The sequence below is a fragment of the Lonchura striata genome, chromosome 4 (assembly GCF_046129695.1).
Source record: "Lonchura striata isolate bLonStr1 chromosome 4, bLonStr1.mat, whole genome shotgun sequence".
In the NCBI taxonomy this organism is placed as follows: domain Eukaryota; kingdom Metazoa; phylum Chordata; class Aves; order Passeriformes; family Estrildidae; genus Lonchura; species Lonchura striata.
This window is the reverse complement of record NC_134606.1, coordinates 2,411,452-2,555,630: the sequence shown is the minus strand read 5'-3', so window position 1 is coordinate 2,555,630 and position 144,179 is coordinate 2,411,452. Positions and strand designations below refer to the sequence as shown.

General features: G+C 44.1%; 1 protein-coding gene across 1 annotated transcript; it reads right to left on the bottom strand.

Annotated features, from left to right (window-relative positions):
• Positions 1-66,289: 66,289 nt before the first annotated feature.
• Positions 66,290-137,468, bottom strand: DNAAF9 (dynein axonemal assembly factor 9). The gene is made up of 37 exons (XM_021526813.2): positions 137,355-137,468; positions 126,922-127,001; positions 121,092-121,211; positions 120,140-120,264; positions 116,771-116,867; positions 115,011-115,117; positions 112,112-112,189; positions 110,746-110,844; positions 109,976-110,031; positions 108,819-108,954; positions 107,152-107,233; positions 106,368-106,404; positions 103,646-103,733; positions 103,144-103,220; positions 102,830-102,874; positions 102,325-102,370; positions 101,904-102,015; positions 101,389-101,459; positions 99,659-99,709; positions 98,760-98,847; positions 96,602-96,705; positions 93,855-94,001; positions 91,135-91,223; positions 90,805-90,903; positions 90,432-90,549; positions 89,578-89,666; positions 88,167-88,325; positions 86,260-86,385; positions 84,288-84,325; positions 79,401-79,536; positions 78,969-79,055; positions 77,284-77,390; positions 76,524-76,598; positions 76,169-76,371; positions 74,496-74,561; positions 74,094-74,187; positions 66,290-72,704 (listed from the first exon to the last, which is right to left on the bottom strand). The coding sequence occupies exons 1-37, from the start codon at positions 137,435-137,437 to the stop codon at positions 72,592-72,594; spliced, it is 3,528 nt and encodes a 1,175-aa protein (XP_021382488.2). The 5' UTR covers positions 137,438-137,468; the 3' UTR covers positions 66,290-72,591.
• Positions 137,469-144,179: the final 6,711 nt, after the last annotated feature.

The following is a 144,179-nucleotide window of genomic DNA, read 5'->3' as shown; positions in this document are numbered from 1 at the left end:
CTCTTCCAGCCCTGAGCAAACAAACAACTGGTTTATGAAAGGGAAGAGGGAAAACCAACAGCAGCTGCTTTAAATCTGCTGTAATGCTGGCGGCAATTGCATAAGGCAGAGGTTTTGCTGATGTCCCCACCCCATTCCTGAGAAATATTTGATTTATTTCGGTGTCACTGTGCCCGCTGCCCATGCCCTCAGCACATTGGCAGCGCGGGATCCAAGAGCAGCATCAAAGAGCATCTCTGGATTCGCTTCTGCCCCGACGCAATCCCACAAGAAAAAGGACAAGATTCAAAACAGCCTCCTGAGCCCGGCCCGGCCGGGTTCCTTGGCATGGCCTGCCCGTGCAGAGCTCAGGAAACAGATGGGGCTCACCATGCCCAGGGGGCCATGCTCTGGGCACTGACAGAGCAGCAAGTTTGGAATTAAATGACCCTTGAGTGAGAGGGAGCAGCCCCAGCTCTCATCTGATGGAGAGAGGCATCACAGGGCAGGGCCCTGTCCCACAGCTCTGCTTTGCTTTACACGTCTGGAGCAGAGAACCCTGCAGTGAAAGAGTGACCTGGGTGGGAAGGGACCTGCAAGATCATTTTCTTCCAGCCCCTGCTGTGGGGATCCAGAGCTTCCCTCTGGCTGTCCTGGCACCTTGGCAGGGGTCAGAACCCCCCTGGACAGAGCCCCCAGAGACACTGGCTGTGATCTCTGGCCATGGAAAAGAGTTTGCAATCTTACAGGATCAATTACCAGCTCTGAGTGTTTGATATCAGTAATAATTAAGTGTGGCACGGGTGCAAAAGTAAAATTTTAGGATTCTAGATGAGGGGTCCAAAGGGGACAAGATGGAGGAAATTGGGTGTGCCTTGTCCTTTTTCTCCTTCTTCCTGCCCTCCATGTCTCACTGTGGTGTTGGCATTTTTCTGTTGGTTCAGGCTGGGGACACACTGTCCAACGTAGGTGACAGATATTGGCACGTTCTTGTAAATGCAGCCCAGGGAGTTTCTGGTATTTAATGTTTGTCACATCCCACTGAGGGCAGAGCCCCACATGCTGCCCTGCAGGACAGAGCTGGGCAGGGCAGCAGAACATGTGAGAGATAAACAGAATAAACAACCTGGAAACCAGCACAGACCAATTATGGCTCTGCTTTGGCAGCGGGGCTGACAGACAGAGACTTTCTACAATCTGGGAATCATCAATACCTCAGATTCTGATACCCTGCCATGGGCAGGGACACCTTTCACTAGCCCAGGTTGTCCCAAGCCCCATCCAGCCTGGCCTTGGGCACTTCCAGGGATCCAGGGGCAGCCACAGCTTCTCTGGGAACCCTGTGCCAGGGTCTGCCCACCTCCTAGGAAAGAATTCCTTCCCAATATCCCATCTAACCAACCCTCTGGCAGTGGGAGCCATTCCCTGTGTCCTGTCCTTCCATCCCTTGTCCCCAGTCCCTCTCCAGCTCTCCTGGAGCCCCTTTAGGCCCTGGAAAAGTCTCTGAGCTTTCTCTGGAGCCTTCTCCTCTCCAGGTGACCACCCCCAGCTCTCCCAGCCTGGCCCCAGAGCAGAGGAGCTCCAGCCCTGGAGCATTTCCATGGATTCCTCTGGATTTGTTCCAGCAGCTCCAGGTCCTCCTGATGTTGGACACAGCACTCCAGGACACAGAGCTCTTTCAGAACAAATATCCCCCGATTCCAAAGCTCTGCCTCAACAACCAAGTCAGGATTCAATCTCCAACCTCCAGCTGAAATTTGCTGCCTGAAAATTGAACTCTTGCTCTTGGAAGGTGGGATAAGGGTTGGGACACTCTCCCAGACGTGGAAGCTGGTCCTGGCCATGCCAAACCTCCGTGGGAGCAGGAAGGAGCCACGCCACAGTGAGAGACAAGTTTGATTTCCCTTTGCTATCCAGCTTTATGGAACATCTTCGTGCCCAAGGATGTTTTTTTGGTATGAAAATCCATCAGCACAAAAAAAAAATAGTGGCAATATTCAGAGCCCACCTGCAATTTCTGCAGCAGGAGCTGCAGGGCTGATGTTGTGTCCATCCTGTAGCTGAGCACAACCTCCCCTCTGGCCTGCAAAGCATCTGAGGAGAGGTGGGACCCGTTTTCCAGATACATCAGTGCAGGGAAAAATCCTACACTTGCAGAGAAATGAACAATTTGTCATTTTTGAAGCTGGAAGTTGTGGTTGCCTTGTGACTGCCCCTGGATCCCTGGAAGTGTCCAAAGCCAGGTAGGGCAGGGCTTGGAAAAACCTGGAATAGTGGAAGGTGTCCCTGCCCACGGCAGGGGATGATCTTTAAAGTCCCCTCCAAACCAAACCATGATTATTGCATGATTCTACTGTCATGGTTTGACACGGAAAAGGAATTTTTTGGGAAGGAAGAGGTTAATTTGGCTATTGACCAATTGAAGGTGGCTGAGGGAAGGCCCATGGCCTGACTGAGGTAGGCAGGAATCACAGAAAAAAAGTCATCAAAGACCTAATAAACTAAAAATAAATTTATCTAAAGAGACCCCCAAGTTTTCTTTTATCACAACCCCTTTCCCCCTCTAAAAAAATCTCTCCCAGCCTCTCAGATCTCTCCCTTTTCCCCTGCCTCATGTGTTGTGAGGACAAGGTTTTTTTCAGGGAAGGGTTGAAGGAGGAATGTTGGATGAGAAAATCTGCGAGACTCAAAATCTGCTGCTCCCATATGGATGTTTTTCCTGGCCCACATTCCCTTCTCTCGGGGAATTCAGTCCCACTGCAGGCAGTAAACACCTCAAAAATGGGTAATGAAGCGCTCAGGACTGGGATGTTTAAATCCCTGCTAAGATTTATTTCCCAGTGGCTTGTTCAGAGCTACTGAGGGTATTTGTAAGCCTGACAGGAAATAAATCCACGTTCCCTGAGCCCCAATAAGTTTTCTTAACCACAATATAATTCATCCTATCTCCTGATAGGAATATTTGGTGGTTTTAGCCTGGGCTTCCTGAGCAACAGGATATTTGTTCCTCCAAACATTTAAAATCTCTATAAAAATAAAATTAATTGTAAGGTGGACGTTTGAAATCTGTCTCCTTTTTAACCTCATCAACTATTGGGATTTTGTTTTTTTTAAATCATTATTTTAACTTCACAGCATCTTGCTTCATCTTGTTTTGACTCAGTTTAGCCCAGAAGTCAAAATAAAATGAGATGATGAAGCCTGAATGTAATTTCCCTCTCTCTCCTCCCTCTTTCAAAGGAAAAAGCTGGAAGAAAACAGTTTGTCTTCATCCATGGAGAAAGGTGGATTTTTTCCCTCCCATGTTTCAAAAGGATTTTAGATCAGGACACAGAGAAAGAGAAATCCCTGCCTTGAGGGATGCACAGAGCAGAGAGGGAGAAGAGGTGACATGAAGAAGACACAAAGTGATGAATAGGCAGGCTGGGAATCCCGTTCTCCACTGTTTTCATCATGTTTAGGAAAAAAACTCAAACCCATCCAACTCCGTTCAAAGGCAACCAGAGCACCTCATCAATTTAAACTGTGTGATTACAATGCCTAATTAAGCTGTGGAACTCATCACCAAGAGTGATTGTGCAAGCTCAGAGGTTAGAAAGATTGCAAAAAAAAAAAAATTTAAATGAAAAAAGAGAAAGAAAATTGAATTTATCTCTGTTTTGGAGCATCTACAGCTCTGCTAGATTGCTCTGAAAAGGGATATCAATTCTCATGCTTGCAGAGCACAAACCAGCTACCAACAGCCCATTAGGATGAAACTTCTCCTGTGGGAAAATTGCATAATTTATCAAGTGGAGCATTTCTTCCATCTTTCTTTGAAGCAGCTGGGAATGATTAATGTCAAAAGCAGGGTCGGGAGTAAGGCTGGCCACTGGTTCTGGCACACTCTGGCCCTTCCCGTGTCACTGAGGAATTAAAGCTCAGAAAACTCCAGCAGGCCAGGATTTAACAAGAGTTAAATCATTCTGTAAATGAAGCACTTCCCATCTGAGTGCAGAAATTTGCCTTTTCCGAAGGCAAATCCAAAAAAATTTGCCTTTCCAAAGACTTATCCCTGGGAAAAGTAGCCTGGAGGGAGCTTTAGGAAGAGTTTCGGAGCCAGGGGACAAAGCCAGGTGTGCCCAGATCCCTGGAGTGAATGCTGAGGTTGCCTTGGCAACACAGGGATGTGGATGTGGTGATTGCAGCTCCAGAGGGTTTTAACCCACGGGATCAATGTGCCAGCAGGAGAGAGAGGCCAGAAATATGAGGCACTGCCGTGGGCTTTGTGTTTTCCAGCCCTATGAATTGGATGAAAAACCTGTGACATTCACTAGCAAAGGTGTCTGGTTATGAGTGGAAGCAGCCAGGAGCCTTCCTGGAAAACCATTTGAGAGTCTCTTGTCTGGCACATCAATTGTAGGACAATCTGGGACTGGGACTGTCCTTCCATCCCATAAATTAGCGCAGATCTGTCCGGGTCTTCCACTGCTACTTTTGAGTTTCTACAATAATGCAAAGAACAAAACAAGACTAAAGACATTGATAAGTCTAATTTTTTTTTTTCCTATTTCCTGGAAAAAGTGTTTTACTTCTCACTGAAAGATTTTTAGCTGGGAAAAAAGATTCCCTGAGGTACCACAGCCCCAGAAAATCATCATTCACCCTGAGAGGAGCTGGTATGGGATGGGAAAGGCCATAAACCCTTGCTCTTGAATGGTGCAGAAGGCTCAGAAAGGAACAACTCCTGGTGATATTTCCAAAATTTAGTGTCACCCTGATTGTGTTACAGGACAGCAGTAATCTCCTTAAGTGACAGGTTGTCACCTGAGCCACCCAGCCAAGACGTGAGTCCGTGGCAAGGTGGGAAGGTGCTGGTTTAATTTAACACCCAGACACAAAAGGTGCAGCACTGAGCAGCCAGACACTCGTGGGTGCTGTTCCCACCTGAGCTGGGATCTGCTGCAGCTCAGTGTCTTGGAAATCAAGGAATTATCATAAAATCCTGGAATGGTTTTGGGTTGGAAGGGACCTCGTTCCATCTTGTTCCTACCTCCTGCCAGGACCATCCATCCTGGCCTTGGACACTTCCAGGGATCCAAGGGCAGCCACAGCTTCTCTGGAAAACCTGTGCCAGGGCCTTCCACCCTCACAGGGAGCCCTATCCACAGGCTTTTGGGGTGATGATGAAATTTCTGGAGGATAACTCTTCCACTAGCAATAAAATTGATGTTCCAGCTGTCATGTCTGGCCCTGGAGCTCTAACCTGCTGATTGCTGCAGGGGATGGACCACTGTGCTTATAATCTTTTTTTTTTTTTCCCTCTATTTATCTAATCATCCCCTCCTTCCCTCTTGGGGACAGGGCATTGTGCTCAATGGACCTTGGGACAGCAACATTTTGACACACTTCTGGATGGACTCTCTGTATGGTGCTGGCCAGGAATTTCTGAGGTGTAGGAAATGCTTTTTTCACACCAGGTCAGGGTCTGCTTGCTTTTTGTCCTTGTACTCCAGGCACTGTGTGATTCCTTCCATTTCCTTAGTGAAACTTTGATGAGAATCCCATTTCAGCAGAAATCTGCTGAAAGCCCTGTCCTCTTCTGGTCCCTTTCAGCTTCCCAGAGATGGCAGTGAGAAGGTGAAATCACATTCAATCCTTTGCCTGCATGGAATTCTGGATTCCTCAAGAAGGAAGAGAGGATCCTCGGAGAGAATCCCCCCGAGATGCCAGAGCCCCTGTTGTGCTCAGGAATATCAACTGCAGCTGACTGCACTGATAACATTAGCATGTTACTCCAGCTAAATAGGACACTTAATTCCCATTAATGCTGGACTAATTAGAGCATGGTGAACAACCAAAGAGAAAACACCATCTTTGTGTCTGTGCAAAACTGTTTGCAATCTCCCACACAAAATATAGGCCACCCTTCCCTTCCTTGGGCTCAAAGGGGAGTCTCTGTTCCTTGACGAGAACAACCATCAGCAATTCTCACGATTTCATCTTTCATCTCTCATTCTGGGATACATGAATATCTACAAAGAAAAATCTGTAGATATTCATGAGTGCAGGCAGAGACAACCACATCAGTCAAAAAAAGCCTGCACTGCTAAATGCAGTGTGTGCACTGAGAGTGACCTAAATATGATTAAATTACCCTGCCTAATTTCAAGCAAGAAAAAACTACCTTGAATTACTTTAATTAGCAGAAAGGGATGCTGTCAGCCACTTTCTGGAAGCAAATTTAATGTTCTGTGTTACTTGTTGTACCCATGGCATGCTGTGGTAGGAAAACAAAATGCTTGTCTACTCCTCCTCGCTAAAATCACCATTATTTATTCCTAGCCAGGTCTCCTTTAGGAAATGCAGTTTGTGCTCCTTGGTGCTCTCCATCTGTTTTCCCCCCAAGGTGTTTCAAAGCCACTTGGCAGTTCCCAGAAACTGGAGGAGAGCTGCCACTGACTGAATCCCACGTTCTCTACCAGAAAAATCTGGATCTTTCCAACTGCTCAGCACCGAGGTGGGTCAGACTCAGCATCCCAAGCTGGAGGGCAGGAATTCTGCCCAATGATTTGGAAGCTCCGCTGAGGTAACCTAGGGTGAGGCAGGGGCAGAATTTGGGTCTCCAGATAAACATCTGTGCCTTGCACGCGTTCCAATTGATGGGAGAATTCAGGGAAGAAAAATGCGACTGAGGATATTAAACATGCAGACAGCTGGGGTTTGGGAAGATCCCAAACAAATGGTTAGGGGTTGGGAGAGTATCATAGAAACATCACATTGTTTGGGTTGAAGGGACCTTAAATATCTCATTCCATCCCCTGCCATGGGCAGGGACACCTTCCACCATCCCAGGTTGCTCCAAGCCCTGTCCAACCTGGCCTTGGGCACTTCCAGGGATCCAGGGGCAGCCACAGCTGCTCTGGGCACCCTGTGCCAGGGCCTCAGCACCCTCACAATTTCTTCCCAATCTCCCGTCTAACCCTGCTTTCCAGCAGCTTAATGCCATTTTCCCCATTGTCCTGTCATTCCATCACTTGTCCAAAGTCCTCCTCCAAACTTCTTGTAAGCCCTCTTTAGGCACTGGAAGGTGCTGGAAGGTCTCCACATGGCCCCTCTTCTCCAGGCTGAACAGCCCCATCACAACAACATTCCTATATTTTTCCTATTGTCCCGTGGCAGAGAATGGACGAGATAACATTTCAGTCCAGGACTAATTACTATTTTAATGTCCTTATTTGCAAACAGCTACTTTTTCATGCATTAATCACACTGCACTGAGCTAGAGCTAGACTTCAGTGGGATGCCAACCCACTTTTTTTGCAAGATGGATTTCTGGGATCAAACCCAGCATTTCCCCCTCAGAGAAATCCCTCAAGGAGCTGCCAGGTGTTCCAGCAGCTCCCAGCCTGTGGTCTGCAGCCACAGTGGCCACGAAGCTCTTGACAGCTGTGGGCCAACAGAGGGAACCTCAATAACCACCCAGGAGGGGTCATTCCAAGTTCCAGGGTGCAACAGCTCAGTTAGGAGCATTTTCTTGATTGAGTTTTGAGAGGAGAAGGGACAACATATTCTGCTCTCCCCTCTGGCTAAGGAAGGGATCAGAGAAATTCCTGAAGTGCGTTTGGGGGAGAAGAGATGTCACACACATCAACAGCAAACTGGAAAAAGCTGGAAAAACAATGCAGCTTCAAAGGGAAATGTAGCCTTCAGCTCTGCAGAGATTCAGAGCATCCTTCCCATCCCGGGCCTGCTTCCTGAAGAAAAGGGATTTGGAGCGTGTGAGGCGGTGAAAAGCAGAGGATACAACCAAAGTGATGGAGCCAGAACCTCCCTCTGCATCACAGGAGCTGCATTGGAGCCGGGAGAACAAGAGAAACCCCGAGCACAGCCCGGGAGCGATGGGGGAAGGAGGAGAACTGAGCCTCGTTAATCATTCCCGACTGGAATTCCCGACTGGGCCGGGCTGAGGGCAGGCACCCCGCCAAGGCTTTCCCAACCTGATCCTCCTCTCTCATTCCTCGCTCCCTGGCAGCTCCCTCCTGCCTCGGGATCAGCCTTGACAATGCCCAAATGAACAAGGGCCAGGTTTGGACCCTTGGAAAAGTGACTTTTCAGTCCCTTTGGACTGAAATTTGGACCAAGCAGGGAATTTCCAGGTCAGGAATGGAGTTAATGTGTCCCACAGGCTTTCTGAGGATGCTCACTGGCAACCAGACCCGTTCCAGAGCTGATGTTAGGGGTGAACAATCAGTGAAGTTCTGGAGGTCCCTGGTGATGGTGAGGAGATGGAGAGAGGCCAGAAGGTCACCAAGTGATTAGGAGCCTGGAGCCAGGCTGGGAGAACTGGGAATGTCCAGCCTGGAGAAAGGAAGGCTCCAGGGAGAGCTCAGAGCCCCTTGCAGGGCCTGAAGGGGCTCCAGAAGAACTGGAGAGGGACTGGGGACAAGGGATGGAGGGACAGGACACAGGGAATGGCTCCCACTGCCAGAGGGCAGGGATGGATGGGATATTGGGAGGAAATTCTTCCCTGTGAGGGTGCTGAGGCCCTGGAATGGATTTCCCAGAGAAGCTGTGGCTGCCCCTGGGTCCCTGGAAGTGTCCAAGGCCAGGTTGGACAGGGCTTGGAGCAACCTGGGATGGTGGAAGGTGTCCCTGCCCATGGCAGGGAGTGGAATGGGATGATCTTTAGGGTCCCTTCCAACCCAAACCATTCTGTGATTCATTCTATAATTCTAAGATTCATTAAGCTCACCGTGCAAAGCACAGGGCACCCCATGTCTCAGTCCAGCCATAAATAAATGAAATACCAAGTTTGCAAGCCCTGACTGGAAGGGTGAGGGACTCCCATCTCTGTGAGCACACCAATCTTCTGCTTTCCTATTATACTTTAAGGACTGGAGTACAAATAAATAGGAAATAATCAACTCATATGGCTAAAGACACTGCTGCAATGAGGAGTGACCTCAAACATTTCATGTCCTCATCACCTTTTGAAAGCCAGGGCTGGCTCAGTTCATCTCCCATTCCCCAAATTTATCTGTTGGCTTAGGAAATCAGAGAGGATCTGTAAAATGCAAGCAGGACCTGAGCCCAACAGAGCCTTCCCAAATCTGATAAGAGCTCCTCACATCAAAATAAGATTAATAATCTAAAAAAACTCCATACTTGGACATCAAAACCTTTCCCTCACTGAGACCAACAAATGTTTTCTCTCTCATACCTGGACCCCCAAAATTCCCCTTCACAGGAGCATCCAGCAGAGCTGGAGAACCAACAGGGTCTGGAATATTTCACCCCTTTTGAAACCCAGTTGGCCATAACTCATTGGCAGAATGGCTCTCCTGGGAGCGTTTTGGGGAACGACCCAGAATCACAGAATTTTTAAGATGGAAAAGAGCTCCAAGATCACCGAGTTCCCCTCAGCAGATCCAGTTTGCCACCAGTCCCTCTCACCCTTTGCTTTGTCTGTGATGCCCCCAGCTCGCTCTAGAATTAGGAAACCTTCCAGATGGAAATGTAAGGAATGTAAATTGATGTCTTCTCTCTGACATGAATTATCTGACTCCTGCAGCCGTCTCTGCGAGATTATTTGAGCTGAACTTGACTGTTGCAGTAATTAATTTCCAATCAAGCAAATTTGCGTAAATCTTCCCTTTAGAAATCTGCCTTAAATCAGGGGTTTAGGCACCACATTCCAGCTTGGATTCATTAAAAATAGATTGCTATTGAAAGCTGCCAGCACTGTAAATACAGGCACCACGCCACCCTGCAGGACGGCTTGGATACACACTTTCCAAATAATGAAAACCTGCCCTAAAAACCATCCCCACAGCAAATGTCCCCTGGAACTGGGCGTGCTGGGCTCTTATCAGCAGCCCTGACAGCCCTCTCTTGTTGACAGATCTGGCCTTGCAGGGATGGCTTGGAAGCAATCAGGATAAGGGTGACAAAGGCTCCAAGAGAAGGAGAGAAGGTCTTGGCAACTTGAGAAATCTTCTTGGAGATGTTTTGTGTGCAGCCCACAAGTCAGAGAGCAGTTGCTGCTGCTCTCAGAGAGGAGGAATCATGGAATGGTTTGGGTTGGAAGGAATATTAAACGTCAGTGGAGGAATCCAACCTCCTTGCCATGGGCAGGGACACCTTCCACTGTCCCAGGTTGCTCCAAGCCCTGTCCAAGCTGACCTTGGGCACTTCCAGGGATCCAGGGGGGAGTCAGCAGCTCCTTGTCCTGTCACAACAGGCACTGCTAAGAAGTCTGTCTTCATCTTTTTTACAAACCACCTCTAAGGAAAGGAGGAAGTCCCTCTCTGTAGGACACGAGCATCACGAAGGCCAATCAAACACATTGTCAGTGATGACAGAGATTGAGAGAGGAGACACAAGGAATGGTGAAACTACAGCTCTCCATCTCCAAACCTGTGTGAAATCCCTCTCCTCTGCAAATCTGGCATTTGCCAAGGGTATGGAGTCATTAGCTGCCCAGTTTCGGGAGGAAAGGGGTGAAAACAGCACTTCTGGTGTTTGTACTGAGCTTGCAGCAGCCTCCACCTCAGCAGGATGCAGGTGGGAGATGTTCTTGAGAAGGAACCATAGAATCACAGGACAGCATCGGTTGGAAAAGATCTTAATGTCATCGAGTCCAATGAGTAAGTGGAAATTTTTTCTTTGCTCTCTATTCCTTGCCCTTTGTGTCTCAAATGCTCAGCTCTACCTCAATGCCCTGCTTGGGGCATCTCCCCAGAGGAAAGGGTTCCACAGACCAGCTCTGGTGGGCACTCACATCACAGAAAACCATCCTGGAATGTGGAGAATCCATCCCAGCCATCTCTGGAGACAGAGGCTTGACTCACTGAAAGACCAACCCCATGATGTGCCAAGCAAGGCCGGTGCTGAAACCTTCACAGGACCAGCCTGTGTTAGAGAGAAATTCAGCAAAATGCCCTGAAAAATAAAAATTTGTTCTCTTAGCACTGTCCAAGCCATCACCCAAGTTTTAAAGACAAGGTTCAAGTGCTCCAGCCACCACCAAGCTTTGTCTTGCCCACCTGTGGTTTGTGTCCAAGCAGCTCTGAAGCCCTGAAGAAAGGTTGATGTTCCCAATGTGTGGTGGTGCTCTGTCAAAAGGAGATTTTTGTGTGGGAAAAGACCAGGATGGTGTGGAGCTGGGCAGAGGATATCACATAATCCCAATTTCCAGCTTCCTCCACTGCCAAAACCACAGGGAGGAATGACAACTTGACAGCACAAGCCTGCCCAGCGGTTGGAGCACACCATGTATTCCAAGCCTGTGAATGAATGAGAAACCTCCTGGAGGAACTGGTGTCTCCCATGCTGTTCAGAGACCTACCACTGCTGGTTTGTCAGGGCAAGGGGTTTGTCATCTTTCCTCCACACCGGGATCCAGGAGAGGATACGGCTTGTTTTCTGGAGGAGACATTTTCTTCTTTTTTTCTATTGTTTTCTCTCTATTTTTTGAGATATTAGTGCACAACTTTTCTATTACTTTTTAAACAAAACACTCCATTACTTCTGTTTTGTTGGTTTGGTTTTCTTTAAAGAAGGAAAAATGAAATCAAATATACCTTCCACACCTTGCTCAACACGGTCTTCCACATTTCTCAGAGCCTCAGGAGACAAAAATCCAACACTTGGTAATCCTTGTTCCTCTTGTGAGCTGCTGATGTCAGCAACAAGGCAAAACACTGAATATATTCCAAATGGGCTTTGGGGTTGGTACTTCAGCAGTGCCCCAAATTAAAAACTCTGAGGAGTCTTACTGAGTGTTTTTCCCTTTCCTCAGTGAATATTTAAAATGCACAATCCACCACTTTAGGAAGTCCTTTGGCTGATCAGTATCTTGGATCAACACCAAGTACCAAGATGAGTATCTTGGATAAAGGCTAAGGACATTCCTTTCAGGGCATTTATGGTCCTCCTCTTTCTCCAGGATAGAGGATCTGAGTGATTCTGGAGTCACCCACCCAGCATAGAAGGTGACAGGATCAGACTGTGACTCGACAATAAAAAACTGCTCCTCTGAGAAGTTTGGGAGAACCTCTGAGGGGCAGCTTCAAGTTCACCTCAACCTGTTCCAGCCCCATGTACATGGTGGGAGGTGGCAAACCCAGTGAGGAACAGCATCTCTGGATTTGGGGTGAGTTCCTCACCCAAAAAAAAACAACACAGGGAGGCATCCCCTGACCAAGGAGAAACAGGACAGCAGTGGCAGAGTCCAGCCCTGCTGACTCTTTGTTCAGCAAAGTCTGCTGAGCTCTTCCTCTGCTCCACTGCAATTGAATCATGGAGCATCTCCCCCGGGAAGGAGCCTGGGCAAGCGTGGACTGACAGCTCGCCAGGCAAGGATCAAGTTCTGGGGGTGTGAAGTTGTGTTCTGTCCTGCCACAGAGCGTAATTTATGTTCTCCAGTCACCACAGCTGCTGGGACACGGGAATGGAGGAGAAATCAGGGAGAAAACATCAGGGAAGGGAAGAGGGTCCTGGATTGGTTTGTTTTTTCCAAAGCTCCCCACCACATTCAGCACTTCCCCTGAAGCTGCATTGCTCCTAAGAGCTATTTAAAACCCTGTGCTGGAGAACTGGGACTTCTCCTCTGCCATGTGCTGCTCTAAAGCCACTGTCACTACTCAATAAATAACAGGGATGTACACTGAAGGCATTCCTGCCATTCAGCACGCCCAAACCCACATCCCCACGAAGAGCATTGATAGCACATCTACCATCCAATTGCTGTTTAGAGATTCTTTTTAAAACTCTGACTATAAGGTTTCTTATTTTTCTGGCCTCTCCTGCCTGGCTGTGTTAAGAGACCACTGCAAAATTACTTTCATCAGCTACTGTTCAGTTGGTCTCAGGATCTATTTTCCAGACTCTAAAGCAAAATTACACTCATTGAATATTAAAGTATTTGCAGAGTGCCATTAAGCAAGGGTGCTGCTCTATTACTTACCATGGCAACTCAGGTTGCTAATTTCTCTACTTCCTGAATGTGGAAGAGCCAAGACACCCAGAAATGCTCTGACCCTGATGTGACAAATTGCATTTGTGTTGCACAAAGCATTTCCTTCAACAGAGAAGCCTCCCTGCCACACCAGGACAGGCAGAGCTGGGGAGGGAAAGGTGTTTTCCTGCTGACTGGATGACATGGGATTGCCTGGAGGAATCAGGATGTAGCATCTATTATCCTGCCTCTAGCAGAGGCAGGAGGATCTGAATATCTTCTGCAGACCAGCATTGGTTCTTTCTCCAGGGAATCTCTCCCTGGCTTTTGCTTCAAAATGGGTCATTTTGAGTATTTCACAGGGAGGGGTTTTCATCCTTTCTCCATGGATGCTCCTCAGCTCAGGTATGGCCTGAAACAACTCCGAGGCCTAAATGTGCTTTCACTTGATTTAACTGTGACACTTTTCAGCTGCATGCAGGGGTTTGCTGCTTTCCACAGTTGCTGTCACCACTTGTGGTGCACAGCAGGACACACAGAAATGCTGACAATCCTGCTAAAGGAGCCTGCAACATCCCCGTTCTGCTGAGGTGACACGAGGTGAACCAGTTTATTCAAGTTTTGCAGAGCCTCTGAGTCCCAGCCTGGTAGGTAAACTGGTCTGGCAGTGCCTAAATATAATTTACCATTGTTTAACCCAACAAACTTCCCATCACTCCTTCATCCTAAGCAGTCTTGGTATCTCCAGCATCTTCCCGTGGTGAGATTTTCCCTGCCCATTCTGTCTATGGTGTAGACATATCCCAGGTGTCCTTTGGAGCACATTTTAAGTGTTTCCCCAGATAAACTCCTCTGGAGGATGAACTGCAGTTCACTGCATCTCATCCCATTCCTGCACAGCCAGATCTCCCTTAGGAACTCACCTGGACAAGACCCTGGCTTGTGACATGAAGTCAAAGCATGGCCAAGGGAGCCTGAGGAATTTCTTGGATTGCTGCTGCTCCCCCAGAGTCAGCTCAGTTTCTCCTCCAAGGAAGGAGGCCAGGATGGGCTGTCCTGTGGGAAAGAAACACATTCTGCAGCAACAGCACGACAATGTCTGATTATTAGCAGAGACCTCACTCACCCCAAATTTCTGCTGTGGTTTGTGTGGTGTTCCTCTTCCCATGGCCACCGGTGTCTGAGGATTGGGCTGACTGGCTATTCTTAGCCTACTTCAACATTCCCCTTGGATTTCCAAGGCACAGGGAGATGTGTCCAGAGCCCAACAGTTCCAACTGTGCATATCCCTGTGTCCATTTCTCATCCCTCCCTTGCTGGTCCAGCCCAGCACCTCGTGGTCCAGCCACCACAACCATCTTGCAGCCCTCCTGACCAGAAACAAGACAGGCAGGAGTTGTCAAATCACATCAGCTGCATCAAATCCTGGATTTTCCCTTTCAGTCAGGGGCAAACACAGATCCCTGACTGAAAGGTGGTCCCAATCCTGCAATCTATCACTTTGACACCTCAACAGCCTCTCAAACCCTTCTCCTCTCACCCCTCCTCTCATCCCTTCCAGATCTTGACTCAACTCTTCTCTCTCATTCCTTGTCATTTAATAAGTAAACTTCCTTCTACTCTGCCTTTCACCAGTCCTCAAGAGTTCGTCCCCTCTCTCTCTCCTGCCATCTCCACCACATTTGTCCCTCTTGGTCACCCCTGGCACATCAATGACACCTCCCACCACGCTCCTGAGCCCTTGGCTGCTCTGCCATCCTCAAGCACCACAATCATCTGCTCAGTGGGCCCTGACTCACACCCCATATCCAACTCAAAAAGAATTTCTTCATGGAAAGGGTTGTGGGGCATTGAAATGAAAAGTCCCCATGCCCAGGGAGGTGGTGGAGTCCCCATCCTTGGAGGTGTCCAAGGAATGCCTGGATGTGGCACTCATGCTCAGCTCTGGTGACAAGGTGGGGATCAGGCACAGGTGGAACTTGATGACCTTGCAGGGATTTTCCAATCTTAATGGAAGATTCTGGGGATTCCATGATTTTATGAAGATTCTGGGGATTCTGGGATTCCATGATCTCTCTGCTACTACTGCCATCAATCCCCCCCGTGTGGCCTTAATCCTGCCAATCCAGCCACCTTCTTCCCACTCTTCCTCAGCCAACCCCTGCACTTCCAAAACCTCTTTATCACAAGTCACACCCCATCCCCACCCTTCTCCACCCACTTTTGCTCCACTCCTCCTCTCCTGCCTCATCCCCACCGTGCACCCACCTCGTGCGTGCCATTCCCAGTCCCAGCTGGAGCCTCCCTGCTGACAAGCCACACAAAGCCTCTTTACATCACTCCCTGCGCTGGTGGCCAGGAGCGACTTTCTTGGGAGACAGGCAACAAAATCCTTCTTTTTGGGCTCTCCATCCCCATGGCCTTGAGAGCTGTGAATGGAGCTGCCCTCGCCGGGTTCCAGCAGCACCCCCAGCCCACAATGTGTAATGCAGGATGAGTGCCCCGGGCCCTGCAGAATGAAAGGCTCCCTGCCAGCCCGCACGCAGCCCGGCCCTGCACAATAAAGACATAATTATGGCTTCAGCGGCTTGGCTTTGCTTTGAGGTTTGCACCAGTGGTGAAATGTTGTTCCGTGCTGACCTCGGGGAAGCAAATGATCTCATGAGCTCAGACTGCCCTGGCCACGCTTACCAGGGAGCTGATGGAAATGGGAGAGCTCATAGTTCCAGTCCTCATCCACTGACTGCAGGAAGGCAGCCTCTGATGTGCTGTGAGACCCTCAGGTTGCCCACAGAAGCTGCCCCTGGATCCTTGGAAATGTTCCAGGCCAGGCTTGGAACAACCTGGGATAGTGGAGCATCTTTAAAATCCCCTCCAATCCAAACCATTCCATGATTCTTTGCCTTGACCTCCAGAACACCCCTCTAATTCCTGGGCTTATTTGCTAAGGTTGCAGACTTCTGGCTGTAATTTTAATTTTTCCCTAAGATGAGAAGTCATGGAAGTGGACTTCCCATCTGCACAGGCATAAAACCAGGGATGGCTGTGGAAACCCGGGGCACTGGGAAAATTTCTCTGTCTGCTTTGGGGTGTCCTGACCTCCAGGGAAGCACTGTCTTTGACCCTCATTCATGGAGAAGACTTCCAAAGCCTCAAGGTAAACTAGAAACCACAAAAGTGTGTAATAGATTGTAGAAATTGTCGAGAGTAGTATAGTATGTCACATGGGTTAGAAATTTAGGTTTTAGTATTTTTAGAATGCTATAGATGGGTTCAAAATGGAGGATATAGGGTGCTGTCACAAGTTCATTTTACTTCCTTCTTCTCCCTTCTTCCACTTGGGTTTGGGTGGTATCTTGTAATCCGGTAGAAAAATCCACATTGCAGGTCTTTAGGGGTCAGTTATTGGGTTAGAAAGGAAAATAATTTAGGTGTCACTTCTTAATTGGGTAGCTTAGTTTTTGATTAGACTTAAAAGGCCTTGTAACACTATTGTTAGCCATTTTTGTGCTGTTTTCCAGCATGTAGACAGTGCAGACAGCGTGCTGAAGTTTTGATAAGATAACAATAAACAGAAGGTGAAGACTGAAAAAGTCCTGTGTGTCTGCTTTTGCTGACACAGAACTGCTCCAGGAGGGTCTCCCCTGCCAGGGGAGCCCCCAGGGAGTTGCCCAACTTGGGGCCTGCAATCTCACAGGTGGCTGCAGCTCCCCAGCAGTTTTCATACTGCATGATCTCGCCCAGACCCCGTGTGCATTCCCAAAACATCCCACAAGCCCACCCCAGCACCGTGTTCCATCAGAGAATGTCTCCACGAAGGAACAGGTCCCTGCTCAGCACCCAGTTCTTGTCTCCAGCTGCCCCCCAACCCCTCAGACCAGCAGCTTGCTCACCACCTCACATCTGTGGTGTCAAACAGCAACCTTCCAAACCTCACCCCGAATTCATTCCTCCACAGTTCCCACCACAAGTGTTGGTGCAGACAGTGATTTATCTTCCATAACTCTCCTCCTTCCTTGTTATTCACACCAAGCACGCCCTCTCAGTTCAACCAGGCTCTATAAAAACAGCACACGAGGCAGGACCGAGCGTTGAGTAGCAAATTAACCAGGGCCAAGGCCTCCCCTCTGGCTCTGGAGACACATGGAGCAGATCACACTCTGCCCCTTACTGCAAAATAAGACATTTTTTTCCAAATTCCCCACAGGTGGCAGCCCCTGACTCTTGCTGGCCCCTGCAAAGTTTCCAGACTTTGTTAGGGAGAGCAGGATGTGGCACAGAGCAGGCCAAAATGTATTGAGGAGATAAAACCTTTTGGATGATCATCTGACATTTTTAACCCATCTTCCATCCTGGTTTTTATGGCATTATAAAATGGACAGAAACTTTTTATTTGGGTTGGGGAGGGGGGGGGGGTTGTTATGCTTTTGGGTTTTTTTGCTTGATTTTTGGGGTTTTTTGTTGTTCATTTGGTTTTTTGGTGGTTTTGTTAGTTTGTTGGGGTTTGTTTATTTGTGGTGGTGTTTGTTGTTTTGTTTGTTTGTTTCTTTTAGTGGGAATTGAGGGGTTTGGGGTTTTTTTGTAGAATATATGTCTTCTAATATAATTTTGTTACTTTCTCTCTGTCCCTCCTTTTCCAATTTCAGTTCATCTCCCTTGACCATGGCGAGGAGGAAGAAAACAGAGGAAGCCAAAGATGTCAGGATGAAATTCCTCCAGGACCTTGCCAATCACCTGGCTTGGCCAGGTCAGCCACCTTCATCACTTACTTTGGTGGTCATTACATGTGATGAATTCCAGCTGTCTGCAGATCATTCAGTGAGTCTTAATCTTCTTTTTCTTGTTTGATTCTGAAAGTATTTCATGGAGACAGGGGTTAGAGTCCATCTTCCTCTGCTGTGGAAGGATCCTGAAAAGCAGGATGGTGAATGTGCTGCATGACAACAGTCAGAGTTTACTAATCCAGTCCAGGCAACCCCAGTCTGTTTCTAGGCTCTACATTCATTTCCAGCTCTGCCCTGAAAGACATGTTTTGTTGTAAAGCTATTTTTTTTTTTTAATTTATATGACATTCAGGGATTTTAGGAGACTACAATTAAACCCAGCTTTTACCAACAACAAACTATTTCCAACAGCACGTTCAGATACTCCAGCAAACATTCCCCAGCTCCAGTCCTCCTCTCTGGCTGCTTAAATTGACTCTGAAAACAATGCATTTGTCATGGTAAGCCATTCACAAGCTCTTCCCTTTCCATGGATTTTGGTACCCAAAGAACCCCCCAACAATAACAGCATCAAACCCCCAAACACAGAGTGGGCTGAACACAAAATTTTAATCCCATCAGCCCAATGAGCACATTTCCTAACAAGAAAACACTTTTTCTTTTCCACAAACTCCACATCCAAACTCCCCAGGTTGGTGAGGGGGAAACCATGGTAACTGGACAGTTTAATTGGATGTGTGTTGGCTGGAGAGAATGGGAAAGATTGCAAAATTGGTGCTGGGGAGTCTACATAAACATGGCGTGGTTTGGAGAGCCCACGGATTCTGCTGAAGGGGAATGTGATGCAGCACATCTGGCACGGGGGTGTCTCCTTTATGTAACACGGAACCAGAGGGGGTCAGGAGCTCTGTGGGGCTCCAGAGAAACACAAATCAGCCAGTACTCCCTGCTCCATCAGCGACCTGGACGTGGGACCAGAGTGGGAAACAAATTTTAGTGATTTCTCCCAGGTATTCTGAGTCCTGCCTGCTCCCCAGCAAGGAGGAGCAGAGCACAGGGCAGCTCCAGCACCCCAAACACAGCCCCATGGGATCCCAGTGTGGCCAACAGGCAGCAATCTGACCATGATGAGTTTTGTTTGCTCAAACATGGAAAAAAATTGAGAATAAATCTGTTTAAAAGTGCTGTCTGCTCTGAAAAAGGGAGATCTTTAACCTGTCCTCTGAAGTAGCACTGGCATGCATGAAAGCAGATCCGGAGATGGTTTAGGATACAAGTGGAAATCCCTTTGAGTGAATTCAGTGAATGAGGTTTCTCCTGAGCATTGAGGGGGTTGCTGGAGATGAGGGACTGATCTTTCCTCTCTAGATTTAAGGGCTTAAGGTGGCAGAGTGGCAAACATGACCAGTTCTTTTGAATTTTTTGTCTATTTGACGACCACATAACCAGGGATAGTGGAAGGTGTCCCTGTCCATGGCAGGACGTTGGCATGAAATGATCTTTAAGGTTTCTTCCAACCAAACCCACCCTGTGATTCTGTGACCTCAAATTTCCCACCTCTACACGATGAACTGACAAGCTTTGGGCTGACTTAGTGCTCCGCCCTTCCTTCTTCTAAATTTCTTCTTTTCCCTCTCTTTCCTTCTGATCACAATACAAGTTCAGCCACTCTTTCTCAAATATTCCCACGGAGCAATTTCTTATTGCCCACTTGGCTGAAATTCAGCATTTACCCATCATTCAACTGCTTCTGCTACAATTTTTCAGTTTTTTGGATGCTGTGTCCCTTCTCCCCATGGCTGGCAACAACAAACCCACAAAGAGGGATGAGAGTACTTGCACAGGACAAGAGGAGACGGCCTCAAGCTGTGCCAGAGGACACTAGGTTGGACATCAGGAGGAATTTCTTCATGGAAAGAGTGGTCAGGCATTGGAACTGCCCAAGGAGGTGGTGGCATCCCCATCCCTGGAGGTGTCCAAGGAATGACTGCACGTGGCACTCAGTGCTCCGGGCTGGTTGACGAGGTTGGCAAGGTCAAGTTGGTCGGTCAAAGGTTGGATTTTATGAGCTTGGAGCTCTTTTCCAACCTCAGTCATTCAATGATTCTGTAGAATGTTTTTGGTCAGAAAAGACCTCCAAGCTTATCACGCCCAGCTGTTAACCCAAACTTCAAAAAAGTCGGGAAGAAAAGGGACCTGTCCACGCCAAGAAGATGAACCACAGCATACCCCTGACCCTGCCACGAGAATCAAACCCACCCTTGTTCCAGGATATCCCAGAGATGCTCGGGACATCCCAGAGGTGCTCAGCCACCCTTTATCCCTCCCGTGCCTCTCCCACGGCGCTTGGGGAGCCGGCGGGAAGGAGCCGGCGTGCTCGGAGCCAAGCCCTGCGTGTTTGGGGAGTGAGCAAAGCCCGCTAAGTGGGATCTGGCTGTGCTGTTTGTGTTGCTAAAGAGCAGCACATGGGGCACGGATCCGCTCGGCTCCGCCGGTGGGAGAGGACAGGCTGGAACCCAGCTGCATTTCGAAACGCGAGACGTAAACAATGATTTGCCAGCGAGAGTAAAAGTAAGAGGCTCTCAGCAGAGGCTGTAAACAGCCTTGAACGTTGGATCTGGAACCAGAGGGCCATTAGCCCTGTTATTGATACCCCAATCATCAGAACCGGGGGGGAGTCACTGGCAAATTGCTCTGCTCCATGGCTGTCCCTACACGTCCTCGTCTGGTAAAGGCCGCTCTTCCCTTCCGTGCCATTGGCAGAAATTGCCTTTTTCTGCTGTCTCTGGTGCCTGGGTTGGCCTCCCCAGAGCAGTTCAAAACTCATTGGGAGCTCTTATTAGATGTAGAGTGAATCTGAACCGAGAGAAAGCGCCTGTCCCATGTCGGAGTAGGATGAGCCCTTCCACAGTGGATTTGGAGACAAATGCACGCCTTGCAAGCACTTCCAGGGGTGTCCTGACTGAAATCCCAGCACTGCAGCCTTATTTATCCTTGCCCTTGGTTGTACAGGACAGATGGGCTTCCCAAGGCTCCTCAGTCTGTCCAGGAGGGTGACAGGGCAGGAGGAGATTCCACAACCAGGATTCACCTCTGTGTACCACAGCTGAGGATGACCCTGAACTAAGGGGAGATGCTGACCAGCTCTGAACCGTGTTAACCCCCCTTTTGTTGGCTTATTCCATCTTTAAACCCCACATCTTCCCACCCAAGTGTGGAAACATCCTCCCTGCCCCTCACCTCTCCTTCCCTGCCGGTCTTTCCTCTTCATTCCCTGATTTCCTCTTGGCCCCGTGCTTCAGGAGGTGCTGACAGCCGTGGAATGGGTGCAGAGAGGCTAAGGCTGCTGACAGGGAGATGTTCAGCTGATGGGAGGCCACCACCATGGTGCACCTCAAGGGATGCTGCTGTCCACGTCCTGCTCCTTCTGCAGGTTCTCCATCAGAGCTGCTCCATTTCCAAACCTGGCAGGGAGCGCAGGGAAGTGGAGGGCTGCAGATGCAGGCAAAGACCAAATTTTAATTAAAGCCAAAGAGTGCAGAAAGGCACAGATCAGCAAATCTCAAAGCTCTGAGCAGTGAGGAAAGCTCACACAGATTTACTTGGGACCATGTGCAGCCCTTTTACAAAATAGTTTGCTTTTAATCCTTTACAGCGGGGCTTCAATTAAAGAAGAAAGAAAAGTAAACAACAAACCAGAAATGGCTGAGGATTATTATCTGAGAAGAGGGAGACCTGCACAAATGTTTCCCTTCACCACGAGATGAGATGTTTTGTTTTCTCTGGCTTTGAGGGCAAAACAGATTAAAGAGGAGCCACCTACTTCCCACGAGAATAAGGCCCACACTCGCCCCTTGCTGAAATCCCAAGGGTTTGGTTGTCTCGGTCCCCTTGGGGCTCCTTTAAAGTCCTGTTTAGCAACACCAATGTTGAATGTTGCACCAACCATGAAAGTATAGACCCTGCATTTCCTTGGCATTTGTAATTCCCAGTTAATACAACACAACTCACAGCTCCAGGGAGATCTGGGCTGGATCTGCACAGGGCAAAAAAAAAAATGGCTTTGGAGGCCATTTCTGTGATGTATCAGGAGGAACTTTTTTTAAAAACAAATAATGATGTATCCAAAAATTTTCTTTTCAGACTCCATTTTTTGAAGCGAGGTTGAGTTGGAAGGGACCTTAAAGATCATCCAGTTGCACACCCTGCCATGGGCAGGGACACCTCCCGCTAGCCCAAATCACTCCAAGCCCTGTCCAGCCTGGCCTTGGACACTTCCAGGGATCCAGGGGCAGCCACAGCTTCTCTGGGAAATCCATTCCAGGACCTCCCCACCCTCAATTCCTTCCCAAAATCTCACCTAAATCTCTTCTCTTTTATTTCCATCTTAGTGTTTCAAAGCCAAATGTTGCTCCTGTCTTTCTATACAAACTCCAGACTTACACTAAACCCCCCCTAAATGATAAATTTCCTCATAAGGCACTCAAGAAAGAGGAGAAAATATGAAATGTGCATGTGTCTTGAGGTCACCTTCCTACCTGAGCTGCCCCACAGCACACACCAAGAGCCCTGAGAGCTTTTTTGGTCACAACATCAAGGGCTCAACAGGCCAGACCCCAAATCCTTCCAGCCTCTGGTTCCCAGGCAGCATCCCCCACCATCCCAACATGACATTCTTACCTGACGTTCTTCTGGATTGATGGTGAGGAAATAAAACACATTTGGGCCATGAGTTTGTGTTCCAGGGGATTTTCTGAGATCCCCAAGTCCAATCTTCTGCACAGCACCTTGGGATGCTCTGTAGAGCACCAAAATTGAAGAAATTTGTCCAATTCTCTTTGTAAAACCTTCTCAGGAACCTTCTCAGGCTGCCACTGGAGCTTCTCATGAATAGTTGGAGCACTCTACAGATGTTATGGAAGTCAGAGACTCATGGAATGGTTTGGGTTGGAATGAGCTTAAAGATGATCCCACAGCCTCTCTGAGCAGCTGAATGTTGCCAAAATCCAAGATGTCTCATGATTATTACATGGATTTTTTTCTGGTTCTTTCCTTCTAGACTAGAAGCAAAGAAAGGAGAGCAAGACAGAGCGGAAAAAAAAATTGAAGAATTAAAGTTGGTTAAAAACCCACAAATTATTATTTGCTTATTTTCATGCCTGAGCTCAGATGATTCTCTGCACATCCAGAGAATGTGCTCACATTTCCTTCCCCTGCCACGTGTTTTCTCTTCACTCATCCCTCAGCAGATGCACCCCTGCTCAGAAAAGGGTTTTCAGTCCCCAAAACATGCAGCAGGAAGGGATTTTCCCCAAAGCCACCTCTGCCCTGCATCTCCTGCTGTCAGCAGCCTTGCACTGCCAAACCCTGGGATTTTTTATAATTTCTTCAGAGAAAAAAAAATATTAATAAAAAGTGTGATTTTCTTGCAAGCGTTCAGCCTGAATAATTAAAATTTGAGGGTGTGCACAACATGGAGGCCATGGGGGCACCCTGCCCTGGATTTTCTTATTTTAATTTAATTTTTTGCTTGGGGGTATCTGGGAGTAGGACCAGTGCTCAGCTCTGGAGGGGGGCACAGGCCCCAGGGGCCCCAGACTCTGCATCAGAGATGTCACAGAACTCTCTGTCCTCCACCCCCAGAGTTCAGCAGGTGCCCAGGAGGGTGAGAACACCCTGCAGAGAGTGGCACAAATTCATCAGTGGCCTGTTAATGAACTGACAGCCAGCCAAATTCATTCCCTTATCTCTCAGCACACAAATGAGGCTGGCCAGACAATTCTGCCTGGGAGTGGGTTTCATTAATGCCCAGTTCTGGAAGGAAAGTATCCAAGGAAATAGAAAATATAAATTCAAGGTCGTGTCTCCGTCGTTTCCACCTGGGGTGACAAAATAAACCTCAGCCTGTGCCTGCAAGATTTTATAGTAATAAAAAAAACAGAGATGGAGCAAAGTTCTTCTGTCCTGGGGACTGTCAGCAACAGGTCCACGTGAAGAAAATGCCAATTAAAGAAAATTCAATGCTCTGGAAAATTCAGCAAGTCTTTCCTGCTTCTCATCTCATCTGTAACAAGGAGTTTCTGACCCTATAAACAGGTTCATTCCCCACTGAATATTTTACTCGCACCTGACACATGAACATTTGATATTTTCTCCTCTTTCTCGGGTGCCTTATGGGAAAATTTGTCATTTAGGGGACTCTAAGTGTAAGTCTGGAGCTGGTTTAGAAAGACAGGAGCAACATTTGGCTTTGTAGCACCAAGATGAAAATAAAAGAGATTTAGGTGAGATACTGGGAAGGAATTGTTCCCTGTGAGGGTGGGCAGGCCCTGGCACAGGGTGCCCAGTGAAGCTGTGGCTGCCCCAGGATCTCTGGAAATGCCCAAAGCCAGGCTGGATGGGGAGTGACCTGGGATGGTGGGAGGTGTCCCTGCCCGTGGCAGGGTGTGGAACTGGATGATCTTTAAGGTCCCTTCCCACCCAAACCATTCCATGATTCTATCACGCTATTTAGAATTTCTGCCCAATATCCCATCCATCGCTGCCCTCTGGCAGTGGGAGCCATTCCCTGGCTCCTGTCCCTCTGTCCCTTGTCCCCAGTCTCTCTCCAGCTCTCCTGGAGCCCCTTCAGGCCCTGCCAGGGGCTCTGAGCTCTCCCTGGATTTTTCCCTTCTGCAGGTGAGCACCCCCAGCTCTCCCAGCCTGGCTGCAGAGCAGAGAGGCTCCTGTGGGATTCAGCCCTGCGGGTTCATCCCCACCTCGCTCCCATTTCCCACTTCATGTCCTGCCAAAACACAGTTTGGGGATTGATTTTTTCCCCCCATTATTGAGCCACAGTTAAAATATTCCCATGCCAAAGCACCACCCAGAGCCCAGCCTGGAGCAGTTCTTCCAGCAGCTGCAGCTTTTTTTTTGTTTGTACTGCAGGGAACAGACAAACCTGTGGCATCACATCACTAAAATCAGTGAGGGACAGAGCTGGGCCTGCTCCTCCTCCTGAGCACGAGGGATTCAGACATCAAAAATCAGGGTGGGATGAACCCCAGTTGTGGTGGTAGGAAACCATCTGCAGCTCAGGACAATTGCTCCTGACAGCAGGAGCTGCCTCTGTGCCTCTTCTCCCGTGCCTCCATCCCTGATTTGCTACCACAAACCAAAGTTTTCCTAAAAAAGTGAATTTTGAGAGGTCTCACGTCTGACAGCCTCGCTGATCTATTTGCTGGCATCTTATTTATGCCAACAAAAGAGGATTTGTTTGGAATCTGTGAAGATGAGGGAGCACTATGGGGTGGACAACATCAGGTTTTGATGGGAGAGGAAGCAATGGATGGGAATTAAGTTCCTGATGGAGTTGAAATGTGAGCCTTTGGGCACCTTTCCTAAAAATATATGTATTTTCACTAATAGTTAGGACTGAAGAAAGAGCAGGAAGATGATGATTGTTGTGGGTAGAGAGATAAAGACTCTGCAAATGGAAGAACTGGAAATTATCATAAAAGACAAAAAGCCTGAGAGCTAAAAAGGGTGGAATTTAATAAATTATGAGGGCATGTGCTGAGGGGATCAAAACAAAACTTGGATTAAAAGGGGGGAAATTACACTTTGGGAATGGTGGAAGGAGAGAAAATATGGGGATAGGGGATATTTATCTTTGAAAAACTGAGGCAAATGTCATCCTGGCACGTGGGATGCTCCAGGGTTGGTCAGGAAGCTTTGATGACACCGTGAGACACAACTGGAGCATCCTGGGTGATTCTGATGAGATTTATTTTGCTGAGAGGCTGAACCCAAACTGCCATGCTTGGAGGAAAGAGATGCTGGAGTGGTGCAAAGGGTGAGCAGGAAGAGAAAAATCAAAGTTTTCAGCCAAACTGGGCGATCTGGGGGAGCTGAAAAAAGTCCTGCCTCTCTTGCAGGGTGTTTGACATCCAGGTGTGTGCTGCTGGGAGAGAAGTTCACTGGCTGGGAAAGGCTGTGAGGCACCCAGCATGGATGGCCAGGGGTCATCCCAAACCTCCAAAGCTTAGAAAGACAATTTTTTCCCCAAAAAAAAACATGCAGAGAAGCAGTTCTGTGCCAGCTGGGGTGAGGGCTTGTTCACCAGGGAGCAGGAGGGAACACAGACACAGCAGGATGGGAATCTGCTCAAGGGAAGAATATAGACAGGGATTTAATTAGCAGGGATTTAATTAGGAGCTTGCATTGAGAGGAGTGAGGATCCTCAGCTGCCCTCCAAAGCTCAGTGGCCGTGGCACAGCCTCTGGTGCTTTTAGGAGCAGAGCTGGGCAAGGGGCTGGAGCTCCAGGAGCAGCTGAAGGAGCTGGGAAGGGGCTCAGCACAGAGAAAAGGGGGATCAGGGGGAAATTTCTGGCTCAGAAGGGTCAGCAATAATCAGAGCATGCAGAAGTAAGCTTTGGCAGGAGAGGAGCTGCCAGAGCATCCCAACTCAGATAGAAGCCGGAGATCCCTCTGTTTCTTCTCTTTCTGCCAGGAAAGCCAGATGTGAAAAAGGGGAACTCTGTGGAAATAAATTAAAAAATTAAAAAAAAAAAAAAAAAAAAAGAAAGAAAAACTGAGAAGAACTGCTCCAAGCTTGAATAATCCATTTGGGAGGCAGTTCCCACAGGCAGAAGCAGAGCAGAGGACTCCACAGGAAAGGCCACGAGATAGCTCCCTAGGAGTGGCAGGGAAGAGAGATTACAGATATTTCCTCTGTTTGTTGCTCAAACAATGTGAGGAGACTCGGAGCACCACTGCCCTCTCTTTCTGTGCAGCGTGCTCCCCTCTGTCCTCGTGTCCCTGCCTGTCCCTGGCGCAGCAGGGAGCAGAGGTGAGGATGGAGATGGGCTACAGGGGCTTCAGGGTGGCTTGTGAGCACTGCTGGCTCAGAGGTGACCCCACACAAACTCCAATTCCTGCTCCCTGGGACAGGGACAGCATCCAGGGAAGGGCTGGAGCTGGGCCAGGGGAGGTTGGAAACCAGGACCTCATTAAATTGGGGGAGCTGGATGGGCAGAACACACATCCAACCAATATGATTAATGCAACGTTCTCCATTTATGTGAGAGAAGATGGCAGTTTTTATACACTTCTACATAGTTCACAACTTACAAAGGCACTCAAGGTACTCCGATTGGCAAGCTAACATTGTTTATCTTTGCCTTAAAGTGGCTTAAACCTCACACTATAAACCTGTACTACTTCACACCCAGACAGCACAGCGCTCCCCATCACACCTTAACATAATTTCTAACTGTGCCACAAACTCTTAATTTCTGACTGCACCACAAACTCGTAATTTCTAACTCTGCCACAAGCTCTTAATTTCTAACTGTGCCACAAACTCTTAATTTCTAACTGTGCCACAAGCTCTTAATTTCTAACTGTGCCACAGACTCTTAATTTCTAACTGCGCCACAAACTCTTAATTTCTAACTGTGCCACAAACTCTTTATTTCTAACTCTGGCACAAACTCTTGATTTCCAACTGTGCCACAAACTCTTCATTTCTAACTGTGCCACAAATTCTTAATTTCTAGCTGTGCCACAAACTCTTAATTTCTAGCTGCGTCAGAGGCTGGAAGGCCTCTCAAGGCCCAGATCTGAGGCTTTGACTGGAGTAGCTCAAATCTCATTCCAAACATAAATCATGGCCCCTCTCTCTCAGAAATGATACAACAGAGGTTTGCTTTGGATAGCAGGGAAAGGTTCTTCCCCCAGAAGGTGCTGGGCACTGCCCAGGCTCCCCAGGGAATGGGCACAGCCCCAGATCTGCCAGAGCTCCAGGAGAGTTTGGATGCTCCCAGGGATGGGGTGGGATTTTGGGGTGTCTGTGCAGGGCCAGGAGCTGGATTTGATGATCCATCCAGCTCAGGATAATCTGTGATCCCATTCAACCTGCCTGTGTCAGACCTGGGGAACTCTAAAAACACCAGCTTGTGGGAACTCAAAATGTCCCTTAGACACTTTTAGAGGTTCCAGGCCTTGGTCAGAAGCATTTGAGACCCTGGCAGGCAGCTGGAAGCAGCTGTGATTTTGAGTTTGAGCCATGGGATGAGTTACCAACTTTGAAGGTGGAGTAAGCAGTCACAAAGGGTTAGATAGTAAAAGTAGCTACAAAGCAGAGGGGAATTTTTTTAGTATTGTACAGGGGGGTTTTAGCACCTGTACAGGGAAGTTTTTACTTTGTACATGGGGGTCAGAAGTTCTAAGATGGAGGAAAGTGGGCTGATCCTGTTCTTCCTCCTTCTTCTTCCTTGCCTCGATGTTCTTGGTGATGTTGGCACTCACAGATTGGTTTAGAGTAGAAAAGCACTTGGTAATATAGGTAGTAGGGAAAATTGTAAGCATATAATACATAATATATCATATAAAAGATAGCAGCAGCCCTGGGTGGGGGGAGAGAAGAAGAAGACACAGTCAGAGAGGATGTCAGGGTGTGTGTGTGCCTCTGCCTGAGCTCTGAGCAAACCACAGCAGCCAGAGAAGAAAATCCTTTAGATAACTCACAATAAACTGCCTTGAGACCGAACATCAAAAGCCTGCTGAGTTTTCTTTGGACGCACGGGTTGGAGGAGAGACTTTACCACCACACGAGACCCCAAACTAAACCCGGGGTTCTCACACCAGCTGAGGGAGGAAAACTCTTCCCCTCCCACAGAAGAAGCTCTCCAGCTGCCTTCCCAGCTTCTCCCACAACTTCCAGCCAAGTCCAACGTCTCTGTGCAGATTCTCCCTGCCTTTCTTTTCACCTCATCTGTGGTGCCAACCCCTCTCTGAGCCTTGCTGCCCTGCACAGGCAGCTACAAACAGTCACAGGCTGGAGCAGGGCAAGAATCCCTCTAAAAATTCTGTTAGGAAGCCTCCAGGAAAAAAGAAAATAGTAGAAAGAGGGTCAGGCTGTGGGAGAGCTTCTGACCCCTACGAAAATTCCACAATCACTCTCTCAACCCAACCCACAGCCACATCTGGTGCCTGGAGCCCTCACTGGACACCAAGGGTCAAAAAAAGAGCTGAAGCTCAAGCCCAGCTTAGCAAAACATCCCTGGAGGGGTTTAAAAGCCACGTGGATGTGGCACCTGGGGACATGGGTCACTGGTGGCCTTGGCAGTGCTGGGGGAATGGTTGGAGTGGATGATCTCAGTGGGTTTTTTTCAGCCTAAACAAATCTATAATTCCATATTTCCCTGGCATTTTCCACAGCTGTGTCATTATAAGTGTGAGGTCCTGGTTCTCAAATGCCTTGGAGCCTCCACTCATTTTCTTTTCCTTGGGGAGTAATGCTGCTTTATAAATTCATAGAATTCTAGAATGGCTTGGCTTGGAAGGGACATTAAAGATCATTTCATCCCACCCCTGCCATGAGCAGGACACCTTCCACTGTCCCAGATTGCTCCAAGTCCCCCTTGGGCACTTCCCGGGATTCACAGGGGCAGCCACAGCATCTCTGGGCACCCTGTGCCTCACCACTTCCTCCAGTCAGGAATTTATTCCTCTTTCTTCCATTTCCCTGCATTAATTATTCTTGTTTTCATCCCTGACTATGATTATATGAACTTAAGCTGAGAATTTTTTCAAATTAGAGAGCGTCCTTTGAATATTTCCAAAGCTCCTGCTGCATAGGAGGAGCTGCAGCTCCTGTGAGCCAGTGATTAAACAGGGATTAATCACAGAATCATGGAATGGTTTGCCTTAGAAGGGACTTTAAAGACCAACTTGTAGCTCCAACCCCTTGAGGAACTCCTGGGCAGTTTCTTTGGCTGTAAAATGGGCAGAAAATGGATTGTCTGATCTCTTGAGAGGGGTGTATGAACCTCACAGGACAGGTTCCATAAGTGCTGCAGGTTTATCACAACTGTAGTTTCTCAGAAAAAAATTAAGTTTTGGCAAGACTGAAAATTTCTCTTGGAAATCAATCCATTTTCAGGAAAAAAAAAATATAATAAAAAGAGAGAAAAATAAAAAAAAAGAAGCACCTAACAGTCTGCCTGGGACAACAGCTGGGTGCCAACATTACCAAAGATTTCTCCTGCCTGCTTCCCACTCCAGCTCCTCATTTTTCTGCTTTTCTTTTTGCCTGCTATCAATTTTCCACAATATTGCAAGCAGCTCCTGCTCTAATGAAACATCTTATCTGCTTGTTCGAGGTGTGTCTCGCTGCTGGGAGTTGTTTGACATTTTGAATTAGATGGTTAAAGAAGCTGTTTCACTCGATGTTAATTAGACTAGCAGCTGGTTGTGGTGGGGGTTTTTTTTAACACAGCACTAACAGTAAATTAAAAGAAAAATAGTCTCGTCTCAAGGTGCAGGTTTTGAAATAGCTGAGAAAAGGAGTTCTGGTGTTTTATTTCAGTATTCCTGTTTTCTTAAGATTTGGTAGTTCTGAATCACTGTTTTCCAGAGAATTGAACTTTCCAGTGAAAAAAGGAATGGCTGAGTTTTGCCTGGTGGTTACTGTGATGCACAGGCACTGCTATTAATTTTCTTATCCTCCAGGGACCCTACAGATTACAATGGGTTTAATGGGTCTGTGGAGACCCATGAAGAATAAGAGTTATGATTACAGAGCTGCTGGTTACACCAGCAAGGATAATCAATCCAATAAAATAGTCCTGGGCTGAGAACATTGGATCCACAGCTGATGCCAGCTGGGATCAGACCTTTCCTTTGAAGCATCCAGGACTCACCCAGCCCTTCTAAAGGGGGCAAAACCCTTGGAAAACAGCACCCATGGGTGCCTACACAAATCCTGCATGATACAATGTTAGATAGTAGGAAGAAATCCTTTTTTGGACAAGGTGACAAGACAAGGGAATGGCTTCCCACTGCCAGAGCGCAGGGATGGATTGGATTTTGTTTGGGAGTTGTTCCCTGTGAGGGTGGGGAGGTCCTGGAATGGATTTCCCAGAGAAGCTGTGGTTGCCCCTGGATCCCTGGAAGTGCCCAAGGTCAGGTTGGACAGGGCTTGGAGCAACCTGGGATGGTGGAAGGTGTCCCTGCCCATGGCAGATTTAAGGTCCCTTCCAACCCAAACCATTCCATGATTCCGTGGTGATTCAGCCAGTGCCTGCTGTGCTGCTGTGGAAGAGGAAGAGGATCCTTCCTCCTGGCCCTTGCAGAAAGCCTGCCTACTTCTCTCAGAGCCTTCTCCTGCCTCAGCCATTCCTTTTTTTACTGGAAAGTTAAATTCTCTGGAAAACAGTGATTCAGAATTACCAAATCTTAAGAAAACAGGAATACTGAAATAAAACACCAGAACTCCTTTTCTCAGCTATTTCAAAACCTGCACCTTGAGCTGCTCTAAGGGAGAGCAGACTATTTCTCATTTCCTCATTTTCCTCATTGTGCCAGGGATGAAAACCACCCATTTTCCTTATAAAGTCACCTCTGAGCCCAATCATGCTTTAAAATCCAGGCTTGCTGGTTTTCAAGCCCGTTCTTGCCTTCAAATCCTGTTTATTTCTTCCCTCCCTTCCAATCTGCAAGGACAGATCATTTGCTCTTCCCACACGCTCCATCCTGGCGAAGCAGGGACGTGTAAAAATAAACAGCAGCACATTTCTGTGCTAGCAGCCTGTCCTGGCTGCTCTGAGTCAGGGAGGATGAAAAGGAGACAGGAACCAGCCTAAAACCAGCAGACACCACACGGTGACATGGCCGGCGCGAGCTGGGAGTTGCCTTTGTCATCAAACTCTTGGTGGCCTCTTCTGCTGGTGGTGGCCACATCTTAGTTCCAGGTTTGGGAACCCGATGTGGGATCCACACGGATCCCGTGGACTCTCTGCCTTTGGCAAACAGAGCTCAAGGAACTGAAGGTTTGGTCAACAATTTTTCCACCCCAAAAATTGCATTTGGACATTTTCCCAGCGTTAAGAGCCTTACTGGATATCCAGCACATCTCATTTCTTCTGGGATACAGCATATAAAGACATTAATGGCTTTAAATTAAATTAGATATTAGCTGTTTAGATTAGAAATTAGGAAGGAATTTCTCCCTGTGAGGGTGGGGAGGCCCTGGCAGAGGTTTCCCAGAGAAGCTGTGGCTGCCACATTCCTGAAAATGTCCAAAACCAGCTTGGACAGGGTTTAGAGGAACCTGGGATAATGGAAAGTGTTCCTGCCCTCAAGATGATCTTTAGAGTCCCTTCTATCCACAGGGTAGAAAATCATGGAAAAGCCTCAGGAATCCCATTTTCTCTAATTCTTGGCTGTCCTTGCCACTACTCCAACATCCTCTAAACAAAAAGGTCACTTCCATTGTTCCTTCACTTTGTTCTGACAGCTCCAGCACGGTGACACCGGGCCAGCTCAGTGATGTCAATTAAATACTTGTCCAGGCTTCAAAGCCTGCGGTGTCACACTGGAGCCAGGAGCAGGGGACAGCTCTTTGCAGTGTCATTAGGAGCTCGTCAAACACATCCTCCTCATCTGTGCGTGGTGCCAGCGCCGAGTTCAGAAAGCAGAATGTGCCCAGTCTCTGCGGGACATTTTGTGCTTTTGATCAAGAAAGAAAAAAAAAAAAAATAAGAAGAAAAAGTTGATTCATTTCTGGTTCAAGAATTCACCTGAAAGAAATGACAAATCAAAGCAAAGACAAACAAAGGAAACAGTGACTGAAGGGAAGCGTCACAAGCGCTGCGTCCCTCCTCGCTCGGCGAAAAATAAATGTTCATTAAGAGACAGCTCCTGAGAAAGGTCAGCAAAGACAGTGATGCATAAGATGAGGCAACCTGGTGACAGAGGTGTCTGAGGTGTTGTTTCCTCTGTTGTTCTTTAAGTTCCTTGGCACCCCAGCAGCTCCTGGTGAAGAGGGATGAGCTGGACCCACCACAGCCCGCCTTTGGTTGGGAGTGGCCAAACCTCTGAGATTTGTCTCTGGGGAGATTTTGCTGTGGCCTTGCAGGGCCTGGAGGAGCTCCAGGAGAGCTGGAGAGGGACTGGGCACAAGGGATGGAGGGACAGGACACAGGGAATGGATCCCACTGGGAAAAGGGAGATTTGGGAAGGAATTCCTGGTTGGGGGGTTGGTGAGACCCTGGCACAGGGTGCCCAGAGAAGCTGTGGCTGCCCCTGGATCTCTGAAAGTGTCCCAAACCAGGTTGGACAGGGTTTGGAGCAACCTGGGATAGTGGAAGGACCCTGCCCATGGCAGGGGCTGGAATAAGATGTTTTTCAGGTCCCTTCCAACCCAAACCATTCCATGAGTCTATGATCCAATATGACCTTACAGCCCCAGGTGGGAAAGCAGAAATCCCAGCTTTCAATTTTTTTTTCATGCACACCATAAAAAAAAAAAACCCTTCAAAATACAGTGTTACACAGACCTCCAAGTAAACACATTGTGAAGCATCACTTACTCCTCTCTTTGTTTTTGTTTGTTTGCTTTTTGTTTATTATTTTATATTTCTCGCTTTCAAATACAGGCCCAGGACACAAATCCTTCCCCAGCTGGGATTTCGGGAAACACAGACATGAGCAGCACCCCTCAGACACTGACCCCAGCCCAGCAGGTGTGGCACAAACAGGACCACAAGGTGACCCTGCCCCACAAAAAAGGAACTTTTTCATAGAACATTCTCACAGAATCAATCATTCAAGAATAGCCCAGTGCTGGTTTTCCAGCTCAGGATTTCTCTGCTTGAATCTGCTGACTTGAAAAGCCACTGCACAGCTACTTTAGGTGTAAGGTGCTTATCTGGAGGGTTTTAAAACACTGGTTTTGATTTATTTCCATGAATCCCTCCCCTCTTTCCAAGGAAATACACTGGAAGAGTGGCTTGCTGCCAATATCTGAAGGGTGAGCAATTCTCTCTTGTCTCTTAAATTCTGGATTCCTGCTGAGCTCTTTATATAAAAAACACCAAAAAAAAGCTCCCAGCTTTTTAGCCAAGAGATTCCCTGAGTCTGGAAGGATGCAAAAGTAAAAGAAAAGGTTACAATGAAAATTAATGTACACGTGGAAGCTGCAGGACTACGATCCACAGCCTGTCTTGGGAGCCCAGAGCTGGTCACAAACTGGAATCCCAAGTTTCTCGTGGCTCTGCAGTTTGTCTGTCTCAAATCCCTCCTTGCTCTGCAGGATGAACAAAGCCCTGGCTCAGGGATGGGCATGTCCAACCCAACAGGGCATTTTTATCTTGTTCCATCTCCTGGAACCAAGGTGGGCTCAGCACAGCTCTGTTTATCCCATGCTGATCTTCAAACACCCACCTACAGCTCTACCTGGATTGAGAAATTCCCTTTTCCTGTGGATAACGAGGATCAAATCCACAGCAGCCTCAGCTGGTGTGGGCAAGTTTTCTTCCATCCCTGCAGCCTTTATCCTTGCCCCTGGAATTTCAAGGCTCTGCCCTCCCAATATCTCATCAGGGCTTTTGTTCTGGGTCACTGCCACAGCCTCTCCTCTGGGCTCCTCTGATGCAAATTTGCCTCCACAGCAGCTGCAGAACACTTCTGCAAGGGGGTTTTTAGTGGGCAGCCCAAGGTTTGTGTGTCCTGACCCTCTGCACTGGGTGAGAGGAGGGAAGAAGGGACTGGCCTCTGTTCTCTAAAGCCTCCGTGCCTCCTCCTGCCTCACCTCAGCTCTCACCCCCATCCCCGGGCTCCTGACTGATCCTCTGCAAGCTGCTGGATCTCCAAACAAGGAATTCTGTGCTACTTTCCTGTCTGGCTTCATGCTGAGGAAAGCCCCCAAAGACAACCCCAGCAGCAACCACATCTCCCTCTGCTTTAAACCCTCCTTGAAAATTCACCTTTTCCTGCGAACCCCCTTTGCCTCTCTGGGGTGGTCAGGAAAGCTGCCCAGCCCGTGTTGGCTCATCACTTTTTGGTGAAGCCCTTGGTCAGTCTGGTGGGGGTTTTTCCCTTCAATTTCCATTGCAAAAGCTTTTATTCACCCTTCAAACACCATGGAATCGTGGAATGGTTTGGGTTGGAAAGAACCTTAATGATCATCCCATTCCATCCCCTGCCATGGGCAGGGACACCTTCCACTAGCCCAGGTGGCTCCAAGCCCTGTCCTGGACACTTCCAGGGATCCAGGGGCAGCCACAGCTTCTCTGGGCACCCTGTACCAAAGCCTGACCAAGCTCTCAGAGAGGAAATTCTTCCTATGTTGGGGAAGATGAAAGAGGAAAGCCTTGTAAATATGATTGCTTGGCAAAAGATTTTGAGAATATGGAAATTATAAGCGAGATTGAAATGAAAGTAAGCTTTGAAACACCAAGCCTTGGTTACTGAACAACTGAAAAACAAAGGTATGGCCAGCTGAAGGAAATCCCCTTTTGATGAAACAATAGCTTCTGCTTGCAGACAGCTCCAAGGAGCAGAGCAGACCCTAGCAGCTTGGCAGAAGGGTTCAAAGAGTTGTTTTTAGGGTTTAAAATGTAACACGGTATGGTAATGTAATGATTTTTATAGGCTGTATGTAAATGCTCTAGGATTTGTATCTTGTACTAGATTGGTTAGCAAAAATTAGAATATTCAGCACAGAAGATTTCTTGTTTTGTAACGGGAAGTTCTCTCTCTTGCCCTCTTGCTCTTCTGGGCTCCTCTTTCAGGTCTGCCCCAAGCAAGGTCCTGCACCCACACCCTTTGCAATAAACCACAATTCCAAAACCTGGCTAAGAGATCTCTCGTCTCCATCCATCCCAACCATCCTCCCCACTGTCGCTCCTACATTCCTGATTTCTAATCGAAATCTCTTGTACTCATCTGGTAAAAGCTGCTCAGCAAGGACAGAGACAACTTCTGTGTATCAGAGTTCATCCTCACTTCCTTCTGTGGTGAGCATGGATAAGCCAAATTATGGAATCACAGGGTTGTTTAAGCTGGAAAAACCCTCTAAAATCATCCAGTCCAACCATTCCCCCAGCACTGCCAAGGCCACCACTGACCCATGTCCCCAAGTGCCACATCCACACGGCTTTTAAATCCCTCCAGGGATGGGAACTCCACTGTCAGCTTGGGTTTTAAGTATTTCTGTTCTGCTTTGGTGTGCAGCTTTTAGCTTTATATTAAATGTCACCAGGATCTTTTCACAGAGTGCTGGAGACAAACCAATCCTGTTCTAGCTGGAGACCCAGGGACAATCTCTTCAAACTTCAGGCCCAAAGCACGAACAACATGAGAAGAGGAGGGTGGGAAAGCAAGGAGGATGAAACTTCATCATTTGAAGCTATTAACAGGACAGTTAACTCCTGTATGCAAATAGACTTAAACTTATAAAAATGTGAGATCTTGTGACCAAGGTCTCTTTGCTTCCACCATGGAGCCATCTGGGCAGAGCCACAACTTGGAGCTCCAAGTGGTTCCAGTACTGACAGGGTGTAGCCTTTGAAGGCACTTCAATAAATATCAATAAATATCAATAAATATCCTCTTTATTCCTCTTAACTCCCTCTAGACTCTGTTCCAGCTCCTTAAGGCATCACCACCACTGCCCTGGGCAGCTGTGCCAGGTCTGGACACCCCTTTCCATGAAGAAATTATCCCTAATATCCAACCTAACCCTCCCCTGGTGCAACTTGAAGCTGTTTCCTCTTTTCTTTTCCTCTTGCCCTTTTCTCCAGAGCCACATGAGCCATGGGGGAGATGCCTGTCAGAACCTCTGCAGCGTTTCCTTGGCTCTCTGGACTGGGCAGAGACCAGCTCAGGGTCCTCATTTCAAACCAGACCCATCGCTGGCCACACATAACTGGAAACATCTTGGAGCTGTGGAATCTCAATCCCTCTTCCCAAAGGCCTGGGCTCTCCCTTTGGCAGCCTCCTGCTGCCAAAACCCACACAAAATTTCATTTTGAAAATATTTCCTGCGAATTAGAAAGGTCTCAGTGCAGGGACCCAAATGACACAGTGGCTGCTGAACCCAGAACAGAGCCAACCCTGCACTGGGGGGGTTGGGGAGAACCTGAAGGATCAGGAGCCTGTGAATTCCAAACCCCAGGCAAAGGGAGCGAGCCAGGGGGTGAGTTTAAGTGAAATATTTCTCTTTTTTTTCCCCCAAGGAAATTGTTTCTCCTTTTTTCAGCCAAAAACTGGGAAAAAAATTCTTCCAAAAACACATTTCCCTTCAGTTGGCAAACATTTTTCCTCCTTTATTATTTCCTGTCTGCTTGATAAAGAGAATTCTCAGTATTTGGATACAGAGTTAAGATGAGGGAATAGAAACAAGGGATATGATGCCACTTAGTGGAACATGAATAATAATAAAGAACAATATTCCAACATCCGTGGTGCAAAGTTTTGGTCACCTCTATGAGACTGTGCTCTTAATCCTGATGAGCAGTGGGGACTTCCCAGAGTACAGGGCTTTCAAAGCAGCCTGAGCTGTCAAAAAACAGAAAAAAAAGAAGTTTCCCTTGCAATCCTGCAGGTGCAGCCTGATGGCACTGGGAATTTTGCAGAAGAGTGGGAAAATCAAGGATGCAATAATTTCAGGGATTGCAATGTTGAGTTGCTCCATGAGTATCCCACAAGACACCCAGATCTTTCCCAGCAGTTCTAACGAGAGGGAGAAAGGACAATCACACCAGCTCATGGCTTTCCCCAAATCCCTCCCAGGGCAAAGCCAGGGTGATGAAACTCAAATCACTGTAAGAACACGGTGAAAGATGCTCAGAAATTAAACCAAGGCAGGAGGAATCCTGCAGAAATACCCAAACTGGCTGCTTGAGCAGCTGCCCTCCCCAGGCAGGGGGCATGGGCATGAGCCAGCCAGGCTGTCCTGCCAAAACCTGGCCACTGATAAAGAAAAGCCTCTTATCTCCCCCCAAACCCCCTGCAAACACAACCCTGTGCTCAGCAGAAGTGCCAGGGCTGCAGAGCCTCTCCTCTGCTTGGCAGCAGCTCTGTTGGCACATTCCTCGATGCTTTACAGCAGTTTCAGCCCTCCTGACATAAACAAGGCACAACAAGAGGAAGACGGGTTTGGTTTGGCACCTGTATAAAAGGGACAGGGGCTGGCAGGAGTCTCCTGCTTCTGCTACAGCCAGGGAGCCACAGCTGTGTCAGGAACAGGGTGGGCAGGAGCAGGGTGAGTAGGAACATCCCCCTTTTCCAAAGGCTTTGCTGGCACTGCCCCTCTGGATCTCTCCAAGGCCTTCTGCCACCTCACAGAACTCCTGGGGATCATCTCCCAGGTGTTCATCACCCCTCTGCAGTTATTCCCTTGGCTCCATCCTCTTCATTCCCTGTACCACAGCAGGAAAAATGTCACATCCCCGTGTGGAGAGGGATCCAGCCTGGCTCTGCTTTGGTGCCCTCTTTATCACAGAATTCACAGAATCCACAGAATTCACAGAATTCACAGAATTCACAGAATTCACAGAATGAGCAGGTTGGAAGAGACCTTCAGGATCATCGAGTCCAACCCAGCCCAACACCTCACCTAAACCCTGGCACCCAGTGCCACATCCAGGCTTTGTTAAACACATCCAGGGATGGTGACTCCACCACCTCTCCAGTCAGGCCATTCCAGAACTTTATCACTCTTTCTGTAAAAAACTTTTTCCTAATATCCAACCTGTATTTCCCTTGATGCAGCTTGAGACTGTGACCTCTGGTTCTGTCAGTGCTGCCTGGAGAAAGAGCCCAACCCACGATGGTTTGTGTTTGAAGGGACCTTCAAGATCATCTCCTTTCCACCCCCTGACTCTTGACCTCCTCCACCTTCCTTACCACAGATCCTCTGCACCCCAACAGGGTTTTTTTTGGGTTTTTTCAGCCTTTCCCAAGCCTTCCCCCTTTCCCTCTCCACCTCTCCAGGCTGCTTGCCACAGCAGGGATGCTGCAGGGATGGCAGATGGCCTCTTCTCATCCTGTGGGAGTTCTCCACTTGATCCACCCAGCTGCTGCCATTACAGCCCACAAAGGCAAAGCAATTCCTGTGCTCCTGACACTGCCACCACCACGGGGCTGCCAGAATGAATGCTGCCCAGGGTGCTTTAAAATTGCATTTATCTGCTCTGAGCAGACTGGAATGCCTGTCCAGGATTGTGAGTCAAGAGGCTGCTGATAGCACAAGTGTTCTGGGATGGCACCCGTCCTCTCCAGCCACAGATTAAATTTGTAGTAGGTAAGGAAGAACAGACCCCTGTTGTCCTCTGCTCTGACTTTTGGCAAGCAGTGATTTAGGGATTTCTCAGTCAGAGGCTGTGTGTGAAGCATCAAGTTTGAGGCGTGAGGGGAAAGTCTTTATGCTGATATCAAAGTCGTGCTTTTGCCTAAATTCTTTTTGGAGCCACAGATGCAGAAGCAACGTGGAACTGAATTAAAATATTAGTTGAAACCTAAGGAAAAGTGCTCAGATTAGAGAATAAAACCAGGTAAAAAAAGTGAGGATTTTCACATTTTCAATCAGCAGAGAGAACACAGGTTTTCCAGGATTTCTGAGATGGGCTAAGTGCTGTGGGGGCATCTTCCACTCTGGTCCCAAACTACTTATCCCAAATGCCATGAGCAAAGGCAGGACAGAATCTTGTGCTCATAAAGCAGAGCTGTGAAAAAAAAAAAAAACTGGGCTTGAAACTCTCCAGTTCCTCAAACAAAGAGTAAAACTCTTATTGTCCTGCAAAGAAAACCATCCCATGCACTCAGGGTGGATCCAGGGCACATCCTGCCATTGGGGCAGCCTCTGGGTGTAGAATCATGGAATCACAAAGCTTGGAAAGACCTCCAAGAGCATCAAGTCCAACCTTTGACCAGACACCACCACGTCAGGAAGTGAACCTGAGCATCCAGCGTGGATTAACCCTTTGGAGCTGTTGGAACCCTCTCAGTGTTTGAATGTTTGAGTGTGTGTTAATAACTGCTGCCTTGTGAAGGCTGACCTAGAACAGAGGCTGGACAGAGCTAAAAAATAAAGTAGGGATTTATTAAAAGGATCTCCTCCATGGATCCACCTCGGGCAGCACAAGAGCCCAGCCAGGGTTACACCAAAGATGAACCAAAATGGTCACAAAATGCACGAGCACTCACGGGGCGTCTCACTTTTATAAGTTCTGCTCCATTTGCACGTTGGAGTTCATTGTCCAATTCCAGCTTTAGCCCAGGCAGTCCCATCCTTCTTGGTTTTCTCTCTCCAGCCCACATTGTTTGTGCTCTTGGGCTGAGATTTGGATCGTTTGTCCTTGGTCCCCAGCTGGAGAAGGAATTGTTTTGTCCCCCAGCTCTGTGAGGAGAGCTCACCATCCCCTCATATGAAGCTCAGAACTGCACATTAAAGCAGCACAGAATCTGAAACATAGAAAAGCCAAAACCTGAGGCATCATAACAAAAAAAAAAAAAAAAAAAAAAAAAAAATTTGGCCAGCCTGGAGTGGCCACAACCTCTTATCCCTCCTGGACAAGGCTGTGGAAGCCTCAATCCCTGGCAAGGAGGGGACAATCAGGGTTGTGCAGAGAGGGAAGAGTGACATCGCGCTTTCCTGGAAGAGCGCGGCCGGCGCCCCAGCGCAGCTGTTGAAAACCCAGCATGGGAGAGGCTGGATGAATGTGGAGAGTGACATTTCTGGGCTCTGCTAAGTGGCTCACAGCAGGCTCTGCTATTTGCATTGCACAAATAGTCATTTTATGATTAAAAACAACAACAGCAAATAGAAGCGAAACCGAGATAAAACTGGTGAGCTCAGCGCAGAGGTTGAGGGGGTGCAAAGGCTGCCTCTGCCCACAGTTTAACCCCTCACTGATCCTGGACTGAACCTTCCCTTCCACTTTTTCACGTGTTTTCTCCCGCAAACTTCTCACCCAGCACACCCATATTTCAAGGGCAAAGAAATAATGCCAAAAATGATGGGTTTTTTATGCCTGAGTGGCAGAAGTGGATCAGAGCAAAACAGGGAGGTGAGCTTTCTACTGAGGGAAACGTTTTCACAGAATGAATCCCAGAATCCCTGAGGTTGGAAAAGACCTCCAAGATCACCAAATCCAGCCTGTGACTGATCCCCACCTTGTCACCAGCACAGAGTGCCACATCCAGCCATTCCTTGGACACCTCCAGGGATGGGGACTCCACCACCTCCCTGGGCAGAAGTTGCTGTCACTGTGGGAAGTTGGCCTCCAGCCCTCCATGATGAAGAAGGGTTTGGCAGCTTGGAAGAAGAAGAGAAACAGGCTAAAAATTCCCAGAGGAAGACCAGGAGGGATTTCTGCTCTGACTGGACAGGGTTTTTTTTGCTGTGTAGACACCCTTGTCCTACACATGGGCCAGCAGGGAGGTTCTGGTGTCACTCAGCAGGAGAAGAGATGGTGCCATCAGCAGATACAGTCATTGAATCATTAAAGGTGGAAAAATCCCCAAAGATCATCCAGTCCAACCATTCCCCCAGCCCTGCCAAGGCCACCACTGACCCACGTCCCCAAGGGCCACATCCACACGGCTTTTAAATCCCTCCAGGGATGGGGACTCCAACACGTGACCATCTTTTCCATGAAGAAATTTTTCCCAAATATCCAATATAAACCTCCCCTAGCACAACTTGAGGCCATTCCCCCTCCTCCTGTCCCTGTTCCCTGGGATGAGATCCCAAATCCATCCCCCCCCCCCCGGCTGTCCCCTCCTGTCAGGAGCTGTGCAGAGCCACAAGGTCCCTCCTGAGCCTCCTTTGCTCCAGGCTGAGCACCCCCAGTTCAGATGGAGTGCTGGTTTCATCATACACAGGAGCTTTTCAGAGTCCCAGACAGGATTGCTGGGCCTGGAGGAATCCTGGAAAACCTTCTAGAAAAGATGCAAGAAGGAGAGGAATGGACACAAAGCACAGGATGCCCCAAGACAGCACAGGCTGTGTTTTTCCAGTGTCCTTCCTCCATAAAAACCCCATGGATCTATCAACAACCACACAACCTAGCCGTGTCCACCAACCCCTTCATATTTTTTGCAGCCCAAATCCTGCTTTCCCCCGAGAAGGAAGCATCGGTTGTGTCCTTACATGATGCTCCCACTTTCTGGATGCTCGGGAGCCCGGAGGGAGGAAGCTGAATCCTGTAATTCCTCCCCATTGCCTGACCCAGGGTCAGCACAATCTCCCGAGCAGCAAATGCTGAACCTTTGTCAGCTCATTAGCGACAGCCGAGAGGCACAAAAGGGGTAATTGTGCCCTCCCTTTTTGTTAAACCTCTAATTTGTACCTCTCCCGAGGCTAAATATCCCTCGGGAAGAAGGATGCTTGAGGATTTCAGAGTCTACCTAGTCTATTAAAAAGAGAAGAGAGAGGAGGAGGGATTTGGAAGATAGGAACAAGAGGGTAATAAACAGCCAAAAATACCTCCAAGGCAGTGGGGAGTCATGAGAACAAGTTGTTTTCCTGTTTATTCAACGCTCCAGCTGCACTAAAACCTGATGCACTTCGTCTCTTCCTCCCAGCCAGGAGTTATTGGAGCCAAGAGCAGCAGTGGAGAAGTTTACTGACCACCCACGAGTGGGAAATTGCAACTCTGCTGCCTGGATCTGGTGCTGTGAGGCAAGGGATTGTCCCATGTCCCCACCAAGCCAGTCCCAGGGTGCCTGAGGGACAGCCCCAGGCAGTGCAGGTGCAAAAAGGGATTGGTCTTGTCCTCCAGGCAGCACTGACAGAACCAGAGGTCACAGTCTCAAGCTGCATCAAGGGAAATATAGGCTGGAAATTAGGAAAACGTTTTTTATAGAAAGAGTGATAAAGTTCTGGAATGGCCTGACTGGAGAGGTGGTGGAGTCACCATCCCTGGATGTGTTTAAACAAACCTGGATGTGGCACTGGGTGCCAGGGTTTAGGTGAGGTGTTGGGGTTGGGTTGGGTTTGATGATCTTGAAGGTCTCTTCCAACCTGGTCATTCTGTGAATTCTGTGAAAGCTGAACCTTCTTGGCCATTTAGGAGGAGTTTCTTTGTGGGTCTCAGATTCAGTCAAAGAGAGAAACTGAGAGTTTCTAGCCAGGCAAAAGCCCGGGAAAGAGCGGGGGAAGAATGTAAATAAGTCTTTATCTCTCTTGTTGTTCACATTGTTTATAGTTAAGTTCTATCACTGTGCATCAAGCACTGTACACCAATGCTCTTGGTGGTTTTCACTTCAGGACCAATGGATTTGGTCCTCACAAAACTCTGTATAAAAGAGCAGTGTATTTTGAATAAATCTGAGTTTTACTCTCAGCAGCTTTCTGAATGAGTCTCTTCATTCCCATCCCGCCTTGACAGTGACATTTCTTGACTTCTTACAGCCATCCATCCATCCTGGCCATGGGGAGGGGTCTTGGCAGGATCGAAACCTGGGTGGTTTTGGAGGAAACTGCTCCATCCTTTGACTCCAAATGCTGGACTGCAGCCACTGCAGCACAGAATGCTCTACCCCATTTCTTCAGGATCTTCCAAGTCCAGCTTACAGTGGAAGATGTCCCTGCCCATGGCAAGGAGGTGGATCTGGATGATCTTTAAGGTCCCTTCCAACCCTTCTAGGATTCCATGATAATCGAGGCTGGGATTACTTGGGAACATTGCAGCTCTCACCTCAAACCTACTCCTTACCATCAGTGTCCGAAACAAAGAATAGCCCAGACTTGGGATCAGTTTGAGATGTTCAAACAGGCAAGGAGGTAGATATTGGATGGCTGAGTAATAGTTTTTTTCCTTGGGAATAACTATAATTATTTGTTTGCCTCGCAGCTGCAGACTGTCCCACAAGAGCCTCATGACAGAAACGTGGACGAGCAGCAGGAGCACCATCATTGAGACACAGGTGCTCTCCTGGATGCATTAATTCCTTTCAAAACCCACATCCCAAGGAAAATCTTCAGCCATTACAACACCAACATTTCCCAGAAGCTAAAAAGAAAGGAATTTCCATCTGTGTGAAACTATCTTACAGATGGTTGAAACAGGAAAGCCTTTGAGGAATGAAATAGCAGAGGCAGGACGTTGGAGGAATGAGCTGGACTAAATTTAACCCAGGGAAAGAAAAGCCTGCTGCTAAAAATGCTTGTGCTATCACAAAGGAGGGAAGAGCCCAGAAATGGGAATGTTTGAATGGGAGGAAGGGGCAGGAAAGCTTTCTTTGGGGTCAGGTGGGGGATTTTAAAAGTGAAATTTTAGTGGTAGGGCAAAAAAATCATTTTCCACTCAGTTTGGTGCATGGGTTTGAGTGAGGTTTCTCAGCCTCAAAAAAAACCCAAAAAAACCCCCAACAAAACAAAACAAAAAAAAACCACCAGCCTGGTTGTCTTCTGCATAAATACAGGGAGATGATAATTGAGGAAGGGCTGGAACCCTTCTGGCACTGATTGAGTGTTGCCAAGTAGTTACACTGGAGAGATCCATCTCTCAGACAAGATATTCTGGGCCAGAGGACGCGCTGAAGTGACAGAGAGGGCACCAGAGCAATGACACTGCCCATCCCAACCAGCTGATCCAAAGGACTGGGAACTGCCACCTTCAGTTCCTCCAGCCTGCAACCCCAGCCCTCAGGCTTTTATAAAACCAGGCCTAGAAAAACAGGGGAAACACCCAATTCTGCCACAAAATTGTACTTTTGTGTTTTAAATTTGAAGTGTGTGTGGGGGGGAAATCGCAGGTTTGGGGGTTTTGTGGTGTGCGTTGTTTTACCAGCAAATCCAACACATGGAACAGTCACCCACCCACCCTGTTCCCTTTGTCTCACCCATCCTCCCCACTTCAGGTGAAGTCTGGGTGTTCCAGGTTGTCCATCCAGGCCACCATCATCCCACTGATCCCAAATCCCAGAGAGAACTGGGGAGGGTGTGGGCAGTATGGTTCTAAGTGTGGTTCCATGTTTTTGCAGACAGGAAATGTCCCTTTTAGCATAACCCACCTCCTGGATTCAGGCTCTTTGTGTCCTGCATGGAATCATTAAGTTTGGAACGGACTTTTAGGATCAAATCCAAACAGGGAGAGCAAAACAGACCCCACAGTATTCACGCTGCAGATGTGAATTGAAACGTCCCCCTCTCAAATTCAGGAAAATGCCTGGAGCAGGGATTGATTCCCACCATGGAGCACGATCCCAGCACTCAGGTGAGCCCAGACCCCCAGAGACACCAGCAAAGCCCCCCTGCTGCCCCCTCAGCACACTGGGGGTTGTTTCCCTGGTAATGGGAAGGCAGCAGGGCTGGCAGCAGTCATCTGGGGACACGGGGATGCCAGCACAATGCGTGGCTTTGTGTCCTTCACCCTATGACATCCATGTGTGGCAGACAATGCGAGTGTCCTGTGCTCCCCTGAATGGGGCAGGGCTTGTTTGCATGGGAACTCAGCAGCCCCAGGGCCTTGGCAGCTCTTTGCTCCTTGAGTTATGAGGGATAAAAGAGCTCTCATGGCTTCCAGGGTGGGTAGGCACAGAAGTAGGGCTGGGCAGAGGGAATGGGATCGTTTGGGGAATAATAGGCCTTTATGTTGGCCTGACTTTGAGTGGTGTTTTCCCTTTCCTAGAATATGACGTGGGTGGAGTCTTGGGTCTCTCTCTCAGAAGATTCCTGCGCCACAACGGGTCCTACAAACCTCTGTGTTCTGGGTATGTCCATTTTTGCCAGGAGGTGTGCAGGTAAAACTCACCTTGGGCTTTCTCCTCCAGGCCCTTGAAGGTCTGAGAAGGGGACACACATCTGACATTCTGTGTGGCGTTTGCCACACAACCAGAATTATTTCAACTGCCAAAGGGTAGGTTTGGGGTTAGATATTGGGATGAAATTCTTCCCTGTGAGGGTGGTGAGGCCTTGGCACAGGGTGCCCAGAGAAGCTGTGGCTGCCCCTGGATTCCTGGAAGTGCCCAAGGCCAGGCTGGAGCAACCTGGGACAGTGGAAGGTTGTCAGAATCCGTGGTATTGATGATTCCCAGATTGTAGAAAGTCTCTGTCTGTCAGCCCCGCTGCCAAAGCAGAAGCCATAATTGGTCTGTGCTGGTTTCCAGGTTGTTTATTCTGTTTATCTCTCACATGTTCTGCTGCCCTGCCCAGCTCTGTCCTGCAGGGCAGCGTGTGGGGCTCTGCCCTCAGTGGGATGTTACAAACATTAAATACCAGAAACTCCCTGGGCTGCATTTACAAGAACGTGCCAATATCTGTCACCTACGTTGGACAGTGTGTCCCCAGCTTGAACCAACAGAAAAATGCCAACACCACAGTGAGACATGGAGGGCATGAAGAAGGAGAAAAAGGACAAGGCATACCCAATTTCCTCCATCTTGTCCCCTTTGAACCCCTCATCTAGAATCCTAAAATTTTACTTTTGCACCCATGCCACACTTAATTATTACTGATATCAAACACTCAGAGCTGGTAATTGATCCTGTAAGATTGAAAATTCTTTTCCATGGACAGAGATCACAGACAGTGTCTCTGGGGGCTCTGTCCAGGGGGTTCCTGACCTGCCAGGGTCACAGAACTTCCAGGGCAGCCAGAGGGATGCCCTGGATTCCCACAGAAGGTGTCCCTGCCATGGCAGGGATGGGACTGGGTGGTCTTTAAGGTCCCTTCCAACCCAAACCATTCTGTGATTTCATGGACTCACCATTTCCTTGGGCAAGGCAGCTGCCTCCTGCCTCCTTCTCCTCCTCCTCATGGATGGAGGAGCACATCTGGCTTTGACAGATTAACCAGAGCCTCAGGAATATGAGGGATGAGGTCTGGGAGTCACTGTGGGGACAGAAGGCAGCTGGGTCACAGCTGAACTCGACCAAGAGCACGAGCGAGGTCGTGGCTGCAAGAAGGAGGAGATGTACTCACCATGCTCTCCAAGAAAGGGTTTGGTCTACATTTATCTCCCCTGCTGACTCTGATGGAGCCGTGTGGAGATCCCAGGGCCTGGCTGGAGCCGGGGCTCCCATGGAGTGGAGGAGGGTGGTGCCAGGAGAACAGCCACGTCCGGAACACCGCGGAGACGGACGGACAGTGGAACCTCCTGGTGAGACCCCTGCAGAGTCCCCAGCACACATGGACAAGGCTCATCCTGGCTTTGGACATATCCCAGGATGGCCATTCCAACCCTTCCAACACACTCTGCACTCACCTGGAGCCCCTGTTTTTAGGGATAGCCCCAAAAACTCCTCGCAGAAGATCCATGGAGTTATTCTGCTCATCCTCAGCTATGCTGGAGATCAGGCATCTCATTGAAACATGGAAACATCACCATTCCTGGGGCAGGAACTTTCCAGATGACAACCTTCCTCCTGTAGCTTGTTTTTAATCTGTGGTGAGTGTCACTTACAAAGTGACAAATCCTCATTTTCACAGCAACTCTGCTCTGATGTGGCCCCGTATGTAATTGCCTGCGATTCCTCAGCCCATGTTCAGCAAATAATGACTCTTATGGAAGTTATTTGTAGAACTTAATATTTTCCATTAACTGCATTATGGGATTGCGTTTTTAATTTTTTTTCCCTCTGTAATAATACATAATGAAATAATTGTGGAATTTCTAATAGGTAATTATCTTGCTGAGAACAGTTTAAAACACCAGTGAGTGTGGGTTGTTTTTAGCTGAGCATGGGGAAAAGAGAAGAAGAATGAAACATCACCTGGAGCAAGAGGCAGAGATAACAACTTTTCGTTGTTTTTGAGGATCCAACAGCATCCTCAAAACTTCAAGTCAAGAGGACTGCACAGGATGAATCCCAGAATTACTGGGTTTGGAGAAGACCTCCAAGATCCCCAAGTGCAACCTTTGACCAATCCCCACCTTGTCACCAGCCCAGAGCACTGAGTGACACATCCGGGTGTTCCTTGGACACCTCCAGGGATGGGGACTCCAAACCTCCCTGGACAGCCCCTGCCAATCTTTGACTGTCGGAATCTGTGGTATTGATGATTCCCAGATTGTAGAAAGTCTCTGTCTGTCAGCCCCGCTGCCAAAGCAGAAGCCAGAATTGGTCTGTGCTGGTTTCCAGGTTGTTTATTCTGTTTATCTCTCACATGTTCTGCTGCCCTGCCCAGCTCTGTCCTGCAGGGCAGCGTGTGGGGCTCTGCCCTCAGTGAGATGTTACAAACATTAAATACCAGAAACTCCCTGGGCTGCATTTACAATAACGTGCCAATATCTGTCACCTACGTTGGACAGTGTGTCCCCAGCCTGAACCAACAGAAAAATGCCAACACCACAGTGAGACATGGAGGGCATGAAGAAGGAGAAAAAGGACAAGGCACACCCAATTTCCTCCATCTTGTCCCCTTTGAACCCCTCATCTAGAATCCTAAAATTTTACTTTTGCACCCATGCCACACTTAATTATTACTGATATCAAACACTCAGAGCTGGTAATTGATCCTGTAAGATTGAAAACTCTTTTCCATGGACAGAGATCACAGACAGTGTCTCTGGGGGCTCTGAACAGGGGGGTTCCTGACCTCCTGCCAGGGTCCCAAACCTTCCAGGACAGCCAGAGGGAAGCTCTGGATTCCCACATCTGACCATGCTTTCCATGGGGAAGTTCTTCCTGATATCCAACCTGAACCTCCCCTGGCACAGCCTGAGGCCATTTCCTCTCCTCCTGTCCCTGTTCCCTGGGAGCAGAGCCCGACCGCCTCCTCTCAGGGAGCTGTGCAGAACCAGAAGGTTTGAAAAGTCAGGAAAATTTGAACCAAGAGGGCTTTTGATTATCAAATCACACATCAATTCCTGGAAGAGCTTTATACTGGGATCAGATGGAATATTGGAATCTGTCCTCAATAACAGGCCTGGGTAGGGGGAATCACTCCATAAAATTATCTCCTCTGCAGGTCATCCCAACAGGCTGCTGGAGAGAGCTGGGAACTTCAGTCTCTGGGCATCTCCATAAGAAAAACAGAGAGAAAAATAAGAGCAGGAAACAATGAAAGGCCAAATGTGAGCTCAGTCCTCCTTTGCTGAAGCTGATGAAGCTCTGATGGTGTGGAGGAAGCTCCCTTCTTTTTCCATCCATCCCATCAGGACCACTCAGGGTGCTGAGGGTTTTCCTGATCCTTCCATGGTGTCTGCTCCTCTCACCCTGCAAGAATGATGATTTTTTCCTCCCTTTCTGACCCTGAGGACTTCATTGAGACCCAGAGTCCCTGAGGGCCCTCACTGGCAGCTCCTCCAGCCCTTAGAAAACTTTGAGCAGAGACTTTTTAAAACATCAGAGCCCTTCAGACTTCAGCTCTCCTTCCTTTCTCCAAAAGCAGGTAAAATGAAACAACAAGGGCTAAATTTGCTACAAAATCTCATTTGGAAAACATTTCTCCTTCCAAAATGGCCCATCTGTCTATTTTTATGCACATGTTTAACATCGAGCAGAGCAGAGGCACATATTTAAGCAATTTCTGAAATCAGGGCCATTGTGTGATACTCTGATTAGTAAACTGGGAATTAGGGTTCATAAATTATACTTAATTGAACCAAATCACTTAAGCCCTTTTGTGCCTGACTTTTCCCATCTAAATGCACCAACAGTAGCAAAATAGCTCCAACATACCTGGGACACAATCCTCATTGTGTTCCCAAGCTGGGAAGGGAGACTCCCAGATAAAACGTGGCATGAAACATTCATGCTCCAGTTTTTTAAAATGAAAGGAGGGGAGTGGAGTTGGTTTTCTGTGACTGCAACTTTATAATGATTTTTCAGATGGAATCAGCACAATATTCATTTTACCTGGGCTCCCTTTATTCATGCATTCCCCTGGATTCTCCTAGGAGTATATGGATTTTTTTTCCCTGCAATTTATTTCAGTGAGAAAGCAAAATGGGAGATAAAGCAATAAAGGTTGAGGGGAGTCATCTGCTTTATAGAAAATAAATGGACAGCAAGCACCCTGGAAAGCTTTTGACTGAGGGATGTTATTACTTAGCCAGAAATCAAACTGCTCCAGTATTTCCAGGATGCCAAGATGGGCTGTGATAGAGCTTTGGAGCAGAGAGTGGCCTGTGCAAATCAAACGAAATTTGGAATAGTTGAGAAGTCAATTCTGCCTTTCGTGTAAAGTTCTCGTGGTGTTTCTCCAGCGCAGAGCATCCCGGGGAGGGGACTTCACCTCTCACCAAGGTCACCTCTGTGGCAAAAGCAGGAGACCTGGAGAAACTCCTTCCAGGCCCAGGTCTCCAGGGAAAATCCCAGACAAAAAAAAAACCCAAACAACACAATGTCTGTGACCTCAGAGGGAAAAGAGGAGATCAGGAGTGCAGCCACTCCCTTCACCCGGGTGCCAAAGTGATAAATTGCAAAACACAGACTCTCACCCACTGTCATTAGTGGTGCCTCAGAGCCCAAAGGGAAGAACGAGGGAAGAGAAGTATTTTGTTATTCTGTCCCCTCCCTCCCGTGGTTTTTGACAGTCAAAGGACACAAACTTGGAGCCCAGAGGCAGCTCAGGGCTTTGGGTCCTTGCTGGCAGCAAGAGATGCCAGGGGAGCAAACCTGCCTGGCACATCCCAACCTCATCATTCCTTGGAACCCCTTTGGCTGGAGAAGATCTTGTCCCTCAGCCACAGAATTCACTGGGTGGCAGGCACAGTTTCCTTTTCCCCCCCAAAACTAAGGTGGAAGGAGGTTGTTCCATTAGACGTGGGGAAAAAAGATAAATCTTCATTTTTTCTCTTTTTCCTTGTGAATCTCTTACCTTGTGGAGGGAAAGAACCATAATTCCTGGACATAACCTGAGCTGTTGCATGCCTGCAAGCAGCCTCAACAGCCAGCCCCATATCAGAAATGTGCTTTAATTAACAAATTGAAAACTCAGACTGAGGAAAAAAAAAACCAAAAAAACAAAACAAATGTCTACACCAAACCAGTTGTTGATCCAAAATTACAGTTATATTGATCTAGGCTGATGGGAGTAAGATATCACCTGAAAAATCTCAGTCTAAAAACTCTTGAGATCTTCAGTGCAAAATCAGTCTATTTCCCTCTTTGACTACTGTAGATCAATTCCTGCTCTATTAAATTTGAGCCGCTCCCACTTGCTTTGAGTGCCTCCAAACCATCAGCCAAAATTCCCCACACAAATCACCCTCTGATGGGATCTGGAGCTGGGACACCTTGAAAAGGGACCTGATTGTCAGGAAATCTCTGGCACCCACCTGCTGGACACTCAAAGTTTTTCATTTTTAAAGTGGCCTGGGCAATTAGGGTTGGGAACTGCAGCAATGAAGGCATTCAGTCATGAGATTAAGAGTTTATAAGATATTTATTTTGTATAGAAAAGCTGTCATCGGTGGCGTGCTCTCCATACAATAGCTGGGATGGGAAAAGGGAAGAGTTTAAACAAGGCTCTGAGAAATTACAAACATGCCTCTACTTTAATGGTGTTTTTTTCCCCCCTATCAAACAATTAATCCAACATACACTGACCTCCCACAACCCTGAGCGTGCTGACACGGGAAGACATGCCCAGCTTCACCTGGAAACCAGGAATCTCCAAGGGATGGCTTGAATTAACTCAATAAACCAAACCAATGTTTGTTTTAAACGTAGCAATTAATTATCTCCTTGGGTCTCCTTCCCCAGTGCTGGCTTCCCTATCACCTCATCGCTGGCTGTGCTGCATACAATGTTCTGTTCCTTTCTTTCTTCCTAAAGATCCTAATAGGATGCAGCCGGCCAGGCCAGCAGCTTCGGAAACAAGCACAGAGCGAATTTAATAACAAGCAAACCTGCACTTAATAAAGTCTGTCATCAGTAATGTCTCCACTGAACGCTTGCCAGGAGAGAATTGTTTGCACTTACTGTGTGAGCCAAGTCACAGCTTTAACAGGCAAGGCACAAATAAAACCCAGCCTTTCCCATTCTTTTCGCATCTCTGTTTCAACCTACCAACAAAAACTCCGGGGCAAACAGTGAAAAAATCCAGATTCAAGCAGGGGGGCAAAAAAAAAAGGCCAATGTCCCGTTCCCCCCCCCCCCCCCATTATTCATTACATTATGAAACACATTTCATAATCTAATAATTAGCAAGGGGACAATTTTGTTCAGCATGAATCTGGAGTCTTTTGTCATTTCATGTTAGCACCCAGAACAAATGGACATTGTGCAGAGCGCCGTGCCGAGCCCGGCCGAGGGCTCCCGCTGTGCCGGGGCTCCCTCCTCTCCTCTCTCCAGCAAAAGCGTGGTGAGGATGGGAGGATGCAGAGCAGCCACACGCTGGACGTGAGACAATCCATCCCTGGGCACTGGGGGAGCCTGGGGAGTGCAGGACAGGCTTGATCTGCACGGCCCTCGAGGGCGCCGGGTGCTCAGCTGTGTGCCAGCTACAAGCTAAAAGGACTCCCAAGTCTTGCTCTCTGTGCCTGTTTTCCCCATGGTTTTGGTTATACCTGGAGAGAAAAAGGTGGGAAATATCATTTAACAAAGGTTTTCTAGCCAGGTTGCCCCATACCTTCATGTGGGATATGGAGCTCGTGAGGTGATGAGGTCAGACAGTGTCAACTTCTTCAGGGCGTGTGAAACCTTTCCCTGTCCCCGGTGCAAAGTCAGCCAGATATCCCTCCTGCCCAGGAGCAGAGGGAAATCCCTTGAGACAGCTCTCTGCACCAAAATCTGGTCCCTTGCACTGCAGAGTGTTTGTGAGGAGCAGGACACGGCACACAGAGGGTCGGGGTGAAACCAAGGCCACCACAACACTTCTCCTCCATGGTGACCTCCCCGGGGGTTCTTTGTTTCTGCTGGGAAGGTGGGTCCAGGGTGGTTTCAAAGCCTGGAGGAGCAAACTGAGCTGCTGCTGGTGACCATTGGGTGGTGAGTAGTGACCCTGAGCAGGAGGAGCAAAAATCCTTGGGAAAGAGCCCCAGCACTGCTGTACCACCAGCACCTCTCCTTTGGACCTCCTGCTCTCACCTCCTCTCTGGTCAGCACACAAACCCCGAGCCAGAAGCTTGTGGGTTTCTGTGATCTGGGGAGGCCAACATTTAGAAAAAAATTATTTTAATAACACTACTAATGATAATAACGGGACAGTTAAATTAATTCCTAAAACATGGCAGTTCCTACAAGCAAGGAACAGGGTTCACCTCCGGCTCTCCAAAATCCAAGGCACCACAAATGTTCATGGGATGGTGATGTTGTCCAAGAACAAGTGACCATCGAGGTGACTCCCCCAACCAAGGGCCTGTTTGACATCACTGACTCCCAGGACAACAGCTGGGGGTGCTTCTACCAGATCCAACGCCTGGGGACACACAACAGGGAACAATTGCCCAAAACCCCTTTTAATTTCTGGGGTTTTCACCAAAATTTGAGAGATTCTGGCATCAAGGAGAGCAGCCCAAAGGGGAACTTTGCTCCTGACATCCCAACCTCTTCTGGACGTGTCTGAGCTGGTTAATAAAGATTTAGAAGCTGCTCTGAGCAAGAACTACCCGAGGAGCTCTGGCCTCTTCAGGGTCACTCCCAGCTCTCCATGTTTGTGCAGGATTTAGGAGGCACCACATCCAGGAACGTGGCCAATTTCCTCACTCTTTGTTTGGGACACATCAACCAGAACAGGCTCTTCCCTTGGGGGCTGAGCCTGGACTGCAGGAGTGGGATCAGCTCCAGGAGCCACAGCCTTTCCAACTCTGCCCCCACTGTCACCTTCCACGTGTCCCCAGTGTCGAGGTGGCCACCAGCTCCAGCAAGGACAAAGCCACAGCCACTCTGCCCCCACTGTCACCTTCCACGTGTCCCCAACATCGAGGTGGCCACCAGCTCCAGCAAGAACAACACCACCAGTGCCAGCTTCACCTGGAGAGGCCCATCCTGGTCACCACCTGAGGAGTAAAGTCAGTGTGAGCGTTGTCCTCCCACGTTTGGGCACCTAAAAATTGGGAGAAGCAAGGAAAATAAGGAGTTCATCGATATCTCTGACTGTTATCTGCTGCTTCTCCCACCCCAGGTGGGATCCCTGCCCTAGGCAATACAGCTCATGGGGATGGGGTATTGCTGGAGCAAGAATGGGAAGGGGATGTGTCCACCAGGGCTGCAGGGACACATATCAAACTGGTCAAACTGGTCAAACTGGAAGCTGTGAAGTGCTGCTCCTCCCCAAAAGTGCTGCTCCTCCCTGGAGGCCATCCTGGAGCTGGAGGTGAGGGATGGCTCACCTGCCTCCCCGAGGCGTTCAGAGCAAGCCTGGATGTGCTGGGAAGGATTCAAAATCCCAGAGAAGGAAGCAAATGCTCTCAAAACTGGAGGATGTTGAGGAGACAGGGACAAAACTCCCAGAATTTTTTTTTTCGGGGGGAGTCAGGGTGTTATCCACAAAGCTTTTCTTCCCACAGGATATCCAGATACTCACTGAGGCCTCTGATGCCTCTTGGAGATGCTGCCGCCGTTTAAATCAGCACCAGCATATGGAAGGCTCCTAATATTGTGCTTCTGTCAGAGGAAACCATTGTTCAGCTTCTCTACAGGAAGGATGTCTCACTGCTTATTACCAGCTTGAATAATTGTTTGGAATGTTTTATTTGACATTTATTCAAGGAACTTGGAAACCCGCGTGGTTTCTTTCTCTCAAGAGGATAACAACAACAAAAAAAAAGAATTTAAAAAAAAAAAAAAAAACACCCAAGAAAGACCAAACTGGAGCCAGCAGCTTCAGATGGCAGCAAGATTTTTAAAATGTAAATATATAGTAAAACAAGTAAAGCTTCCTTGCTTGGGCAGAGGAAAGGGGAAAGAAAGTAGAGATGCATATTTTATCATCCATATATTTAAAATACCTTCCAGGCCTTCATTATCAAGGATAGTCTGTACGTCTTGAGGATTTATATTAAAAGGATTGAAACAAAGAGAGAGAAGAGGCAAGGAAGCAAAACATCTCATCACTGGGCAGAAAGCACAGGCAACTCCACCCTTAAACTCTGACAACCCCCAAATTCCTGAAAGATAACCCCATGTTCCTACTTAGGTGGGTTAAAAAATGCACAGAGGGAGTACTGCTCCATACCTGCCCTGGATTGATGCTCCAAAGGGGGATTCTGGTTGCAATAATGAAGGAAAAATCACTGGGTTACTTTTTGGATGCTGCACCAAAGGTAGTGGGGGAAAATGGTTTGCTTTCCTCAGGTCTGGCAATTTAAATCTGAGTTGTGGTGAACGCTCAAGTAGGTTTGAAGCTTTTCTGGAGGTAATTAGTGCAGGTGAAATACCAGGATCCACACTGGACATGGAACCTGCTGGTGTGTTGGAAGATTCTTCTGAAGAACCAAGCACAAGGACCACTTTCACCCAGGGGAAGAGCTTGTAGCAGTCAGGATCAGCTGAGCTCCTCCCTGTGCTGCTGGAGAACAACTGAAGGAGAAAAGTTCTCCAGATCTTTGTCTTCTCAACCACGTTTTCAGTATTCCGTATGGGAATAAGGGATAAGGGAAAGAGAAGCACAGTGGGACTTCAGGCCCCGTGTGTCTTTCAGAATCAGACTCACAAAATCATTTATTCCATCATTCCACTCAGATCATCCACTCCAACCATTCCCCCAGTACTGCCAAGGCCACCACTGACCCATGTCCCCAAGTGCCACATCCACATGGTTTTTAAATCCCTCCAGGGATGGGGACTCCACCACAGCCCTGGGCAGCTGTGCCTGGGCTGGGAATAATCGTAGATAAAAAAACCAAAAAACTCTGCTCCCCACAAGGCTGAGCAGACAACCAGAGCCCAGCCCTAAAAGTCAGAGCCTGGAAAACTGCTGGAAGTGGCTGTTGTCCTCCAAACTCCCCCCATCAGCTGAGTACCTGTGCATGAGCCTTCCTTCCCAGGGAGAAATGGAATGCTGCTCCTCCACTGTCCAGGGCGCTTCCCAGCTCTTCATTGTCCAGGGGCAGCTCTGGAAGGGAAATTGTACCTGCAAGACCCAGCAGGCTCCCAAAAACTGTAATTTCTCTTGGTTTTTGTGGAAGAATTGTGTCTGTGAGAAGAAAAACGACTGGCACAGGATGCCCAGAGAAGCTGTGGCTGTCCCTGGATCCCTGGAAGTGCCCAAGGCCAGGCTGGATGGGGTTTGGAGCAGCCTGGGATGGTGGGAGGTGTCCCTGCCATGGCAGGGGTGGAACTGAGTGGTGTTTGAGGTGTCCTCCAACCCAATTCCATGACTCTCAGTTTCTACTTCCCTCTCCATGTCCTTTTCCTTCCCAATCCTTCCTTTCCTGTTAACTTTTGTCAGCTGTGCTGCCCAACCCTCTTGAGCCTCTCCCTGTTATCTGTGTGCACACCCCGGATTTTAGCTAATGCTGTCCCATCTTTGCCCAAATTTCAGCAGGCAGGGCATGACCACACGCCTCCAGGGAACAATCTCACTTCCAGCTCAGTGATTAATTCCTCTTTATCCATCACAAGGAGGTCCAGATTAGAGTTACCTTGAATTGTGGTCCAAACAACTCATGTCAGAATATAATTACCTGGAGGTGCTGAGAACTTTAATGACACTCCCACGGGGGATTTTTTACTTGAAGTATCTGAAGTCAGTCTACTCACGTTTCCTCTCTGCACACTCGGGGAGAGCGTGTAACCTATTTTAAATGTCATCCTTATTTAGATTTACGCACCTCAAAGCCCCAGAGCTCGAGGAGCCTCCGCAAGAAACACGAGCACCAAACTCTCCAAAAATAACAGCCCTGGGCTGAGCGTCACTGGTGAAACAACAATGAGAACAAACCCACACATCTCTGCTCCTCTCGCTCCCTCTGCCCAGCAGGATTAAATCAGGGGGAAGGAGATTACAGCTCATACCTGCAGCTATAAAACACACCTTGTTCTGAGCAAACTCGGTTCAAAAAGTCAGGAGGAGGCCCCCAGGCAGGCATCGAGCCGTGCCTGGCCAAAAACGGAACAGGAATCACTCACCAGTTACTGCCATGGGTAAAACAGACTCAGCTGGGGGGAATTAATTTAATTTATTCCAGCAGCTTCCCAGAAGCCAGTCCTGTAGCCCCTGGCTAGCCAAACCTGGCCACACAAAGCCAATACCAGGAGGTTTCATCCCATTCTGTGGCCCATCTTGGATGAGAGACTCCCCTGTGCTGCTGCCACAGCTTGGGGGTGGTGGAATCAGAGATTCCTTAAGGTTAGGAAAGACCTCTGAGGTCACCCAGTCCGGTCATCAAGTGTGGGGTACAACAGCAAAAATACCTGCACAGGGGTAGGATCCACAGCTTTAAAATACCAGATTAAATAAAAGCCTGCACGTCATCAAAAAAGTTCCAAAGTTAGGATGAGAACAGCACAAAAACTTTGGTCAATCAGGTCAGAGAACACACTGGGAAAAACAGGTTTAACATCGCCCAAAGGACTTCAAAATACAGAAAGATGAAAAAACAAAATTAAAATAAAATCATCCACTTCAAGTTAAAATTCAAATAGGCTTCAAATTTCCCCTTGTTGGGCTGACAACTGGGATTTCATGTGAAAATGCAAGGGGGAAAACTGGGTATAGACAAGAAAAAATACGTGTAAGAAGTTTATTTCTGAAAGCAGAGCTAAGCTCTTTTGTGCAGCTCCCAGAGACTGTGTAAGTGAGAACGATCTCGTTCAGAGAAGCTCCCAGGGGATCTGGCTTGGGAAGACGAGTGGGAGGTAGGAAGGGTTAAAAATATTTTTTCAGAGCAAGCTTGGCTGCGGGATGAGTCTCCAGAGGGCCTGGAGCACAGGAGGGGCTGGAGATCAACAGAAATCTGGAGGTGCATCCTCCTCACCAGACTGGAGACACAACGTTGGGAACACGGGGAAAGAGGAGTCTGGAAATTCCCTGAGGAGGAGAACGAGGACACAGCACAAGTCACAGCTCTGGCTGTGGAAGCCCCACTTCCAGCTGGAAAAGGGAGGGAATTATGAGCGGGAATTTCTGCACGGGGCAGGAGAGACCTTCCAGAGCCAAAGGAAAGACACAGAGGGGCATTTCTATTACAGAACCCAAATATTGTCCTGGGTAGGCTGAAGATTGGGCAAAAATACCTCCCAAATCCAACATGATGAAGGATTTAAACCACAGCTCCCTTTTTACAAAGCCATCCGAGCGTGGCCACCTCGTTAGCATTTGCACTCAGAGCTTGTTTCCTCTTCAGGAGCTACAAAAACAAATCTCCACGGGACACGAGTTGGGCAAGAACAAAGGGGAGGAGGAACAACTTCTCCTTGTATCAAAGAGTGGAATTGCTCAGGAGGCACTTGCCAAGAGCCCTGGAGTGATGAGAACCCCGTGACACCACACTGACAATGCTTTTCTTGACTCACCAAAGTCTTCCTTGCCTCCTTGCTGTGCTGCTTCCCCCCCGTGGGTACACGGAGTGTTCGGTGCATCCGTGAGGAAAGGACTTCTCCTCTCAGCCTTTCTGCTCAGCACACACGAAATGTGGTAACCAAGGTTACTGAGGTTCTGCTCCTGCGAGTTTTGTTCCCAGAGAAAGCAAAATTCCCCCTCCCTCTTTTTGGTGGCGCGCTGATGGGATGGAACAGGGCTCTGCTGTGCCAAACCCTGAGCACGGGAAAGCAGATCCCACACCCCAACCAGAGCAGTCAATAAATCACAGAATCATGGAATGGGTTGGATTGGAAAGGGTTTAAAGACCACCTGCCCTGCAGGGACACTTTCCACTATTCCAGGTTGCTCCAAGCCCTGTCCCACCTGGCCTTGGACACTTCAGGGATCCAGGGGCAGCCACAGCTTCTCTGGGCACCCTGTGCCAGGGCTTCCCCATCCTCCCAGCCAGGAATTCCTTCCCAAAATCCCACCTAACCCTGCCCTCCCTCAGCTTAAAGCCATTCTCCCTTGTCCTATAATTCCATCCTTTGCCCAAAGTCCCTCTCCAGCCTTCACTTAGAAGGTCTCCCCAAATCCTGCTCTCCACCACCAGAGCTTCACCTCTCCTCACCCTTCTGGTTTCCAGCATCCTGCATCCCCACCCTGGCACACACCCAATTTACCTCTCCATTTTCCTTGCTGCCTCCTGAAGGAGAAGTTCTTCTCCATTTCTCTTGCAGCACAGCAAGAATTCCTGGGCTGGAGTGCAGGTTGCTCCCAAGAGAGCCCCAAGGGACCCTGGTATCTCCATCCAGCCCTGCTGGGAAATACTGAGATATTTAATGTTGTTTCTTTTATCTCAGGGCAGTTTCTGCTGCAAGGGATGGGTGGGAACTGACCCGCTCCTCACATGCAATGTTGGATTGATGCATTCCTGGTTATCCAGCTGGAGGAGAGGATGTTGTACTCCTGTTTCCAAAATTCCTCATTTTACACTTTCTAGCCTCAGACTCCAGGGATGAGTCCAGTTTCCCTTTTCCAAGAGCTGAGAGAGGAATTGAGGGAATATCCAGCTGCTATACCCAGAATTTTGTTCACCAGTGCTTTATAAACACAACAGAATGGATTTTTTAACCTGTTTTAGGGGTTTTGTCTCCAGAAATTCTCCTTTCCTTGGAGAATTTGGTTGCCTGCGGTCAAGGTGGCATCACAAGATGGGACAACCAGGCTGGGGGTCCGTTTCCAGGTCATGTTATTAATATTTAAATTCAGGTTTTACTTCAGTAAAACTTTACTAGAAATATGCTGAATCTGTTCTTTTTTTTTTTTTTCCCCTAAGCCTTCCCCTGAGACATTCTGAACTGAACATTTCAGATATCTCAAAAAAGGGAACAAAACACAGCTCAGATCCCAAAATAACCATCAGCAGAGGCAACACAGGAGCAGGCAAACAGCTCTGCTCTTGGTTTTCTTTCTCCTACCCTCTTTTTATCTTCACTTGGGAGGAAAAAACAGAGGAATTTCTTCTCCTTGCTCTGCTGATTTGGGCAGGGGCTCCATGCAGGGGTCTGCAGCCCCACAGGAACTTCACACTGGGGTTTTTAAGTATTTTGACCTGGATTTAACCAGCTGAATCAAGGCTGTCCCCTTCCTTTACATCATCTGTAGGGTCACCTAAAAAGCAGGAGCAGATGGGTGGATTTTGGTGTTCAGAGTTTTCTTTAGCTGAGCTTTTCCTCCCAAGCCTGAGAGGGGATTCACTCTGCATCTTTTTCCCATTATTTTGCTTTTTTTCCCCCCACTTTTCTCCCATCGGAGGCAGCTCCACAACAGCACTGAGGCTGAGAATGGATTTTTAACACAACAGAAAAGTTCAAAGGCCCCTCTGGGGATCGAGTGACCCCTTCAAGGAAAAAAGGATGAGGCTCCATGGAAAGAGGAACCCAGAGGGTTCTCTCCATGCACACCAGGAGTGATACAGGAGCAAAAAGCTGCTGGTGAAGCAAAGGCACAAACAACTCGGCCCCAGGGCTGGGCTTTGAACCAGAAACCACCATTTCCCCCAAACCCCAGCAGCTTTTCTTTCTGGACAGGGTTCACCAGCTCCCTTTTCTTCCACTGGAAATGAGAGGAAATCTGGCTTCACATGATACGTAAATAACTGAAAGCCTCTGACTTAGAGACAAAAGAAAGGGGAAAAAAATAGGAAAAAAAAAAAAAGGCAATTCAATTAAGTCACAATAATTTATCTGGTGTGATGTCCTGGTTGAGACAGGTTTTCCCTAAATTTTAGCCTTGTGCAGGTGTCAGTGAACTCATCAAGGCTGACTGACAGCCTTGAAGATGTTACCAACCCATTAAGCAATGTGTTTTCCTTAGGAAAAGCTAAAAGCATCCTTCACCTTTTGCTTTAGAATTCCAGAATGGGTTGGGCTGGGAGGGACCTTAAGGATCATCTCACCCTACCCCATCCATGGGCAGGGACACCTCCCACTAGCCCAGGTTTCCCAAGCCCTGTCTAGCCTGGCCTTGGGCACTTCCAGGGATCCAGGGGCAGCCACAGCTTCTCTGTGCCCACACCTGGGGGGGAACGGGAAGGAAAACAGGTTTGGATGAGATTGCACACGCAGAGCAGAAAAACAGGGATTTAAATTATCGTAAAATCTCTCCAATGTCCAGATCACAAAGAAAATGTTGATTTGCTCCTCGGTGTCCTGTTTGTAGGATGGGAACCTGGATTGCTGGCCTGGGCTGCAATGGGAAACTGCAGAGTCCCAAAGTGTGGGAATCCAGAGCTTCCCTCTGGCTGCCCTGGGACCCTGGCAGGGGTCAGGAACCCCCCTGGACAGAGCCCCCAGAGACACTGTCTGTGATCTCTGTCCATGGAAAAGAGTTTGCAATCTTACAGGATCAATTACCAGCTCTGAGTGTTTGATATCAGTAATAATTAAGTGTGGCACGGGTGCAAAAGTAAAATTTTAAGATTCTAGATGAGGGGTCCAAAGGGGACAAGATGGAGGAAATTGGGTGCGCCTTGTCCTTTTTCTCCTTCTTCATGCCCTCCATGTTTCACTGTGGTGTTGGCATTTTTCTGTTGGTTCAGGCTGGGGACACACTGTCCAACGTAGGTGACAGATATTGGCACGTTATTGTAAATCCAGCCCAGGGAGTTTCTGGTATTTAATGTTTGTCACATCCCACTGAGGGCAGAGCCCCACACGCTGCCCTGCAGGACAGAGCTGGGCAGGGCAGCAGAACATGTGAGAGATAAACAGAATAAACAACCTGGAAACCAGCACAGACCAATTATGGCTTCTGCTTTGGCAGCGGGGCTGACAGACAGAGACTTTCTACAATCTCAGAATCATCAATACCACGGATTCTGACACCAAAGAAGTGTCTTCATGGCTCAGGCTTTGAAGGCTCTCTGCAACAGTGCAGGAATTGTGCTGGAGATGTTGGATGGACTCCCAAAGGCACAAAAGGGATGAGAACACCTCCAGGGAGAGCAAGAGACGCTCGGTCACGGCAGGCTGGCTGCAGACAGTCAGAAACGTTCACTTCCAACAAAAGTTTGAGCCAGGACAGGGGGAAAACTCCTCCCAGCCCACTCCAGCAGCCGAATTCCCCCGCCGAGGGCTGTGCCAGAGGAATCCTCAGGGCTCTTTGTGCACACATTAGGCTTGGATTGAAAAGGATTGTTGTTCCTCCCCTCCCCTGCTGCCAAGACAGAGCAGATGGGTGAGCTCAGCACTGTCTGGGAGCCAGAGGCAGCAAGAGCTTCCCAGGAACTGAATTCTGCATCCCAGAGGGACCAGCGAGTGCAGGATGGAGTTCAGCAAGTCCTGGATGATGCTGATGTCCCTCCTCAAGTCCCTCAGCCCCAGGTGGAGGGGCTGGCTTCTAGAACTGGTGTTAGCAGGAAGCTCTTGGCTATAAAGGTGGTGAGACCCTGGCACAGGGTGGCCTCCCTGGATCCCTGGAAGTGTCCAAGGATAAGTTGGACAGGGCTTGGAGCCACCTGGTCTGACCTTACCATGAGATTTTTCTCTCCCTGTTTCAACCAGGCTCAAACTGTGAGGTTTTTTTTTTAATTCCTTAAATTTAAAAATTACAATGATGTAATTAAACATCCTTAAATTATAATGATGGGATGGTTTGGGTGGGAAAGGACTTTAAAGATCATCCAGTCCTGCCACTGCCATGGGACACCTTTCACTGTCCCAGGTTGCTCCAAGCCCTGTCCAGCCTGGCCTTGGACACTTCCAGGGATCCAGGGATGTCCATAACCACCCTGCATCCTTTCTTCTCTCACTCCACGCTGATTTAACCCCTTCAATGACTGACCTTGGCAGGAGGGGCTGAAAGGATCACAGCTCAAAGCAATGACCCTGTGTCCCTGTGAGGAGGATGAGACACACACAGGAAGGGGAGCACATCCCAACCCTTTCTGTGCCCGCTCCATCCTCCCACATCCCCCCAGGATCCCATCCCAATGCCTGCTCCTGGTTGCTCCTTTTCCCCTGACCTCTCCCATCACGTTCCCAGGAAAGTTTATTGTTAGAACTTGCACCCACCTCACCTAAGCAAACAAACAGCGGCCAGCGGAAGGGACACCCTTCCCAAAGCCAGCCAAGCCCAAAACATTTGTGTTTCGTTTGCTTTGCAGCAGTGATTTTAATCTGCAGCACACACCAAGGGAGCCCAGGCCTTGCCTTTGAGAAGAGAAATCTCTTATCAGCCCTGCTCTGTCATGACCACATCCCACTGCCAGGGAGAGGGCAGGGGACAGCGGGGCCTTGAGATTTTAGGGGGAAAATTGCATCATTCACAGGGATTTTTTTACTCCATTTTCAGAAGGAATGAAGTTGCAAGGAATGCAGGGAATTATGGAATGGGTTGGAAGGGACATTAAGATTGTCTCATTCCATGCCCTGCCATGTTCAGGGACTCCTTCCACCATCCCAGGTTGTCCCAAGCCCTGTCCAGCCTGGCCTTGGGCACTTCCAGGGATCCAGGGGCAGCCACATCTTCTCTGGGCACCCTGTGCCAGGGCCTGCCATCCATCCCAGGGAACAATTCCTGCCCAATCTCCCATCCATCCCTCCCCTCTGGCAGGGGGCAGCCATTCCCCATGTCCTATAATCCCAATGGTCCATTCAGGATGGAATTCAGTGAAAGGAACAGGTCAGCTCTGACAGCTGAAGGCATTTGGGAGGCATCACAAATTGCAATTCTGTCTTTGTGCTCTCCTTTGTGCCAGCAAAGGGAGAAGGGATGTGTCTGCTGGTACAGGATGAACTTCAGCACTTAGCCCAAGAGTTTACATGTCTGAATCCGTGCTATTGATGATTCTGAGGTTGTAGAAAGTCTCTGCCTTTCATCCCCATTGCCAAAGCAGAAGCCATAATTGGTCTGTGCTGGTTTCCAGGTTGTTTATTCTGTTTATCTCTAACATGTTCTGCTGCCCTGCCCAGCTCTGTCCTGCAGGGCAGCGTGTGGGGCTCTGCCCTCAGTGGGATGTGACAAACATTAAATACCAGAAACTCCCTGGGCTGCATTTACAAGAACGTGCCAATATCTGTCACCTACGTTGGACAGTGTGTCCCCAGCCTGAACCAACAGAAAAATGCCAACACCACAGTGAGACATGGAGGGCATGAAGAAGGAGAAAAAGGACAAGACACACCCAATTTCCTCCATCTTGTCCCCTTTGAACCCCTAATCTAGAATCCTAAAATTTTACTTTTGCACCCATGCCACACTTAATTATTACTTATATCAAACACTCAGAGCTGGTAATTGATCCTGTAAGATTGCAAACTCTTTTCCATGGCCAGAGATCACAGCCAGTGTCTCTGGGGGCTCTGTCCAGGGGGGTTCCTGACCTGCCAGGGTCCCAGACCTGCCAGGGCAGCCAGAGGGATGCCCTGGATTCCCACATTTCCACAGGGAAATACAACAAAATTTCCTGTTGTTGCATAGGAAACACATATTTCAGGAGTCTTCAGCATCCAACCTGCCTCTGGGACCCTCCCTGAAGGCTGGTGACATCCATCCTGACCTGGAGCAGGGAACTTCCTCCTCATTTTCCTGGGATGGTCAAGGGCTGCAAAGAACTCCAGAGCCTGGGGAGGGCAGAGATCCCAATCCAGCACCCGAGCTGGGAGGGTGTGGGAAGGCTCCAAATCCTGGAGAAGGGTTTGGGGACACCTTCAAACACCTTGCAGGGCCTGAAGGGGCTCCAAGAGAGCTGGAGAGGGACTGGGGACAAGGGATGGAGGGACAGGACACAGGGAATGGCTCCCACTGCCAGAGGGCAGGGATGGATGGGATATTGGGAATTGGGAATCATTCCCTGGCACAGGGTGCCCAGAGCAGCTGTGGCTGTCCCTGGATCCCTGGAATTGTCCAAGGCCAGGCTGGATCCACCTGGGAGGATGGAAGATGTCCCTGCCCGGGACAGGGGGTTGGAACTGGATGATATTTAAGATCTTGACTTCAGGTTTTACTGCACTCAAGCACCTTGGATATTCCAGATGTCTGTCCCAAAAATCCTGTGACCCATCCCTCCAGCCCCTGTAGCCTCTCCTTCTTTTCCAGCTCCTCTGTTCTCCTTTCTCCAGAGCTTCCCAAAGCAAGGAGAGGCCCAAGGAAAGGCTGACAAGATAAAGAGTTAAAGCAGGCAAAGCCAAACCTTTGGAAGAAAAAGGGCTCTGCAATAAATCAGATATTAGAAGGCAGGAAGGTGCTGTATAGAGGAATCAAAGTCCGGAACAGGATGTATATAAAGCAAATATTGAACTAACTTTGATAACACAGAAAAATGGAAGATTTTTGGTGGGGTTGAGCGAAGGCTCAATTTGAACCATTAGAAATTTCCTGTTTCGCTCGTGTGGGGCGGTTTTGCAGTGATCTATACAATGCATTGTGTGCCTGCTGAATTCCTAGCCATGAATGGGTCACCCACATTTTTCTTTCCATGCGGTTTTTTTTGTTGTTTTTCTGTCTGTCCTGGAGCAGTAAAGCTATTGAAATCCTCCAGGCCTTGCCCGTTGGGTGTTTTCTTTCCTACCAAGACATCAAACTGCCCTGAAGGTTTATTTTAAGCCAATTCAATAGGAGGGATCACACAAGCACCTTGTGGGACGTGTACAATGGGAGCCAAACCCAGGGCTATTCAATTAACAAGTGCTCCCATTTTCATGCAATTCCTGTTGGGAATTCATTACTTTAATTAGGCTGGCAATTTATGGAACTAAAGAGGCACCCGTTTGTTGGCGGACACGTAGGCAAAGAAATTCCAGATGAGCTCACATGGAAGGAAGAGGAGCTCATGGAAAGCCAAGGAGAGCTGGAAACCTCTCCAGATACAACCAGGCTGACCAAAACGAGGTAATTAAGAGCAAGAAATGGGACAAAAAACCCTGATTTGGGGTATGCTCAGGAAAATCTACCTCATCTCTGCTAGGAAATGAAACTCAGATAGTTCCCCATCATCTAAAGCCTCTCAAAGCATTTTTAACACCCCATTTTTTTAATGGAAAGGGTGTCCAGCCCTGCACAGCTGCCCAGGGCAGTGGTGGAGTCTCCATTCCTGGAGGGATTTAAAAGCCATGTGGATGTGGCACTTGGGGACGTGGGTCAGTGGTGGCCTTGGCAGTGCTGGGGGAATGGTTGGACTGGGAGAACTTTTGAGCAATGTGTAATAATCCTTTCCATGAAGAAATTTTCCCAAATATCCAATCTAAACCTCCCCTGGCCCAGCCTGAGGCCGTTCCCTCTCCTCATGTCCCTGTTCCCTGGGATGAGATCCCAAATCCATCCCCCCCTGGCTGTCCCCTCCAATTCCTGATTTACAGCTGGGAGCTTCACAGCAAGGGAAAACTGGATTTCAGTCCAAACTCCAAGCCCCAGAAGCTGCTGGTTTACGTGCACACCTGGAATACGCAAAGCAGGCTGGATTTACATAAATCATTCCAAAAAACCAAATCAAGCACAAAACCTCCTCCAGCGAATGCAAAAGTGATGTAAAACAGAGACACAAAATCAGCTGCAGGCTCAGCTTAACCAGCAAAAATCTGATTCCTGCTCAGCCCCTCAGGGAAAGAAGGGTAAATTGGGATTGCCCTCTCCATGGCAGCCAGGTTTGTGATCCATCGATCTCAAAGCTGCATCCTCATTTCTGTGAGCACAAGGAAGGTTTAGCATCTCCCTCTATTTGTAAATATGTAAATATCAATTTATGCTCACACACAGCTGCTGAAAAACAGAGAGAGCAGCACAAAGCAGATGAATCATCTTCAAGTTTGAATTTTACCCAATTAAAAGCCCAAGCAAGGTCTGAACTTAAAACAGCAGCTAAAAATATCCCATAAAACCTTATTTTTTTAAATTTGAATACAAACAACTCACCTTTCTGCCAGTTCAAAAAATTTAAATGAAAACCACTCGAAGTTTAAAAATTCCAGCTTAGAAACCTGTGAGTTTCATTAAAGGAGCCAAAGCCAGGCAGTGGATGGATACTGTTTATTGGTTCTTTCCATCACATCTGAGTTACAGGTGTAAAAGTCACACAAACTGCAGGTATAAACATGTAAAACAATACAAAAATAAATGGAAAGGTAATTTTATATTTACTGAATCAAGTTGTGTAATAAATACGAGAGGCAAAAAGCTTCAATCACACCATTCAGCTGAACTGAAGTTACAGTAGTGTGTGTAAATAACACGTTTTTAACTTAGACTTGCAAATATTAAAGCATTGAGAACTAGTATAAAAGTGAATTTTGGCACATTGTAAAGTGAGAAGTGTTAGGTCAGGATCCGGCTGTTGTGTAAAAATGAAGCAAATTCTCACGAGCTTTCTGAGGTACATTTTTAACAACCTAAGATTAGATCAACCTTGTGGTTCTACCAACTCACAGTTCACAATTCACTATACTAGTCACAATTTTTTTTTTCCCTTTTCAAGAATACCGAAAGTATTCCAGAGCTTAAATCTGTGCAAATTCTGACAAGTTTCAATTAAAAAATAACAATAATTATAAAAAAAAAAAAATTCCAACTTATTAGGGAACTCTCACATGCAACTTAACTCCTCCCTGCAATCCGGTGTGTTAATTGCAAAGTGTAAAACTGGATTAATCCCAAATTGCACAGCTTAAAATTCGAATACTCCCAGATTGCAGAGCAGCTCAAATTGCAAAGGTTCCCCTGCTAAGTTTGTCACATTTAAATCCTATAACTTCAGTAACTTCTGATCACACTCATTCTCAGTGAGGAGAAAGAAAAAAACACCACCACAAGCTGCTAACAAAGGTCAGCAAAGCGTGGAAACCCCTTGAGGACTCTTCAGCACTTCCCAAGCTCAGGAATGCCTGGACACAATTTTTTCCAAGTACAGTAAAAGAGAAAAGGAACAGTGTAATGGCACTTTTGCTGTATCCAAACATCAGTGGGTTAGAAATGGTGCTTTTTGTTGTTGTTTTTTTTTTTTTTAATTATACAGTAGCAAAAAAATGTTCAAACCTCAATCCTTCGGAGTAGCTCCATCCTCACCTGGACTTCCAAGGAGTGAGGACACCAAACCCCCTGGGCTGGGGATTCCATACAGTACAAACAGCTTTGACCAGAGTACAAAAGTTACACTCTTCTAAAAATAATAACAAAAAAAAAAAAAAAAATTCAAAAAGAGCTGCTGATCGTTAGAATCGACTCCCAAAAAATCAGCAACTGCTCTTCAACAGCAGCAGCATCAGGCATTTCAGTCCTCAAAGAGTTTTCTTTTAAACAGTTTAACCATTTGTGCTAATATTTGTCACTAGGTTAAATTTTTAAGTCCTTTCACCAAAACCGTTATTTTCCTTTAAAAAAAAAAGTGGGGGTGCAACCCCTGACATCCATTTATTTGGGGAATAAATGGTGTCATCTGCAAGGCACTACTACATTTAAAGGATACCATTGTCACAGTTTCACTATTTCGGTATTTTTCTTTTTTTTTTCTTTTTTTTCCTGTTCTGGTTGAAAGTCACAGTTCAAAAATAAATGCTAAAAATTGAGGTAATCAATTTCTTTCAATACCAAAATACATGAATTGAGCCAGTAGCAGTCTGGTGAAAGGTCTTTGTAATACACAGCTATGACCATAGAGCACATGCAGCACAGGACAGGAGGGTTCTAGGCCATTGTTCCAAGCTCTTCTGCTCCAGTTTTTAAGCAACAGCTCAATTTGCACACTCACCCCCCAATTATTTCCTTTTTTTTTTGTTCACAGGGCTTGGAACTCCAGCTGGATCAAGCCCCATCCACATTGATTTGAGAGCTGCACAAATTGGAGTTCTTAAAAAGAGTTCAGCAGAGCAAAAATCAGCTACAGCATCTTCATCTATTTTCAATCAATTGCACTTAAATCTACTCTGTATCCACGAGTTGAGACAAAGCCTCCACCATGTGCCTGCCGTCCCAACCACTGGAATTTCTTCCCACATCACATCCCACTACTCTAAAAATATGGCTTTGCAGGTGAGAGAACTGGGACTGGAACAGCTGGGTTTACACGGAGTTAATTGGCAAAGCAATTCCAATTGGAGCTCAGTTTCCTAATGCCCCTTTATATTGCAGCGCTAACCACCAGAATTTTGGGATTCCTAAAAATTCTGGGCTGTGAAATAATTTCATGCAACCAACTGGATTGAGTTGTAAACCCCTGGCAGCCCCCCCTCCCCCCAAACCCACTGCTAGCTACCTTTGCTCTACAGGCACTACAGGATATTAAGACTAAAATTTAGCCATGCATAGATAAAACTCACGAGCTTTATCAGGATGCTCCACACTTGTGATCCAGGGAATACCCCAGGAAAGCCTAAAAACACAAACTAATTGCTGGCTTTTACTGGCCTCTAACAGGATACAAGTAGTTTTTATATAAAGTCTCGTGGTGTGCAAAAAAAAAACAAAACAAAAAAAAAAATTAAAGTCTTTAATTCAGACAGCTTTCTAAATCTAGGAGGAAAGCAAGGAATGAAACCTTATCAATATTTTTATCCCAGCCTGCAGCACCTGGAATTCTACCTCTGCACTGTGGAACACTCATAGGACAGGCACCCAGCAATGAAGACCAAAACTACCTAAAATGTGCTTCAGGATACTGAAATTTCAGTTATTTCATATTCCAAAGGTAAAAAATACATCTCTTTAGCAAAGCGGAAACTCTAATTTAGCCTCAGGTTTGATGGCAGGGGTTAAATCTCATTTTCCTGCTTCGAGATGAGGCTGTGCAGATACATTTGAAGTATTTTAAGTGTCCTGCAAGAGATTTTTCATTCCATTTCTTGCTGTATCACAAACATCTGGTCAGAAAGAAAAGCTGCAGTTGCAGTAAAAGATTGAGCTGTCCCTAAGGCAAAGGAATATGAAAATAAAAAATTCCTGCTGGGCTGCTCTCACCTAAATTCTGAACACATGCATGCTACAATAATCTGCTTATTCAAATAAACTCCAATAATTACCTGTAAGTAGCTGCTAAGGTACTTTATAATCCTTCAGGCAGGGATTTATAAAGCCTCCTTTAAAATGATACTGAATTAAGTCAGGACAGGCTGCCAGCATTCCTGTTCTATCACTTAGGAACTATAAAAATTCTGTTGCAAGTACTTAAAAAGTTGATTTCTCACCAGCACAGTGAAATGTTACGGTGTGCAAACTCTTCTGGAAACTCCACAAACAAGTTCCTGCCTCTTTCAAGTAACTCCCTTTGCTATTTTTTACCTTTGGAAATCACTCATCTTCATGAAAAGAAATTCTTCAGTTGAAGAATCTCCCCCTTGCCTTGCCTGGTTTTTAGGACTGCAATAGGAATCCTCCAGGGATAATCTAAGCAAGGTGCACATTGCAGCCAGCCAGGAAATATTTTCCAGAATCCCAATGAGAGGACTGGGAAGAAATTAAGATTTCTCCACTGATTTCACCCTGAAATGTATAAATAGCTTTTCTTTAAAGCCAGAATTTCAAGTGCAGACTCAAACTGTGCTGAGGTTTTGAGATGGACTGTGCCCTGGCAAAGGTGGGGGTGGCAGTGTTCCCTCGTCCCTCTCTTTGGGAACACCCTGACAGCTCTGGGATTAGGAATTTATTCGAGTTGTTCCCACTGTTTCCAGAATTTTCACTTTGGGATTGCCCTAACAGCTCTGAAATTAAGGACTCTAGAAAGTGTTCCCCCATTTCTCATTTTGGGAACACACCAACAGCTGTGGGATCAGGGACCCAATTCTGAGTTTTTCCCACTGTTCCCCCATTTCTCGCTTTGGTAACATCCCAAAAACTGTTCATTAGGGACTCTTCTGAGTTGTTCCCACTGTTCCCCCATTTCTCACTTTGGGAACACAGCAGCAACTGTGGGATTAAGGACCCAGTTTGGAGTTTTTCCCATTGTTCCCCCATTTCTCACTTTGGGAACACACCAACAGCTGTGGAATTAGGTGCCCATCTGAGATTTTCCCATTCCCCCATTTCTTGCTTTAGGAACTTCTGAAAGATGTGGGATCAGGGACTCAGTTCTGAGTTCTTCCCATTGTTCCCCCATTTCTGGCTTTGGGAACACCCTGACAGCTCTGGGATTAGGGACACGTCTGAGTTTTCCCCACTGTTCCCCCATTTCTCACTTTGGGAACACACCAACAGCTGTGGGATTAGAGACCCAATTTTGAGTTTTCCTCACTGTTCCCCCATTTCTCGCTTTGGGAACATCCTAACAGCTCTGGGATTAGGGATTCTTCAGGTTTTCCCACTGTTCCCCCATTTCTCATTTTGGGAACATCCTAACAATTGTGGGATTACATGCTCATTTGAGCTTTTCCCATTCCCCCATTTCTCGCTTTGGGAATGCCCTGACAGCTCTGGATTTAGGGACTTAATTCTGAGTTCTTCCCACTGTTCCCCATTTCTCACTTTGGGAACATCCTAACAGCTGCAGATGCAGGGATTCTAAATTTTTTCATCTTTCTCCCATTTCTTGCTTTGGGAACACACCAACAACTCTGGAATTAGGGATTCAATTCTGATTTTTTTCCCCACTGTTCCCCCATTTCTCGCTTTAGGAACATCCCAGTAGCTGTGGATTAGATTAGAGCTTTTCCCTCTGTTCCCCCATTTCTCACTTTGGCAATACATCAACAGCTGTGGGATTAGGGACTCTGAGGAAGTGTTCCCCCATTTCTCGCTTTGGGAACACAGCAGCAGCTCTGGAATCAGGGACCCAATTCTGAGTTTTCCCCATTGTTCCCCCATTTCTCACTTTGGGAACACACCAACAGCTGTGAGATTAGGTGCCCATCTGAGCTTTTCCCATTCCCCCATTTCTTGCCTTGGGAACTCTCTGAAAGATGTGGGATCAGGGACTCATTTCTGAGTTCTTCCCATTGTTCCCCCATTTCTGGCTTTGGGAACACCCTGACAGCTCTGGGATTAGGGACACTTCTGAGTTTTTCCCACTGTTTCCACATTTTTCACCTTGGGAACACCCCAGCATCTGAGGGATTAGGGACACAGTTCTGAGTTTTTCCCATTGTTCCCCCATTTCTCGTTTTGGGAACACACCAAAAGATGTGGGATTAGGGACTCAGATCTGAGTTTTCCTCATTTTTCCCCCATTTCTCACTTTGGGAACATCCCAACAACTGTTCATTAGGGACTCTTCTGAGTTTTTCCCATTGTTCCCCCATTTCTCACTTTGGGAACATCCTGACAGCTGCGGGATTAAGGACTCAATTCTGAGTTTTTCCCATTGTTCCCCCATTTCTCACTTTGGGAACACAAAAACAGCTCTGGGATTAGGGACCCAATTTTGAGTTTCCCTCACTGTTCCCCAGTTTCTCGCTTTGGGAACATCCCAACAACTGTTCATTGGGGATTCTTCTGAGTTTTTCCATTGTTCCCCCATTTCTCGCTTTGGGAACATCTGACAACTGTGGGATTAGGGACTCTTCTGAGCTTTCCCCACTGTTTCCACATTTTTCACTTTGGGAATGCCCCAGCAGCTGTGGGATTAGGGACTCTGTTCTGAGTTTTTCCCATTGTTCCCCTATTTCTCATTTTGGGAACACACCAAGAGCTGTGGGATTAGGGACTCAATTCGGAGTTTTCCCCACTGTTCCCCCATTTCTCGCTTTGGGAACATCCCAACAGCTGCTGATTAGGGGCCCAATTCTGAGTTTTTCCCATTGTTCCCCCATTTCTCGCTTTGGGAACATCCCACCAACAGCTGTGGGATTAGGGACTCAATTTTTTTAATTATTCCCCCATTTTTTGCTTTGGGAACAGGCAAACAGTTCTGGGATTGGGGACTCTTCCGAGTCTGTTCCCCCATTTCTCGCTTTGGGAACATCCCAATCCCACATCCTGAATTCCCCCACTGACCATCGATGCTCCTGTGCAACGATTCCCAAGGGACACCCAGGCATTGTTTGATATCTGCACCATGGCCCAATTCCACAATTACATTCTGACCTTTTTAGGAAATAAATCCAGTTTTGCTTCTTGTCTCTTCCTCCTTCTTCTTTTTCCCACGTTTCCACCACAAGCCAGAGATTCCAGGTGATGCTTTGTACAGTCTGGAATTAAGGTGAAGTGGAAGCAATCCTGACAGTACAAACAGCTAAGCAGTTACCACGTTAAATGCCAACCTTAGGGGAACAATCCCTTAGTTTGGGAAGGAGTGCTGAAAACAGACATTTCACTCAATTTCTCATGAGGCAGAAGGACAGAAATAGCATTTTTGGTTCCTGACACAAGGACAGGAACGCTCAGGATCCACGTGCTTAAATCTTCTGCTCAAAGAGGTCGTGGTACTCCTGCTCCTCCAGCTCCCTGTTGTACTTCTCAATTTCCCTGTTGGCTTCTTCCAAGTAATCATTCATGAACTGGTCCATTACTGGTTGGGAAAGGTGAAGGAAGAACATTTGTGCAAATGGAATTTAGTAGAGAAGAACATCCAGGTTTGAAGGAAGTGCCAGTTCTGGGACACTCAGTGAAAGCAGAAATTCAATATATTACTTTCTAGAAGTTCTACAGTCAGAGCTCCCCCAGCTCAGCATTCCCAAGGAACAAAGGAGCTGCACAAGGGATATTTCCCAGACAGGAGGAAGATCTATGGGAAGTAGGAAGTAGGGAAGTAGTAGCAGGATTAGATGGGATGGTAGGAAAAAATTCTTCCCTGGGAGGGTGGTGAGGCCCTGGCACAGGCTGCCCAAAGAGGTTTTGGATTCCTCATCCCTGGAAGGGGCTGGAACAAGATCAGCTTCAAGGTCCTTTCCAACCCAAACAATTCTGGAACTCTCTGAACACATTTCCAGCTATTCTGCTGAAACACAAGTGTAAAACTCTGCCCAAAATTCAAATCCCCCAGAAAGGGTTAACCAGGCCTGCAGCTTTCCCTGCCAAACACCAAGGGGGAGGTGGAGGGAAGAATCCTGGAATGGTTTGGGTTGGAAGGAGCTTAAAAAGTAGGGCAGGGACACCTCCCACTATCCCAGAGTGCTCCAAGCCCCATCCAACCTGGCCTTGGACACTTTCAGGGATCCTGGGGCACCCATAATTTTCCAGTGAATACTGAAATTCAAGTTTGCTGTTGGGTTTTATGCCTTACATACAGAAATCTGCTTGTTTAAAATTTTTAAGCTGTCTCCAGAAAATAACTCTGTTTTTTACCAAGTTTGGAGAAATTAAGGTACAAAGTAAAGTGGGAATATAAAACCAATTAGGAAGTTGGTGACCAAAGACAGAAGCAAAAGGAAGGTATGAAAATGAGAGAATCACAGAATCATTAAGGCTGAGATCATCAAGTGCAGCTGTTAACCCAGCACAGCCTTGACCACCACTGACCCTGTCCCCAGGTGGGGACCAAGGCCAAGAGGAATACCCTGGAACCTTGGCAAGGAATTCCAGGGTAATACTAAGGACAAAAATATGATTGTTTTCACTTGAGTGTGTGCACACATGCAATTACATTCATTTGGAAGTTTTATCAGTCGTGCCCAGGCATTCAGTGCTATTACAGCACTATTTGGTTTGAAAAATATTTCTCTGACAAGCTGTGGTCGATAAATTATTCCCTGCATGAGCTCATGGGCAGTTTGGGGTTTGTTTTGTTGGTCCTATTCTGTTTCTGAGATCTTATCTTTCAAAAAAGGTTTTAAAACTAAGCTTTAGCTGGCAAGGAACTGGTTCTTTACCATATCTGCTTTGGCACTTAACATTTCAGAGCTGCACAGCTCACTGCCTACCTAAAACCTTCCCCAAAACCCTCAATTTTAAAGGATACATGGATGATAATCCATTTTGTCACCAAAAAAATTCACAAATTGAGTCCCATTGTAAAAATAACCAGCTGGAAGCGGATCCAAGTGGCGTTTCACCTGCAGCAGGAAATAATTTAAATTAAACACCTGTAGGGACAGTCCTTGCAAACTCAAACAGATAAAAGAAAATGGAAGGGCCATTACAGCAACCAAAGATGGCAAATTTCACACCCTCTTCTGCTTTCCAGAGTGAATTTGGAGCTCTGAGATCAGATTTCTATCTCAAATCCCTCCTGGACAGCTCCATAAGTGCTGTAATAATTTAGCGCTCAGCACATTTGTTGTGGCAGGTGCTTTGTCATCCAGATGGATATTTAAGGGAAATCAGCCAAAAGAAGGGTTTGTAAATTATTGCTGTTACTCACGTGGATGTTTTTGATTTCCTGAAGGGTTAACATTCCTCTGGTTTTCAGGGCTTTCCTCTGAGGTTTCTGTATAAAGAAGGAGATTCCAGTTATGTGACTACAGAATGGCAGTGTGATATCACAGCTTAGTTAGTTAAAAAAATCAATTAAAAAAAAAAAAAAAAAGGCAAAACCAAACCACCAAATAGAATAATGTATTTTAAAAAATTCATTTTTAAAATTATTCAGTTATATGAAGGCATTCACAACTGTGTTCTGAAAACAAAAATAAAAATTTACTGATCTTACAGAAACACTCAGAAATTAAAAATTCTGTTAAGTGTTTTAGACAAGACAATTTAAATACAGCTTTCCTGTAAGAAAGCTGGCACAAGAACAGAAAAACAACTTCATTTTGAGCCTGAGAAATTCTGTAATCCCTTTCTTTCCTGCAGCATGTGGTAACTCTTAGAGCTATCTGAAACCCTCAATTAGCCATGACTGTACAAAAAGTGTTTATAGTCTTGAATTGCTCAAAGAGGAAACACTTCACACTTGAGATAAGCATTTAAGTTCCAAGTTTTCATAAAATTTAAGTAGTATTCCACAAAGAGCTTTCTTACATGGCAAAGCATTTGTCTCCATATTTTAACCCTGTGCTAAGTACAGAGCATGAGATAATCAGCACAGAAAATGGATTAATTCCCTGTATTAACACAGGGGACCAGAAGATGAGAACCTGAACATCTCAGAAACTCAAAAACCTCAGAAATCTCAGAAGTTTAGCAACTGCTCCAGCCACAGTCTGCAGGAAACACTTTTCCCTTCCTACACAACTTTTTGGAGGGAGATGTTGTGCAAATCCTAATCCATATAGAAGTAACATGGAGTATTTTTTAACTTAGAAATGTTCCAAAAAGTTGCCCAGAGAAGATGTGGCTGCCCCTGGATCCCTGGAAGTGTCCAAGGCCAGGCTGGACAGGGCTTGGAATAATTTGGGAGAGTGGAAGATGTCCCTGCCCATAGCAGGGGGGTGGAACTGGATGGGATTTAAGGTCCCTTCCAACCCAAACCATTGCAGGATTTTATGGATCCGTGATTCTGTCAATCAGCTGTGGCAGTCCCTCTGTGCTAACTCTGCCTTCTGAGCTTCCTACAACAGCCACATTCCCTGCTCCTTACTCCTTATTGCATGGATCCATCAGCCATGCAGAAATACACTAATTAAAGATGACAAAATGAACAGGACTCTACCCTCCATTTCAGTGGATTACTTCCAAGGAGGTTTAATTTAGTGTATCAAAACAAATTTTCAGCTTTGCCAGCATTCAGGTACTGGAAGAAGATTTATTTCATAGCACACTTCAGCCCTTGGCAATCACAGCTCAGCTAAATCATCTTGTGTTTATCCTGGACATAATCCATTTGCTCAAGCATTCAAGAGCAAATCAATCCATGAATAAGCTGTAGCAAGCACTAAAACAATACAGAGATTACAACATACATTTGTAAACTCTTAGTCCCCTTCCTGAAATCCATTTGAACCCTAGAATGTCAATACCTTGGTAGGAAAAAAAAAAAAAAAAAAAAGAGATTAATTAAGAAACCCAAATGTTTCACTGAGGCAACTCGGATATTTCCTTTGCTTGTTAAGAAATGCCAAGCACTGAACAAAAGGAAACCTGCCCACAAACCTGTTTTGCAGTTTCTCTGAGCCAATCTTTGATATCCTCTTCCTTCAGGGAGCAGCCAATGAACACAAGGAAATATTCCTGTTGACTGCTGCAGTCTCTGGGATCATTTCTGGAATCAGGAGGAGTTGGCCCCTCAGAAACAGGCACCAGGCTTAGGGAATTTGCTGCTGTGTTGTGACAGACTTCAATGACTTTATCAGCATCTAACAAGGAGAAGACAGAAGGAAGGGTCTCATAATTGCTAATCTAATCTAACATCAACACTGGTGCAGACAGAATCCAGGACAGAAATACTTTTTTAAACACCCATAACATGCAGTGTGATCACAACACCTCAGCAGTAATTTGCCCTTACCTGAAAACTTCACTTTGCCCATGATGTGATAAATGTTTCCAGAAAATGGACTTGGCTTGAGCAACGACTTAATTGCTGTTTGAAACAGAAGACAAACAGATTATCTCAACTTCTTTTTCTTCTCCTTGGTGGAGGCTTCTGGTAAAACCTGTGCAACTGATCTCTAATCCACATCCCAGTAGCTTCCAAAGGAAAAGCTGCCATGTCCCCTTGGATTACGACTATGTAACATTTATTTTCTCATTCTTTGCCATGAAGTTTGGGAAATAAGGTGTGTTTGGCATAAGGAACTCCCACAGTGTGTGTGGGAGGTAAAATCCACCTCTTTAATACTACTTGGCTAAGGAGAAAAGAAGTAGTTTAAGAAATATCTACTCTAGAGCCGAGCCTCTTTTCTAGTAGCTGCAAAGAATTATTTGGCATAAAAAGTAGAAGCTGATGGTCACTTATAAAACTGTATTTCAACACTACCAAATACAATGAGACATAAAATAAAAAGCAAACACAGGAAGTTGTCTCAGTCCTAGAAACCAAAAATTCAATTAGATTTTCATCTGAACAAAAATCATGGGACAATTTTCCAGAGCAGACACTAAGGAACAGAATTTACTGTACTTTTAGGAAGGAAAGCTGAGTTTTCAATTAAAACTTAACTTCAGCAGTGATTAAATCACTGTGCTACGTCAGTGCCTTCCTTCCCCTCTATCCCTCAGCATCCCAAACTTGGATTTCAATCAAGTCAGGCAAAGTTCATTGGTACCTTTGCATTTGGCCACAAATCGTGTTTTCTCCAGAGGGCGACTGAACCACACACAGATCTGAACCATGGGAGGGAACACGGGCCCAGCTCCATATTTACCCTCATACCTGGAGACAAAAACAAACACCTTCAACAGACAGAAACCACAGGAGCTTCTGCTTCTCATCCAGCAAACAACATCTGTTCTTTCAGCACAGATGAGCCTTGCTCAGAGAAAGGAAAATACAGAGATTTTTCCTCCATGAAAATGTGCTGCCAACAGCATTATGTTGGTCAAAGCACTCAGGAGTCCTTTTTATGGAGTCATGAAATGGTTTGAGTCAGAATGGACCTTACAAATCATTTCATTGCCACCCCTGCCATGGGCAGGGACACCTTCCACTAGTCCAGGTTCTTCCAAGCCCTGTTGCTCCAGCCTGGCCTTGGACATTTCCAGGGATCCAGGGGCAGCCACAGTTTCTCTGGGCAGATGTGCCAGGGCTCAGCACCTGTGCCAGGGGCTCTTCAGAGTTTTTCCCACTGTTTCCCCATTTCTCAGTTTGGGAACACACCAGGAGCTGTGGGATCAAAGACTCTGAGAAAGTGTTCCTCCAGGGAACACTTTCTCAGAGGAAAGGGAAGAATTTTCCCTAACATCTAATCTAAATCTCTTCTTTTAGCTTAAAACCCTTCTCCCTTGTCCTGTCACCATCTACCCATGTAAAAACTCATTCTACTCCTTTTTTATAAGCCCTCTTTAGGTACTGCAAGGCTGCAGCAAAATCTCCCTGGATGTTTTTGATGCTCTTCCTTCTGCTCCTTCTTTCTCTTCCACACTACCCAGATCCAATTCTTGCATACTGTCATCAAACAGATTAACAGCTGCCCAAAAGTTTGAAATATTTTCTTTTCCTGCTCTCTGCCTTTGGCTCCATGCAATCCACAAGCAGCTCTGATGATATTAATTCAATATCTTCATCCCAAGCCTTGTGCTTCACTCCAGTAGCTTTATTTGGCTACTCGCATCCAATTCAGAACCAAATTTATTAATAAAGAGATACAGAGGACTGCAAGGTATGATAAATAAATGATGTTTCCAAGCACAGAGCTTGGTCAGCCAGGAGTTACGATGGCTGACAGCTACAGATTTCTGCCAAAAAGGTGCAGCAGAGAGAATTGCAACAAGATGTGTGAAGAACCCTGAGCCAGGAGAAATCTCCCTCGGTGTTCAGTGGAAAGTTTGGTGCCACGTGGGTTTGTGCCTCAGCTGTGCCAAGGCTGTCACTGAGGTTCCTGGGTTTTGTGAATAATTGCTCTGCTAATGGCCAGACTGACAGAGCAAGTTCATTCCAGTAATGCTGAATAGCTGTCAGGATGAAATTACTCCACTCATTATTGACCTCACCCATCCCAATCCTTCCCAGTTTATTCCCACAGGGTTCTTGCCTATTCTTCTGGAAAGCAACAGTAATCTTGCCATTGATTTAAGTGGTGTCCAAAAAGGAGTTTTTCCCCCCATAAAAGGGCAGCAATCTTTTATCCACTAAGAATAATCATCAACTCTCTTAAAGATGATTTACAAAGCTGCTGTCTGTTCCAAATGAGTAGTCTTAGGGAAAAAAAAATATAAATTAAGTTAGTGAAACATTTTAATCTTCAAGTTAATTAGAAAAATAGCTTTAATACTTCTCAGTCTAGATACTTGCCAGCCAGGGTACATTAAATATCGAGCTCTCATCATCTGAGGATTTGAAAAACTGCTTTCTGAGAGAATTAGTTCAATATCCTCGTTCCTGTAAAGAGATAAAAATGAAGATTTTTCATTTTCTAGGTTAAATAAAATGGCCACTATCTACTTACCTAAAACATTATGTGCTAGTGACAGTAAAATTAAGAGCACTTTTCCTTTAGTATGGCAGTAACAGTAACATAAATCACACTCTGCAAACAAAACACATTTCCTAATCCCTGTATTTATATGCCCATAAACGTAAAGGGAAAATCCCTTTTGCACGAGAAGCAATTAAGCAAAATCTGCATTTCCTTCCTATAAATCACCAGAGTACAAACATGAGAACAGAAGTTTCTGAGTGCTCGTGGCCCATGTGCCAAAAGTGATAAATCCTGATGAAAGTTACCTCGTTACAATCCCATTTTCTGCCAGGATGAAGGAAACTCCAGGATTTGCTGCTCGGATCAGGCTCTGCAGCTGCACGACGAGTGGGTGCCTCTGCTCTGTGGCATGACTTGTGAAAACCACGTTACTCACCAGTCCTGTGGAAGGAAATCAGGATAAATTACACAGCTCAGCCATGTAAACAGTGACTAATAAATCATTCAGTGATATTCCAACCATTCTTCTCTTATTTTTCTTTCCCTCTCACTGCATTCTTTCATTAAAGACAAAAAATCCACTACAACAAAAAAAAAAAAAACAAGCACAGAATCTTTCATCTAACTGAATCATTTAGACTCAATCCATAGAATTAATTAATTAAAATAACAAATCCATACAAGAATCAATTTGAGCAGGAGTAGTTCAAAAAAAAAGGAACACTAAGGTGTAAAGTCTCTTGGCAAATTCAACATGCAGTAAGAGACTAAACAGCTAAAAATCAGTATTTTGGACACTCAGTTCCCATTCCCAAAAACGAGAGAAGGGTTTAGGGTTGTTTTATTTTTCTTTAAAGACTCCAAAAGGTTATTCAGACAGCAAGGCTGAATCCATGAAGCATCAAAAAGATAACAGAAAACCATCCAGTTAATTTCACTTATAGGTCCCTGCTTTCCAATTATCCATTTGACTTTCAGCCCAGTTCCTCAAAGAAACTGCAGTGTCAACACTTGGTGCCTCCCTAGGATGTCTGTATGGTCCTGAATGTGTGAGGGATGGAGAGGAAATGGAAATGGCCTCAAGTTGTGCCAGGGGAGGTTTACAGGAGATATTAGGAAATATTTCTTCATGGCAAGGGTTGTAAAGCCCTGGCAGAGCTGCCCAGGGCAGTGGTGGAGTCCCCATCCCTGAAGTGTTCAAGGAACACCTGGATGTGGCTCTTGAAGGGGCAAAGGGGAACTGAGCAGTGGTGCTGGCTTGATGACTGGATTTGATGCTCTTAGAGGTCTTTTCCTACCTAAACAATTCTGTAATTTTATAATAAATGCTATTTCTTTGCTCAAGATGTGCAGCCATGCTCTGACACTTTCCTGTGACTACAAGTGGAGTAGAAAGAAGAACAGAAAATCTCCAATATCCACAAACAACTGAGCCAGGATGCATTTCCTCTGCACCCAAGGATTTAAAGCAAAGATGTAACAACTGATCACACCTGATCTGCTGTCTGCAGTAGTTCCTGGTCTTTACACAAGTCTTAAATCACATTAATCCATGCAAAGGCTGCATTACACACAAATATTTCTGGGGCAGTTGCACTGCACCACAGACTCCCAGTCACTGTTCTCTGAATCATTGACCCTTCCAAGCCAGAACTTTACTAACAGCACAAATCTCCATCACTCTATTTCTCTTTACTTTTAACCTTGCACAGAAGTTTCCACTCCAATTCCAGGAACATCCATGTCTTCTCCAATACACATTTGCTCTTGGAGGAGGGGGAAAAGGGAAGGAGAACAGCGAGCACCCTTTGAAATTTAAGCCACATGCAGGCTTGCAATTGATATATCAAGTTTTGGGATATTAATCATGAAAATAGGATTAAAATGTGAATAAGATAGTAATTCTACCCCTGGAATATTCCAGGCCAGGTTGGATGGGGCTTGGAGCAGCCTGGGATGGTGGAAGGGGATGAGCTTTGAGATCCCTACCAACCCAAACCATTCTGGGATTCCTGAACCACCCACCACAACCCTGTGGCAGAGCTGCCACTGAGTCCAGGTGACAATTGGCAGCACCATGCCTTGGAGAGAGAGGATCCATAACTGTCAAGGATAAAGTTGGAAAAGCTCTAAGTTAAAAAAAAAAAAAAAAATATTCAGGGAAAATCAAATCTAGCAAATCACAGAGCTCTGCAGCTCATCTCCTCCTCAGCACCCCTGCTCCTTCTCCATCAATCTCTGCTCCGTGTGTGCCTGGCCCAGGGCACTCCCTGTCACTCCTGACTGGAAACTCCCACAGAGTTTTGGAAGCAGGAGAAGCCTGCTCAGAGCTCTGGCTCTGCTCACACCCAGCCATAAATCCTGGAGGTGTTGGGATCACAGGCACAGTGCATGACCCTGGATTGATGCACAGGGAGTGTAAGCCAAAGAAAAACAACTTCCTGAGCATTGGAAGGTGCCTCCACAGCTTCAGTAATGAACAAATTTAACCTTTTCTATTCAAACTGCCATTGCCATCTCTGTTTCTAAGAGAGGCATTTTGAAGACCACCCAGTTTTGTTTAAATCTTTATTTATACATTCCTCCAAAGAAAAGAACCCTTGCAGCCTGGGGAATAGTGTGTTCAATGGAAGCAGGAAAGGAACAGGAGGGATGGATTAAAAATACATATGCTGTATGAAAATAATGGCTCCTCTTTGCTCCCAAACTTACAATGGGAATATTTAACAATAGTGATGTCTTAATTTGTGTTCTATATGAAATTGTTTCACAAGGGATGCCAGGGTGTCCTTAGACTAGGAAGGTATCATCTTACAGCTTCTGTGCAAGAAAGAAAGACAGAAAGACCAAAAAAAAAAAAAAAAAGAAAGACAAAAGGGAATTACAGTACACAGATGGTGGCAGGAATTTTTGGGTAAGCTTAAGGAAGTATGCACAGGATACTCCTGTTGGTCATTCTGCTCAAGGCTTTGTGAGTTCTCCCCAATCCCCATCTGCCTCTCCCAGTTTTGGGGCTCTCCAAACAGAAATTTTGGAAAATGTCACATTGATAACGTGCCCAGGAACCCCTGTGATACACAGAAAGGCAGCAAAAGGCAAACCCAACTCACTCCCCACATTTGGAAGATAGAAGGAAAAAGTACAGATCAAAGTCTAATTAATTCCTGCTTGCCTATGGCTGCACTTGGCTTTTCTTACACCCACAAAGTTCTGTTTTCAAATCTGTACAAAGCCCAGTACAACACTGTTTGAGTTCTAGATACTGAGAATTTTAGACTTTCTGTATTAACAGACTCTAACTCCAAATAAAACACTACATTTGACTGAAGCCATAAAGAAAGCCTCCAAAATTAATTAATAACACTAAAATTACAAGTGTATAGTTTAGTTAAAAGCATATAATATAACAACGTAAAAAACTAAGAGTTTAGGGTTTTAAAATATAGTCATATATATAAAACAAAATAAAAGTTTTAGGACAGAAGCTAGTCCTTCTTCACCTTCTTCTTCAAAAGTTTGACTAGTATTTTGTAATTAGACAGAAAAGTCCACATTGTGGACTTCAAGTAATAAATTATTAAGTTAAAACAATTTAAGTATAATTTCTTAATTAGATAGTTTAACCTTAAAAAACCTTATAACAAAGAATAGCTAACCATTTTGTACCTTATTAGTAAGATACTAAATACAAAACTCACTACCTATAAAACTGTAACAAATTAAAAATTAAACATTTAAATCTAAACACAAAGTATCATCTCAAGTACCTTCGATCCCAACTTCAAGAAAAAAAATATCAAAAAACCAACACAACACAGTCTTGGCCAATTGGTGACACAACAAAACAAACAATATTGGCGTACACAACATCCCAAATCTCACTTCAAAGCGTACCTTTCCTCTTGAATCTTTTACACAAAAATTACCCCTATTTTTGGGAAACAATTTCTTTACAAAGGGATCTCTCAGCCATCTGATGTCACATTCTGTATCACAGAACTGGATGACAACGCTTTGCAACGTGCAGAAATTATTCCCAGCCCCAAGAAACCTCCAGTATTTGTAATTCTTACAGCATTTTGACTGTAAGAAAATCAGCTGCTCTTAATCCTGGGCATTTTGCAGTTTCTCCCTCAACAATGACCAATTCTCACCCAATTCAGTCTGTACAAATTCATTTTAAAAAAAAACAAAGCTTTGGGTATTACTTTTATTTACTCTTTCATAAAATAATCTGCACACTTAACATCTCTGTAGTAATTAATAATTCTTCATATTCTTAACGTTCTCCTGCTCTCTTCAAATTAACCAGTGGCTGTACACATGATAATTTTCCAATTTGTGAACTGAAAAATTCACAACACTTTTCTCCAAATAAAATACTGATTTATATAACAACACCTACAGAAATTTCTGTCCAGCTTGTTCACAATTTCATTCTTTGAGGTTCTCTTCACACATGAAAAAGAGGTGGCACCACTCTGGCAGCCAAGCAGAGCAATCAAGAGTTTTAAGAAGAGCACGGCATCCTACTCTGATTTTCCAACAAAATATGATGACAAAATAAACCCACCTGGCCTTGAGCACTTGGGGCAGGGATTTTTGGGCAGGTGAGGAAGGATCACATCCCATTTATGCCAACTCCTGCTCTAATTCCCAAGCCTGCCAGTGCAGCCAGTGATTGATTTCGGGATATAAAACTGAACACACAGGTAAGGACCAGCCCTGCAGCTGAGCTGCTTTGCTGCAGTGAGTGATGAGCCCTGCAAGGACTCTCCAGGCCACACCAAGAGGAGCATTTGGGGAACAAGGTCACCCCTCATTTTTCCCTTTTTAATAGAGCTGAAATGAAAAGAAAGCTCCATTTCCTCACACATCTCCAAGGGAGGGTGGAACTCCACTCCAATCCAATCCATTCCAATCCCAGTTACAACAGCTCAATGTGAGCAGTTTAACTCATGGTCTAAGGAAACCCATCCCGGAGAGGAGAACTTCAAAATGGGTCATGCTCCAGAATTTTTTAATTTTCTGCCCATGATGTTTGTCAGATATTGTCTGTTCTTACCTCCAAGAGTTTATCAAGACCCTTTGCTACATGTATTAATAGCACAAAATATTAAATACAGGTATTTATTTGGTCACATGGCTCAGTTATTGTTCTGTAGAGCTCAGTCAGGGAAAGTGACACATACCTTGTGAACACTGGTCCAAGAACTTGGGAAAAAGAAGCCTAAAAAACCAAAAAGTTCACGTATCAAGAATGGATATTATTATTTAAGTAAAACATTTACATTCACTTGGACGCTGACAGAGTCTCACAAACCAAACCATTTTCATGCTTCTTTTCCTCAATCCCTGTAACTGCAATATCCTCACAGTTTATGTCTTTCAAGGACTTTTCCCCCAAAAATCACTTTGTAGATGGTTTTAATTCTCCAAGAATTAAGAGCTAATTCCCACCATGCAATTTATTCTGTACTCCAAGGAGTCAGAAAGCTTTAATATTATTTTAATTCTTATTTAAACAATAGGAATTTAAAGTTTGCCCTAAAGAATTGTGCCTTACAAAGAGTGGGAACTTTCCATAGAAAGACTGGATGTACAGAATGCCAATTTCTGCTGCTGTGACAAGTGACAATTATTTTCAGGAGGTTTATCATGGACACAAAACCTCAAGAAGAGATTTTTACCTGCTCCCTTCAACTCCCTCTCCCCTGGCCTGGTCTGCAAAATTCAGAATGGGGAAAAGCTTCATCCCATTCTCAAGAAGAGCTGGATCTCTACAGTGATGAACTCTGAGGCAGGAAATGGGTTTGATTTTCTTGAGTGCAAGTTTCAAGCCAGACATGAAATCCACTCTGTTCCATTCTCACAGGGAAATCACCAGAGTTTCCCAACTGCAAGGTTTGCCATTGGCACTGTGTGGCTACTTGGTCAATTCTTATCAGAACAAACTCCAAAGCAAAATATAAATAATCTACAGCACAGGCTGAACCTCTTCCTTTCATTGCTTCTACACTTCAGGAGACAAACAGTATTAAAGGACTGCAGGCTACTGCTGCTATAACACTACACAGTACCATGACTAGGAACTCGTTAGTAAGTTAAAAATAAAACAGAAATGGAACTTGTCTTTCCTAGAATTATGGAAAGAACAAGTTTAAACAGCACTCCAGCATCAATTCACCCATTTTTTATGTAGTCTTTAATATTTGTTTGGTATCTTTGTCACAGAGACAAGAAGAAGCAGCAAGATAAGGTCTATTTATTGACTACTGCAAAGCACAAGCAGCACGTTGGTTAGTGTTTAAGAACAGCCAGGAAATGTCAGGAATGCACTTTTAGAAACTGCTTGTGCAGCTCTTCTCTAAGCTGTGATGCACAGTTTGATCACAAACAGAAAGCAGTGCTACCAACTCCAAAAACTCTAACAGCTGGAACTTACTTTTATCAAATCAGCTGCAAGGCATAATTAAAAAATTGGAGTGTTACAATTTTACAGGTAGGTCTGAGAAATTATTTCCATGTTTGTAGAAGTCTGGAGCACACATATTTACTATGAAACCAAACTATTTCAAAAGGTCAGTGACTTGGCTCTGCGACCATTTCCTCCCCACCCTGGCGCTGCAGTAACCCAGGATATCAGATTTTAACACTTGCAATGCTTTGGCTTCCGTGCTTTGTCATTCTCTTCCCCATTTCAGGGATTGTTTCCCTTAAATTCCATATTTTAAACCTGTAAAGTCTTTTTAAACGTCCAAAAGTAGTGGCAGAACCGATAAATCAAACTGAGATGCACATCTCCATTTTCAGTCTGACTTACTACGAGACTGCAAAAAAGAGAATTATTCAGAGGACAAATGACTGTGCAAATGTTACAAACTCCTTAACCAGAGATTTGTATTTAAACAATCTTTGTTTATTCTTCTAGGAGTTGAACTTCTATTGATATTCTATATAATTATATACCCAGTGGAAATCAAGTGCCATCATGATAAACCAAACAGCACTTCCAAGTTCCTCCAAGATGGATTATAAAACAGTTTTATGGGATTTAAGTCAGTTCAGTGGCTTTTAACCATCACAAATCACTAATTATTAGAAAAGTGATACCAAAAATCAACGTATCTGTTCTTAAGCTTGTAGAAATATTTCAAAGCACACCTGTGTTCCATGTAGCAGCTCAGAGGCTCCACGCAGGTGTTGACTGCTCCAATGATGAAAGAAGATTTCACATCTGGGTCAGGGTGAGTCTGCAGAGCTTGCACAACATCAATAACATCAGTGTACCTGCGAGAAACCAAAATGACAAATGGGTTCAGAGAACCACAACAGTTCCCAACCCAGGAAGAAGTTGATGGCTTGGAGGAAAACTGGATTTCCAAAAGAGCCACCAAAAGAGATGGAAAGCAGCTCAGAACTTGGCAAATCCAGACAAATTAAGCGAATCCAGACAAATCAAGATGACTGGAAGTTATATTAAAATTAAATTATTAATAATCCAGAGGAAAACAGTGTAAACTTTGTACTGAACAACTGTGAAGTCCAGCTTGCAGAAAGCACAAAAAGCACAATATAACACAAACTTTTTATGCTTAATGCAAAGCAAATTAAGCACAAATTGAGTTAAAAATTAATAAAATAACAGCCTCTCTCACTTATCAACATCCTAATCTAAACATGTTTCTCACATTAATGCATCCATTTTTTATCAGGACTTCAACCACTGTTGCATTTTATCTCTGAATGACATCAAGGCTTAGGTGAACCTGATTTTTAATTTCAGGTATTTATTTCTCAGCCAGTTACAAACTTTTCTCTACTGTCAGTTATCAGCTGAATGGGATATTTAGAGAACTCCAGCTTCCCTAAAGATGTCTATACTAATATCAAACTATCCATAAACAATGGAAAACTTCCAATTATCTGTTCCAGTATCAGTTATTTTGCCCATCAATGCACTTAACACCATCCCTACTAATTACACAAAAACCAAAAATCAATCTGGCTCCAGCATGGAAAAAAAAGATGTTTTTTAGCACTATCAGAATGGACCATAATGAAAAAAATGCTGAGTTCCATTTGTACATCCTCAGTGAGAAGGATGAACTGGAAGTCACTGAAGCCAGATCAGGATAGTTCCTCCCTCACACTGGTTTGTGTCACCTTCCAGTGACTCAGAAGATGATCCTGGTTCTCAAATGCTACACTGGAGATGGAAATGTCAAACACAGGTAGGTGGCTCAGTTTTCACCTTTATCCTCAAGGAAAATGGCATTTATCCAAAACACATTACTAAGGCCTCCTCTGCTATCACCTGCTCTATCAGGCAACAGAAGATTTTTGAGAGTTTGATCTCTGCTGGCAGTTCTGGAGTCAGAATCACAGATTAGTTTGGGTTGGAAGGGGCTTTTAAAGGCCATCTTAGTCCAGCCTCCTGCAACAACCAGGGACATCTTCAACTACCCCAGGTTGCTCCAACCTGGCCTTGGGCACTTCCAGGGATCCAAGGACAGTCACAGCTGCTCTGAGCACCCTGTGCCAGGGCCTCACCACCCTCACAACCAGGGATTCCTTCCTAATATCTCACCCAAATCTCCCCTTTTTCAATCTGAAGCCATTCCCTGTGTCCTGTCCCTCCATCCCTTGTTCCCAATCCCTCTCCAGCTCTCCTGGAGCTCCTTTAGGCCCTACAAGGGGCTCTGAGCTTTCCCTGGAACCTTCTCTTCTTCAGGTGAGCATTCCCAGCTCTCCAAGCCTGGTTCCAGAGCAGAGGGGCTCCAGCCCAGGAAGCAGCTCCGTGGCCTCCTGTGGACTCTTTCCAGCAGCTCCAAGTTTTTCTGCTGTTGGGACCTAAGAGCTGGATAAAGCTTTGCAGGGCACAGGGGCAGAATCCCCCCTCCTCTGCTGCCCTCACAGGGAGGTTCTGGGCTGTGAGTGCACCCAGAAGATGGAACGAAGGCTGAGAACACCTTTTTCACACGAGCAACAAAACCAACAGGGATAGAAAAGCTGTGTAACCAAGAAGTGCCTTATCCTATACAACAATTCCAAGAGTTGGGATTCTTTACCCTTGCAGCACCACCAGGAGCCTGCTGCTCTTCCCAAGGTGAGCAGGCTGACGGAGCCCAAGGTTCTGCTGGGTCTCCAGGAGCCCGGCCAGGAAGCGCTGGAAGTGGGAGGCACTGAAACATTCCGGGCTGTCCATGGTCTGTCGATAAACAATCCACCTGGAGCACACACAACAGGCAAAGCAGTTCATGTGCTGGCACAGAACAGGTCTGCTTTCTTCCTCTTTTCAAGCAGCAGACCCAAATGAAGTTGGACAAACCCAAAGATTTCACATCTCTCGTCATCTCGTGGTGGTCTCGTTCCACGTGGGGAAGGGGAATTTATTTGGCTTTCTATCATTTCCAGCACGTGCACATTTTTCAGGTGAGTGCCCAAGGGATTTGTGGGTGTTTTTTGGTTTTCTTTTTTAATAAAACAATGATCACCAGCTTTTTTTTTCAAAGCAACAGACCCAAATGAAGTTTGACAAACCCAAAGATTTCACATCTCTCATCATCTCATGGTGGTTTCGTTCCACATCACCACGTGGAGAAGGGGAATTTATCTGGTTTTCTATCATTTCCAGAACGTGCACATTTTTTATGTGGGTGCCCAAGGGATTTGTGGGTGTTTTTTCTTGTTTTTTTTTAATAAAACAATGTTCATCAGCTTTTTTTTTCAAAGCTGTACATCATATGAGTAATTCTGATCACTGGCAGTGATGCAGTAAACAAAAATTAGACAAATCCAATTCAAGACTGGGCATGAAAATATTTCACTGCAAAAATGGAAAGTAACAATGACATTTGCAGGAAAACATGAGAAGATGTGTTATTACACAGCCTTCAAAAGTCACCTTATATGCTTGCCCTATAATAGAACCACAAAACTGTTCTGAATCAACTTGATAAAATCAAGATATTGAGTTAAAAGAACAGTGCAGAACATGGCTAAGATTAAATGCTAAGGTGTCTGGCTGTAAGGATTAAAAGGACAAGATTTTTTTTTTTTCTTTTCCAGAAATTTTATCAACACACAAAGTGGCAAATTCCTATAGCAGATTTATCTAATTGCCATACAACAGATGTCCAGAATGTACCTCAAATCAGGCTAAATTAAAAACAGTGCTGTGGCAAGGACTGATAAAACAGTATTTTCTCAAAAAAGAAAAAAAAAAAAGCATTTTAGAATCACTACAAATCAATAAATTGAAGCTCTTCACCACATGGAATAGGCAACAAAGAAATCTGTGCTGTTTTTCTGTCAAAAAAACAGAAAATGCCCGTTAATGTATACATTTAAGGGCAAATCTACCTGGCAGTCTGAAATTAGGTTTAAAAACCCACCAAATTAAACAGTGGTAATTTTTTTTTTTTTTGCCTTCATGCCAAGCTGTTTTTTGGTGATCAGTGTAAACAGAGCTGCACCAACCTCCCATACTCCTTGGTAAAATTGACAAGGAAAGAACACAGGTCGCTGGAACGGCACCCTGGCAGCCCAGTGATGATGGTGATGATCACCTGCAACAGGGCACAAGGGAAGTCTAAACACAAAATAATCACAGAAACACTGGTGCAGATACCAAAAAGGCTGCTTTCTATGATTCACATAGATTTTTCTTTCTTTTTTAAAAATCCATCGTTAAACCAACCTTAAAATCAGATTTCAAAACGTTCCTAAGGGTTTATTAATTTTCAGAATGGTCTCTGAATTAGACCCCAGCAATATTGCAAGATTATATTCCTGCTGCTTTGGCTTTGTTTTCAGCAGATTTCAAAAGCTGGGAAGCTCCAAGGAAATATATTCTCTGAAAAATGCTATTTAAAGCACACCTTAAACTGGACAATTGTTATTGCCCCTATAGAGAAAGGAGTGTTGTACAGATAATATCAGCAAATGTTAAATATCATGTGCTACCCCTATGCTATTTAGAGGACTTTTATGTTCTAGAGAACAATTCAGTTAAATTATTCAGCAATTCATAAAAACAAGACAAAGTCTCTCTGGACATTAGAGAAACACTTCACTTAAAGATCTACACCTCATTTTCTGCCTCTGTTTCATCAGGTTGAAAGGCCATTTGCACTTCCAAAAGACTGTTTAAATGGAAAAGAATTAAGCATATAACCAGAAAAAAAATAGACAAAAAACTGGTGGTAGTGGAGGAGGAGGCAGAGCATGGCTGAACATGATTAGTATTTTATTATACTACAAGAGAACTAATGACAGAATATTCAAAATATTACATATGAGGGTGAGAAATTATTGTGGGCTTGCTTCCTTACCTTATCACCTTCTGCTTTGCTGTCAGAAATGGTTTCTGACTGTTGGAGAAGGACAGGAAGATGTGCTCTCATCACTGGCTTGGTACTGACGCTGCTGACTGTGAAGTGCTGCACAAACCTTCCAAAAATAAAAGGTTTACTTCTTTACAATTGACAGCAAAAGATTTCATCCATATAAATAGCTGGGAAATTACTAAAGTAAGAGTATGAAAAGGTCAAGCTAGAGAGGAAATAATTCATCTCAGAAAAAAAAAAATCCTAGTGTAAAGAGAATTATTTAAGAAACATTTTTAGATGGCTAGCACATTTACCAAAACATTTTTGTCTCATTTCTGACAGAATGAATCCCTCGAACACAAAAGTAATTTCTCACCTCTCCAATCCTGGAATGGCAGCAGACAGTTTCAGCTCCCTGCATCTTTCCCCAGAAGCAAAAGACAAGGCATTGAAGAGCTTCTGGACACTGGAATGCCTGAAAGAAGGAAATGGATTAATTACTTAAAGGAGAAACTGAAAAATTTCTCTTCTTTAAACCACATGGGCTCATATTAAATGGTACAATAAAAAATAATGTGAGTGTTGCACTAAGAATGCACAATTTTTTTAAATTATTAAAACAATTAATTATTATAAAAAATAATAAATAACAACATTTTTCTGATTGCAGCTTCTGTGTAACTGCACTGCACTGGCAGGAACTTACAGCCTCTTTTGCTCCTCAGACAGGAATTCTTCTGAGACAAGCCTTAAAGATAATCCTGAGTTTGTCTGGTTTTGCCATGGAGAGAAAACCTGGAATGAACCAGATCTATGTATGAGTGCCATTATTTTCCCAAATTTGCTGTGAATTTGTTTAGGAATTAGTTTTGCTCACCTAAAAAAACAGATACATCTTCACAAGCCATTAAATATTGCACAATGAAGGTTTTGCTGCAAGAGAAGCTGTGGCTGCCCCTTCCCTGGAAGTGTCCAAGTGTTGGATGGGGCTTGGAGAAATCTGGGAGAGTGGAAGGTTCCCTGCCATGGCAGGGGGTTGGAAATGAAATGTGCCTTGAGGTCCCTTCCAATTTTACAACTCAAATCCACTGATCAGATTTTGCAATTTCTTTCTTTGGTTAGATTGGAAGTGCTTTAGGAACGTACTGAAACTGTCTCATTTTCCCTGATAAAAATGTGTTTATAACCCAAGTTCTCTCCAGCAGGAACTGAATTAATTCAAGTCTCTTTGAAGCACTGCTGTAATTTTCATGAGGTGAGATTGCAGCAATCATGACTTGAAATTGAAGAAAAACTCTGTTCCCTCCCAAAAGCAAAGGAAACCCTTCATTTCTCTAGGGAATGGTTTGGCTCACATCCAATTGCTCCAGCCAAGACACATTAATCTGAATGGCACTGGGAACCTAGAAATCAGATTCAGATGAATCACAAAGTCCTGTCAGTGTTTGGAATTTCCCTTCTTTTCTCAAGTAAAGGCAACAGCCATTGTCATTTTTCACAATAACTGTCTGCAAGACAAAACAACTGGGGGGGACACGACTGCTTTCCATTAAAAACTCAGCATCCCAAACACAAGGGTGGGAGATAAAAAACATCAAAATAAAATATAATTTTGATATTAACAAAGGCAATATTGCTCATGCAGAAGGATCCACACAACTAAAGAAATAACCACTTCAAAACACACAGAAGGGACTCAAAGAAATGCCTGAGAGGAATGGAAAAAATGAATGGTCAAGGGAAATCTGTGTTCTGTAAGAGTCAAAGGGTTGGGGATAAAGTGATAGGTCAGCCTAACAAGTGTTAGAAATATAGAAATATGTCAGGTCCAGAAGAAATAGAGACCTGTTCAGGTCCTTTTGTATAACTTAAGGAAGGTTTAAAAAAGAACTGCTATGCCACTGAAGAAAAAAATGAGAGAAATCAACACATCTCAAAGCCTAAACAAATTTTCCTCCTGTGCCCTTTCGAGTGAGGATGGAAAAGGCATCACCTCATCCTGCACAGCAGATTTCACCTCTTGGGCTCAGCATCTCAGTTTTTAACAAACCCAGATTTGGGTAACAGGGCAGTTGCAATCCCCTATTTCCAGGAGGCTTGGAATAATCAAAGTATAGCTCCAGTGAGTGAGGTATCAAGCCAGATAATTGAGAATAGTAGAAGCAGCATCTAAAGTTTAGTGAATCTTTGTAACCTGTGAGGCACACAGGCTTTTAGAAAGAATTTTGAAGGAAATCAATAAGCACCTGAAGGTAAATACTGACAAAACACAACAATATATTTCCATGGTTTACACAATCAGGTACAATCAATTTGATGAAGAGTTTTGTTCATGAGAGAACACCCTGAAGAAAAAAAGATTTGTTTTATCTGCTTGAGCAAAGCAACTGATGTGATGCCAAATGTGAAACTTAAACTGCCCAAACTGAACCTCAGTGTGGAACTGTTCAGAAAAAAAAAAAAAAAAAAAAAAAAATTAACTCAAAGGAGAACAGGAATAAATAGCCCTGAGAAAAAGCAGCAGAGGAGACAAATACCCTCATCTCAGATATTACAGTTTGGATTATCTACAGCCAAAAACCAGATCAAAAGAAAACCATTACAACTATCAGAAGAAAAAAGGAACTTTTTATAGGCATAGATTGAAAAGAATCTGGTTTTGTTTTATTAGGTCAAATAAAGCAGAAAGAATAGGTCTGAGATTTGTGAATATCTCGAGGATGTGTTCTGGTAGAGAAAAAAAAAATAAAACAGATATAGAAGTAGAATTAATAAAATAGGCTGAAAATTCGAATACAAACAAACAACAGATTTCCAACCATTCACAGAGTGGAACAGTGGGAAGAATTTAAACACTTAAGATAAAAGGAGGAGACATTTTATGGGACCATTAATACAACCAGTGGGGACTACTCACTAAGCTAGGTGGTCTTTTCCAACCCAGTGTGATGAGCACATCCTAAAACCCTTGTGAAGTCCTAAAATCTCCAGGCTCATTTCCTCAAAAGCACTATTGTTATAAAGTTGGGTTTATTAAAAGCCTCTGCAGCACAATGCACGAAGCCAATCTACTCAGGGAATAATACAATGCCATATGGGAGACTTAAAAATTTTAACTCCACTTCCCCAAGGATCACGATCCAAATGTGTCTGACCACAAAAACACACAATGGAACCTCTGCCACTCCATACAATCCCTGCAGCAAATTAGACACCAGAGCTACACTGAAATGCAGCTCAGAAAAAGAGATTGTAAAGCCCTGGCTGCCTTCAGAAGGCAAAGTGAAAGCACATGGGAGCATTAAATGCAACAAGCAGCACCATCACTGGAAATTCATACAGAAATTTGAGTTTCTCACACATCTTAAACACACAAAGCAATTATGTGGTTTCTTCCCCATCCCAACCAAACTTTTTTCACTTTACCTGTGAATAAAAAGCTTTATAAATCTTTCTTTTGGGGAAAAGTGCAATCATCAGAAAGTTGTTCTGGGTGTGGAATTCAATGGGGAGATGAGGAAGCAGGGAACTTTTGAAGTCTATAAAGACAGCAGCAACAATGCTGTTGGAATCCTGGAAAAGGAAGAAACAGGACAAGTAAAAATTAACATTTTCTACTTTGCATGGCACAGGGATGGAGCAGGAGGGGTGGAGCACCCCTCAGATTCCACTCTGCAGCTAGTGGAGATACTACAAGCTTAAAAAAAAGGATCCGAGTTTGAGTGAAGCACTAAACTTTTGTCCTGAAAACAAAGCTTAAATTTTAATATCTTCTCTTGTCTACACCAAAATCTAGACCCTTCCTCTGCTACTGCTTCAAACAACAAACTCATTGTCTACACCCACAGAGACACCAGATGAAAAATGATTTAAATGCCACCTAAAAAGGTGACAAGGGAGGCTGAAGCCCTCAGGTTGTGTTTCCCTCTGAAGCACTGAACTCAAGTTCCATTTTTGCTCTGAAAAAAACACTGACTGGTTTTTCTTGGGTTATTTTTTAGTTTGTTTTGGGGTTTTTTTCCCCAGAGTGGTGGTAGCAGATGTCCCATCTCTGGAGGTGCTCAAGGCCAGGCTGGATGGGGCTTGGAGCAACCTGGGAAAGTGGAAGGTGTCCCTGCCCAAGGCAGGGGGTGGGACATGATGGTTTTAAGGTCCCTTGCAACCCAAACCATTCCATGACTGTGGAATCCGGGACAGGATTTTATATTCAAATTTGCAGGATGCTGAAGTGTTTTATATTCAAGCCCTTCTCACTTATAACCCTTTTCACATCAAAGTTCTAGAAAATCAGAACAATTCAGAAGCATGAAACATTTCTGGGAAATGGGAATTCAATTATGTAGGGCTCAAATCAGAATTTTAGTGGCATCCCCTTCACTTGCAATAGAAATGGGCAAAGAACTCACTGTATTCATTGTTGAGAAGAAAAAGCTGAAGTTGGGGAACTGTTACATAAGAATTGGTATCAACTTAGAGACATTTGCAAACAGAATCTCTCTGCTTTGCTGACTGAGGGATTAATCATAAAAATAATCCTCTCAAAGTCACTAAGGTTACTGAAGAACACACAAAAATATTCTCCTCAAAGAGAACAATTTCTTTTAAGAGAAAATGGCTTTTGGAAGAGAATCCACAGATGCTGGATTCTGCAGGATGACTTAAGAGATTTCCTGAGAAGTGACTCCAAGGCCAACTCATCCATGCTGCTGTCAGCACGAGAAGTGTCCAACAAAATCTGCTCCTGGAAAACATTTTGGGCTCCACAAATTGAAAAAAGCTGAAAAGCAGCAGCAATAATCCCCATGGACACGAGGTTGAAAGGAGCCAGCTCCAAGTTTTACAAGATGTTAATGTCATTGTGAAATCTAAATATTGCTTGGTAATATTTGTTCACTTGATGAATGGCCAGAATCTCTCCTGCCCTCCACACAGGAGTCCCAGGGATTTCAGGAGTTCAGTGCTCAGTTCCTCACAGCACAGGAATCTGCAGCACGTACAGGACCAGGAGCACAGATATTTTCAAGTTAAAAAGAAGAATATATCACAGGCATCATGCTAAACCTGCAAAAAAACCTGCATTTTGTATCAATTCAAGGTTTGGTATCTTTTGTTTTAATCAGAATATTAAATTCTCCTTTTTCTTTTCCATCCATGTTGCTGCAAGAACTTTTGGAAAGAGCAACCAACGATTGCCTTGCATCTCCTGTCACTTCTGAACAGTTTCAAAACTCTCCACCCTCATATTCTGCCAAGTCAGTAGAACAATAATAGACTCCCTGTCAAGGCTTAGCTTCACACAAAAATCTGGCACCATTTCAAGAATGATGGCCAGGTCCCAGAAATAGCAACTTTTATGAAAGTGAGTGTCTTGACTCAAACAATCAAAGGAAGGTCAGTGTTAAAATAGCTCCTTAAACGAGGGGCAATCAATCTGATGTCCAAGAAAAGGCAGCTAAGGTAAGACTCTCTGAGCTGCTGTGTTTTCATCTCAATTGAATCACATTTTTATTGTATTTTACTGCTTTCCTGTATTGTGGGATGAAATCACCCAGTACAATGCTGCAGGAGGCCACTGAATAAATAGGGAATACTGTATCTGAACAAAAGGGAAACTAAAGGAAACTGATTTTTTTTTTCCCAGTGTTTAGGAAACAGTAACCAACACAAATAATCTCTTTTCCAGCCTGAAGAAGTGTTTCTGCCTCAAGATGGACAGAGCTGAGCTGCCATCATTAACCTCTCAATTCCCACTGAGCCTGAACACTGCTCTGGTGGCCAAGTGAGAGACTGAAATATATTTTTAATAAAAGGCAGCATTTCACCCTCCCAAACACCCTATGACTTCACCACACCTTGAACTCTTCTCTACCTATCCTTTCACATTGTGAGATGTTTGATGAATGTTGTGTTCTGTAATTTTTCTTTTAACAAAAAGCAGTTTTCACACTGCTAACAGCACATTGCTAACTCCAATACAAAATTCTCCTTACTCACTAATTTCAGTTAATCAGCATCAAAACTGCAGTGATTTGCATCAGTTATTACAGCTGTACAGACAATTAAAACTGAAGCTGAAATCTAAACTTTGTACCAGGACCCAACAGAATCATTGTTAAAAAAAAAATTAAAATTGATGAAAACTTTATGACAGAAAGAAAAGACAAAACACTCACCCCATCATAGAGAGAAATGGAACTCATGTGGTTCTTGGAAATGGAAATGCTGCCGTGGTGGGGATCACAGAACAGAATTCCATCAGAAAAGAAATACAATTTGCCTAGAATTTGAAGGAAACAAGGATTGTATTAATATAAATTAACATTTCAGTTTCTCAAGACTGTCTCTTCTTCCTGAGGAAGAAATCTATGTTCCTGCAGGATTTTGTTGTATTTAGCAAGCAGTAAATTTGATCAGGGATAATATTTAGTGAAATTTATTTTATTTTTATTAAATAAAAGCATTTATTTTATCTGGCATAATATTTACAACCATTCAGTCTTTACTGGATCTCGTTACCAAGGGCAGGAATCATGACTACAAGTGCATCTGAGTTCATCTGACCCCACAGAACCACTTACCATAAATATTCTGAGGCACATTTTTTAATTTAAAAGCAAAAGAAAAAATTCCATCCTGTCAAATTTCAAACTCCCAGAAATACAAAATTGACAAGAACTTAATAAAGATTGCATCCAAAACAATTGAAAATTTAAACATTGTAACAAACTGAAGTGTAAAAACGTAAGTGGAAAATTAGAACACTAAGTTTAAATTAAGCTTAAAAGAAATAACTTTAAATTAACCTTTTAAATTAAATTTTAACTTATTAATTGAATTTTTTGATCAACCTGGGTTAGTGGAAGGTGTCCCTGCCCATGGCAAGGGGTTGGATCGAAATGTTCCTGAAGGTCCTTTCCAACCCAAACTATTCCATGAATTTTATGCACCTTTTGCACCTTACAGGGCTGCAGCATCAGCAGAGCCCAGATTTAAGCACAACAAACTGGGGAACAAAATCAGCTTCACTGCCATGTGACACCTAAAAAAAAAATCTCACATTCATTGCAGTGTTTCATCAAGATTCAGTAAAACACTTAACTGCACAAATCTCAAAAAAAAAAAAAAGGAAAAAAAGGAAAAAGTAAATTGTTCCTTTGGGGGCACACAGAGCCAGTTTTAACAAAGCCAAAAAAAAAAATAAATAAATAAATAAAATCCAGCATTCTCCAGTTATTTACTGAGTGAACAAGTGCCCACAGCCTGCATTGCAAAATAGCTGAACATCACACTCTGCATTAACCTCTTCTCTTTGAAATCTGATCAATTAGAGCAAAAGCAGCTGCCCTTATGTGAGGGTTGCTGTTTAATTGCCTTGCACATCATTATTTATCCTCTACACTCCAGGGCAAAGACAATAAAGCTGAAGGTTCTCCTCTAAAGACTGCCAGCACCAAGCACTTAATGTCAGATATTCACCACCTCCTGCTGCACATCAGCATTGTGACAGCAACACCTACTCTGTATAAAAAAATATATATAGAATATAAAAGTATTAAAAATATAAAAGTATTAAAAATATAAAAGCCTTTAAAAGTATCTATTAATTCAAGGCACAAGGAGGGAGGGAAATCTAACAGTCCTATCAAATTGTTTTCAGACTTATTCTTGGATTATTCATGTTGTTTAAGGTCTTGAAGGAAAAGGCACCAAAAAAAGAGGAATAATCCAAGACTGCTGCCAGGAATCTTGGGTCAGAAAGCTGTAACTGAATTGGAGCTGAGAAGGACCAAAATCAGGCATTTTTCTGTACCACAGTGAGCAGCAGGGCTGACAAACTCCGAATTCCTGAGAGGAAATGACAGCGGCAGAAACCTGGAACACGTCAGCTCCAGGAGGAGGCTTTGAAAGGAATATTTTCCTTCTCCTCCTGAGCTGGGAGCCCACAGCACTTCAGCAAAGGCCAGTATTTCCAACCTCATGTAAATAAGAGACAGAAAAGGCAGAAAACACCTGGCAGCTCATCTCTCAAGGACAGGAGGAGCCAGGCTGTGCATGTTGTGAAGGTGAGCTGTGAGGAAAAGCCACCTGCCAGCTCTGCCCAAAGCTCAGCAGGAATTCTCCTTCCAGGACTTTCAGCCAGAGGTTGGGAACAAAAGAGCCAGACATGCCTAGGAAAGGCAAATTGAAAGTTTAAGGTGATGGCACAGTTTGGCTCACCACAGTATGAATCCCACAACCTCTCTCTCATGTTTAAAAACAAAACAAAAACCACTAAAACAAGAAAAAACAAGCCATAAAAAAACAAAAAATAAAACCACAACTACATCTCACCTTCTGCAGGCATGGCCTGTGGATTGCTGGAACAGATATAAACTCCATCACCCCCAGTGAGTAAAGTGCCCAGGAAAGATTTGTCTTCCTAAACAGGAAAAAACAAACAGCAACATCACAGACTGGATCAAGGACCTATCCAGGAAGGAACATTTTCTCCTGCTTTTGCTCCAAGATAAAATAATTTATTTTCAAACAGCATCAGTCAAGAACTTTAAAATAGTTTTGGTTTTTTTCTGCACAGATACAGAAGGACCAGGGAAAGAGAGCAGGGCAAGAGGATAATTTTTAAAAGCCTTCTCCCCATTTTGGTTTTGCCAGCAGCTATGAAGTTACAAGTTATTGTCACAACCACAAAGCTGAGCTTTTTGTTTTTAGTTTGTCAATCTACTGAGCTAAAAGTATATTACATGAAAATAAATCTATTTATAATGAACATTCCTGGGAACCACAAATTGCACCACAAATGTGAAACTCATGTGATTTAAGATGTTTCCAGATTCCAAACTCTTTTTTTTCCTAGTGCTTAGAGTGTTTTTCTTTAGCCATTAGCATGCTAATTAAGTTAAAAGAAAGTTGCATCAAGTTTTAGGGGCTTTTGGAAACACATGAGCTCCATGAGTAATGTTTAGTGAGACTTCCATGAAATCTTAGTTTTATTAGGACTCTTTTTGCTCTTGGGTTTTATGATTCTTTGAAATAAAGAAACCCTCAAACTTTTATACACAATATATTACTTTGCATCTCAAAGTTTGTAAAAGACAGGGCAGAACAGGGAAGTCTTGTAGAAGAGAAGTAACACACATAATAAAAAGAGAGTCTGGTAGCAGCTCAAGATTTTCAAATACTGGTTCATCAATGTGTAACTTCTTTAGTTTAACAAAAATTTTTAATTTTACCTTCAATACTTGCTGTGCCTTTTCAGAGAGTTTCACATCACTGTCTTCAACCTGTAGCCAGAAACAGCTTCCATTTGAATTGTGATTTATAGAAATAAAGTAAGTCTAACACTAAATAAAAAGTATTAAAGAAGTTTTAGGCCAACAAGAACCTCAGGTGCCACAGACAGAAGAAACCCAGAGTCCACAGTGTTTCAAAAACAATTTTGTGCTCTTAATACTGTATTACTATGGGACCAAAATAATTTATTGCACTACATTCTCTCTATTAAATTGTTTTATAGACTAAAATATTATATAGATAGAAAGCATGCAGTTTTATTTTTTATTACTGTTCAAGCATGCATTGTCATATTCTTTGGAATTCTATCTCTCACACAGTGTAATGCATCAGAAATCTTGAATCAGACTTTGCTTTCTTATGGGCTGATCTAAAATGCCCATAATAAACAAAATTTTCAAAAGTCACACTGTGACTTTTGAACACCGTGCACTTCAAAAACAACCAGACCTTTAAAAAGATAAAAACCTGACAAGGTGAAAATGAAATAATTTAAAACTCTTGCTATGCATGGAACCATCAACTTGTTCCCACTTCGTTTTTCACTTATCATCCAAATCTAAAAAATCAGGGTATGTTAATATTACAACATTCTGTTTCAATGCTCCAGTTCCAGACTTGCCCTCAGATATGCCCACTCCAGACCAAGTTTTGGTCTGGGATCTACAAGTTTTGTCTTGGGGATGAGCTGAGCTGAGGCTGTGCCCGAGCTCACCCTCGGTCGGGGGTGGCTCCGTGTGGTGGAAAAGTCTCTCCTCCAACCTGAGCTTTCAAAAAAAGGCTCAGAAGTCTTCTGTCGTTCGGTCTCAAGGTTGTTTATTGCAAGTTATCTAAAAGATTTTCTTCTTGAGCTGCTGTGGTTTGCTCACAGCTCAGGCAGAGGCACACACACACCCTGACATCCTCTCTGACTCCCGACTGCTTCTTCTCTCCCCACCCAGGGCTGCTGCTGTCTTTTATATGGTACATTACGTGCTACATGTTTACAGTTTTTCCCCAATGCCTATTACCTATATTAAACAGTGATTTTCTATCTTTTACATGGTACATTACGTGTTCCATGTTTACAATTTTTCCCAATGCCTATTACCTATATTAAACGGTGATTTTCTATCTTTTACATAGTACATTACATGTTCCATGTTTACAATTTTTCCCAATGCCTATTACCTATATTAAATGGTGATTTTCTATCTTTTATATGGTACATTACATGTTACATGGTTACAGTTTTTCCCCAATGCCCATTACCTATATTAAATGGTGATTTTCTACTCTAAACCAACCTATGAGTGCCAACATCACCAAGAACATGGAGGTAAGGAAGAAGAAAGAGGGAGGACAGGGCAGGCCCAAATCCCAAATCCATCTTAAAACCTCTGACCCCCATGTACAAAACCAAAACCCCCCTGTAAAAGCATTAAACCCCCCCTGTACAGCACTCAAAAATTCTTCCCTCTACTTTGTGACTACTCCTACTCTAATATCTAAACTTTTGTGACTTCTTGCTCTTCCTGCAAGGTTGGTAAATCATTCCATGGTTCAAATCCAACATCACAGCTGTTTCCAGCTGCCTGCCAGGGTCTCAAATGCTTCTGATTTGGACCTGGAGCATCCAAAAATGTCTGAGGGACATTTTGAGTTCTGACAAGGCTGCGCTCTCACTCACCAGCCAGGAAGCGAATCTCGGGATAGCTGCAGTCAGGATAACGTGCCTGGAGTCTGGATGGATGCTGCCATCTGCAGGGAAGCCACGGGAAGCAAAGCAATGGAATCAGGGAATTATTAAGGTTGGAAAAGACCTCCAAAATCACCAGTTTCATCCTTCGACCTAATATCATCATGGCCACTAAACTAAAATCACCTATATACTTCAAAATGCCCAGTACGTGACTTTTAAGATTTAAAATTTCTTTAGTAAATATTAAAATCTTATTATTTTAAGGATTTCTGAGTGTTTCAGCAGAGTAACTCTCAGTCCTCTCATACACAGAGCTACTACAGAATTCCAAAGAAATCCTGATTTATTCTGATCTTTCTATGGTTTCTTCCTTTGCTCTTAGTATTCCAAACCCATGAGACTAACAGCAAAAACATCCAATGGAATTCCTTTGGCTTTCCCATCACAGCAAAGCCAACAGAAGGACAAGAGTAGTGTTGAATTTTAGAAGTGAAAGCACTCACCTTTTTCTTTGACCTGTATTTGTGATGTCAGGAAGGACTCTGAAAACACAACAGACCCCAAGCATCCTCTTCCTGTGAGCAGGTCTGGAATGTCAAACACCATCATGGATGCCTGCAGCCATCCAGCATTTGGAGGGAAGAGAAAGCAGAACTTGAAATATTTCAACTGAAAAAGCAAAGTTTGTATTTTTCAAACGTCCTAAACCCCTATTTCTATATTGTGGTTAAAGCCTGAGATCATAAATCTGTATTAATGTTTTTTTCTGAATTCTGACTTTTTGTTAAACCTGGTCCAGCATCTGAAATCTCTCTCATCTCTCCCCTTACACTTGCATTCACATAAAAATCTCAGTATGCCCCAGAAAAACGGACACTTGAGCTTTATTCTCTAATTAAATAAATAAATATTATTATTTCTTACCGTTTTGATCAAACTCAGGCTGTCCTCGTTATCTAATGGAGTAATTCTAGAACAACAATGATAATTAAATATTTAAAAGTTAGATCATCTTTCTGTGACTCCACAGCAGCCTAAAAACTGTTTTATTTTAAAATAAACACTTATTTGTGCAGGTAATTTCAGTCAATTAGTGTGGAGATTAAATAAGCACGTTTGTGATATCAACTAAGTTAAAAGCATTTTAAAAGAAAACTCTTAATGAGCTCATGCTGCTTCTACTCATGAACAGTTAATAAAAATTAGTCTTCCCAACTGCTTTTTATTCCTTTTAATGTTTTTAAGATTCCACAGAATTACAGATATGAAATCACTGAACTACCTCATACACAAAAAGCATTTAGCACATCTTGTATGAAATAATCAAACACAAGGGTTTTTGTACGTGTTCCAACAAGAGAAAAATTTATTTATTAGTGTATGAAAAGCAGTAATTAATAACAAGAAGTTGTAAGATAGTGATACAAACCTGCCATGGTTGTTCACAGCCTGAATTTGAAAAGCGATTTTGGAGCTGTAGAATAGAAATTGAACAGATGAAATGTGTGGTTTATCTTTTCAAATGGAAAAAAATAAACAGGAATAGACTTAAAGCAAAAGAAGTGATTAAGAGAACTGGAAAATTGAATAATTATAATGATTTTTAAAAGCTGAAGGCATTATGAAGTCTTGAAATCTGGCAGTCAGGCAAGCTCAGCTTAAAACTAATATTTTTCAGTTTATAATTGATATTTTCCCCCCAAAGAAGCCAAATGAGCATTGAGTAACTCTGGAAATACACACCGTAAAGCAGATTTCAGCTGTGCCAAGCCAAGGGTGTCTAACACAGACAGGAGCACCTGCTCTGCCACCTCCTTTGCCTGAAAAAAGGAAATAAAAGAACAAAACATCCTTTCCCATCCTTTCAAATCCCAGCAGCTCCAGGGGCACCCCTAAAACCAACAAGAGACACTAAACAGTAACACACTGATGCACCAGGCTAAAATTTGTTCTTTCACATTTCTCATTTTCCTTACGATGAGGTCAGGAAAATTCATGAGAAGATGGAAAACCAGCTGGAGATGGGTAAAATTAGACACACTCTGAAATCTCTCTTTTATTTTTTTTTTTAAACATGATTCAGAGCCTGGTTGGAGGCCACGACCTTTGTGTTATTCCATTGTGCGAAACATGGGAATTCTTTTGGTTTTCTTTTTGGTTTGCACGTAAATCTCATACTGCAAGCAATCCAAATCAACAATAACAGAGAGAGAACAATTAAATTTGATTTAGCAACTTCATTTACCTTGGATTCAGTGGAAGTTTTAGCATAGCACTCAATGCCAGCAAGCACAGCCTCTACAACAGCAGAATATATTTGCGACAACAGCGTACTGAAGAGAAATACAAACACAACATTTACTGGACAGGCAGAGTTTTCTTCCTCCTCTTTTTAAAGGAGCAGTTTTTCCTCTCATTGCACAACTCCCTTAATAATAAGGAGGGGGTCTTTGTTGGAAAAAGTGGAGAAATCATTTTATAGTTAAGCTTTCTGTTTAAGAAAATTAAATTAGAGCAAGGAAATTGCTCAAATGACAGGATATTTTAGGGAAATAATTCTTGATTTAAATGTATCTGGTGCTTTTGGTAGTCAGGAATAAAAAATCTGTTTTACTGTTGCCTTTTGCTGCAGTTGGGTTTAAGAATCACATCCTAAATGCAGGGCCCGGAGTGACAGAGGGAATGGTTTCACATTGACAGGAGGGAGGGATAAATGGGATTATGGGAGGGAATTGTTCCCTGGGAGGGTGGGGAGGACCTGGAATGGAATTCCCAGAGAAGCTGTGGCTGCCCCTGGAAGTGTCCAAGGTCAGGCTGGACAGGGCTTGGAGCAACCTGGGATAGTGGAAGGTGTCCCTGCTATTCCCCCTTCTCCTGGCAGAATATTGGAATGAGATGATTTTTAAAGATCTCTTCCAACCCAAACCATTCCACAATTTCATGAAATCTCCATCCCAGCTTAGTCCAATTCCCTTCTTTAAAGGAGACTGAAAGAATTGTACAGAAATAAACCAAAGTCAGATGAAGCCAGGAGTGACTTTCAGCTATGGACACATTTACAGCTCTCCAGAACCACTGGGGGAAAAAATCCACGTGTGCCCAGCCAAGGAACCCCAGCCTCTGTTTTCCTCCTGAATTACAACAAAAATATGAGCAGGCCAACAAAAATCAGCCCCTAAATTTTTAAGTTTTCTCATTACTCCACTGCCAATATTGAGGGAGGGAAGAGGGGGGAGGAAAGAGAAGGATATAGCATTTAAGCCAAATGCAAAGCATTCCCGAAGGATGGGAAAAAAGCATCTGAAGACCCCAGATATGAAGGAACCTCAAAATGCACCAAAGCTTGTCTTTCATCATCCCCAACAGCAGCAAGTGATTGTTAAATTGAGCTTTCTCACTATTTTTTCATGTTTCTGGATTGTAATTTCCTGTGCTTTCATATGCACATAGCACATTTTCACTGCACTCAATAAAGTAGTGTAATTCCTTTATATTGTAATTCTTCCAGACTTTGTCACCATTCCTACTTTCCCTCAAATTCACATATATATTTGCAAGAAAACACCTCAGTGAGATGTCCTTTGTCTTATTCTCCTTCCCATTTTAACATTTTAAAGCTATCAGTGAGAAAAAAAAAAAAAAAAAAAAAAAAAAAAAACTAGAAACAGCGCAGGATTTATTATGTGTTGCCTTTGAAGCATTTTCTTAAAATAAAAATAAAACCAAAAAATGTATTCCAGTTTACCCTTCAATTTTCAAAGCTGGTTTATGCACTCCAGGCAATCAGTACAGCCATATTTTGAATGAATAGTGTTCATAAAATACTTCTGATTTCACTTTTTATAAATTATTGACAGCTGTAAGAAGTAGATGACAACTGCAAGCTAAGCTGAAAATCATGAGTTCAGGTTTGTCAAAAAAAGCCAATTATACAAATTAGGTTGTTGAAATTAGGTTATTTGAACCAATACAGGGATGCTTGCCAGAAAAATACATTATTTTTAGATTACTGCCTTTATCAACTCCTGCTTTGATTAGAGATTCTCTAGATTAAAATGTATTTAGTACAAAGGATTTTTGAAGGACAAAAAATGTTTGAGCAATGCAAGAAAGAAATACCTGTTAGAGTTCAGTTTTCTCTAAAAAAGGGAAAATCTGCTGCTCAGTGCAATAATTCCATTTTTAAATCTCACCATTACCAAGAGTCAACAGTATTTAGTGTGACAGCACTGATCCATCTTTAATATTTTTAATATCTTGCTACCAGCTTTGCAGAAGCAAAAACAGGCTCCTAAAATGATCCCAACTATTAAGGAGGACAACATTTCTAAGGAAAAGTCTGGTTTATCAAGAGAGAGAGCAGGACAAAAACAGATTATCTACTGTGTTCTCCAAGCTGGACAGGGATCTACAACATGCAGAGGAAGTGGACATCAACATGGATAAACAAAAGGTGATTTTGAGAAGGTTAAAATGTGCAGAAGCTTTGCAGCTTCTCAACTTTTGGGAAAAATTAACTTGGATCTAACTTTAATACAGTGAATTTCTTCACAAGTTTCAGTGTTCCCTGTTGGCATTTTCACTAAGCATCAGAAATCTTACATACTGTTAATTGAACTGGTCAAAAAATTACTTTTTCTTATATCTGTGTAAGATGCTACAGTGTGAGAGACTTTTTTCCCTTGGTTTACATCAAGTATCTTTAAAAATTATTCAAGTGACTGTTAAGATTATTTTTTTACTACAATTTGAGCAAAATTTACTAATATTTCCTTTTCTAACAACTCCTCATGCTCCCATTGAAACTCTCCACAAGCATTTTGTCTTTGCAACCCTCTCCCATGCACATTATTTTGAATAAAAATGTCTCTGCAAATGCCAACAGCTACTAAAAGCAGGTTTCACCTACTGCCACAAGGTAGAAAGAGAGAAGAGTTAAGGAATAATATAAAAAATTGTCAGCTTACACTTGCTCAGCTTGCTTGGGCATCTCATTGTCATTTCCTGCATTAAAACAAAAATAATAAACAAAAATAATAATGAAATTGTGTTTGGTTTAAGCACTTTCAGAACATTTCTGCTGCACATCTCATATGGAATTTATCCAGGATTTTATACTACTAAGGCAAACACAGGCTGTAATTCCAATCCTCCAATCACTCTCTCTTCAGCTGTTCTGAGACCAGTATTTAGATTTTAAGATGTATATTATATATATATGGGGGGGTTATAATAATAATTATAATAATGAAAATTATAATAATGATAGTAATTTAAAGATAACCCTAAGGACTGACTTCATCCATAGACTCTTCCAGCCATTTAAAATACATAAGAAAATGGGTTTTTTTAATTTTACATGGCTTGTTTTTATTTGGAAATACAGCTACTGTAACTCATTATACTAAGGATAAAAGAAGTGAAAGAATTTCCTTCATCCTTCTAAAAATCCTCAGTTACTTGACAACTCTCAGTTTGAATTACTATACTTTGGAGACTGTTTTTTATAAATCCATATGGAACTTGGATTTAAATATTTGTTTAATACTTTAAAAAGCATCTGCACACTGAGATCTGACAGATTTTCTGTTTAACACTCAGATATGACAGATTTTACCCACAAAAATCTGCTATGATTTCATGCACTGGCTACAGAATCTATCACTTATAAAGGAAGCAAATCCTTTAAATTGCTACACATTTTTGTGGAATCAGAGGTAATAACTGCCTTGGTGTATTTAATGCACTTACCCAGGAAAGGAATGTGAGTGGCTCCAAAAAAATAGGTCCTTGAACAAGCCAGAGGTCCCTTTGGAGATACACACTGCACTACCTAGCAGTCAGTATTAATGAGATACAAAACACATCAGTAAAACAAATTGGTGCAATAATTAACAATTAACTACGTTCCCCTTAAGTCTTCTAAGCACTGACAGACTACAGAAGTTTACAACACAGACGGAACTGGATTGTGAAAAAGCAACTTACGTTTTCAAAGGTCTATTTCACTTTTGACTTGACCTGAATGGTTGAAAGACTTTGGAAAGGAGATGAGCTCTGACTTGTGTTTTCAATTTCCTATGTCAACTGCTCTTTTCATGAAGAGGAAAGTGTGTCAGGGTCCCATAACTACGCTGGCACTTGGTCTTATTTACTATTTTCATGACACCCTATTAAAACAGTATCACCTGTACCTGTAAATAAACCACCTTTTTAAGAACAGCATCAGAATCTGAGGACAACAGAGGGAGCAAGTACATCAGAATAACACAGTACTTGCATTTTCAAAAGTATCAAACGGCATCTTATTGTTAACAAGGGAGGGAAAGACAAGAATTGAAAGTGTTTTTACAGAAATAGTATTAAGAGCAGCAAATGGAGGATGAGATTTCACCAAGATGCAAAACCACTCTTTTTCTCAGGCTCTGCACACGTGCTTCGTGCCCAGAAGCCCCACGTCCATCCATCCCTGAGGCAGCTGCACATGAAATGTTGACAAACTCATCAACTCATGGCCTCACTCATGCTCTCACTCCAGCATGGCCTGTGCTCAGCCACATCCACCTGCTCAGGGCTCACACCACTCCCTGAGCCCCTGGAGGCAGCAGGGAGATCTCTCCACACTCTACCTCTCTCCTCCTTCGCTGCCAAGTTGCCTTCTGGAGCCACCCAGGCCCTCCAGCCAGAGGATCCCAATTCCCTGGGGTCGCCTGCCCAGGCACGGCCCCTGCGCCGCAGACGGACCTCAGCACATGTTTAACAACCCAGCTTTTACTTGGAAATGGAAACAAGTTAATCATGTTTAACAACCCAGCTTTAATCATGTTTAACAACCCAGCTTTTACTCCTAAATGGAAGCAAGTTAATCTTTGCAACTTCATCACAACAGTCCTGGAACTTTTATGAAAGGTTTCTCAGGGTTTCGTCAATAGTTGTTGAAGCACACACTGGAATTTGGATACATGGTGGTATAGCCTAGGCTTATTCACAAAGGTGTTATCAAAAAAAAGAAAAAAAGTGGCTTTTTGGGGTTTTTTTTTAATGAATAACTAAATAAATGTGATTAAAATAGAATCTGTGTGTCACAGTTAAGTGTATCACAGAAGGTTTTCACTTTGTGGCCAGTGCACACACCCTCACAAACAGCATTTCCCTCTCTCCCACCCACTTACAGCAAAAGTTGTATTTTTCAGAGAATAAATTATTTTAACTCATTCAGTAGTCACTGATTAAGAATCCAGTACAGCTTCACTTGGAAAGAGCAAGAAAAATCACATTCCTTCATTAAACTGATGGATTGCTAAGGTGCTTTATGTTAAGAATTCAATATTTAACTCATGGAAGACAAGCACAAAAAATATACAAAGAAAAAGAGAATATATACTTCAAATTTTCAAATAACTTTGCTAAAGCCTTACCATATGCTTGGCAGTGCTTCCACCAAGGCCAGTGTTTCGGACCAGATGTCCTTCAGATGGAAAATTAAAGTTCCCAGTGTTCAAGTTTTCCTTTGTGGAGTGGCTGCCAAACAGGACAAAGGGCTGACGGCTCGGGCTGAGGAGGAGAGAGGGAGTCACCACCAAAATATTTGCAGGAAGTTTACAACCAACAGATGAAATCAAAGCTTTCAAGTGTGATAGACCAACTGCTAAATTTCTCACTCTAAGAAAAAAATTACTAAAGCTGCACAAAGTTTCACAGTGAAATCAGCAAATTCTAAAGAAAAAAATCTCCTTGCATTTATGAAATGATAATTTCTTTCAAATACAATGAACTTATCACAAGGTTGTTCCGAAATACTCTTAGAAAATTCTTTTATCTTAAACTGCCTTGAAAAGCTGCTTAGTTTAAAATTCACCATCTTGAAAAGCCCTGAAATGACCATGCTGGAAACAAAAAAAATTATTTTGGGTTTATTTTGGGTTTAGTTCTGGCTTTGGGCCCAAGACTCAGCTGGAGAGGTCAAGGAATTTCTTTTCTTTAATGCAATGCAAACAACAGAAGATGCTGCCAGCAATGAAGGGCACTGAACTCCACTGGTTTACTCCAAATATAGGAGAATGCACAGAGAGATTGAATTAGCTAAACAAACCTTGATTGGCTCACAACAGCAGAACGTGGATTTTGCAACAGAACCTTCAGCTAAACAACAACTTTTGGTTAAAACTCTCCCACAGAGTCACAGGATGGTTTGGGATGGAAGGAACCTTCAAGATCATCTCATTCCAACCCCTGCCATGGGCAGGGACACCTTCCACCATCCCAGGCTGTTCCAAGCCCCATCCAACCTTTCCCAGGGATGGCAAAAAGGAAGGAACTGATCATAATGCACAAAATTTCATGGCATATGTAAGAACTACACCATTAAACCCTGGGAAAATTCAGCTTATCCTTCCAGGATAGGAAAGAATTTTGCACCGTTTTTTTTTTTCAGTATGAGATTTGATATACTGAGGTGATACCAAAAAAATTTTAAACATTATGGCATCAGGAATATGGAAATAAAATATTGAGGTAGTAGTGACACCAGAGGGAATGATGAGTAATAATAATAATAATAATGAGTAATAATTACCTGTTATCTGTTATATGGCTTGAGATCATGCCATGGCTGAAATAACTTCTGAAGGGCTGTGAAGAATTGAAAACAAAAATTATTAAGAAGTACATGGACAGAAGTGTGAAATTAAACCTGAATTATCCTTCTCAGAGAAAACTCCTGAAACCTTAGAAAATACTTCCAACCTCCACAAACAAACCCAAACACCACTAAGTCACTCATATCATTAAATCATTGAATTATTTAGGTTGAGAGGGATCTTAAAGCCCATTAAATTCCAAACCCCTGCCATGGGCAGGGACACCTTCCACCGTCCCAGAGGAAGGAACAAAATGCTTCAAAAAAAAAGCATCAAAAGGCTTCAAAATGCATCAAAAAAGCAACAAAATGCATAAAAACCCCCAGAAATGCTGTGCTGTTTTCTCCCATGCTCTGTGCTACCCCCTCAGTTATGTTTGAGGTTTGAGATGTGCAAATTCAACTTGTTAAGCCCTGCACATACCAGATTCCACCCAAATGCAAGTTAATCTGCCTACAAATATCTCCTGTGCAGATATAAATTGAATTATCAGTGAGCAAACACTTGACTGAATTACCCCTGCAGTCCTAAGCCCTCATACCATGGATTTTTTAAGGTGGGTGGTGACTTTAAAAAATCCAAAGCATGTGTTTTTACCCTTCAAACATGAAAAGTGAGACGGAATAGGGAAAAAAAAAAATCCAAATTAATGCTGAATAATTATTCCTTCTGCATGGATACTCGAGGATTGCTGAAGCAGGCCTACCTCCCCAGCCTGAGATTCTGAGAGTTCCAGAATGAAGGGGATTTCAGTGTCAAAATTAGCAAAAAAGTTGGTCCACTGGTGTTCAAAAATCATTAAATCCTGGAAGGAAAATATTTGACATTACTTCCCAAGGCAAGAGAAATGAAGGCAAAGGTGATATTTCACTGGAATACAGACTGCCCAATGAAACAATAAGCTCAGGAAAATAAATATATTTTAGAAGATAAGGATGTTCTGCTGGATTTCAGCGTTTCTTTTTGTGGGTGTGTGGTTTATGTTGATAGTTTTCAGAAAATTTAAGTCAATTTAACAACAACTTCCAGGTTGAAAACACCAAATTATAACAAACACATTCTTCAGAGTGTAGGACATGTCCCAAACATTAATCTCACTTCCACACAGAGAGGGGAAGTGAAATATCAAAGAGTGATTATTTAGACTGAGAGCCTTTTAAAAACTCCATGATATTTTAATTTTCATTACAGCAGTTGATTGAACAACCAAATTGTTGTGAATTACCAGTATTTTATTAATAAAGGATAACTACTGCTGAATTTTGTACATATTAAATTGGTATCAAGCTAGAAACAGATTAAAAATTAATCTGTTTTAATTAATTTTATTATACACCAATAATTATAAAATATATATACTATTAAAGTATGAATACTAATAAAATAAAAATAATATATCAATTATTATTATAGTTATATATTATCTATTATTTTTATACATAATCATAATATAAATAAAAGTAATTATGTACCAATAATTATTAAATATATATAATATTAGAGTATAAATACTAATAAATTATAAATATAAATTTTAATTGTTAATACTAATATTTATACAATGCTTTCTCCTCTAGAACTGAGATCAGAGCATGGCAGTAATGTGAGAATCCCTTCCCACTGTTTGTATTTCCCAAAGCATCAGGGCAGCCACTGAGTGTCACTGTTCCCCACTTAAAAGAGCCACAGAACATCTGACAAATGCTTTATTTCTCCTGGAAGAATGGTTGTGTGTGAAAGGGGATTTTTTTAGCCCTCCTAGCTGAAAAAGGAGGATTAACACACAACACCACAGCAACTTCATGTATTTTGTACATTATTTAACGACATGAAGGAAAATTTTTAGAAGATTTTCAGTCAAAGTAATAAAGTCATGTAAACCAAGAGAAGTTATTTTAGTGTTTTGCAGAGTTTGTAGTAGATTTAAGGAATGGGAGGAGACCCTGCAAGCAATAGCAGGTAGGGTCTGCAGATTAAGCCCATGAACTTAATTAAAACCAAATAAAATGACAACACTTTTACTCTGTGGTTACACCAAGCGGAGCTGAGGCAGAACTTTTCACCTGCATTACCTCAAAAAGCAAATCCTCCAAGGACACAGGATCCATTTTGCTGTAGGTCTTCCACAAGTCAGCACTGACATCCATTAACTAAAAGAGATTTTTAAAGACATTTATGTGAGAAACACCACAAAGAAGGCCACAGATCCAGATATAAGCTGAGACAGCACTGGGGAACACTGTTCTAACAGTGCTCCTTAACTCTGATTTCACAAATTTTTTTACTCTGTTACAAAAATTATTTTTACTCTGTTATTTTTTTACTCTGATTTTTTTTTTACTCTGACCAGTGAGGGTCTAAACTCTGTGCAAAGTAGTTTTTCAATTTAATAGCAAAGGTCTGCATGGGCTGGTGCAAAAGGGCAAGATGAATTTTCTGATTTAAGACAGCCAAGAGCCAATTCCAGGGTGAGTCATCCTGAGCATCAGCCAATACTTATTTCAAGCTGATGTAAATTTAGGCTAAGACAGTTGAACTTTGCAATATTTTCTTCCAAGCAGCAGGATGATGCATATGGAGAATGATATTTAAAAATATATTCTTAAGGGACATTTATATCTGAATTATTCTGCATTTACAGTGTTCCCCATCACCCACTTAGTTAAAAATGCAACATTGGTTGGAATTTTCTTAACCCACTGCTTTACAGTTATTCCAGGTACTCATGTAATAGTGATTTCCCAGACCTCACTTCCATTCCATTCCTATAAATACAGTAAATTTTCTAAAGGAAAGCAACTCTGATTTCTGTAGTAAAAGAGCAACTGCCTTTAAAAGACTGGGAAAAATACTGAATTATCATCCTTTAATTACATTCAAATCTAAGAGAACACACAGCACAGGCAAAATCTCAGAGGGAAAGTCTGAGCTAAAAATGCACCAAAATACTCCCCTTTTAATAATGGCAGAAGAATTAATTTACAGATGATTTGCAGTGATCCCAAATGCACTTTCAGCCTGGTTTCCTCCCCCATCAGGCACACAGAACCACACAAACACGTAAAAAGTTAATTATGTCACTTCCCATTTGAAATCCCCTCATGATTTCAAGGAGGAAGCAAGCAAGAACTGCAGCTGGAGTTGGCTGGACTGCCAGAGCCAAGATGATTGCTCTTAAAAAATGAATCCAAGAATTTTCCCTGCTCCTTTTGAAGCATTCCAGAAGTGCTTGGAGACAGTATCAGCTCCCTGGATCACACAGGAGAGGCTCTCTCTGTGCCACTGTGTCTGAACATTTTTTTCAGAGCCTTTTTCAGAGATTTGTGAAATGAAGTGGGGTAATTAAAGGGTAATTAAAGGCCCAAACAGCACAGGGAAAATCTGAGGGAAAGTCTGAGTTAAAAATTGCCAGTGAAATTTTCATTTACTTATTTCAGACATGGAGAAGGGCCATTGATTGCCCTCCTCAAAGATGCTCATCTGTTTTAAAAGTATGGGCAGGTTCACACCACAAGGTGTTAAAAGTACCAGTGATGAAATAACAAAAACCCTGAAAAAAAGCCCTGAAGAAAGCTTAAACTTTTTTTCCAGTGCTCAGAAAGGCACAGGAACTCACAGAGCATATTTCTGAGCAAGCATGTACAATTATAGATATGATGATGATATGTTAGATAAAAATGGCACTATTAATTCTCTGGAGGTTTTCCAGCTATCAGGAGTCAGACAAAAGCCCATTGTGGCTGTAAAAATGGAGGAGTGATAAGAAAAATGGGACATCTGCATTGCTGTGGCAGAGATTCAAAAAAATGAAATCAAAGAAGCTTTAAACAAGCACAAAAATGCTAAGCTGTCATCTGAAAATGCTGTTCAGAGCATAATTAATAAATGGGAAAATCAATGACACAAGTTGCTCAGAGTGGAACAAAAAATCATTATTAAATATTGGAGTAATTAAATCCTGATTGTTGCCCTATTCAGCAGGGAATGATGACCCATGAATATACAATGTCAGTGAGAGGAGATGCATCTCTTCAGTCAAAACCAGTGACCCAAGAATAGTCTTTTCTTATTTTCTGAGCTCATCTCAAGGTGTTCATCACTAACCAGCTCCTACTGCTCTGGTCTTGAAGATCTAGAACCCATCTAAAAAATTAGGGTTTAAAAAAATTGGTTATTGGTAGAGGTGGCTCTAGAAGGAACGGAATGAGAAGGAAGGTAAGAAAAAAGGAAAAGTGCGGAAAAAAAAAGGAAAGTAGGGAAAAAAAAGGAAAGTGGGGGAAAAAAAAGGAAAGTGGGGGAAAAAAAAGGAAAGTTAGGAAAAAAAAGGAAAGTGGGGAAAAAAAGGAAAGTGGGGAAAAAAAGGAAAGTGGGGGGGAAAAGGAAAGTGGGGGGAAAAAAGGAAAGTGGGGGGAAAAAGGAAAATGGGAAAAAAAGGAAAATGGGAAAAAAAGGAAAGTGGGGAAAAAAGGAAAGTGGGGAAAAAAAGGAAAACGGGAAAAAAAGGAAAATGGGAAAAAAAGGAAAATGGGAAAAAAGGAAAATGGGAAAAAAAGGAAAATGGGAAAAAAGGAAAATGGGAAAAAAAGGAAAATGGGAAAAAAAGGAAAGTGGGAAAAAAAGGAAAGTGGGGAAAAAAAGGAAAACAGGAAAAAAAAGGAAAGTGGGAAAAAAAGGAAAATGGAGAAAAAGGAAAGGAAAAGAGTCCTAAATCACAGCAGAGACCTGGGGAGAATTTCCTGGATAAACCATTATTTGAACAAAGTGCTGTGCTGCCCAGAACAGAATCTCAACAACACCACAGGGTTTCCATCCTGCCACAGTTTTACAAAATCCCAAAAAAACTTCATCCAATTTAGCAGCTGACTTGAGCAGTGAGTCAGGACTAGATCCTCTCAGAAAGTGCTTTCCAAACAAAATAATTTCATGAGTAACTTCTGCTTCAGAAAGGAAATGCCCAAGGGAAGCACTCACTTCGTATTTCATGGTGAAGAAGCCGTCGCCCCCGATCCCCTCGAGCGCGAAGGCCTGGACGATCGGCCACTTCTCCACGATGAACATGTCAAATATCTGCAGGTGGCCTGCAAAGCAAGCACAGCAACATTCCCTCACAAATCCTGGCATTTCAGCTCTCCCTGAGTTCTTGGGATTCACAGATTCAGTTGTAGAAAAATCCCATTTTTGTACAGCTGAAAATCTTGAAGCGAAAAATATTTTTCACACAGATGGCAATTTTAGAAGCTCCTCTACGCCCTAAATTTTATCCCTTTTTCTCAAGGTACTCCACACCTCCTTGCAAACTTCATTACATGTTGATTAACAATTAAAATTCAAGGGAGCTTTGCTTACTCCATTTCCTCAAATACTTGGCCATAAGTAAATACTGTCAACCCTACAGAATCCCAGAATGGGAAATGACCTTAAAGTTCATCCCATTCCTCCCCTGCCATGGGCAGGGACACCTTCCACCATCCTAGGTTGCTCCAAATCCTGTCCAACCTGGCCTGGGACAATTTCAAGGATCCAGGGGCAGCCACAGCTTCTCTGGAATACCCTGTGCCAGGGCCTGCCACCCTCACAGGGAGGAATTTCTTCCATCATCCCCATTTAATCAGAATTTTAAGTTGAGGGAGATTAAAACTTCCTCCTGGCACTTCTACTAATGACTTTTCAGGCAGTCAGAGCATATCAGCCTTCCCTAAGGGAAGCAATAAAGAATTAGGAATAAAAAAAGAATGCAAGATTACACTGCTGAAGCTCAAGGCTGGCTCCAGATCCCAACAGGAAGCCATGCAGGGCAGGTTTTTTTTCAATTCTAAGAAAGGAAACTTGCATAAAGAAATGTTTATTCTCCCCTTCCATAAAGAAGGATTTATCTGGAGCTCCCATGGGAACAGAGAACTTCTGTATCAGCTCAAGACAGTGCTCTGAATGCAAATCATTTCTCTGCCTCACGCTGGGGGCATTCGCTCCCCAGATGAACTCTGAGGGCTTCCAGTTCTCAGAAAGAAATTCAAGTCTTAAGGGAAAAGATGCTAAAAGGAAGCCAATGACTTACTAATCCTTATTTCTCTCCCAAGGCAAGGAAATCTTCATTCCCTGATGCTGCAGGGGGCAAAAATACCTCCACTCTGTGTTGGAACTCTAGATGCTGAGAATTTTAAGCTTTCTAAGTTGAAAAGCACAGACCCACAAGAGAATAAAATATTTAACCTAAGGCTGTAGAGAAGGCTTCCAAAATTGATTGACAACACTATGATTACAAGTGTGTCATTTGAATAAGAGTGTGCAATATCATAAAGTAGAAAACTTAAAGTTTTAAAATATCGTAATATATATAAAGCTAAGACAGAAGTTTTAAAGTAGTAGCTAGTTGCTCTTCCTCACCTTCCTCTTTGTGATTTTAAGTCATATTTTGTGATTAGACAAAAAAAGTCCACATTGCAGGACACAAAAGATTAGTTATTGAGTTAAAAATAACTTAAATATTCCTTAATTAGCTAGTTTAACCTTAAAATAACTTGTAAAGAAAGATAGTTAGCCATTTTATACCTTGTTAGTGAAATACTACAGAACTCACTACTAATGAAACTGTAAAATAAATTTTTTTAAAAATATAAGTCTGAACTTGAAATACCATCTCAAGTACCTTCAATCTCAACCTTAACAAAAACAAATAAATAAAAAAAAAAATAAGCCCAAAACACAACAAGTCTGAGCATAACCCACCCTACCTTGGCAGCTGTAGGGGATCCCGATGCGGCTGCAATCCCGGACCATGTCCACAAAGCTGGAAATCTTGAATTCCTCTGCAGCTTCTTCATCTTCGTACTGAAAGAAGCCATTTAAAATCAAATTGGATTAGGCATGCCCTAATTTGATTGGTAGGAAAGAGAAGATGCAGCATGTAAAGCACTAAAATATCACCTACAGCCTCCAGGAGCTCAAGTACCTCTTTTTGGGAGGTGCTTTGGGATTTTGGAAATCCCATCGTGGCAGGGATGTACTCAAGCCAATGGAAATTGGAAAAAAAAAATCATTTTGAATCATGACATATGTAGACATAATTATAGACTTTATTGTCAGCTTTCAGTGAAGTCTTTCCACATCTAGATTTGGAAGATAGAAGTAATTTTGAGCATACCAACTGATATGCAACAAAAATATGCCACTGAGGGAAAAAAAATTAAAATAAGATACTGTATTACCAGCTAAGCAACACTGAGCATGGAAAATCAATGACAGAATAGCCCCAGGTCATAGATTAGACAATAAGAACCAGTTTTGGTCTGAGAGAGAGGTGAACTGCAGGAAAAGGAGGCAAGAAGAGGAGAAACCTTCATGCAATTCTGTCTGAACTGAAGACTTCAGCAGACTGAAGAGCAAAAATCCTAACTCAGAAAAGCATAAAAGCCAGACTGAAGAGACAAATCACACTAAAGTCATTTTTGTAACAGAACACAAACCTGAAAACACACTGACTTTGACCTGAAAAGCAGTTTAGCAGCAAGTCTGGAACCAACAGGTCTAGCCCTGCTGGATTCTTCAAGAGCCACTTGTTTTCTGGAGCAAGATCAGAAGGCAGAGGTGTTTTGCTTATTTTATTTTATTTTTATGTGCAGTGCTCTGAGCTTCTTATCAAGGCAAATGACATGATGATGAAGTTTTTGTGAGCTTCAGGGTACACCCAACACATTTATTTTGAGAAGTTCTTTTAAGCCAAGCCTGAATTTAAGATGCAGCCCCAGCTCCTCCATGGTGTGTTCCTTCTTCAATCCCAGGAAGCCAGATCAAAGTTGCAGTTCAAAGCCAAGCCCCAAACAACTGCCAGTTTCTCAAGACTTAAAAATGTCCCTGGAATAAAAACTTGGGTTTTGGCAGGGTGCTAAAGGCTTGCTCAAAATCTGCTGTTGCAGATTGTCACAGTTCAACTGTGACATCCCTAAATTTACTTCAGCAAATTTCTGTATTTTATCCTATTTGGCCACTTGGAACATGGGCTTTTTTTTTTTTTTGTAATATGGGATTTTTTTTTTCCCCAATAACTAGGATATTCCCTTAAATTCCTGTGGTCTAGTTAAAGCAAGTAGGAAGGAAAAAAGGAAGCAGAAGCTCTGTGTTTTGCCAGAGCCAGGAACAGCATTGCTTTATTTATTTCCAAAATTTTTGTGCTTTTTTGGTTTCATTTTCATGAAGTTATTTCTATCACTAAAGTAAGTACTTAAAAGCCACTGCAGGCAATTCTCCTGTAAACAGGATGCACTTAAAGCCTGACACAGCAAGGTTTTGTTTGTATTTCAGCAGTAATCTAGGAAACTGGCAATTCTTATACATTGGAAATGTGACTGGAAGTCTTCAGTTCACTCACACCAAACAGCAGTGAAGTACAAGTGCATTTTCAGCTTCCAAATCCAAACCTTTCCCCTATTTTCCAAGAAGAACAAGGCACATGGTTCACCTTGCCAGTTACATAATTTTTTTCTAGCCAACACTGTGTGATTAAGGCTCCTGCTTACCATGATAAATCATATCAAAGCCTATAAGCAGATGAAGCTTAAAATTCAATAGCTGAGAATGCAGCTGCACTGGCAACTGTGTGGTAAGAACTTCTCTGCTCCTGATTCCAAAGTGCACATGTTCTCCCAGCATCAGATTTGCCCTTTCAGCAAGGATTTTGGCAACAAAAAAGCCTTGTGAAGCCAGGCTTTAGCTTTTGCTGTGGCATGTTTCAACCTGGGGCTCAGCTGTTGTTATCCTAACAAGAATTATGCCTCTCTGCTGCATTCCTGGAATTGCATCCACAACAAGTTTTGGGATCCATGGACAAGGTATTTATAAACTGGAGCAAGATCAGTGGAGGGCCACCACAATCAGTGGGCTGCAGCACTTGTCCCAGAAGGAGAGATCCAGGCTTGCTCAATATGTTCACCTCAAACCCACCAAAATATTACTGAGATGGTGAAGTCAGGCTCTCCACAGTGGTCATGAAAAAAGACATGATTTAAAACAAGCCAGGCTTGGGTTTGACAAAAGGAAACACTTTTTCACTAGGAGGACAGTGAGAAAATGCAGCACAGAGCCAGCAGAGGTTCTGCAGTCATCCTTGGATGCTTTCAACACCCAGCTGCAAAAAAAACTTGAGTAACCTGATCTCACCACTGAAGCAGGAGGCTGGAAAAGATGATCTCCAGAGGCTCCTTGCAATCTGAATTATTTCCTAATTCTGTGATCTAAGCTATCAGCCAGACACATAAAAACACAACCAGTCTATTGGAAGCCTCATCACTTCCAAGATGGAAACTCAAGGGAACAAAAAGTTTCTCTCCCTGACTTACCCATTCATTTTTCCCCTGGCTTCACTCACCATCACAGGCTCCAAACCCACTCCCTGCAGAATTCAGCATAATTCTTAACTTAGAAAAGGAACTACACAGAACTTCATGTAGGAAGAGGCATTTCCAGTCTCCACTGGAATGAAAAGGTCCTTATTCTACACCCAAAGAGTATTTTCATTTTTCACACCTCTAAAAATACTTCACAACAATAAATGGACTTTTTCTAGAATACTTTGACTTTTAAGTTCAAGATGAAAGTCACATCAGTCATGGGATGTAGTGGAAGTGAGGTTAACAGTTCCTGACAGAAAGATTTAATAGTTAAAATGAAAATACATAATGAAATCTCTATTTTAAAGGACTTACTAAGCCCATCTTTTCTAATATTCTCAAACTACTGGCAGACAATGCAACCATTGCTTTGGCAGCAAACAAGGCTGATGTGGGAAATCTCAGCATTGACTGTGATACTTTATTCACATTTTGCATTTTTCACAACCCAATTTTTTTCCCCTCATTAAAATATCACTTAGATCAAAACAACAGCAATTAGTGGGAGAGAGGAGCAATTTGTCCTCATTGACAACATACTCTTCTTGCAGACTTTAGCAAATTATTAATACCCAGATATACAAACATATCACACCTCTGCTGAGGAGGAAAGAGAAAAAAGGCTTCTGGAAAGAATGTTTTTAGAAGTTCCACTTTAAGGATCAGCTCATTAACAAGTTCATTAGCAAATCTTGTCTGCATTCATTTTTCACTTACCTCATTTTCAGTCAGACAGTGGAAATGCAAGTTCCTCCAGTGTGCCACATAGGGTAAAAGATGATTGTAATTCACAGGGTTGCAGTACAGATGAACACTGTCAGGTTTTATTAATATGATTATATCTGCAACAAGCAGAACAAACATTCCATCATCAGAACTCCACACACTACAGAAACTGAACAGAAAACATTTTTTCTATTACGCATTCCATTAAAAAAAGAAAATTCTTCAGCTATCTGAATGCAGTGCAATTCCTGATTTCTTTTAAACAAGCAGAAGAAGCAGCCACAGACAGTTCCAAGCACAAGAGCACTTGTTACTGTTCCAGACAACGGGGGGGTAATTCCCAAGTCTTGCACAGAACTTGCATCAGCCTGTCCTTTGTGCAGCCAAGAGGGTCAGGATGAGTCTTCCCAGAGCACTTCCAGAACTCTGAATTCCAGCAGCTCTTGCCTAACGTTACATCAGAGTTGCTTCAACTAAAAACTATCAACACCACAGCCTATGGGGGAGATATCCAAAAGTTTCATACAAATAAGAGAATAATAAGCTGTGATCACAGGGCCACATTCCAAGTATGACAAAGGTGAGTAAATGCGGGGAAGTAAAAAGAGCTCAAGTACTTTAGAAGTGCAGAGGTGTGATCACACAGTATTAACAACATGTACATGCATACATTGACTGAACTAATGGACTGTAATTGGGTAAGTTTACAACATTTCAGGTAAATTGTGGAGCATAATACATAGGAAATATATCTTTTTATGTTTAAAAATTAGTCCTTCAGCAGTGTTCCTAAGAAGATCCTTCAGCAGTGTTTCTAAGAAACATTTTTCAGGCATATACAGACAACGTGAGACTTAATGACCTTTATTTTTTTTTTTCTTATGTCACTTTTTCTGCTCATCTTCTGTCCAGAACAGGTAAAAATGCTGAGAACATTACTCACCATCCAGAACTTCCTCAGGAAAACCTGTCCTTTCAAAGTCGTTGTTGTTCTGGTTGTACAAACCAAAGAGCAGATAATTTGCCAGCTCCCTGCACCCTTCATTGTATCGACTGTCTATCCCTGCAGAAGCAAAACCACAGGAGAATTGTTGTGTGTCCTAATACTGCACACCTGAAAAGTTTCTTTTCTTCCCCAATTTAATAAATTTTAAAGCAGGAGTATGAACTCAACTCCTCAACTGAACACACTGAGAGAACAGTAAGGAAAAAGGAGTTTTTGCAAGATCACTGACACACACTGACATCCCCCTTTCAACCTAAATCCACGAGTATTCCTTAAAAATTTTAAATGTCTTGTTTTCTGCCATGCTCTGAATCTAAAATTCCATTTTTTCTAGTAATTCAAACATCTGTCTGGATGCATTCTAATTAATATGTTCTTGATTGAAGCTCCCTAACAAACTAATCCCGTGACCCAAATCTCCTGCTTTAGAATACATGATTAAACATTATCTTATCAGTGTTATAGAGCAATCCCTGAGTCACCAGAGAGCCACTGCAGACTTCTGACAATTTGTAAAAAGGTGTTCTGACAAAAAATATGGGGCACAAAGAGCTTCCAAGAAAACTTTTCCTGGTCCTTGGGAAAATTAAGTGAAAATAGCTGAAGATCTGGAGCATGAAGAGACAAAAGATGAATACAAAAGGAAAGGAATGAAGCCACAGATTTAGAAATTATTTTCATCAATCTTCACCTCTCTGGTTGACAGTCACAGTCATAATTCTACTGTAATAAACCCAGGATTTTCAAACAAGTACAACTGCACATAAAGCACCATCCTTATTATTCACATTTCACAGAGGTCACCAGTCTTGACTGCCAAAAATTCCTCTAATGGCAAGTTTTCCTACCAAGTTATATTAGAATTCAGTGGAATGCTTGCCAACAAGCTTGGATTTGTTACATTAGGATACAGTGGAATGGCTGCCAACAAATTAGGATTTGTTACCACTGTTAAAGGAGAGATCAGGACATTGATAATGTAATAACATGGCCTGAACATTTGAGTCTCAGCACTTGAATTGGAAACCAAAACAGCCAAGAGTCACCTGGACTTGACAAAAATTGAAACAAACCTTAGGTTCTCCTGTTTATGCTCCTTTTTCATGTTATGCTTCAGCTTTAGAGGGCTAACCAGATAATGTGTCTGCATCCAGCTACTGAATCCCACATCTTAATAAACTCTTTGTTCAGTAATTTTGGGCAGTTCCCAAGGTATTCCAAGGTATCTGATATTTAGTGGAAAGCTGCCTCACATCTGTCCCAGCTTTCTCAGCCCTCAAAGTTGTTAATTTTCCAGCCATAATCTTTGAATTCTCATTCTCCTGCTGCTTCTGACCTCTCACTTAAGGTGTCCCTCTATTTTATTTACATTTTCAGCCCCATGAAAGCAGGCACACCAATGTAATCTGGAATTCAATGGGACTCAACATACAAATATTGCTGCCAAAGCTCTCGTGTCTAGGTGGGATTTTAGTTACAAACAAGTGGAGACTCCCTTCTTGCAGGAAGAAACTGTCCCATTGTTTTAGGGAAACTCTATTTAAATATAATCAGTCTCCTTGGAATCAGCTGCAGCCTTGGCAAGTGAGCACACATGATCTCCTGAGGATAATCTGTTTCACTGATTACCTGCCCGAGGCACCTTCTGAAGGCTCAGAGGAGCAATAATCTGGCACAGACACACTGAAAAGAGCTGGGAATGTCCAGCCCAGAAAAGAGAAGGCTCCAGAAAGACCTCAGAGCCCCTTCCAGTGCTAAAGAGGCTCCAGGAGAGCTGGAGAGGGACTTGGGACAAGGGCATGGAGGGACAGGACAAGGGGGAATGGTTCCCCAGTACCAGAGGGCAGGGTTGGATGGGATATGGGGAAGGAATTGTTCCCTGTGAGTGTGGGGAGGTCCTGGCACAGGGTGCCCAGAGAAGCTGTGGTTGCCCCTGGATCCCTGGAAGTGTCCAAAACCAGGCTGGACAGGGCTTAGAGCAACCTGGGATAGTGTAAGGTGTCCCTGCCACAGAGTTAAAACCACGTAATCTTTAAGATTCCTCCAATTTAAACTATTCTATGATCCTGTGATTCTAATTTCTGGAATTTTTGTTTTCCTTAAAGCTGGGCCATGTTTTCAGTGATTGTTCTTTACCTGGGACTTTCTGCAGTCTCAGAGTTCACAATAATTAAGAAATACTGCAGTGTCATCAGTTAACATGTTTTATGGAATTAAATTAGCAGCAAAGGCAAAAGCAAAGAGTTTAAGATTTTATCTGGGTATAGCAGCTCAGAGCAGGGAAAATCTTCCAAGCCAAACCCCAAACCCCTGCTTTTTCAGTTAATGACAGAAGGAGAGGAAGAGAAAACAAAAGATCTTAAAGGGGGACAGCTGACAAATTTAACTCTTATAATAGAGGACATGGGTGAATTTAGTGCTTACAGATCACTGACAACCATGCAGGGAAGGCATTTGTTTAACATAAAACCATGAATTCTGCAGAATATTTGGCATTTGTGGTTTACTTGGGTCTTTCAAGTGTCCTGTCCAGACAGGAGCCTTCACACTGAGGCTTTAGTAATATTCTACAGAAACATATGGAGTTAAAGGAACAGATATAGTTAGCAGAAAACAAACAGGAAACGAAACAATGACCAAGATAAGATACCCCCGAGAGCATATCAGGAATCCTCCCCAGAACAATGGGCAAGGCCATTAATTAGGAAAGCCCGACGCCTGTCTCCAGCTGAGCTGGGAGTCTGTAAGTCCCCCGCCTGTTCCCAAACCGTGGCCGGGTGTGGGCAGGCAGTGAGTCAGCCTGAGCCCCGAAATTCCTGCTCTGCTCCCCAGGCAGGGCAGGGCTCAGCTGCCCGTTCCGTTTGCTACACGGGCAGAAAACTTTCTGGCCAAATCCGGTGGGGAAATCTGTCTGCTGGATAAGGTAAAGTGGGTGCAGGATACCCCAGGGCACCGGCAGGGATGTGAAATGCACGTGGGGACAGGAGGGAATGGACACATCACCTCTACACAGCTCTGGAACTGCTGGCAGAATAATCCTTAAATAATCCTTCCAATTGTCTCTGTTTGGAAAGGGAATGGGATGAACGATCAGAGCAATGTACTAAAGGTTCTCAGAATGTGGGAGAAACCCCAGCAGGGAGAGCTCTGGGTGGGATGGATAAAATGGAAAAAAAAAAAAAAATCTAAAAAAGATCATGTGAACATTATCTTTCTTGGTTCTATTTTCTTTCTCACATATTGCTTTCTACATTATTTATTTAGATTATATATTTATAATCTAGAGTATATATATAAAAATTACATTATTTATATAATCTATATTATTATATAAATTATATATTATATTATATTATATATTTTATATTATAATTATATATTTTTATATAAATCAGATTATTTCTATAAATCTAGAATATTTATATATAAGTAATCTAGATTATTTATTTAGTTTATATATTTTATAGTAATATATAAATAATAGATATTAATATATTATAGATTGTATTATATAATATATCACTATATTTTATATTATATATTAATATCTAAATATATATTATTATATTACTCTAAATATATACTCTATAACATAAAATTATTATATATGATATTCCATATAATATATAAAATATATACAAATACATTATCTATATAATATTTTTTATATATTATATATATAGTATGTATCAACTAAAAACATAATCTAAATAAATCATCTAGATTATTTATAATCTAAAAAAGCAATATGTGAACAGAACCAAAGTAAAATAAATATTTACTGGAACAGCCTTGACAGTATCACTCTTCAAGGAGAATAAAAAATAAATAGCAATATTTGCAAAAATTCAGCTCAGCTGTGCTGAATGGTGCAACAGTTTAATCCACCACCAGAGCAGCTACAACTGCAGCCAGTTACAAACACATGCTGCTCACAGCAAATGCACATCCTCAGGAATCACAGCAACAGAACCACGAGCTGAACATCTCTGCTGAAAGGTAAGATGCCAAGAAACACCACTATCATAAAAAAATAGTTCACAGTATCATTTAAGTAGATCAGTTTGAACAGCAACACACAGCTGAGGCATCACAGCTTTTAAAAGACATTTGACATGCCAACCTCCAAATTCCTTTTTCATGTCAGTTGTGAGGCCTTTTCTCCCCAGCAAAGAATGCAGGAATGTTACCATGCAACCCCTTCAAAATCAGATTAGAGGATTCCTTTTAAAAATCAGCTGTAACCACATTTAAATAATTGTATCAACAGTGGGTCAGTTCCCATCTCTCTCTGAGATCTCACAATGCTGGGTTTAATTTTAGTACAAATATTAATGAACTTGAAGCAAAGCTGTGGAAGTTTATACAGGTTTTATCTCACAGCCCAATATGAAACTAAAGTTGAGGTGAGGGAACTGCATTAACTCCAGGCTATTAAAAGCAGCCAAGTGAAACAGAACATGCACTGACTGTAAAAAAACATAGTTGTGAGTATTCACTTTCCACACAAGTCAAGAGGATGTAAAACTACATGGGTTTTGTCATCAGAAGCTTGTATTTGATGACAGATTTAATGCATTTATAACAGTGACATGCCTGTTTCATGGAAGTCATGCCAAAAATTCTGCAGACTACAGGAGCCAGGCCAGAGCAGACAAGAGTCCCATTGTGGGTGCTGAGAGATCAGGGCAAAGCACAAATCTCCCAACAAAACACACCTCCTGTATTTCCATACCACAAGTGCTTATTTATTAAGAGGTATGTTCTTATGAATAGAATTAAATCCTCCACACAACACTGAGGATTACACAAAGCAATTCCTTTGTTTTCCTTAAAGCTGGGCCGTGTTTTCAGTGACTGTTCTTTACCTGGGACTTTCTGCAGTCTCAGAGTTCACAATAATTTTATGGAATTAAATTAGCAGCAAAGGCAAAACCCAAGGAGTTTATCCTGTATGATTAAGTTTCACTGGAAGGCTGACACAGTGACCTCACAGAGCTTCTGGCTGTACAGTTACTACTTAGTCAGAGACTTAACCTCTTACCCCAGACAATGCAGGGTAGGAAGGGTCAGCTGTACAGTTAGCACTGACTAGAAGAAAATGAGGTTATATATATTTATACATTTCATTTTGTGGTCCACTAACTGAGCTTTGAGTTTTCTTGCTACATAATTAAAAAACAGAATAAAACAAAAAAAAAAAAAAAACAGACTGTGATATCACTTCCTACACAGAACTTCTTTAGTGCTACAGCAGATTTCTTCTCTTAAACTGCAATATATTATTTAAACAATCACTCCTCAAGTCCTTTTCTCTAAGGACTCAAGTTTTAAATAATAATGTCTGCATTTTTCCTTTAAGATCTTGACACTGATTATATAACATTAAACAAGAGTCAATGAAATGGTATTAAGGCAATACAAAACCCCTGTTATTTTCCTACAGCACACTTGCACATGTGCTCCTTTATTTCCTGCTGCCCTTTTCTCCCAGTCCCAGAAGAAATAAAGCACTGAAACCACATTAATTTCACGTGCCAACATTTAACTCCTAACTGCTTCCTGGGTTTCTTAGGCCACTCTTTAAAATTCTTTGCTCAAAATTAGTAAATAGGTTGAAGAACTGTTTAGGGAGGAGAGAGTGTAACATCAGCTGTTCATGCCCTGAGAAACCAGGCTGGGGCTTGGAGCAGCAAAATGATTTTCTTCTTTCTGAAACTCATGGTATCTTTATCAACATAATGAGAACAAAAAATGTAACACTAACCTAAAATGCAGAGGATTCCATCAGGCTGAGATTTGCTGCTCTGTGTCAGGATAGTCTGAATATTTCGGAGGCGGCTGCAGCTGCAAAAGAAAGAGAATTTGTCCTCAAGGTCACTGTTGAGAAATGTCCAACTGGGAGGCTGAAGAGCTGACCCAGCTTTGTTTTCTTTATTACAGAAAGTAAATGGACACACTTCAACATGGGGATTTCTTCTTGAGACATGGACCTTAAATCAAACCACTCCTGATTATTTTTGCCCACTAAAAGATGAAGTCCACAGCACTGAGAGAGGAGAGGAATTTTTAACTATTCCTTCAATCCACGAGCTCTGTTAATCTCCAGCGTGGCAAAAATTGCTGCTCAGTTTGCTCTCACCTGGCCAGCAAAATTCCCTTTTCTACCAGAGAAGCAAAAAGCAAAGTAACATCAGAAGGGACCACGGGTGCACCTACATCCCAACAAGAGTTTGGGAAAGAGTTCTGGCACCTCCAGCACCATCAGGAGAATCATTAAGGTTGGAAAAGACCTCCAAGATCATCAATTCAAACATGAAACAGAAATTAAACAAATTTTGCCAAATATTGCTGAGATTTTTTTACCATAAAAATGAATAATTTATTATATAAATTTTAATTCATCTGTCCAATATTTATCTTTAAACCAGGCAAAAATTCCATCTGCAACAGCCAGATAGATTTTTTATAATCAAAGTGAATAGTTCATTATATACATTTTAATTCAGTTGCCCAATATGCATCTTTCAGCTACAACAGCCACACAGAGAGCAACACAATTTGTGCTTCCAGGCAACATTCTGTGAGTTTGTTTAAATACAGATAAAAGACAAGAAATTTCACTGTTGCTATTACTGAATGGGATTTTTTGTTTATAGACTTGTTTATAGAACTATGAGCTGTTCAGCTCCAGGAAACAAATGTCTCTAACAGAAGCACTCAAATAGAGCTAAATTTATGAGCAGTTCAAACAAACAATAAAGTAAGGTCAAATATTTCTATTTTCAGCATTACTTTAGCCAAGTAAAAAAGCAAATAGGTCTTTTCAGCAATACTACAATTATCATGCTCTACTTTTTCTGAAAGAAAGATTGTACATGAAAGGTTTCCATTATGGCAAATCTAAGTGAAATTCAAACATCAGTGATAAAGGACACACAACACTTCATTTGGAGATACTTCCACAGGAAGCACAAAGTCACTGCAGTCTCCAGCATTAATTTTATCCCTTTTTAGGTCAAATGTTTCAGTTCTGAATCCCTCAATTTTCCTTTTTACCTGGAATATTTCAATTAATATTACATGGATGGATGGATGGATGGAAGGATGATGGATGGATGGATGGATGGATGGATGGATGGATGGATGGATGGATGGATGGATGGATGGATGGATGGATGATGGATGGATGGATATTTTGATCCAGTCTTAGATATGAAAACAGAAATTAAAGCTACTGATGACAGCAAAGACTTCATCAGGTACTATCAGATGTTTGCCCACATGGGTGATGCCAGGAAGTCCACAAAAACCACACAGAACTTTATGCTACACATTTAAGCAACTACTAATTATTCATTCTTCCAAACTTCACCTAAACCTGACTCTCACAGCTGTACAAAATTAAGGTTTGTATCTTATTCTGGAGAATTTTCATCCCATCATTAACCAGGAGCCCAGAGCAGCTGGCTGACAGATGATTCACTACAAGCTATTCAGAGCTCATCTTTTTATACTTCCCATATCACGAGATAGAGAGCAGAAAAAAAATCCCCAGACTCTTCACTGTGGGCACAAATTGCACTTATTTCATTTGTTGGTATGGAAACAGCAACACAAGTTGCACAAGCCCACAGTTATTTAAGAGCAGCTGCAGGATTGCTGGAGCCTCTGTGGAAAAAAAAAAAAAAAAAAAAAATTCCAAGAATATGAAAACAAATTTTTGTACAAAGCTGTCCAGAAGTGAAATCTTTCTCAAAATGCTTCTTGACCTGCCTGCAAAGGAAATGTTTCCATGATTTCTCAGAGGATCTGAAGGACAAATTGGAAGGATTGGGAGAAAAACTATGTCCAAGGACTTCTGCATTGACACAGCAAGCAGCCCCCAGAGTGACTTTTAATAAAGCATTTTCCATATCAGAGGATGCATTTTCCTGTTCCTGCTCAAAGTGAGGAAAGAAGCAGTCAACAGGAAAAATGCTGAGGGCACAAAAAGGAGATTTTCCCTCAGCTCCTCAAAAACAAGATGCAATAATTCTTTTGCTGTTGTCAACTCTGAAGGCCAATTTAATTCTCCAGACAAAACCAGGTTTTTTTAAGGACCTGTAACATTTTTAGAACTTCTTAAGCATTATATACAGAGCAGCAATACACATCTTGATTTTGCTATCCTTTTTTTCCCCTCCCTGTACTGATCACTTACAGAAAAAATTGTTAGAATTCAATTTCACAAAGAACAATTATGGAAACTCATGGGGAAAGACTTCTTCCATTTCATTAAAAAATATTACCTAGGAAACAAGATAAGCTATTCCTAAGGTATTTAAATTTTAATTTCAAAGGCTTCTAAAGAGTGACCCAATAAAACACATTTATAATTTAAAAGAAGGTAGTGTTATGAGCCCTTGCAAGAAGACCAGAGCAGAGAAAAGCAAAATAAATGGTGTTTTCATCTTCTGGAGTTCTGGGAAAGTATTTTCTGATCAGTGCAAGTGTTGGGTAGAGAAAGGGAAGAAGAACTGGGAGAGGAGAGTCCTTGCAGGTTGGGTATCTTTCCTTATTTTAAGTTTTCAGGTTGGCAATTTTACTCTCCTTGAATTATTTTCATTATTTTTCAAATAAATTATAACTTTGGTGCAGCCCTTAAACATTTCTGCCAGGGTAAATGTGGATGTCAGTGCTGTGTGTCCCGACACAAAATGTGAAAGCACAGAGCAAATTATACATTCATTATTTCACAATAAGATGTTATGTCCAATAAAGGTATTTATTTCCTTCTTAATATTAAACAGATATTTAGCAGAGTATTTTTCCTAGCCTTATTTAAGAAGTGAGAGAAAGAGAGAATTCTTTGAAAAAAGAATTTTCAACGTCATTTCAAGTGTGGATAAATCATTACATTCAAAGGCTGACACTAAACACAGAAGACTTGTGTGCCTGAAGAAAGATGCCATTCAGAAATAGGGAAGAGAATAATTAGAATTCTTACAACATGCTTTTAAACAATACAGGCTAAACTGTGTATAAAGTCAGAGGGGGGAAAATAAAGGCATTTTCTTGGATTTCACATTCAACAGTCATCTGACAAAAACAAAAAGACTGTCCTGGGAACAAAAATCCATGACTTTTCCCATCTCCAAAACAAGCACTCATTTTTGTTTTGCTCCAGCAGCACAAATTCATATGGAAACAACAACCTCCACATAAACCTGTGGGCCTTGGGATGCTTCCCTGGAAGTTGTGGCTCTGGATCCACCATCTACATAACCACAATTACACATACAGTAACCTGCTGCTGAAAAAAAAAAAAAAACACAAAAAAACAGGTGTGCTCGGAAACTAAGGAAGCTCCAAAATGCTGGATTTCACCAAGATTTGGGCAAGACAAGAGCTGGAAGCTATTTATCCACCTACGAGACAACTTCTGGAGCAGGTAAGAAGTTGAAATAAGTGAAGTGGGAATTTTTGCACCACTTTTGAGCAGAAGCTGGGATTTCTCTGTTGGTTTAAAGCAAGATAAAATCTCCTGGTGCTGCAAGGGATAGTCTCACCCTTCTCGCTGCCTTTCTGTCTGCACTAACGATCTCCAAGCCATGTGTCAGGTCGGATCAGCTTATGGATCCAAACAACCTCCAGCCCAGGAATTAAAAAGAAAACAACTCTTTCAAACAGCAGCAAGCTGAGCTGACTGCTGATGAAGGCAGGTCAAAAGGCAAAGCCACGTTTTGGGGTGACATCTGGCAATAAAGAGGGCTTGGGCCAATTAAGGAACTGTACCTTGAGGTACTTGATATTCCGCTAATCTTGGACTAGATCCAGACAAAAAAAAAAAAAAAAAAGAGGGGAGATAATTGACAATCATTAACTTCTAAGAATTAGTGCTCATCTGTTCACGTCTTCACACTAATTATGCAAAGTACCTCGCTTTACAACAGCCAGCCTGTCACAGCTTGGTAGCAGACACGGCGCTGCAAGGCACGTCTGTTGGCAAATAAAGAGAATATTAACAACTGTGCCTTTCTCCATCACAAAGAACAAATCCATTTCCTCAAGAAAGCCACGAGGTGTTTGAATTTCCATTCCATCTTGTTTCTTCTCCCACAATGCTTTTTTCCCCTGGCTGCTGGCTGGATTTAACCTGCGTGCAAGCTGCCTTTTCTTGATGTGGTAATCCAGAATTGAGGCAGCATCAACATCAGGACTGATCCCTCTTGGAATCCTGGGCGCTGAGAATTTTCAACTTGCTGTGCTGAAGGGCACAGACCCACAAGAAAATATTATATTTAACCTGAGGCTGTGGAGAAAGCTTCCAAAATTGATTGATAGCACTGGGATTATGGGGATGTAGTTTGATTAGAGGTGTGTAATATCACAGAGTGGAAAACTTAAGAGTTTAAGGTTTTAAAATATACCAATATATATGGGGCAAGATGGAGATTTTAGGGCGGCGGCTGGTTGTTCTTCCTCACCTTCTTCGTGGGTTTGGGTGGTATTTTGTAATTGGAGAGAAAAGTCCACATTGTGTGTTATAAATACATAATACTGGCTTTTCACAAATATTAAAATTAATACTATGTGTGTTATGTTAGAAAATTATGCTGTATTAATCTCTCTTAAGTAGCGCTGTATTAATCTCCTTTAAGCAGTGTAGTAAATATAGTTTTTAAGCTATAGCATAATATTAAAATAGAAACTATGTGATGTAAGATACTTTTTTGTAACTAACTCAAGGAATAGAAAAGATAATCAAAAAATTCTTCACATTATCCTACATAGATCGAGATAACAGCAACAGACACCAAGATCCCAAGAGAACAATTGTTGTCTCCTTATCAAGAAAGCTCAGACTTGGAGGAACCAAGAAAGTTGATTTACAAGATGAGGGGGAAGCCAAAATTAAGCAAAAACACCTTAGTTTAAAAGAAATATTTGAATCATGTATGAGATATATGAATATGCAATAGCCTATTGCTTTTAAAGGGCAATCCTTTGTTAGCAAGGAGTGCTTTTTGGCAGAGTGCAAGGCACCCAGACCTCCGTGATTCTTTGCTTTTTATTATCTCTTATTGTCCTAATTTTCACTACTATTTTCATTACTATTAAACTTCTAAAATTTTAACAAAAATAAATGGCATTTTTCACATTGTGATTAGCTATTAGGTTCCAAATGAAAATAATTTAGGTGTCATTTCTTAATTGGACAGTTTAGCCTTAAAAGACCTTGTAACAACAAAAGAGATTTTGTGCCTTGTTAGTAGAATGCTGTAGAACTCACAACTTGTAATATAAAAAAAGAAATCATTAACATCTAAGCCTGAATGCAAAATATCATCTCAAGTGAGCCTGAATGCAAAATACCATCTCAAGTGCTGTCAATCTCAACCTTGACAGAGGCAGGAAAAAGAAGCTGAGAACCAGCAGATCCCTGCAAAATTCCCAGTGGATTCCCAATTCTCGGTGAATTCCCAGGTCCCAGTGGATCCCCACAGCCTGGCAGGGCTGCAGCTGTGTTTAATTGTGCCCAATTCAGGTGACAAAGGCTGGGATTTCGATTTTGGCTGATGTTTCACTCCTCCCCCACAAAGGCTTGGCAGCCCTAAAAACTCACATGTGGCCAGGGTTGGATGGATGGATGAATCACAGAGAAAATCAGAGATATCCCTGGCAAACCAGGGAGAATCCCCACTTTGAATAAATTTGTGCTGCTCACCAAAGTCAATGGTTTTACCAGTAACAGCCCAATTTACCATAAATAAATAAATTAAATAGAATTATAAATCATAGGGTTTTCCCCCCAAGTCTCCTTGTGAACATCTGTTTCCATTTTAGTCCCCGAGAAATCAAGTTTATATTTCTCGTGTCTTTTGCTGACTGCATGATTTCTATCAGAAACGTTGCCTGCTTTTGTTAAGAATCCAGGATTTTCCTGGATTTCTCACAGTCTGACATTATCTCCACCTTACTGTAGCTGTGAAAACAGACACCAAAAGACAAATTGAGCTAAAGATCCTCAGAATTTCACTGATTTCAAAATAACTCCTTCACTGCTTGGCACTCATAAAAGACAACATTCACCTACCTTAAAATATACATTAATTTCCCAGCTATTTTGTAAATTTATCTACAGCGAGCATAGGAATGTTGACTATAAATAGGAAATCAAGTAATTTTTTAGGAACAGTGAGAAAAAAATGGACATAGATAAATAAATTTTAACTTTGTGTGCATTTTCAGGACCAAATCTTGACCTTAAGTGGACAGGAATATTCAATTCTGTAATCCAGAGACCTCAAAGCACACAGGAACAAGCCTGAATCTCTCCTTACCAAACATCTGGAACTGCCTGATGTCATTCTGCACAATCACAAACTTTTTGAGGATATTTACTAAATGATGGGTTGCCCATCACTTACAAACCAGTCAGACCCTCAGCCTTGATGTTCTCTCTCTTTAAGAGGCTGATTTAAAAAAAACACGTCTGTATTTCCAATTTCTTATGTTGCATTATGGAGAGCATCAACTATTCCCTCCCAAAATTATTATCAGCTGAGAAAATGACAATAATTGAAAAAGATACAAAAAACCAGCAGCTCGAGGGTGATTATTCTGCCATCACCCACTGTGATTAAAAGGACAGGGCACTGCCAGGCACTTGGACAAAAATCAAAGTTGATTTTCAGTGTCTCAAGACTAAATTCACCTTCGGGGCTCATTCCTGGGCCACAACCTCTGGAGCCACGTAGCCACAAAGCTCCAAATCAGATGTTGAGATGATCACAAAGGGAGAATTCCAGCTGAAAGGTCCACACCATAGCTCTGCTCCTCCTCGTGGCAAATTTCCCTTCTACCTCTCTATTCCCATCAATCAAATGGTTCCACACTCCTCAATTTTCACTGTAGCAGACCCTAAGCATTTTTATTCCCCTAAGGTGGCAGAAAACCATCCATATTCAAGGAATGGCGGTTGTTTCTCTTTTTTTCCTCCTGTACTTCAAGTTAAATCTGCTCTCTCTTTGCATTGCTAAAATACAGCACAATTCGTTAAAAAAAAATAATTCCAATGCAACTGAGCTCTTACAAAATCCTGAACCTCGGCATAATTACATAAGGAAGACACGAGCACAGAAAAATTTGTTAATCTTGCATCACAGACAAGTCCCCTACAAACCACAACAACTCTTTGGTCCCGTGCTTCCAAATACCCCACTCATGGAAAAAAAAGCCACATATTTAACCACGACAAGATTAACAACAGAACAGTTTAGAGCAGGAGAATGTTAAGCACAGAGGAAGTAGACAACTGAAAAATTAACCCAAGGACTCATTTTGCATTTCCCCACATGGATACATGGTGAGAACTCATCGGTATTATGTTACCACTATGGAAAATGAATAATGAGGATTTGCTTACTGTGTTTTACATAAAGGTAATTCAGATTGGGTGGGTGCAGAGCGCTCTGAAATAGAACAAATCTGCATTGATTTTCTGATGCAGATATTTAAAACAAACACTTCATAGGAATTCTGTTAAGAAATTCATGTATTCACAAGGAAAACACTTATTTACCACTAAACACAGGCACATGAAAGATGACATCACCTCCTAAAAAGACTTCCCTTTTTTTGGACAGCACTTCTCTCTTACTTAAGGGATTTTTTCTTTTCTATTTCCAAACCCATTCTTTACTTGTTACAATGCTGAGGGTCGCCAGCTCCCAAGGTGCCACATGGCAGACCAAAGCTCTCAAGTATGTGGAAGAACTCCAAGAATTATCTCTGGCTCTTTCTCTAGTCTTTATATAGTCTGAAGAATTTTTCCATTCCTCTTTGGGAACTTGGGGGCAGGGGGAGGAGGGTAACAGATTGTTTTGTTTTAAGTTATTTTTATTAACTGCATTCTATCTGCTGACTGCCTAGGAAATTTATTGCAAACGCTGGCCTCCATCTGGCCTGACAATAAAAAAATTTTTAAAGAACTGCACGAGAATGAACGTTAAGGAGAAAAAAAAATTAACAGATGACATGGCTCCTACAAATGCACCAAATTACAGTTGCTGGCTGCATCTCCCAGTGGAGCTCAAAAGCTTGCAGATGTTCAGAGAGTCTAAATGTTCTCATGACAACTCTAAAACAGGGTCTCAGATTACAAAAATCACTCAGGAAGAGAAAGGCTTGAGTGGAAACCATTTTCTCTCTCAGCAATTTTTTTTTTTACCATCTTGGCATTTCATTACCCATCATGAATTTTCAGATTCTTTACAGCTCTAAAGAAATACTACGCTCTTTCTAAATAATTAAGGTTAATTTATTCAGTGAAAAAAAAATTATATGAAAAGGTCATTTTTCTTTCTGTCTTATTTTCAATTTACAAAGGGAGAGAGGGAAAATAACCAGCTGTGTTCACGCGTTTCAAGCCAGCAGAACAAGCTCCATTTCTCCCTCTCTCACTGCAGAATTCCTCATTTCACTGGCAAATTGTCCAAAAAGTGAAAATGCTTTTGTTCCCTCCTTGTACTTAAGATAAAAAGCTGTTTGGTTTTGGTGTTTGTTTGTGTTTTAATTGAAAATCTACAGCAAGCAGAGACCCAGGTAGCTTGGCCAAGTGTTTGTCTGCGATTCACGTGCAAGGTCTCCATTCCCTGATTATCTGGCTTCCCACTGCTGAATACTTCCATGTATTGTGCTGGAACTATTGAAAGCATCAAGCACTTCAGTTCCTGGGCTGTCCTTTGTGGTTCCATAAAACGGAATCATGGAATCATTTCGGTTGGAAAAGCTCTCCAAGACCATCGAGTCCAACTGTTACCCCAGCACTGCCAAAGCCACCATTAAACCTCGTCACTAAGCACCACAAAAATGGTTTTTAACTGCCTTTTAAATACCTGGACACTCTACCACTGCCCTGGGCAACCTGTTTCAGTGCTGGACAATCCTCCCAGCAGAGAAATATTGCTTAACCTCCAACCTAAATCTCTCCTGGCACAACTCGAGGCCGTTTGCTCTGTTCAAAACCTTCAGATAATGGGCTGCAGCCTCATACACAAGGGTGCACCTTAAGTCTCCAAAAGGAAACAGAGCTCTGGCAACCTAAGGATACCTGAGCTGACACCTGAGCTCCCACAGAGCCAATGCCACCATCTCACATGTCCCCACACCCTAGCTCCTGTCAAGCCCAACCCAACATATTTTCAGAGCTCAGGAAATTTTATTACCTTTGTATCCACAAACCCCCCAGCAGGTGCCCACACAAATACAGCCTCTTCTTTCCCTCCATAATCCCTCAACCCATCCCAAACCTCCGCTATCCCTATCCTAATTCACTTTTCCTGCCTTTCACGTGCCTTTTTTTTCCCCCTTATTGCCAAAACATCCCACGCCGACCCCCTCCCGAATCAGTCCCAGGTTTATCTCCTAGAGAAACACAACCCCAAACCCACTCTCTGCACACCAGCCCTGCTCCAAGCCCCCCGTGATGTCCTGCTGCTCTTCATCCACCGCAGCCTCCCACTCACCCTCCTTCAGCAGGATTCCGCCTGTGACAATCCCTCCATCCGCAAGGTCACATCAGGCCCCTGTCTGGGCCACCAACACCTCCCTCCCGGTAGCCACCTGCCAAATCTACCCGTCCCCATCATGGCCAAGCCTTTCCCTCTCGTTCTCAACCCCACAAAAACCCCTTAATGATCCCTCCACAGCTCAGTGCCAAGGCACGCCAGAAAACCTCTCCTTAATGCCCCATCCCTCCTGTCCCACCCCAAAACCGTGCACCCCATCCTTCCCACCCCAACGCCTTCAATCCGGCGTTAAACCCTATTTTACCCCAAATCAGCACCGCCAGCTCTGCGAACACCCCGCCTTCTCCTTAAATCCTCATCCTACTGCTTAAAACCTCATCCCAACCCTTGTATTCCAGCGCGCTTCAGCACCTCCAAAGCGCTGCGCCCCGCATCCCTCGCACCCCAACGCCCCCAAACAGGCGTTTAACCCCATTTCCTCCACGAGCAGCGGCCCAGCTGTGAAAAGCCCAGCAAATCCCCGCACACCAAATCCCTTCTCGCTCCATCAAAACCCTCCACATCCCCCCCTCAGCGCCCCTCCAACAGACTCCGCACAGCCCTTCCCCACGCCACAGCCCCCTCAGCGCAGCCCTGCCGCTGGTTGTCACCCCTCTTTTCGCCTTCCCCGCTGTCCCTCCGGTACCTGACGAAAGGCCCCGGGGCTCGGGGCCGGGGCCGGTGCCGCGGGGGCGGCGGGAGGAGCGCGGAGCGGCCGCACAGCGCCATGGCGACCGCGATGCGCCCGAGGGACGGAGCGGCTCCGCCACTGCGGCCCCGCGCCCCGCCCCGCGCCGCGCGCACCACTCGGCCCGGGGGGGGGAAGGATACGGCACACCCGCACCGCTCCCTCCGCTCCCAGCTTTTCTGTCCGCGCAGGATTTATCCCGAGTTTTTTTCTCCTCTCGCAGGCAATGCGGTTGGGAATTCTTCGGTAGCGGCCCTAGCTGGGAGCAAACATAGCGGGCATGAGGTTGGTCACCCCTCCGGCAGGAATGGGCTGGTCCAAGTCCAGCCCTCTGCTCACACACCCCTCACGCCCCCCCCTCTTCGCTCTTGGGCGCGTCCAGCCCCCACCACAGCTGATGTTCAACCCCCCCTCCACGACGGGCGTGGGCTCGTCCGATGCCGGGGAGTCCCGGGGAGGGGCGGGGGGGTGGTGACAAGGAACCCCTGAGACCCCGGGAATGGGGGACAAGGGACCCCGGGAATGGGGGACAAGGAACCCCTGAGACCCCGGGAATGGGGGACAAGGGACCCCGGGAATGGGGGACAAGGGACCCCTGAGACCCCCGGGAATGGGCGACAAGGGACCCCGGGAATGGGGGACAAGGGACCCCGGGAATGGGGGACAAGGGACCCCTGAGAACCCCGGGAATTGGGGACAAGGGACCCCTGAGAACCCCGGGTATGGGGGACAAGGGACCCCGGGAATGCAGGACAGGGGATCCCTGAGACCCCGGGAATGGGGGACAAGGGACCCCGGGAATGTGGGACAAGGGACCCCTGAGAACCCCGGGATGGGGAACAAGGGACCCCTGAGACCCCCGGGAATGGGGAACAAGGGACCCCGGGAATGGGGGACAAGGGACCCCTGAGAACCCCGAGAATGGGGGACAAGGGACCCCGGGAATGGGGAACAAGGGACCCCTGAGAACCCCGGGAATGGGGGACAAGGGACCCCGGGAATGAGGGACAAGGGACCCCTGAGACCCCCGGGAATGGGGAACAAGGGACCCCTGAGAACCCCGGGAATGGGGGACAAGGGACCCCTGAGATCCCGGGGAGGGGGGATAAGGGACACCCCTGAAAACCCCTGGGACCTCCAAGCAGGGATGACATGAAGTGCCCTGGAACCCCGTGAAGCCCTCAGGGAGGGGTGTCACAGAGCCCCCTGAGAATGGGTGACACAAAACCATCTGGGGATGGGTGGCACAGAGCCCCAAGGAGCATGGGGACACAGATATCCCGCAGAGTCCCGAGGGATGATGTGTCCTGGAGCTCCACGGAGTGATGTACCCTGGTCTCCCCAAAGTATTGCCCCCCCAAACACCCTACAGCACACAGACATGCCCTGGCTCCCCGTGTCCCCTCAGCATTGCACCCCCCATGGGACCCCTCCCCTACCCCACTTGCCCCAAAAGCACCACAGCCCCATCTGGGCACCCCTCTGTCACCAGCACCCCACATAGTTCTTTTCTTGATATCCCCAAAAAATAACCTTTACAACCAGCACCCCTCTGTGCTGGCTGTGTCCTAATACCAGCACAATCATCCTTACAGACACCCTTTATTCTCTTCACACCAGAAATTCAGGGAGTTTTGCCTCCTCTGCCTTACCTTGCTCTGCCCAGAGATCTCAGCCTTGCCTGGCCTCTGACACTTTTTCCCCAGCCTTACCAGTCTTTTCCTATTTTACTGATGTGTCACCATTGCCAAAACACTGAGCCAGCACCCCCAGCTTCCAGGGAGCAGGAGCAGGGATTTTAGGGATTTTGTCCTGCACAGAAACCCTCCAAGGATCCATAAATTACTGAGGCCATCACAACACAGGGAAGGAGCTGGAGCCAGGTTTAATGGACCGTGAGGGGCACATGGCTGGAAACCCATTAACCACACATCCCTCAGCTGAGGGGAACACATCCTGCTTCTCCTGCATCCTCCTGCCTCACCACCCACCCCCAGGGGAAGGAAGAGCTGCCCTGTGGCATGACTAGAGGTTGAGTAAGCATTAAGGGGAACTGAATTTGCTGTGGAGGCTCTCATTCCCCCCCAGGACATTAATCCCCATCCCCCAGTGCTAATCTGTGACGTCCATCCCATTAATCACCCCAGCTCCTCATCCCTGGTGGAGAGTGGGATAAGACCCTTTGTCTGCATCTTATTTTAATTACACCAGCATTTGCCAGCAGCAGCGTAAAGCCCAAAATCTGCAGCTTTGGGGTCTGATGGAGACATGGGGCTGCCTTGAGTGAGCTCCTTTTCCCTTCCCAAAGGACCCCAATCCAGTGGGGAACACTCAGGGGGTCTCACTCCCACTTCTCTTTTAACCTGGTGCAGATGAGAACACGTTCCAAAGTGTTCTTTCCTTTTTTCCCCAAAAACCAAATCAGGCTTTGCTCACTGCCACAGAGTAAAGACAAGATAAATAAATATGCTGGGCCATGGCCCAGCTGCCCTGCAGCCACCTGGAAGTGTTTTAGCTGGCCCTGATAAAGTTCTGATGGTTCCATGTATGGACACGTCCCCACAACACAGGTTGTGCTGACAAGGAGCTGGCACCATCCCAATCCTAAGTTCTCCCTGGTTTTTGAGCCTCTGGACACACTTTGAGCTTGCTAAGGCAGCACCAACAACAGGAGCTGAAGGAAAAGTGGACAGGATTGCTAAAAACCCTTAGCTTCCCTCTAGAAGGATCCTAAAAATGCTTCCCTCCTGCTTCTCTTGTCATTTGCTGAGTGGGACAGTCTCCTGCAGAGCTCCTGCTGGTTGTCCCATGCCAGTCCATGAACCACCAGCTTCCAGAAGGTTTTCCCAAATCCCCTCTACTTCCAACATTCACATAAGGAATGAGACAGTGCAACATTTCCCTGCAACATCTGGGTGCTGTGTTGGCTCCTTCCATCTCCTCTTCATCCCCATGAGCCTGCCCAGGCACTCCAAAGCCCCAGGAGCACAGCAAAGCTGTGGTGGGAGAGGAGAGGGATAAAGGGATGTTCACAGGATGTGATTTAAGCACATTTTACCCCCAAGACTCTTTCAGCCAACAAGGGGAGACATTTCACACCACTGCTGTGGCCTCGTGTTTCCCTTGGGATGAAAAATGAGGTCAACAACCTGGAAAATATTCAACAGAGAGGTCAGGCTTCCTGGAGAAGGAGTGAGGTGAGGTGGAAGGGGAAAGAACGTGACCTCAGCTATTGTTCCTGCTCTCCAGCTTCCTCAGCTTCGCTATCCCACTATTGTTGCACATTTTGAGGGCTGCAAAAGCTGAATGAAATCCACAACAATTCCCGAAGAGAGGAAGAGAGGAGCGGAGTGGTTTGCAAAGAGGGGGAAAGCTGCTGCTGGTGTTTCTTGGTGGGTCCTCCTGACCTAGATCTTGTCTAAAAGCAAACTCCAGATCTGGGTTGAGCCCTGCTCGTGTGACCTGGCCGAGGGCTGGTCCTCGTTGTGTTTTCAGCTTGGGTACCTCAGCGTTGGCCTCTGCCCATGGAAACAGCTGCTTTCACACCCTTTTCCCTGGATACCTGTTTATTTTTAGCAAATCCCTGCTGGAGAAAACAATGCTGTACACACAGAGAGGCCAAAATTAGCTGCTCACCCTGAGATGTGCACCTGGAGAGGTTCTTTATTCCCCCATCCATGAGGGATGCCTAAACTTCCCACCCTGGGCTGATGCTTGCACGGTGAGGCTGGAGGTTGAATTTTGTGTAAAAATTAATTGGTACAGCCCATGCTACTGGGACCTGCACAACCCTTCCCCATGGAAAACATCGGCTGTGGGATGGCTTTGACGTCCTGGTGCACGCTAAGGAACATCCATGAGCCATCCTGCAGGACCTCCCAGGATGGTGGCACCCCAGGAAAACCTGTCTCCATCCCTGATGGGCAAAGGCAACCCCAGAAATAAATCCAGGGTCAGCAGCTCCAAATAAAACCAAACAGAAAAGCTTTGTGACTCACAAATCCCATTTTCAGTATTCTAAGATCCAAGGATCCATCCTTTAGGGTTTTCAGGTTGCTTTTTCCTTATCCCTCTGTAGCATCAAGGAGCTATTTTCCTATTGTAACAGCACATTTAAGGAAATAATTCCGATTTCTTGGAGAGAAAACATGAATTGTGCTGTGCTTTCATGGTAAACAAACAATGTAGTCCCTTGCTGTGCTTCATAAGAACTGTTTTTCTTCCTTTTTGCTCAGATTTATGGGATCCTGTTGTATTGATGGGATCCCATGAATGCTTCAGAGGAGTCCACCCTCCAGGCAATGGATGTTCATTCAGGGAATGGACTTGCTACCTACAGAGCTCTTACTGAAAAATTTATGAATAGCATGAGAAAGGGATAAAAGGAGACTGTTTGAAAAGTTTCCTACTTTTACCTGGGCAGGGAAAATTAAGTAATAAATAATGATGGCTATAAAAAGCCTCCTATCTCCAAGTTCTTCAGGCTAGAAGATCTTCATTCTTCTCTATTTTGGGAGGAGAGATATTAAAATTTCCTCTGCCCTGAAATGATTGTTTTATTCTTACCACAAAAAAAAAAAAAAAAAAAAGGCAGCCCCCAGGTCAAAGAAAACAAAAGGGTGAGATATTTCAACAAGCTGAGATCTGCTTGTTTCTACCACCCTGAATCTGGCACCACACACCCATCAAACACAGGGTGGAGATGCAGGAGGTGATGGAGACACAACACACCAAGATCCTGCAAGAACAGGAAACGTCTCAAAAAATAGCAGTGCTGACCCCGAGTTACCCGGACTTGTTTTGTTATAGCCACTGCTCTTTGTAAATTAAGAGTTTGGCTAAGAAATAGAGGGGGCTGAGGGTGACCAGGAAAGGGAAAGGATTTTTGGGATGTTCTGTTTGCAGACTGGCACCATGCAAGGAGAGAATTTGGTGCTGGTGGTGGTCACTGCTGAAGTTCCTCTTGGCTTTTCCAACAGTGGATGGAGCAAAAAGATGTTTAATGCCAGATGGGGGAACAAACCACTGTCCCTGAGAGTAATTTAATGTCGTGGTTTCTTCATTTCAACATGTTTTGGGACATCTCCAAGTGCTGTAGGATCATGGAATAACTTGGGTGGGAAGGGACTTGAAGACCATCTTGTGTGGCATTTGGTCTGCAAAAAATCAGGAAATTGCTGAGTGGAGGGGTGTGCTGGTGTCTCTTCCCTGACACCCTGGATGCTCTGGAAAGGTTCTTCAAAAGAAGGAATAGTTTGGGTATGGCGTGGAATCAGAGGGAAATTCAGGTTGGAGAGGACCTCAGGATGTCTCTACTCCAACCTCCTGCTCAAAGCAGGCTCACCCAGGAGGTCAGACCAGGTTGCTCTGGGCTGTCTTCATTTGCTCCTGAAACCATCCAAGGATGGAGACACTGAAATGTCCCTGAGACCCTCCCTGGTACCCCAAACCTCAAAGATATCCCTGGGATCTGCTCCTCTCCCACTGCTTGCCCACAGCCTCTCCCTAGCCACCCTCAGCATTCCAGGTGTGTGGCCACCACCTCCTGGAGCCAACCAGCCCTACACTCATCTTTTATTTCCCAGTTTTTGAGCCTCAGATGAACAGAGGAAACCAAGCCCCACAGCATTTGCTGTGTGGCCTCCCCTGCATCTCGTTATCTCCAGGAACAACTTCCCATCTCTCCCATCCCTCTTCCTGCGGAGCTCAAATCCCTCCCTTCATTGTGCTTCACCCTTCCAGGAGCCTCCTCTCAACACTGCCCGAGGATACACTGCTTAAAACCTGACTGAAGCCAGCACCTCCTGATTTTGCAGCTCCCCAGCTCACTCTCAAGTCTCTGCCTGTTGGCCTGGGGAGAGGCTGCGACTTCAGGCACTGCAGCATCTTCAAAGGCTGGATGTGCAAGGGAAGAGCATCTCCAAACTTCTCCATGTTGGGCAGAGCTCCTCAGCTGGTGGTCCTGGAGAGCTCTGGGCTCCTCCTAAGGCATCCACAGGAGATGATTAAGAAAGTAAATTGGCCAGGATGCTTCTGTTCACTTCGTTTCATCATGCTGCAAAATTGTTCGGGTTTCTATGAAGATATGAATCATAAAATTCCAGAATGGTTTGGGTTGGAAGATGCCTTAAAATTATCTTGTTCCATGAGCAGAGCCAGGCAACCTGTGCCAGGGCCTCACCACCCTTACAGCAAAGAATTTTTTCCCAATATTCCATCTAAATGTCCCCTCTGACATTCCCCTTGTCCTGGCACTCCAGGCCCTTGTCATGAAAATTTCTCCTGGTTTTCTTTTTCCAAACAGACCCACAGAAGTTCTTTCTCTCTAAGAGGATTTCCCATCATCTTTCACCCACCATTTCTCCCAGAAATCAGCCAGAATTCCTCCTTAGCAGGAATTTTGCTTTCCTGGACTCCCCACTTTCAGCTTGCAATGGTTTCTGTCTCAGAAATGTGAGCAGAGAATGCTGGGGGTGTCAGGAAGGGAAAATCCATCTAAGCTTTTCATCTCCTTTTGTCAGCGTTTCATTTAAGTAGGATTTTCATGCTGATGATTCATCTCCAAGAGCTTCCCACCCACCTCCATGCTCATTCCAGTGCTTCCCACATCCTTTGCAAGGGGAGGGAACCACCAGCGCTGCAGTGGGATCAGAGACCTAAATCCTCTGAATCCTTCCTTTTTCTCCAAAGAACATTTATGTCCTCAGGCTCCATCACTGATTTCCACCCTGCAGAGTCACCGCTGCCTCTCAATCTCCTTTTGAGCCTCTTTCATGGCAAAAT

Excerpts from the sequence above, each read along its gene's own strand:
- DNAAF9 (XM_021526813.2), bottom strand. The coding sequence starts at position 137,437 with ATGGCGCTGTGCGGCCGCTCCGCGCTCCTCCCGCCGCCCCCGCGGCAC. Across the intron at positions 108,955-109,975 it reads AGCCATATAACAGATAACAG|CCCGAGCCGTCAGCCCTTTG; the intron begins GTAATTATTACT and ends TCTCCTCCTCAG. Across the intron at positions 103,734-106,367 it reads CCCAAGCAAGCTGAGCAAGT|TACGCTGTTGTCGCAAATAT; the intron begins GTAAGCTGACAA and ends ATTTCTCTTCAG.